Source organism: Mustela lutreola, chromosome 4, assembly GCF_030435805.1.
Source record: "Mustela lutreola isolate mMusLut2 chromosome 4, mMusLut2.pri, whole genome shotgun sequence".
Taxonomy (NCBI): domain Eukaryota; kingdom Metazoa; phylum Chordata; class Mammalia; order Carnivora; family Mustelidae; genus Mustela; species Mustela lutreola.
This window is the reverse complement of record NC_081293.1, coordinates 135,478,551-135,622,729: the sequence shown is the minus strand read 5'-3', so window position 1 is coordinate 135,622,729 and position 144,179 is coordinate 135,478,551. Positions and strand designations below refer to the sequence as shown.

General features: G+C 38.3%; 1 protein-coding gene, 1 long non-coding RNA gene and 2 pseudogenes across 10 annotated transcripts; all 4 read right to left on the bottom strand.

The window, feature by feature from the left end:
- Positions 1 to 35,685: 35,685 nt before the first annotated feature.
- On the bottom strand, positions 35,686 to 44,264 carry TAC1 (tachykinin precursor 1). 8 transcript variants are annotated; one of them, XM_059171190.1, is made up of 8 exons: positions 43,899 to 44,168; positions 43,431 to 43,562; positions 42,874 to 42,918; positions 42,322 to 42,418; positions 41,775 to 41,819; positions 41,285 to 41,308; positions 39,502 to 39,555; positions 35,686 to 36,267 (listed from the first exon to the last, which is right to left on the bottom strand). In XM_059171190.1, the coding sequence occupies exons 2-8, from the start codon at positions 43,551 to 43,553 to the stop codon at positions 36,218 to 36,220; spliced, it is 438 nt and encodes a 145-aa protein (XP_059027173.1). In that variant the 5' UTR covers positions 43,554 to 43,562; positions 43,899 to 44,168; the 3' UTR covers positions 35,686 to 36,217. The 8 variants fall into 8 exon arrangements, with proteins under 8 accessions (XP_059027173.1, XP_059027176.1, XP_059027175.1 ...); XM_059171193.1 differs by lacking the exon at positions 39,502 to 39,555 and having other exon boundaries at positions 43,899 to 44,259; XM_059171192.1 differs by lacking the exon at positions 41,775 to 41,819 and having other exon boundaries at positions 43,899 to 44,171.
- A 30,732-nt stretch (positions 44,265 to 74,996) lies between these two features.
- On the bottom strand, positions 74,997 to 126,234 carry LOC131829416 (uncharacterized). Of its 2 annotated transcripts, none has more exons than XR_009352845.1 (5): positions 126,079 to 126,234; positions 120,921 to 120,991; positions 118,986 to 119,112; positions 76,057 to 76,271; positions 74,997 to 75,627 (listed from the first exon to the last, which is right to left on the bottom strand). It is a non-coding gene; the product is annotated as an uncharacterized LOC131829416 (long non-coding RNA). The 2 variants fall into 2 exon arrangements; XR_009352846.1 differs by having other exon boundaries at positions 76,057 to 76,237.
- A 7,654-nt stretch (positions 126,235 to 133,888) lies between these two features.
- On the bottom strand, positions 133,889 to 134,864 carry LOC131830183 (thymidylate synthase-like; annotated as a pseudogene).
- Positions 134,865 to 135,568: 704 nt separating this feature from the next.
- On the bottom strand, positions 135,569 to 136,290 carry LOC131830390 (large ribosomal subunit protein uL30-like; annotated as a pseudogene).
- Positions 136,291 to 144,179: the final 7,889 nt, after the last annotated feature.

Below are 144,179 nucleotides of genomic sequence, written 5' to 3'. Positions count from 1 at the left end.
TTAACTGACTAAGCCACCCAGGTGTCCCTTCAACAGTTACTTGTAATACCATGCATTGTATTAAGTTTTCCTTAACTTCAACATTTATGTGCATTATTTTTGATTGGTCAAATCTCTTAGCACCTAGTGTGGTCAAGGAAAGTGAAAATAAAATATGTATTTATTAACCCAACCTGATTAAGCAGTTTTAAAATGAGCTCTCAATGGGAGAAGATATTTGCAAATGACATATCAGATAAAGGGCTAGTATCCAAAATCTATAAAGAGCTTATCAAACTCAACACTGAAAGAACAAATAATCCAATCAAGAAATGGGCAGAGGACAGGAACAGATATTTTTGCAAGGAAGATATCCAGATGGCCAACAGACACATGAAAAAGTACTCCACATCACTCAGCATCAGTGAAATATAAATCAAAATCACAATGAGATACCACCTCACACCAGTCAGAATGGCTAAAATTAACAAATCAGGAAATGACAGATGCTGGTAAGGATGCAGAGAAAGGGGAAACCACCCCCCACCCACACTGTTGGTGGGAATGCAAGCTGGTGCAACCACTCTGGAAAACAACAAAGAGGTTCCTCTAAAAGTTGAAAATAGGGCTACCCCATGACTCAGCAATTGCACTATTGGGTATTTACCCTAAAGATACAAACGTAGTGATCCAAAGGGGCACGTACACCCGAATGTTTATAGCAGCAATGTCCACAATAGCCAAACTATGGAAAGAACCTAGATGTCCATCAACAGATGAATGGATAAAGAAGATGTGGTGTGTGTGTGTGTACACACACACACACACACACACACACACAATGGAATACTATGCAGCCATCAAAAGAAATGAAATCTTGCCATTTGCAACAACACGGATGGAACTAGAGGGTATTATGCTTAGTGAAATAAGTCAATCGGAGAAAGACAACTATCATATGATCTCCCTGATATGAGGAAGTAGAGATGCAACATGGGGGGTTTGGGGGGTAGGAAAAGAAAAAAATGAAACAAAATGGGATTGGGAGGGAGATAAACCATAAGAGAGAGACTATTAATGTCACAAAACAAACAGGGTGGCCAGGAGGAGGGGGTTAGGGAGAGGGTGGTGGGGTTATGGACATTGGGGAGGGTATGTGCTATGGTGAGTGCTGTGAAGTGTCTAAACCTGGCGATTCACAGATCTGTACCCCTGGGAATAATAATACATTATAAATTGACAAAAAAATAAAAAAAATTTTAAAAATGAGCTCTCAATTTAAGCAACAGACCTGGTTCCAAACAATACTATTCACAGACTATTTGAGGAGATAGAGGGTGGTGCTAACACAGGGTATTATTCTCTTCTGTAGGATTGCAAGAGAATCCAAAATAGGAAAAATAATTGCAGGTGCAGAGAGGAACATCTTTCTCTCCTCTTATTAGAAAGGATGAAGGGTTTCAAGACAGGATAGAGGAAATCATTCAAGATATAAACCAGGCAGAAGGGATTCCTGGGATTTGTGGGGAGATCCAGCCCAGAGGCAACAGTGGGTGGAAAGTCCAGGTGCAGCCACCAGAGATGGGGGGGGACATGTCTGAAGTCACTGTAGGTGAAAGATCTGCTGGGGCTGGAGCAGCCCGGGGACAGGCTCTTCCTCCCCAGGCAGCGGAAGCAGCCCCAACACTGTGCGGAGGGAGAAAACAAGCTTCAGCATGAAGAGGATGAAAGAGAGGCTGGCAGGGGCTTCTGTGGATTTTGTGAGGCTCAGGAAGAAGATGATGGCTAAGAGACTCACTAACAAGCATGTTAAATAAAAATCTGAGGGGACAGATGAAAATGTTATAGGAAAAAATAAGAAATGGATCCATTGAAGTCACACTTGATATCAGGTACCAGTAGATGTATAAAAATGAAGACACCTAGTAATTCTTAGGAGCAAAACAGCGGAATAAATGGGGAACAAAATACAGATTATATTCATCTATATGTTCAACCATTCAATCCTTCAATGAACCTTTATGGAGTGCGTATTGTGTACCCAGAACTGTTTTAGGTACGAGGAATAAATAGGTGGGGAAGATGGAGAATCTTCCTTGAGAAGCTTATGGCCTAGGACAGTGCTTAGAAGAGGGTAGGGATGAGCTCTTGGTATCACACACATAATCACTGTGCAGGTAAACATTTTTTGCACTCATGTCTAGGGTTGGCATTGCTCACCTTGAGCACTAGGTCAGAGACAGAACTGAAGTTGGAACTGAGATCCACTGTCAGGGCTTGAGATGGGGGCTCAAGAGGGCCAGCGGGAAGCACCAACTAGATAGGTTGACACCAGAGAAGTCTCAGGGTCAGACCTGAATGGGATTGGATAAATACCTGGAACACCTACATATGATATGGACATTGGGGGGGCCCTGAACCAGGCTTGAGATGGAACACAGAACACCAGACCCAAAGTTGCAAAGTCTCAAAGAGAAAGCTAAGCAGTAGACCACAGCATGGTGTGGCCTCCAATGAGGGCTCAGAGTCTGGGACCTGAGTTAAAGGCAGAATGTGGAGACCAAGTCTATTTGTTTATTCCATCTTGTCCTATAGCGTGGCACAATCTAGGTTTTCTTGGGGTCACAACCACAAAAAAGAAAAGAAGACAAAGTAGGCTTCTGTCCATCCCTGCAAGTCGACCAACTACATAACCACAGGGGCAGATAGAGTTCTCAGTTACACAGGGGTTGTGATATTGGGAACCTGATAAAACCCCTTTAGCCCCCAAATGTCTCCCCTAACTGCCTCTTACGGAGTATAAAATTTCACCCTCAGCAATTCATTTGTCTGGATTAGTGCTCGGGGGCACGTCCATGAACGTGTGATGGGAAGCCATCCTTTCTCATGGTACCTTTAGAGAAGACAAGTTTCCATTGAGAAAATGGAACGAACCCTTGTGGATGGGACACAGAACAGGTGGGTTGGCTGGTGGCATGAAAGGGAAGGACAGATTCTGGGTACTTAATAAATGCTCAGCAAGAGCAAGGCCAGGACCCAACTGTGGTAATTCATTCAGCAGGAAGCTGGGAATGAGAAGAGGAACAGAAAAGGACGTTGGGTGTGAGGTTGGGGTTGGCGTTGGTGATGTACCAAAACCTAACTTGGTAGTGACCTTAACCTTGGGGGGATTCCAATCCTTTGATTGGCTTCTTTATTGAGCTTCATTTTCATTTTTTCTCCATTAACCATTTGCTGTTGTATTTTAAATTGTTTTGCAGTTTGGGGTTACCTTCTCCTTCTCTGTGCCCATTCGGTGTGACACATCCCTTGTTTGACCAAAAATTTCCCTGTGAGACATCCTTGCCAATTTCCATGGAATTCAGATGTTTTCAAAAACTAAAACATCCTTTGGCAGTCATGGAGGAGTGTTTTGCAGCAAAAAACTTATTAAAGATGATACAGTGTAGTATCATTTTACCAAATGCTATTTCAGCTCTGGGTATTGAGCACAGAAAGGACAGGAAAATCATTCCAGTGGTGGCAATAAAACTTGGAGCATTTTTGCACTTAACCATTAAACATAGAATTGTAGGTATTTAAGCAGAATATCAAGTGGGAGAGCCAGCTGTGTACAGAAACAAGGACTATTCAAGAAAGCCAGTCACTCTGCAGATACCACCTGAGGTTCAGTAATGAGAACAGTCAGTAATGCCCGTGCTGGGATGGATGTTTTATTAATGCCATGTCACTGATCATTTCAGAAATGTCCTTAAAAAACGGCTTCTGCCACATTCCGTGAAATTGAGGTATACCAGAGAAATGTGGGAATAGCCGGTTCGGGGGTATATGAGGCCCCTTTTGCAGAGATACGGGGAGAAGCTGTGGTGTGAGAGTGGCTGAGTAGAGCTAGGGGGCCAGTGCTTGCTGGGGCCGGTGGTACCCAAGGGCAAATGCAGGAAGGAGGAGAGAGGCTCTAGGTCAAGAGGGTCAATGCTGCAAGGGAAGGCAGGAGCATGGTCACAGCTGAAGAGTTCCACACTGCGTGTGACAGGTACACTGTAAGGACTTTATCTAGGTTTTTGTTTTGGTTTTTTTTTTGGTGGGGGAGGGGCAGAGAGAGAGGGAAAGAGAGAATTTCCATGCCCAGCACTTAGCCTGACTCAGCTCCATCTCACAATCCTGAGATCACAACCTGAGCTGAAATCAACAGCCTGATGCTTAACCGACTGAGCCACCCAGACACCCCACCTTATCTAAGTTCTTAAAGAAGAATCTTTCCCTCAGAAGCCCTGTCCTGCACACAGCATTCTATTTTAAGTATTCCCCCTTCTTTCCCCCCTTTAGATTCTTTTTTTTTTTTTTTTCTAACAGACAGAGATTACAAGTAGGCAGAGGCAGGCAGAGAGAAAGGAAGGGAAGCAGGCTCCCCGCTGAGCAGAGAGCCTGACACAGGGCTCGATCCCAGGACCCTGGGATCATGACCTGAGCCAAAGGCAGAGGCTTTAACCCACTGAGCCATGCAGGCGCCACTAGATTCTTAACCTTCAATTAAATTAATTAGAAATATTTTGCATGTACAAAAGGGGATTAAGGGGCTAACCTGTATACTCCTTACTCTGCTTAAGAAAGAACACAATACAGACTGCGGAGGCCCATCTCCAAGGTAAGCAAAGGACTGTCTCGAATTTCAGGTTTATCATTACTAGTAATGTTGTTCTATGGCTGTGACAAACACAGATATTTATGTACAATATATACTATTATTTTGCATATTTTAAAATTTTAATAAAAGGGTATGTACTTTCTCAACATTCAAAAAATTTCTAACATTTTCTCAACATTGTGTTTTTGAGATTAAGCCATTTTAATTATTGTATAGTATTTTGCTGACTAAATATTCCACAATTCTTTATTCATCTTCTGCTGATGGATATGCATGAGTTTTTCTAAGGTAAATGCCTAAGAATTGAAATTCTAGACCATAGAATTTGTATATCTAAAGTTTTCCGAGGTCATTGCTGGGGGTGTGGGTGGGGTTCTTGTTAACTTGTAGGAGTTATTTATTTGTTCTAGTTACTAACACTTTTTTAGTTATGTGCATAGTGATCAGTGGTTTTTCTTTTCATTTATGAAGACTTCAATAAATAGACTTTTTTTTTTTAAAAGATTTTATTTATTTATTTGTCAGAGAGAGAGAGAGCGAGACCGAGCACAGGCAGACAGAGAGGCAGGCAGAGTCAGAGGGAGAAGCAGGCTCCCTGTGGAGCAACGAGCCCGATGTGGGACTTGACCCCAGGACGCTGGGATCATGACCTGAACCGAAGGCAGCTGCTTAACCAACTGAGCCACCCAGGCGTCCCAATAAATAGACATTTTTAATGTAGTTGAATTTATCTTTCCTTTTGAATTGTGTTGCTTTTTTTTTTTTTAACCTTGTGTAATATATCTTTTACTTCCTCAGGATCATAAAGATATTCTTTTAAATTATCTTCTAAAGTTTTAAAGTTTTAATTTCAAACGTTACATTTGGTCTTCAGTCCATTTTGGAATTTATTGCTGTGTATACTATGAAGAGCTTGTTGTCAGAGAATGCAATTACTTCTTCTGAAGCAGAAATGTGATTGAACTTAAAACAGTGAGATACAACTGCACACCTATTAAAACAGTAAAAATCCAAAATACTGACAACACCAAATGCTGGTGAAGATGAAGAGTGACAGGAGCGTTCCTTCACTGCTGATGGGAATGCAAAATGATATAGCCACTTTGGAAGATAGTTGACAGTTTGTTGCCAAACTAAGTATGGACTTATCATATGATCCAGCAATAGAGCTCCTTGGAGTTTATCCAAATGAGTTAGAAACTTATGTCCAAACAAAAACCTGCACACAAACATTTATAGTAGCTTTTTTTCATAATGGCCCAAACCTGGAAGCAACCAAGATGTCCTTCAATAGGTGAATGGATTAACAAACTGTAGTACCTCCAGACAAGAGAATATTATTTAACAATAAAAAGAAATAGGTTATTAAGTCACCAAAAAAGACATGGAGGAATCTTAAATGCATTTTGCTAAGTGAAAGAAGCCAGTCTAAGAAGGCTACATACTTTGTGATTCCAACCATATGACATCCTGGAAAAGGCCAAACTGGATATAGTGAAAAGATCAGTGGTTGCCAGAGGTTCTGGAGTTGCATGAATTTAAAAAAATATTATGGGAGAACTTTCAGAATCAGGCAAGGAGATTGAACTAGACTGAGTTAGAGGTCTTTTTTATTTGCTTTCATGGCACCTTGTTCTCACACAGAATGTGAGATTTATCTTATTGTATTGCTCTTCGTTACGGTGTAAGTTTCTTGTGGGGGGTTGCCCAGTTTTATTTATTATTTTACTATAAGTGATGGCAGAGAACTTGATACTTGTTGGTTGCTCAAAATATTTGTGAATTGATGTGTGACTCTAATGATGCGATGTCATAAACATTTTTAAGGGAGCTGGGAGAAGGCTAAGAAATGAAAAATAGAAAAATAATGCTCATTACGATGAAGAAATGGGATAAAAATGAAACAATAAAATACAAACCTTAAGTCTCAGGATATTTGCCACTGTCACATTTTATGTTTAGACATGAGGGTATTGCTTTCATGGGGTTCATCTATTCCCACAAAAATAAATTAGCAATATGAATATGCTGCCATGAATTTTTGTAAGTTTCTTCCAGAAACTTAAGTTTCTTCCAGTTTCTTCTTTCCTGAGGTACAGGAAAACATTCTTCCTTTAAAGGGTGCCTGGGTGGCTCAGTTGGTTGAGCATCTGCCTTCAGCTCAGTTCATGATCTCAGGTCCTGGGATGGAGTAGCGTTGGGCTCCCTGCTCAATGCAGAGTCTGCTTCTCCCTCTCTTCTGCCCCTCCCCTCATGCTCTCTCTCTCTCTCTTTCTCTCACATAAATAAATAAAATCTTAACTGACTGAGCCATCCAGATGCCCTTAAATAAAATCTTAAAAAATAAATTCTTCGTTTAATAAAAAATCCCTCCCCTAAAATAGCTAACTTGAAAATGTTAGTAAGCATTGCATTTAATGGGAATTAAATAATGTGTATTAGGCTTTTAGATGCAAACACGTAAGTATAATTTTTTTTCCTTCTTTGCTTATATTTAAATGCTGACTGGCTCAGATTATTCTAACTTTATGTAGAAATCGACTCTATTCTCTACAATGGCTTCTTATTCTAACCTCTCTTGATTTCTTTTTTTATTCCCCAATGAATCACTAACTCCCCACTCTTCACTCCTAACAAGGATCTCTCTCACTTACAGATATCAAAAAAGGGACAAGATAAACCAGTAACTGGAAAAAAACATTTTCAAAACCGTGGTTAACTAACAAGGGGTTAGGATCCAGAATATGTAAAGAACTCACAAGAATAAAAAAGAAGGCAGCCAAGTCAGTAGAGAAAATGATCAAAAGAATAGAAATGCTATTTAATATTGCAGAGAGATTCCAACAAATTGGCAGAAGTTAGAAAGACTGAGAATGCCGTAGAGCTGTGGGAACTGTTGTCTGCTGCTGGTGAGAACACAAATTGGTGTGACTGCTTTGGAAAACCACTGTGTATTACTTAGTAAAATTGAGTATGACCCAGTCTTTCTGCTACTCTGTATATACTCTCAGGAGTCTTTGGCACACATGCACTAGGAGACTGGTACCTGAATGTTAACAGCAACACTGTCTGTAACAGGAAAAAAACAAAACAAAACAAAACAAACCAAAAAAAACCTGAAAAAATCCAAGTGCCCATAAACAGTAAGATGAATAAATGGTTATCTAGTAAAATACTACCCTGCAGTGAAAATGAATCCGCTCTAGTACATACATCAACAGAAACTTGAATGAAAGAAGCTAGTTATTGAAGAGACACATTATCTTTCCATTATGAATGGTCAGACATAAGAACATGTAGGTTGTAATGAATGGGGGAAAAAGAAAGAATAATTTCCATTTCAGGATAATGGTTACCACCAAGAATGGTCAGGGGGATTTAATCAGGAAGAGCATAGAGTGGCTTTTAGGGATGGTACTATTCTATTTCTTGCCTGGGTGCTGGACATATAAGTGTTTATTGCTAGTCTTTAAATTGTACAAATGTATTCCGTACATACTTGTATACAAGATATTCTTTCTAATTTTAACAAAAGGCACCCATTAGGTAAAGTAGTAACTTCCCTCAGATTTTAAGTCAGCTTAACTTGATCTTGATGCCATTAATTTGCTCTACATATTTCAGACCTTCCCTTTCCACTTTATGGCCTCCAGCTTTATGCCTTTTTAGTTTTCTGTATTCCACGGTCTCCTTGACTTCTTACAACTTTGTTCTTAATGCCCCCCAACCAGAGAAACTTTCCCACTACTATCCCTCGTTGGACCTGGGAAGCAATAAAATGCTATAGTCTATAAGCAAAGAAATGGTTCATACCTAGGCAAGAACTGAATTCTAAGCCACTGAATTAGCGAAGCACATCTTTATTAAAGACCTGCTTTATGCCAAGATGCCTGCTAAGTTTTGGGGATAGTGGGGAGTCCCCTGCCCACCGCATTCTGGCAGGCAGGTTACACCCCTCCCACCCCCCAACCCCTCCACCTCGAGTCTTCCCAGTGCTACTGAATTGATGGTGTGTGCTGCTGGTAGGGCTGTGAGGGGAGGGATTTCTATGTCTGTGGTAGGGGAAGAGGTAGCTTCTGTATAATAGAAAGGTGAAAATGACAAGTATCTCTTCTACAGATGCTGAGTATATCAACATATACATGTCTGTTAAAAAAACAAAGCAGACCCTTTAACACCACACAGAAAAGAGAAAGTTCATTCAATAAACTCTTCCTATGGAATCTTTCTTCCATGTGCTTTTGTGGGGCCAGTTCCTACTTGTTTGGCATTAGGCATGACCTGCCTCCTTTCATCTTTGAGGTCTTTATTTTGTCTCTTCTGCTTAAGTGTTAGGAACAGAGAACTGGCATCTCTATACTGCATGGAAAAGAACAGAAAATCTTGCATCTTATATAGCTAAATAAGCATTTTTTGACTGTCTACATGGTTTTGGCACCAGGAACCAAATATTAGTACTATTTAGATAAATTCACTCATAGTGATCCAAATTTACCTTGGTCGTTTAATTTTCTAAGGGGAGTGGCTTGTATTTTTTTTTTTTTTAAATGAAACGGCCTCAGACTTTTAGATTGTAATTTGTAATTACAGATTACAAATTACAACTACAATATCCTTAATTAAGGATAAATTTAATCACTTGGGTGAGACAAGAAATACTTAGTATCTGAATGGCTTTTTCTTAAAACAAAAAGGCTTTTTAAAAATTCAAAATAATGTAACATTGTACATTGTGCAATGCTCGTTGTACAAAAAGAAAAACATTCTTTTTATAGCACCCCACCTACATAGTGTAATTTAAGAGAAGCGTTTTATAGCATATTCCAAATATGGGCTGTCATCTTAATTATTGATCCTGCATTTTGTTGGAGAAACTTTTAGGTGTTTGCCTGCTGTAAGCCAAACACCATAATAATATCCCTCTTCCATTTCAATAACATGTTCCTTTGGATGGAGCTATGTAAACAGGTGATAATCAGAATCAGCCATTGAGAAAGCTTGTCAGTCATTTTAATATATAATTAATTGTATTAGGCAATATTTCTGATATTTGATGGAAGATTAAGATGTTGGGGAAGCCCTGCATTTTGGAATGAAAGAGGAAAGGACAACCTGTAAATAAAACAGTGTATTTAGAAACGTGAGTCACTGGAAACTTTAACCAAAGTATGAGTTTTTCTGTGTTTTAAAAGTAAATTGGAGTACAAAAAGCCAAGTTTATGAAGGGCTGGTCTCATATGGTGCAAACATTCTATGGTTTCAGGTCTATCTGCATTGTTCTCTTGCTCTCTAACACCTTTCCACACCTGCTGCTTGATACTATAAGCGTCTACAACAGTGGACAATCCATTCCTTGTACTTTTGGATTTAAGGTTTAAAGTGAAGTTACCCTGGGAGAATAGGACACATAATTTAAATTCAAACTAAAGCCTCTGTTGCTGGGACCAGATCCTTAATTGGAACAGAGTTCGGTAGACGGATGAGGGAAGAGTGTAGGAAAGATCACAGCTGGCATCAGAAATCCAAACTGAAAATGTAGTTGTATATCTGCTTTTTATTTAAGCAAGTGGCAGTTACTCCTTTAAAATGTCAGTGTTGTGGCACCTGGGTGGCTTAGTTGGCTAAGCGTCTGCCTTCAGCTCAGGTCATGATGCAGGTGTTCTGGGATCGACCCTGGCCTGGATTCCCTTCTCGGAGGGGAGCCTGCTTCTTCTTCTTCCTCTACCCCTTCCCCCACTCATGCTTGCTCTCTCTCAAAAAATGAAAAATTTTTAAAAAGTCCATGTTATAAGTAAAAATTTTGGGATGTGTGTGTGTGTGTATGTGTGTGTAATGTATCATACCTAAAGTATTTTAGGAAGAGCAACTTTGTTCCTGATACTGGCTAGGTCTCCAAATGGGAGACGAAAATACAGGACATCACACCTTACCTGACGGAGTCTGAGTGGAAACCAGAGCAGGAACCAGTGCTGGAACTGAGGAATTGATGGAGGTTCCGTGTAGATAGGTCCGAGAGGTAAACATTCCAGGGGGACCTCGTCACAGGGGACCTCCCCAGTATTATGAGATTTATCTTCAGGAGTTTGACCATGTTCCCAAAGTAAATAACAGAGGAAAATCTCTAGTGCTTCTAGCTGCAAGAAGGGGAAAGGTGCCATTTTGAAATCTGCCAAAGCACTCTGTTCTTTTCAACAAAGCCTGCCCACAGGGGAAACTAGTTAACCACAACCTAATTTACTGGAATATTAGCAAAGCCTGGGGAAAGGGAAATAGGCAACTCCAGCTCATGTTAGCCGTCCTGTACCATCCGAGTGGGGAGGAATAAATGGAGGAAGTCTTTTGAAGTTCATAGCCAAGAAGCCCAGGCTCATTAAGACTGAGACAGAATCACAGGACCACAGAATACTTCCCTTCCCCCACACCTCACCAGTACATTGCTAACAGTTTCTTTTCAGCACTTTTCCTTTAATCAGTATGTCATGTCTGGTTATCAAGAAAAAACTATAAGGCATACCAAATGGACCTTGGGGCACTGCTGAGGGGCTAAGGTGGGGTCCAGAAAAAAAGAAGAAGATCTGAAATGGCCGTAGGCATAGAAATGGTCAGATGGGACATCTGCCAGCAGCATGCAATATATTTTGGTCTTTATAATGAGTGCGTCTTTGACTGAGCTCAGAAAAGAGGCTTATGGTCATCATAGATGGAGCATTTGTCCTTCCAATATGCAAAACCATTATTTGTTATTACTTTTATTTTCATGATGAAAGGGAGAATCAGAACTGAGCATAATTCTGAAGACTTGATATACAGCATCTTAAAACAGAAATTTAAAGTGTTCCTGTTTCCCTCTAATAATCTCATGTTATTTAGATTGGATACCACTCTCTACATAAGGCTGTAAGCCTCCAGAATTTTTATTTTATTTTATTATTTTAGATTTGGTGAGTGACCCAGAACTTCTGTAGCTCGTTAATCTCCATGGCCACAATCTCAGTCGTGCTGCCCTTCAGAAGTGTGGGATAGGCATGAACTGCCCCCTTCTGTCTTTTGTGGTGCTCTGCTCAGCGGAGCTCCCAGCTGGGCTAGTACTAGGGTGGGCCCATGCGGCAGAACCCCAAGGGTTCAATGGGAGGCGATGCTCTAAAATGATCTCTAACCTTTGAGTGTGGGAAGGACCCGTAAATATAGTGGGTTCTCAATCTCATGATTAGGTGATGCTACATGTCTTTGAAAAGGGGAGATTATTCTATCGGATCTGACTTAACTAGGCGAGGCCTTAGAAGGAATAGTGCTCTTCCAAGGCTGGTAGGTGGCTCAGTCAATTAAGCATCCAACTCTTGATTTCAGCTCAGGTCATGATATCAGGGACTCGGGATCCAGCGGGGAGTCTGCTTGAGATTCTCTCCCTCCCTCCCTGCCCCTCTCCCATTCATGTGTGTGCACCATTCTCATTCTCTCTCTCTCTCAAAAATAAATAAATAAATAAAATCTTAAAAAAAAAAAAAAAAAGGAATGGGGCTTTTCCTAGAGACAGGTGTTCAAAGTCTGGCGAGGTTGACCTGGGAGAGGGATCGAACACAAGAAAGATTCTTCATTGTAGGCTTTGAGCATTAAGTTTAAGTACATGGCGAGCAGTACAGGCAGCTTCCTGGAGCTGAGGCCAGAGGATGATCGGCAAGGAATTGGGGACTTCAGTGCTGGAACCTCATGGATCTGAATTCTGCTACAACCGCAGGAGCTCCAGGTAAAGATGCAGCTGGTCGAGACCTTTATTTCAGTCCTGTGAGAGCCTAAGCGAGGACCCCTCCCCCATGTTGTGCACGGACTTCCAACCTGCAGCTCTGAGAGCACTTAATACCCTCAGGAGTGGTTTTAAGCCACCACCTCTGTGGTTGTTTGTGGTTATGGCAATAGCAACTAAGGCAGATTCTACCCTGTGTTTAAGAAAAGCCAATAAATCACGTTCTTATAACTAACCAAATAATTATCTCGAAGACTGAGAGGAAGAAGGCTTTCTCCTCACAGGGTTGCTGTCACTGACGGGTGGTATGACGTCTCTGGATATCAGCTTCCTTCGCCATAAATGAAGCCATTAGTTGAGATCTTACCTGGTTTCTCTAGTTCAAACCCTTCTACAATTCCCTTCTGGCCACTTCTACCTATGACTGGCAAAAATGAAAGTTATTGCTAGAAGAATAATTCCATTATCTGCTTGCAGCATTGTGGGAGAATAAGGAAGTACAATTTCTGGAAATAATGCCATAGTGCTTGGGAAAAATATAGTTTTATCTTTCTGTTCCTACTTCCGGGTCACCTATGCTACACCCCTGGGGCACTCATGGAAACCTTTGGGTTCCACGTTCTGAGCAAACATGAAAACCTTGTTCCAGATGGCTTAGCCCTAGTTGAGGGATTTATTAATATAAGTTTTTTAAAAAGTTTAAAGTGTCTTATTTTTAGGTCTATCATCTTCAGGAGAATCAACCTCACCTTATTTTATTTAAAGCAAAGCAAATAAGGTCAAACCATTAAAAACAAGAAAACAAAAACAGATCAGTTGATCCTTTCAGGATACATTGTCTCTACTGCATGGCAGACTGAATGCCCAATTTATTTTCAGGGTAAGACTCTTCTGCCACTGCCATAGGCACAAAAACATGTGAGATGCTCCTCATACCAACTCAGTGCCAAGAAAGAATAACGACGCCATGGTTATTGTATTGCTGTGGAAGCCAGGCTTCCTGACTTTCAATAAACTGGTTTTGTGCTACAACTTAATGGATACTCATCCTTCATTGCACTCAGCGATTCCAGGTTCCCTATAAATGAATAAAATTTCCTGATTAAAATCCTATATCATAACATCCCTAAGCCTATCACGCTGTGATTTGGGGCTTCTATTAATGTAACAATCTTAAGAAGAGTCTTAGTATTTGTTTCACATATTCCCCTTCTTATTCTTGGAGACTAGGAGGAAATTTTTTCTTTTATAAGTTATAGAAATAACTCAGGTTTATTGTGGATTTATTAATAATGAAGACAAACATGGAACTAGAGGGTATTATGCTAAATGAAATAAGTCAGCCAGAGAAAGACAAATACCATCTGATTTCATTCATTCGTGGAGTTTAAGAAACAAAACAGATGAACGTAGGGGAAGGGAAGGAAAATTAAAATAAGATGAAAAGAGAGAGGAAGACAAACCATGAATGACTTTTTTAAAAAAGATTTTAAAAATTTATTTGACAGACAGAGATCACAAGTAGGCAGAGAGGCAGGCAGAGAGTGAGAGGAGGAAGCAGGCTCCCCGCTGAGCAGAGAGCCCAGTGCAGGGCTGTATCCCAGGACCCTGAGATCATGACCTGAGCCTAAGGCAGAGGCTTAAACCAATGAGCCACTCTGGCACCCCGAGAGACTCTTAACTATAGAAAACAAACTGAGGGTTGCTGGAGGGGAGGTTGGTGGGGGATGAAGTAACTGGGTGATGGGCTTCAGGGAAGGCATTTGAAATAATGAGCACTGGGTGTTATACGCAACTGATGAATCACTAAATTCTACCCTGAAACTAGTAACACAATATATGTTAACTAAATTGAATTTAAATAAAAAATTAAAAAATGATAAGGTAGACAAACAAAACCACATATATTCCATAATCCAATTCACACATTCATTCAAGTGCAGTGAACTCTGATAGTGACTATCTCCTAAAATTTTCCACTCTGCACAATTTACTCACCTCTCCTAGGCTTGACCCTACTGCAGTGTGTATATACTGTGTCACAAAGAAAAATTTTCTGTGGGTTAAAGAAGTTTGCAAAACAGTGGTATAGATCACTCAGTTTTTTTAAATGAACATATAACATATTATTTGTTTCAGGGGTACAGGTGTGTGATTCATCAGTCTTATGCAATTCATAGGGCTCACCATAACACATACCTCCCCAGGGTCCATCCCCTAGCCACCCCATCCCTCCTATCCCCTTCAAAGATTCACACGGCCCCTATGTATCTTGTTAAACTACAGGTTCCAATCCAGTAGTTCTGAGATGGGCATTAGATTGTGAATGTCTAACAATGCAGCTGATTCCCAGAGTACTGCAGAAATTAACAAGCCCTTTAAAGGATTGTGAGGTATGCTGTAATTTCAGAATCACTGTAGTTCTGTTTAAACATTGATGCTGAACTAACTCCCAGAGTTACTGATTTAGTAGGTTTAGGAAGGGGCTTATGAATTTGCATTTCTAACATGTTCCCAGGTGATGATGCTGCTGTTGGTCCAGGAACCACACTTTGAAAACCACTAGAGTGCTCTGGGCCACTGGACTGCAAACTTATTTCCCAGGCTGGAATTCCTACTTTGTTACCAGCCTCACAAGACTTACCTTAATTTCTCGCAGCCTCATTCATTAATATAAAAGCTTGTTTAACCATTTTTCCTCTTAAAAATATTTTAAGATGGTTTGAGGCTAGATGATTTGGGGCTCTCTGGTATTCTAATAGCTAGAAATTGAAAAAAAAAACACATTTTTTTTCACTTGATGGCTCAGTGTTTGTCTCAGTTCATTTAATTGAGGAGCTGTATGGTTCATTTTTAATTTTTCTTGGTTAGGAAGGCAAGTTAGAATATTATAGTTATACTTAGAATATCCTCCCTTCCCTTAATTTCAGTAAGTTTTGAAGGCAGGGGGCGGGGGAAACACACTGTACATGCAAACCGCCATCTTTACCAAAAGCTTTGGCTTCATTTCTGATCCATCTTCTTAAAACCCAAGATTTTCTACCATCGTCTTTATAAGTGTTCAGTAAATGCATATTAAGTAAAATAGGGAAGATGTTCAGTAATTTTAAAAATTGCAGTGAATCTTGAATTAAGATAAAGAACACTTAATAATTTGTCATTTGTAGAACAGCAATTCAGCATTCACAGGCATTCAGTGGATGATCAGTAAGAGACAGACCGAGCTCAGGGACTCGTTATTTGTCTCTATAAAAAGCCGGTGCCCATCACAGAGCCTGAAGCCTAGTGGACATTCAATAACTCTGTGGCACAAGAAGGGTGCTCAACTGAGGGAACTAACAAATGACAGAGAACAATATTAACAACTACAATAAAATATTGGTGTGTCTACAGCAGACGTGAAGCGAGTCATAACAAATTGCTGTTAATAGTAGTTAAAATTCTAAGGTCTTGAAACTTAAAAAGGAGAAAAGTTAAGGTACAAAGAAATAGCATCACTTTTGATTTACTTACCATCTTGCATACGTTGTTGAGTGCGAGGGAGCATTACTGGGAACTGTTTATAATTTCCGGCATGCCCTGTCTGTGTAGCGGCCCTTTATCTGGGTTCCTCTCGGCCGGGATGTTTTCTGAATGCCATGCATCATGGTCTCATGGTGCAGTTGTTTTTGAGAACCACTGAAATATATCATCCGCTTGTCTTCATGATTTATAACATGAATCACACAAGAAAATAGTTCCAGTCTATTTAAAAATGAGTGGTAATTATTTATCATTATTACATTAATGACTAATTGAAAGAACATTTAAAGTTTTTTCCTTTTGAAAGTTTTTATTTAAATTCCGGTACAGTTAACATACTGTGTAATATTGGTTTCAGGTGTAAAATATAGTGATTCAGCACTTCCATACATCACCTGGCTCTCATCACAAGTGCTCTCCTTCATCCTTACCGCCTGTTTCCCCCATCCTCCACCCACCACCCCTCCAGTAACCATGTTCTCTATAGTTAACAGTCTGTTATATTGGTTTGCCTTTCAGCCCAAACATCATTTTTTTAAGTTTCACTAGTTTTTTTTTTTAAGTTTCACTAGTTTTTAAAAGGTTTGGACAAACATTTGACTGGAAATGTTTCTTCCTTAGTTTCTTCTATTAAGATCAAGAAAATGACATCCACAAACCTGTAAAAAATTCTTATAACATTTTGGAAGAGTGAGGGGAAATGACATTATCTCATACATTATTATGGCAGCTTTGAGGAAAACCTTGACAATCTAAGATATAAAGTAAAGGGAAGATGAGAGGTACGTTTTAAAATAAACAACAAAGGCTTTTAAATATTCTTTACACTATCGGTAGTTCATAGAACTTTCTGAAAGTATATTTTTTAAACTACCAAAATTTGAGATGTTCCACAGGTTGATTTATTTTCTGGGTCAATGGTAAAGCGCACAGAGTTTCTTTGACTATTCCTGAATAATGGAAGAAGTCTATAGTTCACATAGAAAGAGGGCGTGGATAAAATAGTTTATCCTGGACATTAAGGGAAAGACATTGGCATATATTTTCTAATCTGTGACATTGCATTAATAATATATCGTATTGTTGATTCAACCATCCAGAAGTACAGATAAATCCCTTTCTGAGCCATCTTACACTTTTTAAAAATAGTGTTCCTTTGTTTGTTGCATGGCATATGCTACTGGTGGGCATTATATTGGAGGGGCTCATCCGCTTTTTGAGATTTTGCAAGAATATTTTCTTTTTCTTTTTCTCCTAAGATTTTATGTGTGCATGTATGTATGTATGTATGTATTTTAGAGAGACAGCAGGGGGAGGGGCAAAGGGAGAGGGATAAGGAGAGAGAATCTCTGGCAGATTCTGCAATGAGCATGGAGCCTGACATGGGACTCAAGCCCCTGACCCAGATATCATGACCTGAGCTGAAACCAACAGCTGGACACCTAACTGACAGAACCATCCAGATGTCCTGCTAGGAAATTTTCTTTTCTTTTTTAAAGATTTTATTTATTTATTTGAGAGGGAGAGATCACAAGTAGGCAGAGAGGCAGACAGAGAGAGAGGAGGAAGCAGGCTACCCGCTAAGTAGAGAGACCAATGTGGGACTCCATCCCAAGACCCTGAGATCATGACATGAGCCAAAGGCAGAGGCTTAACCCACTGAGCCACCCAGGCGCCCAAGGACATTTTTCTATGGTTCAGAAGCACCTACATGTTTTCTATTAATAAAAAATTCTAGTTCTCCTGATGTGCTTGTCATAACATAACTCTTTAAAATAGTAAGATTTTTGAGTTTTAAGTCTGATCTTACTTCAAGCTCTTGATTGAATTGCTGGAAAGTCAGAAGTTTCAATGATTGGGTTGTTAGTACTTCAGTTCCACTGAGCTTTTTAGAAATAAAACGTTACTAGTCTTTGCACACTGTTGGTCAGAATGCAAAATTGTGTAATACTATTGAAAAAAGTATCGAGATCCTCAAAAAATTAAAAATAGAACTGCCATAGGTTCAGGAATCCTATTGCTGGGTATTTATCCAAAAGAATTGAAATCAGACTCTCAAAGAGATATAAGCGCTCCTAGGTTCATGACAGAACTGTTCTCAGGAACTAAGATGTAGAAACAACTTAAATGTCTGTCAACAGACGAATGGATAAAGAAAATGTGGTATATTCACACAATGGATTACTGTCAAGCTTTACAAAAGAAGAAAATCCTGTAATGTGCTACAACATGGATGAAGCTTGAGGATAAGTACAGTAAGTGAAATAAGCCAGTCATAGAAAGACAAACACTCCATGATTTCACTTACAGGAGATACTTAAAATAGTCAAATTTAGGGGCACCTGGATCACTCAGTTGTTTAGGCATCTGACTCTTGATTTTTTGTCATGATCTGGTCATCATCTCAGGGTGGTAAGATCGAGCCCTAGTCCGCCGAGGCTCTTCTGCTGAACTGGAAAAGAACTGAAGTAGAGCAATCCAAGTAAGACTCACCAGGGTGACCTTGGTAATTGAAACCTACCTTTTTTGTCTTGCCTTAGCCAGATCTTTCTATCACTGAAGACTATATGCTGTGCCACTGTCTCTTCTGTTCCTTCCTTCCCCCTCCCCCATTCAGCAAACTCGAGCACTTAGCCAGCACTGTTTGAGGTACAAGGGATTACCAGAAAGCCAAAGCAAGATGGCGTCTGCCATCACATTTAGCCACACTTTATCTGTATTTTTCTATGGCAATTGCTATACTTTAGTCATTTGAGCTTATCTCAGCCTCCTACAAGAGGTGCTTTGATGTCAGTGCCATTATCTAATTCACTTATCCCAAGGTTTTACAACCAAAAGTCAATTGACATGGGATGAATGAATGAAGGGAAAAGTGAGTGAATAAATGAGCGAATGAATGAATCAAACTTTCTAATGTCCAAGTAATGTAACTTAATTTTCACCTTTCTGAAATGTTACAACACAAACCCAACTTCCATCATGATATGTGGGAGTCACATAAAATACTTGGATGTCAACAGAGCCACTGGAGTGGAATTAAAAAAAAAATCAAAAAATATTTCTGTGGAATTACAGAATACATATTTATAGCCTAACATAGTTGAATCATAATTGAGATGGGGAGGGGGTACTGCAAATGCAGAATGATATATTTACCTAACAGACTTCACACCTACTTGTAAGAGGCTGTTAATGTATATTATGAAGGAATACCATTTTACAAATAGCAGTAGAGGAAGTTTTTTTTTTTTAACTTCCTTAAATATTTCTTTATTCCAAATAATGATTCAATAAAGCAATGATTAGAAATTATATCTCTGCTTTTATTTTAGAAGATAATTTTTTGCATGTGTCTAAACCAGCTTGGAGGAAAGCAATTGTAAAGGTAAGTCTTTCAAAGAATTCAGATTAGTACACATGAAGTTTGCAGGAGGAGAAAGGATGTCTGCTGGAAATGTCTGAGGAGCTGTCACTTTTAGTCAGGTTTATTTTTCTCTTTCTTCACATTTTAACTTCTTCCTGTACTTTTTGTCCCAGCAACTGACTTCTTTTCTATTTTTAAAGATTTTATTTATTTATTTATTTGAGAGAGAGAGAGAGAGAGAGAGAATGAGGAGGGGGAGGGGCAAGCAGACACCCCCTGAGCAGGAAGCCTGACATGGGACTCAATACCAGGACCCCAGGATCATGACCTGAGCTGAAGGCAGATGCTTAACCAAATGAGCCACCTCAGTGTCCCCCAAGAGATGACTTCTTTTCTTTCTTACAAAGCTGAACTATTTTACTGTAAATCATTTTGGTCATAAAGAGATTTTATTTAACTTTTTTTTTTTTTTTTGAAAGAGAGAGAGAGAAAATGAATAGGGGAGGGGCAGAGAGAGGGAAAGAGAATATCAAGCAGGCACAGCAGAGAGCCCCATTTCATGACCCTGAGATTATGACCTGAGTCAAAATAAGAGTGGGGTGCATATCTGACTGAGCCACGCAGGTGTCCTGGTATTTCATTTGACTCTTAATGTAAAATGTTTTTTCTGTTTCAAGGACATGGGCCAAAAGGAGGAGAATTTATTTTAATTTTATGGGTTTGACCAGGATTTTGTGAGCTGTTAGCCAATACTCGTGAAATGGACTTAGAGCTCTCAACCTATTCACACACATTTGCTTCATTCTTCTTTTGAAGGACAGGTTGCTCATTAGAAGGGGAAGACAAACATTGGTCATATCACTCTGCTGTTAATTTGCAAGATTGGTGTCTGGTGGAGAGTTTCCCATGATGAAGCCATAGAGATTTGTCTTGAATTCAGTAACTTTTTAACAACTGTGTGTGTGTGTGTGTGTGTGTGTGTGTGTGTATGAAATGATCAAAAGTAGCATACATAATGCATATACATATGATTTGAAGAATAATTATAAGACAAAAAGCAATTTACCCCCATCCGTTATAAAATAGAATATGTTCAGTACTTAAGAAATGTTCTGTGTGCCCCTCAGCAAAAGAAATCACTATTCTGTCTTTGTGTGAATCAATTCCTTGTTCTTCATTACAGTTTTGATACTTGCTTATGTATCTCTAATATGTTGCTTCATTTTAGTTTTCTCTCTCTCTCTCTCTTTTTTAACTCAGTACCAAGAATGAATGCAAGTGTGCAAGGAAAGGGGGAACATTGCCCAGGTTAGATGAAGGCTTCAGGAGAAGGAGCCTTCTAAACCAAGCACAATTTTTGGGTCAGGGGCTGGTCTCAGCTTCCTTTGGAGTTTATATTGCTATTTCTAGAAAACCCATAGGCAAATCTGTGAATTAGTCCTGGAAACATTAAGAAATTTGGCAGAACATTAGGATAGACCCAGAAGGTAGGAAGAAATATGGTCAGGGGGATGGGCTGATCTCTGCTTTTGCTCTGCAGCTCACTGAGGCCTAACCCCATACCTCAGGAGTATGTCAAAGCAGAAACTGTCCTTGGCCCAATGAGACATCATGACTTGGAAGAGAAGATACTTGAGCCAGTTTTCTTGAATGTTCCATCCTTGTGTTTGAAAGATGTTTGAAAGAAGTCCTTGTGTTTACATTGGTGGCAGGGGATGACAACTTGCATCATAGTCTGCGTGTTGACTAACACTTCTCCAACCCAGAGAGAAGCTCGCTCTTTGTAGTCACCTACACCCAGAGACCTACCTTTGCAATTCACTGGGAAATCCCTTTCACTTCTTTGCTGTGTCCAAAGCTTGTTTTTCATATTTCTTATTGTTTTTTGTTACCTCTTTTTTATAAAAGATTTTTTAAAAAAATTCTTCCTTCCTTTCTTTCTCTCTTTTTTCTTCCTTTCTTTCTCTCTTCTTTTTTTCTCTCTCTCTTTGTTTCTTTCTTTCTTTCTTTCTTTGAGAGAGAGAGAGAAAGAGAGAGCAGGGGAAGGAGCAGAGGGAGAGGGATAAGCAGACTCCAAGCTGAGCCCAGAGCCTGAGGTGGGGCTCAATCTTAGGACCCTATGATTATGACCTGAGCTGAAATCAAGAGCTGGAGGCTTAACCAACTAAGCCACCCAGACACTCCTTTTTTGTTAACTCTTTTTTTTTTTTATCAAGCATAACCACTAAGATATTTGGCAAAGTGTCTGTGCAAGACACACTTTTTAAAAAAACTTGGAATGTTAAAAAACATCTTTAGTCTACCATTAAGTGTAAGTGATAATATGGCTAGTGTTTCAGTCTGCGTTCTCCTGCAAACAGAAACACAGTATGGTGCCACCCCAGCTTTGTTCCAAGGGTACAAACCACTCAGAGTATAGTCAGACTAGGTTCTAATGTGTGCAAAACTGCTGACATTGTGGCAGTGACATCTAATCAGACAGTAGCTTTAGAAACTATAGAACTGACTACTGTCAGGTCCCAAGCCAGATGCCGAGTTTCCGCCTAGTCCCATGGTGAGATGCGAACCAGCCCTACTGAGGACCATCTCCAGAGTGCTTTTGATTTTCTGATTCATTAGCAGAAAATTCTTTCTTCCTCTTTCTACAGTTTATTCTTCCTTGTGGTTCTAGAAAGATTGTCAGTGAAATACCTATTCTTTAGGGAGAAATTCAGGAAAGGGAGATGGCAGGCAAATCTCCTACTCCAACCCAAAGATTCCATGGCTCAGAAAAGCACGACAGGCAGCCCTTGTTCTCCCGTCTGGCTTGTTTTGTAAAGAATGCGACAGGTGGGAGAACAAACCAGTTCGCGTGATGCCCAGAACAGGCCAGTTCCTCTTCATAGTCTTTGCGGTCAAGGTGAAGACACAAACACAGGAACTTCCTGTGAACAAGCATCTGAGGAGAAGAATGCACGTGGGTTCAGGAGCAGGTGGTACTTTCCAGGCCCAGGGCGGTCAGAGTCGTGGAGAAATTCTAGGGGCAAAAAAAATGCTAACCCTGCAAGGACATAGTTCTGCTTAAGGTGTATTTAATCTGCCTTATTAGAACACAGCTTCTTAGTTTGAAACATCTAAATGTGTGTTAGTGGTGACTTCATAGCTGTGGTATAAAAGCAGATCTAGTCTGCTTAAGAAACAGGGAAAGAAAAAAGGGAGGGATGAGGGAGAGAGGAAAAAAAGTCAATTTCTTGTTATTAAAGTGTTAGCAGCTGTATTTAAAGGCTAAGAAAATGTCTAAAGACTACATATATATATATATGTGTGTGTATATATATACACACACATATATATATATTTTTTTTTAACCAAACTTACTCTTCCCCTGCCTCTGATTACCAAGAAAAACATAAAGCACAATCTCATTTACTATATCCTCAGAGTCACATTATTTATTTATTATTCCAAGTGTTTCAAAAGATCACTTACACAGATTGCTGAAATTGTCAAAACAGTGCTTATTGTGAAAATTATTAGTGGCTCATATATTGAAACAGCAGATGTAAATATTCGATGGCATGCTTGTGAAGTTTTCTCAAAGATGCATTGTATCCAAAGTCCCCCAAAACCTTAACTCCTGTTATATTTGTATGGTGTTGAGAGCTAAGCCACTGCATTAGTTTTTCTTTTTTTAAATAGCTTTTTTTTTTTTTTTTTTAATTTGACAGAGAGAAAGAGATCACAAGTAGGCAGAGAGGCAGGCAGAGATGCAGTTGTTTTTCTTAATACGGTGGTTGGTTCCTGATTTCCCTTGGAAAACTCAAATAGTCGAAGAAGCTTTTTCTTTGATAACAGTATTTATTCTTTCACTTGACTTTGTCCAAGTCTGGAGCATCCTGAATATTTTGGTGATAAATGACCCACTTGGTTTTGTTTATGAAACAAAGCAAATCTTCGGGTGCCTGGGTGGCTCAGCCGGTTAAGCGTCTGCCTTTGGATGGGGTCATGATCCCGGGGTTCCTGGGATCAAGTCTCACATTGGGCTCCCTGCCCCACAGGGAGCTTGTTTCTCCCTCTGCCTCTGCTTCTCTCCATCTTTTATGAATAAATACATAAATTCTTTTTTTTTTAAAGATTTTATTTATTCTTCAGAGAGAGAGGGAGAGAGAGCGAGCACAGGCAGACAGAATGGCAGGCAGAGGCTGAGGGAGAAGCAGGCTCCCTGCCGAGCAAGTAGCCCGATGCGGGACTCGATCCCGGGACGCTGGGATCATGACCTGAGCCGAAGGCAGCTGCCCAACCAACTGAGCCACCCAGGCGTCCCAAATACATAAATTCTAAAAAAAAAAAAAAAAAAAAAAAAAAGGAACCAAGGACCTGTCTTCTCTTAAAAAAACAAAACAAAACAAAACGAACAAATAAAAAAAGCAAATTTTCTCCCAGGCTGCACTGAACTCTTCATCTCTAGAAAGAGAAATCTACTTGTAACTCTTCAGTGACATTTCTCTACCACTGAAAATAATTAAAAATTAACCAGATATTCCATTAGCGCTAGTATGGAAGCAAGAAGATCCTCTGTGAGCTCATGTGAGCCTCTCTCTCCAGACTTGTCTCTTCCCACTTGTTTTGTGCTGTGATCAGACTCTATTATTTGTACTCCTTGGAGCACATCCCTTTCTTTTACACCTACTTGTGATGTGGTTTGGAGTGGGGGGCTCAGAGCTGATGGCCAAGAAAGAATTCTTGAGACGTCTTCAGAGCAAAAAAGTGGTCTTGTTAAAGCACAGGGATAGGACCTGCGTGCAGAAAGAGCACTCTGGGGTTATGACGGTGACTTTATATACTTTCTGACTTTATATACTTTCAAGTTGGGAGTGTGTTGGGGATAGTGGATGTTTCTAAGGAATTTTGGAAGCAAGGTTTCTAGGACCTTGAGGGGGACTAGCTGTTGTTAAGAAACAGTCATTTATTACTGTCTAGTAAAACCCTAGTCACGAGACCCTTTAGATGTATACCGGTGGGTCATATGCTCAGGGAATGGTTGCCCACATGCATCTTGGTGGGAGAGTAGAGATAAAGGAAGTTTCCAAAGGAATTTTTTATATATAAAAGTAGACTCACAGGATCCTGGGGGGTTGGGATAATGTTAAGCTAAGATGCCTTTTGCCTTTAGCAAAGTATTATATTTTGAAGCAGCTGAGATCCTAGAGGAATGTCACTCTGCCTCTTTCAAGGACTTGTCGATGGACTGGAAGTTGTAAGGAAATTTAATTTTTTCTTTTGCCTTTGTTTCCCACGTCACTTGCCTCTGTTCACATTTATTCCTTGCTTCCAAACTCTCTTCCTCCCGAATTCCCCTGGCGAACTTCCTGTTTTTTTTTTTTTTTAAAGATTATTTATTTATTTATTTGACAGAGATCACAAGTAGGCAGAGAGGCAGGCAGAGAGAGAGAGGGGGAAGCAGGCTCCCTGCTGAGCAGAGATCTTGATGTGGGGCTGGGTCCCCGGACCCTGGAATCATGACCTGAGAGGAAGGCAGAGGCTTTAACCCACTGAGCCACCGAGGCACCCCACTTCTTGTTTTTTAAGGCTCCCCTCTCTCAAACCTCCCAGGTGATACCCTTTCTGCAATTCTAGGATACTTTTCACTTCTCACTGTGATTGCCTTCTTGCATTTCAATCATTGTTCTGCCTGTGTATCCCCCCCCCAACCCCCCCCCGCCAGCTGTGAGCCTTTAGAAGTTGAGGACTGTGATTCATATATTGTTTAACCATAACTGAACATAATGATCACACCTAAATATTAATTATAATTTTTTATTGTCATCAAATATCCATTGTTCAAACTTCTGTGATTGTTTCATAATTTTTTAAAAGTTTATTTCTGTCTATAAGATCCAGCTGGTTGATGTGACTCTTAAGTCTCATCTACAAATATCTCTTTACTTTCTTTAATTTTTTAAAAGATTTTATTTATTTATTTGACAGAGAGAGATCACAGTAGGAGAGAGGAAGGGAAGAGATCACAGAGAGAGAGGAAGGGAAGCAGGCCCCCTGCTGAGCAGAGAGCCCGATGTGGGACTCGATCCCAGGACCCTGAGATCATGACCTGAGCCGAAGGCAGCAGATTAACCCACTGAGCCACCCAGGCGCCCTATTTTCTTTAATTTTTAAATGTATCTGTCAAGGAGCTGAATGGTGTCCTTTAAAGATCCGCACGGTCATGGTGTGTTCAAGCTGCTATAACAGAATTCCACAGATTGGCTCAAACAACGAAATTTTATTTCTCATAGTTCCGGAGGCTGGGAAGTCCAAGATCACAGTGCCAGCTGATTTGGTGTCCATGTCTGAAGGATGAACAATAGTCCATTATTTATATGCATATCATATTTTCTTCATCCATTCTTCTGTAAACAAACCTCAGGTTGTTTCTGTATCTTAGCTACTCTGAATAATGCTGCAATGAACACAGAAGTGCAAATATCTCTTTGAGATCCTGGTTTTATTCCCTTTGGGTGTAGACCCAGAAGGGTGATGGCTGGATCATATGATAGTTCACCTTTTAATTTTTTGAGGCACTTCCAGCTGTTTTCCAGAGTGGCTACACCAATTTACATATCTATCAACAGTACACAGGGTTTCCTTTTCTTTACATCTTGGCCAATACTTGCTATCTCTTGTCTTTTTTTCTTTTTTTAAATTAATTTATTTTTTTTAAATAAACATATAATGTATTTTTATCCCCAGGGGTACAGGTCTGGGAATCACCAGGTTTACACCTTTCACAGCACTCATCATAGCACACACCCTCCCCAATGTCCACATCCCCACCACCCTCTCCCGTCCCCACTCCCTCCAGCAACCCTCAGTCTGTTTTTTGAGATTGAGTCTTTTATGGTTTATCTATCTCTTGTCTTTTTGATGATAGCCATTCTAGGTGAGTTATGGTTTCTCACTGTGGTTTTGATTTACATTTCCCTGATGGTTGGTGATGTTGAACTTCTTTTTGTGTCCCCCTTGGCCCTTTGTATGCCTTATTTTTGTAAAACGTCTATTTAGGTCTTCTGTTCATTTTTAAATCATTTTTTTTCCTCTTTATCCGAATGAGTTACTTATATATTTTGAATATTAACCCCTTTTGAGATGTATGACTTGCAAATATTTTCTCCCATTCTGTAAGTCGCTTTTTCATTTTATTGTTTCTTTTGCTATGCAGACACTTTTTAGTTTGATGTAGTCCCATGTGTTGATTTTTGCTTTTGTTCCTTGTGCTTTTGGTATCATATCCAAAAAAAAAAAAAAAAAAAAATCATTGCCAAGACCGATACTAAGGAGACTTTTCCCCATGTTTTTTTTCTAGGAGTTTTCCAATATCAGGTTTTATATTTAAAACTTTAATGCATTACAAGTAATTTTGTGAGCTGTGTAAGACAGAATCTTATTCTTTCGCGTGTGACTATCTAATTTTCCCAGCACAATTTATTGAAGGAAGTATTGTTTCCTTATGGAGTATTCTTAGCTTCCTTGTCAAGTATTAGTTGATGGCATATGTGTGGATTTATTTCTGGGCTCTTTATTCACTTCCATAGGTCTATGTGTCTGTTTTGGTCCCACTATCACACTGTTTTGATTACTATAACTTTGTAAGATAGTTATAAGAGTCAGGAAGTATGATGCCTCCAACTTTATTTTTCTTTCTCCAGATTGTTTTGGCTCTTCTGAAGTCTTTGTGGTTTCAAACAAATTTTAGGATTGTTTTTCTATTTCTGTAAAAAATACCATTAGAATTTTGATAGGAATTTCCCTGAATTTATTAGATCACCTTGGGTAGTATAGACATTTTTAAAATATTAATTTTTCCAATCCATGAGCATGGAATATCTTTCCATTTATTTGTGTCTTCTTTAATTTCTTTCATTGATGTCTTATTAGATTTTTTCTTGTACAGATTGTTCACCTGCTTGGTCGAATTTCTTCTTAAATAGTTTATTGTATTTCATGCTATTATAAATGGGGTTATTTTTAAAAATTTCTTTTTTTAGATACTTCATTGTTGGTGTATACAAACAGAACTTATTTATGTATGTTGATTTTGTATCCTGCAACTTCACTGAACTCATTTGTTAGTTCTAAGAGTTTTAGGGGGGAGTCTTTAGAATTAGGTTGGTATTACCCAGTAAGTTGAGTCATTTCTTTAAAGATTAGACTAAACTTGTTAATTGTGTTGGATCATTAACCTGACCTGTCTGCCAAGTTTTGAAACAGTTTGTAAAAGTTTGAAAAATTTCACTCCTCTATTCCTGGAGTTTTAGTTGATATTCTACTTAGTTGATATTTGTTGATACACTATAGTCCTTTGAGTATCGCTGTGTTGTGGGGGCAGTTAATGAGTTTAGTTATAAATTCTTTCACAGTTAGTAATTTATTTTAACGAATTTCAATATTTATAATTTGTAATATCCAAAAATATCCTTTTGTGGATATTTTTGCATTCATTGGTACAGAATTTTATACAGTATTATCTTAAAAATTTGCAAACGCCTGTGTACCCACAGTTGTTTTCCTGTCAATGTCAAGCTTTACCTTTTGTTTCCTTTTTCTTAATTGTAGATTTCCAAAGTTTTATCTTAAAAACTTTTTTCTTTTGAAGAACTAGGTTATATGGTATTGATCAAACCTATTACTTTGTGTTTGTTCTTATTGTCTTTGTCTTATTAATATCTGGCTTAATGTTAATTCCTTCATTCTGCTTTCATTGGACTTATTTTGTTGTTCTTTTCAGTGTCTTTTGGTGAAATCTTTTTCATTAAATTTCATCCCCTTTTATTTGAGGGGAAATTCACTTATGGCTATAAATTTCTTCCTCAGAATTTCTCTGATTCCATATCCAGGTTTTGATACAGAGGTCATATATACGTCCCACACATATTGCCGCATTTTTGTTATTGGGAGAAGAGTGTACCATCTGTGACCCCTCATGGGGGAGAGCAGGCATAGGAAACCCACACATAGATTCCTCCTGACACCACCTATATATTTTTTCCCTTTTGACCTACAGTGTATCTTTACGAGATTGTAGTAGTAAGTCTTTGCCATGGGTGCAGCTGTCTGTTGAGTCCTGTGAGTCTTCTAGCAGAACTTCAAATGTAGGGATAGTCTTGGAAACCCATGACCCACATGGTTATTCCGTTCAAAGTATTTTTTAAGCTGTCTCTTTGTTTTTTCCTTTATGCCAAGAATTATTTGGGAGCGAGTCTCTCTCAAACTTTTCTGCCATATGGATTTTCTGGCAACATGTTGATTTTTTTATTCTTATGGCAGTGTTATATGTGATTATGGCTTATATGAGAGGGATATTTTAGGTTTTTTTGAGTTCAGTTGTGTCATGTTGCTCAATTTTCTAATGTCCCACATGTATTTTTTTTTAAAGTATGTCCATTTATGAAGATTCTTAATTATGTGTGTCTACTTGTCTTAATTCTCTATTCCTATTTGAGGAAGACTCCTGATTATGTTATTGAATTCTCCTTAACCTTGTTTACTTTTTGACTAATCTGTTGTTTACCAAAAGACTGTGATGTCTGTTATGATTACTAAAGATGTGTACCTTTTTAATACTTTTAAATATTTCTGTTAGTTTTTGTTTTATGTATTTTGAACATAGCTCATATTTATAAAGGTTCACCATTGTTATATCGGATTACGCCTTTTGAAGTGCCATCTGTACCCCAATGTTTATAGCAGCAATGGCCACAGTCACCAAACTGTGGAAAGAACTAAGATGCCCTTCAACGGATGAATGGATAAGGAAGATGTGGTCCATATACACTATGGAGTATTATGCCTCCATCAGAAAGGATGAATACCCAAGTTTTGTAGCAACATGGACGGGACTGCAAGAGATTATGCTGGATGAAATAAGTCAAGCAGAGAGAGTCAATTATCATATGGTTTCACTTATTTGTGGAGCATAACAAATAGCATGGAGAACAAGGGGAGATGGAGAGGAGAAGGGAGTTGAGGGAAATTGGAAGGGAAAGTGAACCATGAGAGACTATGGACTCTGAAAAACAATCTGAGGGTTTTGAAGGGACGGGGGGTGGGAGGTTGGGGGAACCAGGTGGTGGGTATTGGAGAGGGCACGGATTGCATGGAGCACTGGGTGTGGTGCAAAAACAATTAATACTGTTACGCTGAAAAAAAAAAAAAAACATGGGTGGGACACCTGGGTGGCTCAGTGGGTTAAAACCTCTGCCTTCGGCTCAGGTCATGGTCCCAGGGTCCTGAAATCAAGCCCCGCATCGGGCTCTCTGCTCAGCAGGGAGCCTGCTTCCTCCTCTCTCTCTGCCTGTCTCTCTGCCTGCTTGTGATCTCTGTCTATCAAATAAATAAATAAAATCTTAAAAAAAAAAATCGTGAGAAAAAAAAAGAAAAAAAAAACCAGAAAACAAAACAAAACAAACAAACAAACTAAACCAGAAAAAGAAAAAAAACTATCCGTCTACGGCCATACCACCCTGAACGCGCCCGATCTCGTCTGATCTCGGAAGCTAAGCAGGGTCGGGCCTGGTTAGTACTTGGATGGGAGAAAAAAAACTATCCTTCTTGATCCCCTGGCAATTTTCACCTTGAGTTCTGTTTTGTCTGTTGGTAATATTGCTTTAAAATCATTGTGTTAGTACTTTTGCAGGTTATTTTTAGTATCTCTTTACTTTCAACAATTCTACATTATTTTTTTCAGGTTTGATTCTCGTAAATAATAATTGCTGGATTTTTTTTTAACTGTGTTATGTTAGTCACCATGCAATGCATCATTAGTTTTTGATGTAGTGTTTCAAGATTCGTTTTTTACATATAACACGAAGTGCCCCATGCAATCCGTGCCCTCCTTGATGCCCAACACCAGGCTCACCCATCCCCTCCCCCCTCTAAACCCTCAGTTTGTTTCTCAGAGTCCACAGTCTCTCATACTTCATCTCCTCCTCCAATTCCCTCTTCTTCACTTTTCCTTTCCTTCTCCTAATGTCCTCCATGTTATTCCTTATGCTCCACAAGTAAGTGAAACCATGATAATTGACTTTCTCTGCTCAACTTATTTCACTCAGCATACTTTTTTTTTTTACCAACTTCATAGTCTTTGTCTTTAGAAGTCTCATAAAACTGCTCATATTTATCATAAATATGAATAGGTTTTTAACTTATTCTTACCATAGTTTTTTGGTTTTTTATTTGCTAAAAAATGTTTTAAACATTTTTTAATTTTTTTTTCTTTTTCAAAGATTTCATTTATTTGACAGAGAGAGATCACAAGTAGGCAGAGAAGCAGGCAGAGACAGAGGAGGAAGCAGGCTCCCCACTGAGCAGAGAGCCCGATGCGGGGCTCGATCCCAGGACCCTGGGATCATGACCCGAGCCGAAAGCAGAGGCCCTAACCCACTGAGCCACCCAGGCACCCCTAAACATTTTTTTAAAGATTTTATTTATTTATTTGACAGACAGAGATCACAAGGAGGCAGAGAGAAGGGGGAAGCAGGCTTCCCACTAAGCAGAGAGCCCAATGCAGGGTTTGATCCCAGGACCCTGAGATCATGACCTGAGCTGAAGGCAGAGGCTTTAACCCACTGAGCCACCCAGGCACCTTTGTTTTAAACATCTTTAAAAAAGACTTATACCCATTCTAGACAGAGAGGGAGAGTGAGCGTGCATGTACGTGTGCACAAGCCGGGGAACCAGGCAGAGGCAGAGGAAGAATCCTCAAGCAGACTCCTGGCTGAGCACTTAACCGGATGCGGGGCTCAATCCCAGGACTCCGAGACCATGACCTGAGCTGAAACCAAAAGTCGGTCACTTAACAGGTGGAGCCGGGCACTCCGCTAAAAAATCTTTTAAGGCTTTCTTGCCTCTTTTAGTTAGATTTTGTTTTGCAAAAATTCTTGTTTTTTGTTTTGAGATTTATACATTCATTTATTCTTTTTTGTTCAGCTTGTGCACATTTTTAGCTCATATAAGAAACTTATGTTTCCTTTTCAAAAGTCTAGAGTCAAATACATCTATGTTCTACCCTTCACTTCAACAAGACAAGAAACTTAACATGCATTTATTTCCTTTTACACTCTCCTTTTCCCCCAGACTAACTCTCATGTTGACATCTTACGGAGTTTTATTTCCAGATGGTTTAACACATACTAATTTCAATTCAGCAGTGTTTCAAATGATTACTTTGTTGTCATGTTTCTTACTCATTACCCTCTCCCAGATTTATTTTTCTTCTTGCTAAAATAATATCTTACAGTAATTCTTGCTGAATTCCTTAAAAGAATGAGGATGGTAAACTTTCTGAGGTCCTATATGTTTGAGAATGTCCTTAATTCATGAAAGAAGCTGAATGGCTGAATTTATTCTACTGACCAAGCAAGATCTGGTCCTCTCCTCTTCCTCCTCACCAGTTCTACTAAATCCAAACTAAAAGCTACTAAAGCTTTAGCTTCACTCATGCAAGCCCTGAATCCTGTCTCCTGACTAATGCAGCCTAAGTTCCCCAGACATTCCGAGAATCAGAACAGTGAATAATTCTCAGAATACAGCAAAACTTTGACCTTCATCAATTTTCCAAAGCAATTCCTGAGGCTGTCTGCTCTCCAGTAGAATAGCTTTCTTGAGTTGTTCTGTTGTGATGATTTTAATAAAGGCTTACGTTAACAGGATTTGGTTGGTTTTTCTTCTTTCACAAATTCATGCTTATTGTTAAAGGATAGTTTGGCTAAATATTTATTTCCTTAAGAATTTTTAGATTTTGTTCCCTTACTTTACAGCACCCAGGGTTGCTGATGAGAAGTCTGTGTCCTGCAGCTGTCAGTTCCCTATTCTGGGGTTGGCACCTTTTCCTGCATCCTTTGTGATTCCTTGGGGCCATGGCTTACCACTGTGGTTCTCTGAGTCCTTTCTTTCTTAAGGATCTGCACAATCTCTGGTCCACCAAAAGTCCTTACTCTGTTTTTCACAAATTCCAGTGTACTTACTAATTTCTTTTAAAAAATAACTTAACAAATCATAATGACTTGGTGTTAAAAGAGGAGATTTCAGCATGTGCTCAAACTAAAATGTTCTTTTTTGTGTGTGTTTGGATGGGTCCATATGAAACTATGTTCTAGGGCAATAGAACGGAGTGTCCAGAGGAAGTCTTATTTTTACTTTATAATTTTCTTATTTGAATTTCAGCATCTTAGTCTTCATTCAAAATAATGGCATACACAATCCATTGGACATCTTTCTTTTCTTTTTTTAAAGGTTTTATTTATTTATTTGAGAGACAGAGAGAGCAAGAGTGGAGGTGAGGAGGCAGAGGAAGAGGTAGAAGCAGACTCCTTGCTGAAGTGGGAGCCAGACAGTCTCCATCCTAAGATCTCAAGATCATGATCTGAGATGAAGAGAGACACTTAACCAACTGAGCCACCCAGGCACCCCAGACATCTTCCTTTTCTACCTCCCAATGCACCCAGTAGCTTTCCCTACCTGCTCTGGTGCCTATCTATGCCGCTTACTGGTGTGGACAGCATCAAGGGCTCCAAGCCCTCTGTTTGCTGTTGGGTTTGCCCAGTAGGAGGTAAGTGAGGGTGAGATATTTATTCCCTGGCCTTTCCAACCACTCCTTGCCCCCTGACATACCTGACTATCCTGTGTTGGTTCTGTCTTCCTACTGAAGACTACGCCAGGTCTCTGCACACAGAGACCTTCTCTTCCTCCTCTTGGGCCTTCAGGCCTGGGGTAGCAGTAGCTCCCAGGGGAGCCAGGCTGGAGCCCCACATTCCATTGCTGGCTTCTGTACAACCTGCCTACATCTTTGTAATTCCTCCCTTTATACAATTCTCCTCAAATTACTCAGTGTCATTTGTTTTTGCCCTCATCCCTGACCCAACCAAAGCAAAATGAGAAAAGAGACGAAAAGCCAAAGCGATAGCAAGTATTTAGGTAACTTAATTATATAGATTCATCTTTTGCTGTTTCATAACAGAATAAAATACTCAAGCAAGAATAAAGGCGAAGAAAGCTTATTTTTGTTGAAGGAACCATGCTACAGAGGGGGAAGTAAGAGTAAATATTTCCTGAGCACACTCGTTAAGAGGAGTTCCTCTCCCTCTCTTTATTGACACTGTCGCAACGTTTCTGGGCTGCAGGGCAAGGAGGCATGAATGAAGTCTCGCTGATGGGGGAGAGGGGGTGTTAATGCAGCACTGTGGGCTCTTGCGGCAGAAATTTATAAAATCTCCAAGACAGAAGGGACCGAGGGGACTCTCTAACGCAGCAGCGCCCGGCTCAGAACATAACCGTTTGTCATACAAGCCTAGCTTTAATTTGTGTAGCAACTATATAAAAACCACCCCATGCTGCTGTTTCTTCAGTGTGCTTATTAAAAAAGATTCCAGTTGCTAAAAAACAGTGCTGATTTTCTCACGGGTGTTTGGGAGAGTAGCTGGCAATGGCAAAGGGAACATTCACTGAGTACTGGCTGTGTGCTGGGGACTAATCCCCAAGCTTTACATGTATCATGGTCCGCAGCCCTCAGCTAGGCTCTGTAGTGGATCCCCTCCATGGTAGCGTAGGGCCGTGGTGACTACTATCATTAATCCACTTTACGGATGAGGATAATGAGGCAGAAAGAAGTTAAGGGACTTGCCCTTCATCACATGGCCGTTCAAGTGATGGAGCCAGGATTCAAATCCATGCAAGTCGACTCTGAACCCCACACTCATCCATTACATTGTTTCTTCTTGTTATAACACCTATGCAGAAATATATACTGTAGGAATATTGCTTTGTGCCTAACGACACACTATACATGTTGTTGTATGTCACTAAACACATAATGCTATTTTAAATGATGGCAAAATATTCAATTGTATCAGTAGGTCAGTTTGCTTAATCAATCTTATTGTTAGATATTAATTTGTTCTGCTATTTCCCTCAATAATCTCTTTCTGTATTGACTCCTCTCACATACTTGCGTTAGAACTTCTGATACTGGTTTATTAAATTATATAGTTGATATATTGCAATTATTATTATTATTTTTTTTTATTTAAAGACTTTATTTATCTACCCAACAGAGAGAGATCACAAGCAGGTAGAGAGGCAGGCAGAGAGAGAGGAGGAAGCAGGCTTCCCGCCGAGCAGAGAGCCCAATGCGGGGCTTGATCTCAGGACCGTGAGACCACGACCAGAGCTGAAGGCAGCGGCCCAACCCACTGAGCCACCCAGGCGCCCCACAATTATTATTATTCTTAAATAGAGTATTAAGCATTACTATTAGGGAGTGGGGCTCTAGATGACTCTGACTTTCTCCATTTTGCTTATCATTTATAATTTGTAACATTTCAATGTATTGTATAATAAGGAAATGAGATTGTTAGAGGTTTTATTCTTTAAGGTTTATTTTTAAAGTAATTTTTACACCTACTGTAAGGCTCAAACTCACAACCCCAAGATTAAGAGACAGTCCTTCAACTACACCAGCCATGTACACTGGTTAGATTTTTTTTTAAAACTATTTAGAAATATAAAGCTTAAAATATGCTTGAGCAATTCTGTCCCACAGTGGTTTCAACCACTGTTGATCAACATATTGATCAAACTATTGATCAACAATAATCAACCAATCCAGGCTAAGGTCATGGAGTTTTAGTTCATTAAACAATATTTGTCCTGAGCCTTTGTAGCACTTGTCAGTGTTCCATACCCTCTATGTAACCCCAAAACATTTCCAAGGACACTTATCAATCCTTCTCCTTAAACAAATAAATGAAAGCCTCCCCGATTGTTCTGTATTTATTCCTGAAGCACATGCTTCAGCTGGGGAGCAATGGGTGTTAACAATTCACAGGCCTCCTTAGAAATGCTAGAAAGCTAGAAAGGCACTCTTGTCTTCATTATAGGGGTGACGCCCTATTAACAATAAGGCGTTATCTGCATCATCTTTTGTGAGAGTTTGGTATCTTAAATCTAGTGTGAATCACACACAGGAGCATTTATACCTGGGCTCCAAGCAGGGCTTCAATTGTAGTGCACTGATGTTTTATCCAACAATAACCAGGCGAATGCATCTCTAAGACAGATTATTATCCTATTTGTAAAAGGGAATCTTGGGCATGCATCAACAGAACTTACCCTCTCTTCTTGGGATTCCAAAATGTAATTGTTTTCCTCATGAAGGATCTCATGCAAAATGACTGACTCCGCCAGCCCCAAAAGTGTGTGTGTGTGTGTGTGTGTGTGTGTGTGTGTAGAGAGAGAGAGAGAGAAAGAAACTGAGATTCCACTGTAGTCATTTTCCTTAAGAAGGAGAAATTTAGTAGCTCTATGTTTCACTGTTAAGCAGCCAAAATAGCTTCGAACATATTTCATCTACTAAAAGAACGTGTGTTGGTGTGACAGAAATATTAATGAAAGAATAACACCCAATTCTCAAGATATTTTTTCTTTTATTTAAAATGTTAACTATCACAACACATTATACAATGAAATGAAGACCATAGAATCACGTGAAAACTTGTAGAACATCTGTATATAAGTCACAACACGTGACACATGCTGCAGGGATACCCTCTGACACCAAATCTTAGCACATTTCCACCACAAAAACAGAGAAAGCACAACCCTGTCTGTGAGGTTCCTCTCCTTCAGCTGTGGCTGACGCGACTGCTTCCAGGAAACGAAGATGATTTCTTTCTTTGAAGAGCATATTTCTGTTTCACTGAACACTGTGCTTTGTTGAGAAATGACCACTGATTTCTACGTTTGAGGGGGTCATATTAGAATTATAACATACTTTCACAGCACGTATTGGCACAATATGAAAAATAAAGTTTTTTTGAGTTTTCCACTCAAAACAATGATTATTAAATAAATAATTATTCCTCATGGTGCAGGTGTCATGTTACCTTTCATTGGCCACTGACCCACATGAGGCTCAATAAATTACACATGAGGTGATTTATTTGCGTCTTCGTTCGTAATTCTGCATCGCGCTCCTGTCATAAGCCACTGAGAACAAAGAGAAGGCAGAGGGGTTCTTAAGAGGACTCACTGAGAGAGTTAAATAAGCTTCAAGACACACTGTAATTTATTAAAAACTCGTGAATGACTCTTCCCACCTCCACTGAAGTATTTCTAAGATTTTTCTTTGCATACCCTCCAGTCTTGCCTATCTCTGTCCTGACTGGAAGTGATCTAACCACAGAATCCTTGGTTACTGAGGCCACCTGCCAGATACTTGGGCCCCCCAAAGCATAGTTCCACAATCTACTGCAGTGTTAATTTTTTCACAATTTTCTCAAGCAGTGGCAGAAACCCTTCACCCCCATGGTGATTTATAGAAAGGATAATGCCTGAAGTATAGGAGTACTAATAGTAGTAGGATGAAGGCAAAATGTGAACATTTTATTCTAGGACAGAGTCAATAGACTACAGACCATGGGCCAAATCCAGTCCACCACCTTTTCTTGAAAATCTAATGTTTTATTGGAATGTGGCCATACCCATTCATTTATGTATTGTCTATGGTTATGTAGAGAGACGGCATGGCTCACAAAATCCAAAATATTTGTTATCTGGCTGGTTCCTTTATAGGAGTCCCGAATGGTGTAGGGGTCTCCTCCTATCTTGGGGATACCTTGCAATAATGGATTGTCATTGAAGCTAAAAACAACTTCATTTTCAGTAGGTAGGGCAATTGTGCCATCCACATACGACAGTATAACTTACCTCCCAGCACCCTAATGGCCAGTGAAAGATTAATCACTGCCTGTAAAAGCACTTAACATATAGCTAACAAGTAATTTAAGTGCTTTGACTGTCTGGAATGTTTAAAAAAGCCAAAATTATATTATATTATATTATATTATATTATATTATAATTATATTATATTATTATATGCAATTTCGAAGAGGTATATAACCACAAAAGGGTAAGGATCAGACCACTGTGATCAGAATACTTAAGTATATTATTCATCATTTTAGTTAATTTATATACTTAGATTTACATTTTAGCGAAACGATGCGACTTTTAAAAATTCATATATCCTGTATAAAATACTGAATTTAACAGAAAGAGTAGAAAGCACTGTGGAAAGTATGTAGGAATCATAGATGCCTCTCTAAACAGTTTTCTCAGTGGGAACGATCTGTTGAGAGAGGAGGTAGGTGAGGGCCGTAGGGTGCTCGCTCTCCCTTTCCCGTCCTGAGCAGAGGCCCCGTTAGCGTCCAGCACTGGGTTCAGGACACACTGAATGCTTTACGTCAATCACCCATGCGCTTCCGCGGTTGAACCGCCTGAGCCCCAAAGCGGGCGGTTTCCAAGGAGGGAAACAGTCCATTTCTCATCCTGTTCTGTTTGTATCAGGAGGAGGACGACTAGCACAAGCTCAGTTCCTGACCAGCTTTCGCTTAACATGATTCCGTTCCCCAGAGAAGTGAGGTGAATGAGAATGTACAGTAACCACAGTGGGATTCCTGTTAGCTGGAACAGAATATCCTTTTCACGGGAAGTAGAGTTTGGTTATCGGGTCCCTGAACCATCTGAAACTGTACGTACGTTTTTGTGTTTATAAAACCAATGAGGGTTTCTCTACAAAGCAGGTTTCTAGATTTCTCAGACTGTCAAAGGGGCCTGTGGCCACAAAAAGTTAAACCAGATGGCTGCAGGACACAATCGTTCCATTGCCTCCGTTGATCCTGTGACTCAGTGTTTGTCCAGTTTTTTCCTTTTATATTTTCTTAAAACGGAGGAGTGAAGATTGTGTTATAAACGGATCCCGATTCATTATAGTGATTCTATTTAGAACTACATTATGGCTTGGCACATATTAATGGCATTTAATCTGTATAAATTGCACAGTATCTGGATTATTTGTAAAGTTAGCCATGTTCTGAAACCTGTATCAGTTCTGGAAATAAAAAGTTGATGACTAACGTGATTATCAAGAAAACCACAGTTATAGAAGGCTAGTTGTACCCTTCTGCTACAAGTAAAACCAGTGTGGTTTAAATTTACATTCCATTTCCAAAAGCTGGAGGATTATACATATTAATAAAATAATTTAAAGTTTTTCATAAGACGTACTGGTAACTTTTTTAAAATTTAAACTTGAAAAAAATATTTTATACTTGAGCAGCCCCAAGTTACTGAAAAAGAAATACAAACGTAGTGTCTAAATTTGGAACGTAGAGGGACAATGATAGGATACATCATTTTTTGCATGAATTTTCCAGATAATTAAGCCAGCACTTCCTAATTACAGATTTTCTAGAAACTTGAAATACCCTAAACAGATAAGGCAGCTAGTTACTTTCTAATTAGTTACTTGATTAATACTGTAATTCTATTTTCACTAAAGGTAAAATAGAGTTTGAATAGCTTTCCTGAGGAACCCAAGCTAATTGCTATAAAGGCCTGAATGTGCTTTACAGAAAAAATCAGTCTCTGTGAAAATGATACAGGGGTTATTTAACCTTGAAAATGGTATGATGAATGGGTTTTCAGATATAGGTATGTGGCATTTTTACACAAGATGGGAACTACAGAGAGGAAAGGAAATAGGCAGGGTTTAGGCCAGGGGAAAGACTTGTTGAAGATTAAGCTGGGTTATGAGGCTTGTGCCCCCCGCCCCTTCTCTGTGAGGGTTTACAGCCAGAACTGATCATAATCCCCCAGGATGACTTGATCCTGTTCCTTTCTGAAAGCACTGGCATGCACTGGGTTATTCCCATACTCTCATCCATCAGGATGTTTCGAGTTTGAGCTTTTATAACTTCATAAAGTATAAACGCATTTATTAGTTTTGTTTACTTTTGTGCTGGGAGACTGCCAGATATAATGTCATATAAGCTTTTCAAATGATCTTGGTAGTAAGTGAAAATTGGTCTTATTTCCCACATATCCCTCCCTGCTTAGTTCTGGAAAGTTCAGTGTGGCTTCTGTAAAAAATATAAGGGAAAAAGTACTAGACTAGCCCAAGGATTCAGGTTAGGTAATGATTAAACAGGCAGACACTGGTAGGGCTGCTGGTTTGAGAAAGAAAGGTGCATCCTGGTTGAGATTAGCTTAATCAGTTACAAATTCATTCTTGGATTTGTTTATTGCAATTAGATTTTTTTTTCACCATAAGTACTCATTTTAAGTTTATCATTCCTTTTTAGTACTTTGAAAACTATGCCTTAGAAAGAAAATAAGATATTTAAGAAACTGTCTATTTTCAGTCATGGTTTTATACATACCAGAATTTAAAGCTCTTTTGCCCATTAGTCCAACAAAGGAATCTGTTTTATGCCCTGGAAAAATACATTTAGGGGTATTTTAATATGTATGTCTTTGAGGAAATAAACTGTTATAACTAGTACCGAAGAAAAGCAAGCTTTCGAATATATGCCTACGTAATAAATATATAACCATTTCAAGTTTTGGTGAGCCTGAAGAAATGAAGATTTCTAATAAGTCTTACATTTGACATTAAAACAATACAATGAAAGCACTTTTCTTAATTCTATATCTAAATATTAGCAAGTATAGTTTATTACATTTTACCTGTTTATATACAATGCTTTAAATATTGCTGCTATTTATGCTAGTTTTGGTTTTTAGGGAGTCAGTTTCACAGTTGGGTGACAGAAATATCCAGTGTATGTCCTTGTGTACTATGTTGTATTTCTCAGGAACTGAACCTTAGTTAAATCAGATCTGTGCACCTGATGATTATAAACTTCTAACAGGTCACTATTTTAATTTTACTGCATTTTTAAAAAGGATTTTATTTATTTATTTGACAGACAGAGATTACAAGTAGGCAGAGAGGCAGGCAGAGAGAGATGAGGAAGCAGGCTCCCCAGTGAGCAGAGAGCCCAGATCATGACCTGAGCTGAAGGCAGAGGTGTTAACCCACTGAGCCACCCAGGTGCCCCTTAATTTTACTGCATTTTTAATACTACCAGAAAGGTGTGTTAATTTAGACATTAATAGAGTGCATTTATTTTCATTACATAGAAGTTTGCTATATATAATCTTGGAAATAAAATCTTTAGAACACAAATATAAATAAGATTTATATTTTTTCAAATATGAAGCCTTATGAGAAAGGTTACTATTTCAACTCTAGGGGGGAAAGGTCCCTTGCTTTATACTGTATTATTTGAGAATTGGACTGCTGTTTGAATGTGACCTTCTTTGCCAACCAGTGGACCAAAATCTAAGTGGAGTTGTGGGTGGACCCTGGGGTAAATGCATATGGGTAAACATATGCATGGCCTTGTGGGACTTCCCATGAATCTGAGTTCCATTAACTGGGATACTGGGTTCTAATGAACGTCAAGTGCCATAACTCTGCCATCTCTACTGCCCAAAGAAGTGTTTCATTGTACTTTAATAGATTGAGGGTCCCCATTCAAAGATGGGATCAAAAAAACTGCATTTCTATCTATCTTTACCTCTACTATGGATTCTGTACTCATTTACTTAATCTTCTTAACTGGCTGCTGGATTACCCTAGATATTGTTATGAGATCTGGCATACTGAAATGTTAAGAGATGCCTATAAATGCTTGGTTTTTGTTTGTTTTGTTTTTATTTTTCAAGTGGAAGTGGTGGGAGGTAGGAGAGGATGAGGGGTGAAAAAGGAGAGGAATCTCCGGTTGGATTTTGACCCCTGGACTGAAATTCTTATCTAAAACTAACAGTTTGTAGGAGTTAAAGGATTTCTTCTGGCTTTCTTTCACAGCTTAAAACAACAAATATTTATTATCTCACAGTTTCTGTGGGTCAGGAATTCAGCAACTGTTTAGCTAGGAATTAAAGGATTTTTAACATAATGCATCATTTGGTAAGTATCTAGCTCTAAGAAACAGAGTTTTAAAAAACATGCTCTGGATGTGATTAATATGAGTTTCCTCCATTCTTATACTGCCTTAATTAAACATGTTAAGTCCTGAGTTACAACGGAAAAGAAGATATAAAATGAAATTCAATCTAATTTGCATTTGGTAAATGCCAAAATAATTTGAAACTTACTTTTATGAGAGATCTGGCCATGTCCTAGAAGAAAGAAAAAGTTAGTAAGGGCAATAGATTTATTTTAAAGATGCTATACTATATTTTCAGAAGAGAATTATAAAATAAGTTGATTTTTAACACATGTAACATTTCCCATTCATGTACTATCCTGAGAAATATAGCAGAGCCATAAATGTTAACCAAATTATTAATGATAAAAACAAAATAGCAACCAAAAGGAATATTTTTAAGTGCTTTCTATGGGCCACAAATTCAAACTCAGGACTTTGAGACCCCTGAGGCCTAACATAGTAACTGTTAGGCCACTCCACCTGTTTTCTTACAAGAAACACATCTCCAAGCTGGACCCCCAGGAGAGAGGGATACAAATCTACTTTTACTAAAGAGGCATTATCAAGAATCTGTATTTCAGCTCGTAAAAGACTTTCTTCACTTTTCCTACATGTGCATTCACAGTAGCAAAATAAAGATTTATAGAAATGTTTACCATAAAGAGCCTTTAACAGGGCCACTTGTTTTTCAATTGAGGAATCTGACAAAAGATGAATTGGTATTAACTGTTTACACATTCCATTGATGGTGTGATGAATTCAAGGAAATTGAGTATTTCTATCATGAGACAGTAGGGAGCTAAATCTCATCTAAATCTAATCTAACCCCGAAGGTCTAAAATGGATTTCTGCAGGCGCTTAGACCATTCTGAGTACTACCCCTGGAGGCCCCACGCCCCCCCCCCCCCCATTTGTCAGTTTGGATCTTGCATCAAGGGAGCACTCAGCTAAGGTTGCTTCCTGCTCTTGACTGGGGTCATTCTAATTGTGTGGGGCTGGCACAGAAGAGCTCACCCTCCCTCAGCGGGCATGGGCGTTTGTTAGTGGGGTGAGGGCCAGAGTCGCTCCCCGGGGGTATATCCATTTTAGGATGGAAATTTCTACTCAAAGAGCAAAAGAGACAGGGCGCTCTGAGAAGCCGTGAGTGAGGACACTGGGCAGGTTGCTCAGAGAGAGAGAGGGAGGGATGGCTGCCCATCTCACCAGCATCCCGTTTGCCCATTAATCCGAAGAACTGCTGAGGCTTGGGTCTCCGGGCGATTCTCTGCAGAAGATGCTCAAAAGGCTCCGGCAGCTCCTCCTGGGGGACAGACGCACAGACAGACGGGCGTGTAGGCCATCAGCACGCGGCGCCAGCCCTGGGCGAAGCTCAGAGGCGGGCGGTGTTGGTGCCAGGGCCGGACAACCGGCCCGACAGGGAGGCGGGAGAAAGCCGGGTTTCCCAACGCGAGGGCTGAGTGGGGTCCTAGCCCTGGAACTCTCTTCTTCCACCCCTCCCAGCAGAACTCGTGTCCCCGGGCTCCGCTTTCGCGGGTTAGCGGGAGACGCGGCGTTCCCCAGCCCCGCGCGCTCTCGGCTCTTGGCAGAGCCTGGAGACCCCCGCCCCCACCCCCACTGCTCTGCCGCGCCGCCACCTGACTTTCTCTCGATTCTGGCGCGGGCATTGGAGACGCCTCGCCGCCCTAAATGCACACAGCTGTGTGTCGCGAGTGGGGAAGGAATGCTTTTACTAGGGACCTGCACCGCGCCACTTACACTGTTCCCTCGAGGCGCGCTCCCTTGGGCCAATAGCCTGAGAGCCTTGTAAAGGAGTAAAATAAAAGTCAAGGCAGGAAGTTAGCTTCCCACCCACCTCGCCCCTCGAAGCCCCCAGCAGCTTGCCCTCTACCCCCGCTTCTACCAGCGTCCGGCGCCCCCCCCCCCCCCACTTCTGCCCCTGCCCAGCGTTTCCAAATGCCCGGTCCTTGCAACTAGACTGGGGTCTCCGAAATCCACCTTATCCCGGGGTGAAACCTTGTGAGATTTCCAGCCTTGTGAGGACCTCGGGCTCATCAGGGAGGGCATCATTCCTCCAGGGAGTTCCCAAGACACGACGGTGCAGCCCCGGGGAGGAAACTTGGATCATGGGCACAAAATCTCGTGAGGGGACCCAGGGAATGGCGTTCCTTTACATCCGCACCCCCCCACCTGCACTCCGCGCTCCTCCACCGCCTCTGGTCGCGGTCGCGGTGCCTGACAGGCTAACTAGAATGCTATCGTAGGGGAAGTGACAGCTCCCAGGGCCTGGAAGAACGGCGCGGGCTGGGTCTCACCTTGATCTGGTCGCTGTCCGACCAGTCGGACCAATAATTCAGATCATCGCTGGTTCCGATTTCTTCGGCAAACAGTTGAGTGGAAACGAGAAAAAAGACGGCCAAGGCCACGAGGATTTTCATGCTGGATTTCTGGGAAGAACAGGGAAGAGACATTGGGGATGGCTATCCAAGAGTTGGGGCAGCATATTTTTTGGTCCCACAACGCAAGTCCGGGCCGATTGAACCAAGATAAAAAGCCCAAGGGATAACAAACTCAAAGCATACCTTGTACCCTTTAGGAAAGAGAATCATGCCCCCAAGCTTCTTAAAGCCCCTTCTCCCTGGATCCCAGCTCCGTCAGCCTCCAACCCAGCGGTGTACACCTTCAAGCCGGGAGGCTCTGCAGGTCCCTCCGCTGTCCTCCCACTGTCCCTCGCCCCAGCGGCCAGCCGCCACCTCGGAGCGATGGTCGGTGCAGGCACTTACTGTGGCGGGCAGGCCCGCAGGGTTCCTCCGGCAGCTCTGAGCGCACGCGGGGCGCTCAGTACTCGAGGTGGCCGCGGCGGTGGAGGGAGCGGTTGCGGCGCGCTCTTTTGCCGGCTCGGTGCCGCGCGGTATTTATCCAAGGCTCGACGAGCCTCAAGGACCACGTGACACGCTCCCCACGCGACTTTCTGCTCAATATTTAATTAACCGCCTCTTCTCCTTTCGCTTGCGTCTGATTGAGAGTTTCCGAGACGGTAACCCGTCGGTGCCCAAAACATCTGGACCCAATTGGGTTTGAAATGACGCAATTTTAGGAAAATGAAGATCTCTCCATCCAATCCCGAGCGTCCAGTCTTCTTCCGTGTGCTGATCTGACGCCCCCTCCCCTCTCCTTCTTCGGAACGCGGTTCCATGACACCTGAAATTACTCATCAAAATTGAACAAAGTGACTCATTCCTCGGACTTCCGCAACTTTTTCGTCCCTTGAGACGTCAGGATAAATTGCACTTTTAAGGATGGCCAAATGACTTCAGGTATTAAGATATTGTCGTCGATAATCATGCTAAGAAGATCATTTGCAAAAGGGGGGGTGCTTTTCTCTCCCTTTCTATTTCATCTGCAGAGTGTCTTTAAGTGTTTTTGAGATACAGTATCTTTTATGAGCAGAGGATCCTTCTCCCAAATCAACTACAATACCTGGCGTTTCTCTGAATTGCAAAAGGATTTTCAGTCCTATAGCATTTCAGACGATGGGAGCAGATTTATTTTACATTTTGGAGGAAGAAGAATTTAAACGTGGCAATACACGTAGAACTTTTATATCAGTGCCATTCTAGGGTATCTTTTGTTGCAAGCTAGCAAAATCCTCTTCCTTCTCGATTCCAGGAGCAGGGGTTGGAAGAGGATGTTTTCTCTTCTCTCCAACCCTTTCTCCCTGAAGACTAAGAAACTGGCAAGACAGTGTACAGGATCCTTCCTGGCTGTCATAAAGGACTTTACAGATCATTCATAGATTTTTCCTGTCAATGAAAATAAGTTTAGTGAAGATGCTACCTGGACGGTCATTGACAATTTGAAACTATTAGACAAATAGCATCTGTACAGAAATCAGAGCTTTGCATGAGCCCATGGTTTCACCTTGCAGACACATTTCTTTCATCTGTAAATGAATTAGATGACTTATCTTGAGTACAGTTGTTTTCTTCTCTTTACTAAGTAAGTACTATGTTTTTCAATTAATTCTGATGTTTTTAGCATACTGCATAAAGGAAAAAAAGTGTTTTTGTTTTTTTTTTTTTTACAATTCAGTTAAACTAGTAAATTTTTGCTCTAATATCTGTTGTTTCTTAAACAATCCTGAATTTTGAAATGCCTGTATCTCTACCTCATTTATTTAGGCCCAGTCTTACAAGGTGAGGCATTCCATTTTTGTTTTTCTAACTTTTTATGTGGAAAATTAAATACAAAAGTAGAGAGACTTGTTCACTTGAAACAATGTGCAAATTTTACCTATAAACCCTTCCTATTTTCCCTCCACTCAGATTATTTTGAAGCAAATCCTAGATATCATTTCAACTGTAAATATTTTTGTCGTCTATATAAATGGGAAGGGTTTTAAAAAATAAAAACAGAACCCTGTCATTATTACACCTAAAAACAACATAAAATAAGTCCTTACAATATTTGCTATCCATTTCATCTTCAAATACTCCTCGTTGTTTCATAAACCCCTCCATCACAGAGTTTAATAGTTGAAATCAGAATTGTAATGAAGTCGATACCCTTCACTGGTTCATATATTTCTTTTCTTCTTCTTCTCCTTCTTCCTCCTCCTCTTCTTCTTCTTTTTCTTCTCCTCCTCCTCCTCCTTTTTAGATTATATTTTTTTGAGGTGAGGGGAGAGAATGAGAGAGTGAGCAGTCAGGAGAGGAAGAGAGAATCTGAAGCAGATTCCATGCTGAGCACAGAGCCCCACCTGGGGCTTGATCTCAGAACCCAAGATCATGACCTGAGCCCAAACCAAGAGTCGGGCACTTAACAATGGAGCCAGCCAGGTTCATATATTTCTTAGATGTTCCCTAATCCACAGTTCTTCCCTCTCTCTCCTCCCTGCCCTCTTGAAGTTTATGGATAAAACTGATCAGTAGAGTGTACTACATTCTAGAGTTTGCTGATTGCTTCCTAATGGTTTCTTTACTTTTTCCCTGTCTTGTTCCGTTAATTGATAGTTGTACCTAGAAGCTTGATCCCATGTAGGTTCAGTTTTTCTGACAAGACCATAAGTTGTTATGAAGTGCATGATATCTGATTGTCTCTCCTTTTGAGATGTTAGCAGATGTTGATGATCATTTTCTGGATCCACTAATTCATTAGGACTTTCAAAATAGTGTTATTCTGATTTTGTCATTTATTCTTTATTTATTAGCTAGACTATTTCTTCCATATAAAGAGAAACTTTTTTCTCAACAGCTGTTTAGTTATTCCAAAACATAGTCAATTTAGGAAAGATAGGATAACTGCTTGGTTACCTCCCTTTACCAATTTTTAAAATAATGATTTTTAAGTTAGCACATTCAAATATGGGCTCCTCTCCCCAAATTTAGGATTTTTATAACCTCATAGATTGAATTACATTTGAAGTATTTTACTCCTCAGAGAAGGATAGAAGGAAGCTTTCTAATTGTTGCTCAGTTTGTTCAGGTGACTTTTCAAACTGGTTCCTGAAATTTTTTATATGATTTAAATGGGCTTTAATGACTCTCTTGTTATTTGGTCTGACAAGATATTTCAGGTTTAAGTTGTATATATTCTTTCTCAGACCTGCAATTTGCATTTTAGGAGATTTTGTTTCTTTTGAATTAGAAATGATAATTAGAGATTATAATCTGGGCATTGTGGGTGCGTATTGCCACTGAGTTCTTCATTGTTTCAAGACCTTTCCAATGAATAGAGCTGAAAATGTGTATGAGTGTGTGGGTGTGTATAAAATTGTGAATGAATGTATACTGACACTTTCTATTCAAATCAGGACACAGTATGATCTTCACCTTGTACCTGTCCTTCTGTTTTGCTCCTTTTCTTCCATGCCAAAAAATCCCAGTTCCTGGTGACATCAACATGATTACTCATTTGCTTTATCTCAATACACAATGCCAACATAATTAGCAACACAGTTATTAGAAACAGATTAAGAGATTCTCTTTGCAATTTTTTTTTTTTTTTTTTTTTTTGGTCTTTAGGATGTACCACATGAGGTCTCATCATCAACTTACTGTGTTTTAAGTCACTTAAATTTTTTTTTGTGTATGGTTACACTACCAACTTTTATGCACCTGGTTCATTTGCTCATTTTGCTCTCGAGTTTTAGGGATTGATTTTGATATTTAATTTAACTTTAACATCATGTACCATAGAGTTCCAAATGCAAAACATTCAAAACGTAATGTATTCCAAGGAATGTAGTGTCATTCCCTGTCCCTCTCTTTTCTTCTCTCTTGTCACTATTGTTTTTTAGGTTCTTAGCTTATCCTTCTATTATTATTGTTATGGTATTCTTTTAATATAAGCCAATATGTATTTATATCCTTCTCCAGGTTGTAAAACTCTGTACCTAAAGTGGAGAATTAAGATTAATTTTTGTTTCTTGGTTGCTGATGTGCTGTATGAGGTAACAATAAACTCAGCTTTTTCACAATTTCTTCCTTGTTGGCTCTTTTATAGTATTGAATAGCAAACAATAATGAGATAAACAATTGGCCAAATAATTCATTTCCCACTTTTTCTATGTCATTCATTAATTGCTAACTTAGTGTTCCTAGTAAGGTCATGCACTTACTGACACACTTTCTCTTTGAGCATTGCAGGGTTTCAGATATTTTTCTTCTTTGTTTTATTTGGGATATCTATGCTCTTTGTTTTATTTCCCAGAACATCAGATTTGTGAAAATGCACATACAAATAAAATATATATGTATAGGAAGTAGAACGGTGAAAAAGTAAGTAGTTAATGTTTATTTGTGTTTGTACATTAAAAACTTGCAAGAAAATACAAAGAAAAATTACAATCATCCATTTTATCATAACCCAGAATAGAATAAACCATTGTTGACATCTTCATAAGCTGCTTACAATTTTTAAGGGGAAGAAAGTTATGTAAAATAAGATATATTCTTTATGTAAAATAAGATATATTCTTTATAAGAAATAAAGCAATGAAGAAAGGTTCAATAATATATTTTTTAAAAAATTACTCTGAACTTAGACATTGCCACCCTGAGCATTAAACGAACATCATTGTGAATATCTTTCTATGCATATTTTATTGTTAGAAGAAAAGAGCAATAGCAGGAAAATAATAATTATGAAAATAGGATGAGACCCTTGGAAGTATTTTTTTTAAATAAAGATTTTGTTTATTTATTTGACAGACAGAGATCACAAGTAGGCAGAGAGGCAGGCAGAGGGAGAGAAAGTGGGAAGCAGACTCCCTACTGAGCAGAGAGCCCAATGTGGGACTCTATCCCAGGACCCTGAGATCAAGACCTGAGCCAAAGACAGAGGCTTAACCCACTGAGCCACCTGGCGCTCTGGAAGTATTTTTAATGAAAGTTAATTTATTTGTATTTTATTTGACTTCAGTAGAAGTAAAAAGAAAAGTGAAAAGTATTTCTTCACCACAAGATATTTTTTCTATAAAAGTACCTATTGTTTCATCACCACTTCCTCATATCAGGGAGATCATATGATAGTTGTCTTTCTCTGCTTGACTTATTTCGCTAAGCATGATACGCTCTATAAAAAATAAAAAATTATAAAAAAAGTACCTATTGTTAAAGAACAAATTTTAGGAATAAACATTAGAGACTAGCATATAACATTTAAAACAATAGATACTTAGACAATGTCTATTTTTTTTAATTTTTAATTTTTTATAAACATATATTTTTATACCCAGGGGTACAGGTCTGTGAATCACCAGGTTTACACACTTCACAGCACTCACCAAAGCACAATGTCTATTTATTCTTTGTTTTGAAAGATGAGGATAATAAACTTGCTGCCATTTCCCCTTCCTGGCTACTTCTCATTTTTTTGTAGTTATACAATTATTTGAACATTTTTGAGGTTTATAGCATTCTCATTTAGTTTTACTACTATGCTTTCATTAGTGTCTACTGTTCATTCTATACTTAAGCAAATTCATTGTTCACCACCAGCCTTTTAACCTACCTTTGCCATTCTCGAGTTTATTTTTAGTCATCTCTTATTGGCTGGATATCATTGTCAAGCACATTTTTTTCCCTCAGGAAGAAATAAAACATACTGCATTTCCTGAGTTCTTTCATGCGGTGAATGTCTGGCATGGCCTTCTAAGCTCGAATGATGTCTTGATTAGTTACAATGTTTTAAAATTACATTTTATTTTCCCAAGACTTTGTGGACAGTATGCCACCGTCTTGTGGAATTTGATGTTATGGAGATTACTGAGATAGGACAGTTTTTCCCCTTACTTGTATGTATTTTGCTTTTTTGCTTGAATATCTGAGGGCTTCTTTGCTTTATACCTGACATTCAATAGTTCAATTAGGTTATGTCTTGTTGATGATCTTACATCTAATTTTCTTGGGGTGTCGTGAACTGCTTTTGTTTTGCAGATTATTCTCTTTCTTCATTTTAGGGAAATTCTATTATCTCTTTGAATATATTGTTGAAGTGGAGATTCCACTCCAAGAATATTATGCGGTTTTTTTCTTTGCATCCTGATATATATTTATATAATATTATAATATGAATAATATTTCATGCCTTTACCGTTCTTCCAAATTGCTTTAATTCTTTGCCCTTTTCATCTGCATTCACTTAGATTATCTTAACCCTTTCTTCTTTGTGCCAGTAGTTCACTTTTGTCTACTCTGTACTTGCTGTTTCTAATTTACTTACTATTTCCATAATTATGTTGCATAGACTCCAGTTTCTTCTCAGGGACTAGTAGTTTCCTTTTTAATGTCATTTGATGGCTTTATTATTTTATGGGTATGCTCTTATTTTATTGTATTCAACTTCTTATTAAGATGTTCTTAGTATAAAGTAATTGAGGGAATATCCTTTTGTGTCCTGAGTTATATTTTCTTCTACTTCAGTGACACAATGCATGGGTTTTGAGTGAGTGCTACCAATTTTAATGCTGGCTTAGCCCCCTTGCTAGCCATGTGGCCTCAGACAAGTTAACTTAAGCACACTCCCTCAATTTTCTAGTCTGTCAAATAGGATAATAAATAGTGCTTAACTCATAAGGTTGATGTGGGAAGTAAATGAGTAAATACATGTCAGCTGTAAAGACCAGTGTCCAATACATATGCAATGAATATTAACTACTAGTAGTATTCTAGGTGGCTGTGTATGTGTGTATGTGTGTGTGTGTGTGTGTGTGTGTGTGTGTGTATGTGTTTAGTGATAGTTAATTTTGTGTTTCAACTTTGCCAGGCTATGTTGCACAGTTGTTTGGTCAAACACCACTTCAGATGTTGCCATGAAGGTATTTTTAGGTGTGATTAACATTTAAATCTGTAAGCCTTGGGTATAACCAGTACAGTCTCCATTACATGGGTGGGCTTCATCCAAGCAGTTGATGGTTTTAAAAGAAAAAGCCTGAGACCCCCAAGGAGGCAGGAATTCTTGCCTCCATTTGGACTCGAGACATCAATTTCTTGCTGTATTTCCAGCCTGCCACACTACCTTGCAGATTTCAGATTTGCCAACCCCCACAATTATGTGAGCTAATTCCTTAAAATCCTTAATTGATTCTTTAAAATTAATCTCTCTGTCTCTTTCTCCTCTCCTCCCCACAAGCACATACTCCACCCCATCCGCCACCTCCTATTAGTTCTGTTTCTCTAGAGAATCCAAAAATAGTGTATAATATATTTGCAGTTTCTGTGGCATTCTCTCCCTTTTGATGTTGTTTGGGTGGCTCAGGGCAGACAAAGTGAAAGTGGAGTGACTTCTTAACTCTCTTCTTCTACTATTGCAGATATCTGTCCTGCTGAGGACTAGGAATTTTTTGTTCTGCTCACTTTTCTTAGTCCGAGGGAACGACAAAGGATGGGGAGCTTAGGTAAGGTGGAGTGCAGTCTGAATACCTACATGGCTCTTTCCCCTGAGACTTTGTGTAGTGTCTTATTCTACATCAGTTCCCTGGTTGGAGGGTCAGTTCCTCTTTTGTGAGGAATCCTCTGGATTTTGATCTCCGTTTGACTCAAGAACCTCCGGGCAGCACTCCTCTTAAAGAGTCAACTCTGTTGTGGCTTCAATTTCTCTCAGCCACTTGAATGCCACACATTTTGGAAGAAAATAATGATCTGCTCACTCAGTTTTCCTTTCTCCATGCATTGCATCATTGAGAATTCTCAGAATTTTGTCATTTTACCAACACTGGGGAGATGTTGGTGAGGTGAGAAGGAAGGGGACTGTGTGGCTCTGATTTGCTCCAGAATTTTCAGTCTCTTTCACTGGCTAGAGATTCTTGAAGATACTACAATAATTAGATTGCGACTCTTGGTTTGTTTGATTGCTGAGGGTGGATTTTTCTTTCTTTTCCAGGAATTAACAATTCTCACTTTATTTTGTAGGTGTTAGAGTAAGTCTAGAATAGTACGCGTTCATATTATCTAACTAGCGTTTGTGGAGTTGTTGAGTATTGTCTTACACCCAGTGGATGTGTCAGTTCTTTGCTGTTTTGTTGCCCCAGACTCCAGTACTTTGGAAAATCCTCTGAGACACAGCTGTTCCTGCAGGTGTTACATTGGAAGAATCTGTTATCTGCAGGGAAAGGTCCTTCCCTTCTCCCTGAGCATTCACTTACTTTCTACATGTTATTTACCTGGGAAATCTTGCTGTCATGATCACTTCTCTTTTCATATTGCCTTGTGCAAGTTCTAAATTGCTTTATTAATTTTAGTCAAATATTTTTATTTGAGAACACTCATGTAATCACTCTTTAGAATCCTTCCAGTCTACAGTTACCAGGCTCTGAGTTATTAAGCATTGGCCAGTGAATGAGAAGAGACACCACTATAGAGGCAAAGGTAGGGTTATAAGGTTCTGCACCATCTGAGGTAAGATAGAAGGGATTTTAAGCAGTTCTGCTTCAGACCAGCTAATATAATCGTGGTTTCACCAGGGAACCCTAATCCCCTCTGTCTGATTCTATTGTTAACTTCTATGTTTCATGATGCTCCTTGTTTTAGAGCTTAGTCTTTGTGTTGCTGTCCCTTTGTGTAGAAAGCCACTCCTTATGGGACACTAATTTTAGTTCCTGGTATAGTGAAGTCAAAAGTAGGCATGCTACTGGAAGAAAGACATATCGTTTCAACCCTCCAACCTTCTTTTTGTGTCATAAGGAGAATTAATTCAATAAAGATGTATTTAATGTTTGCTCTCCACCAAACATATACAATGCTAGGGATACAGAGATGAATGAGTCACACTTTTTGCCCCAGCAGGGCTCAAGAAAGGAAGGAAGGGTTTATAATAGAGGCTGTAACAGAGGAGTGAACACTTCATTATGAGACATGAAGTAAAATTTTCTCAGATTGGAGAGGGTGGGTAGGGAAACCCTTGTCTAGAAAGAGAACACCTCCAGCAGAGGCAGAAAGTTTAAGAATATTCATTGGATGTCCACGGAGAAGCCAAGAATCAAGATAGCAAATGTTGGAGGGGGGCAGGGATTGGAAGGGCTAAAACAAGATGAAGTCAACTGACATTAACCCTTTGTTCAATCTAAATATCAGCAAATTCTACTGGCAAGAAAAGAGAGCTTGTTCTGGAAGAAGTACAAAAGTCACAACTGTTGTTTTTCACCTAATAAACTCCTAGTCCCTGGTGGTTCTAGAACCAAAAGAATAGGAGATGGTGGTTTTTTGAACTACTGACATATAGTCAAAATATCAATCTTTAAAAATATTTAATAAATGTGTTTTCCTTCCATTGCCTCTGGGTGCAATTAAGAAATTCACATTGAATACACTTGCCAAAAGACTGAAGATAATCTCCTTATTCAGCTTGACTCTATGCTCTTAAAACAAGCCAGACTAAGAAGTCTCCTGAAAATACTCCTAACCAGTTTGACTAACCTCGATCCTGAAAGGTCAAAAATTCAGTTAAAATTAGGTGCAGCCAGCTCAATTGTCTTAGCAGAATGATAAATTCTAAGACATCATAGAAACACTAGTTCAAAATCAAGAAATAAATTGTTTTAGACTGATTCATAATGAAAATATTCACATTTAGATTCATTGGACACCCTGAAACAGGGAAGTATATTTTTCAAAGTCAAACTGAGAAATCCAGTTGTGGAGCCATACCTTATTCATTTCTTCCCCCAGGCAGTAGTTTAATAGTTAATGTAGCAGACAATTGACTTTGAACTCTTTGCCAGCTGAAAGTACAATCCGTACTGGAATTTTTCTAGTCCTGTGAACACCTTACCACTTGGTATCAATAGTCACTCTGATGACACTGCTTCCATTAATGTGTCTGGTAAATGGGTTTTGAACTCAGGCTGTCTGGTTCCACAGTCCATGCCACTAACTCTTACCCACCATGTTGTCTGTACTGCTGTAGAGTTGATGTCACTAAGGTACTTTGTGTTTGAGTGGGGGATGTCTCAGGGAACTGCTAACCATCTCCTCATATTTTCCAAGCTTTATTTTTTAATCAAATCAAATCACTGTGAAACTCATTATTTGAATTCCATTGCTCCTACGTTCTGTAGAAAATACCATGACAGGTGTACAGTATAATAATGTCCTCAAACTTAATTAGGTGTCTGGATGTAAGATTTAAGGTTTTGTTATGAAAAATTGCTTACAAAGAATATGTATTTTTATTAAGTAGCTATTATGGCACAGCTTCTATCAGTCTTTAATTGTTCTTTACATAAAAGCCTGGGAAATATATTTTATAATTCAAGGTTATGATTTTATACATGTATATTCAGTGTATCTCCCCTGGAAGATATTCTCCTTATTTAGTTGGAAACTATGTAATCCAACCTTTTCACCTCTTTCCATTTTTTTCATTCTACTTATCGTGGCTATCAGAAAATTTAGAGTTAATCTTTGGACTCAGTTGTACTAACTTCCAGTCTAGCCTAATTACTCAACATTTCCCTTCAAAACGTGGCTCTTATTTTTATGTTTTAATGTTTAAGAGTATTTTATATTGTTTATATTATTTATTTACTGTAAATAGTCTCAAATTACATATATGTGGACTATATTTATTTAAATATAAAGATAAATAAATAAAATATGTATCTCTAACCAAAAGACCCATTGACTTTACTTTTTCAACCTTTTTTTTTTCCGTTTCTTCCATTTCTAATACCAATATAACTCTGGACTGACCCTGTATTACCTCTTTTTATATGACTTCAAAAATTTATTGACAATTTCTCCCAGCTTCTGAAATACTTCTCTACTTTGTCCAAAGCAACACAGTTTATAGTGCACCACTACTTATGTTATTCTGCTCTTCAAAATTCTTTAGTAACTTTCTATTTTTTACTAAGACAAAAGTGATCTCTAGCTCATTACTTAAAATACTCCATAATATGGCTTAAACTTATCTTGCAACACTTTTCTCTCTCTAGTCTTCCTTTTGAAACTTATAATTTAGCTCACCTTGACTGCCTGTGGTCAATCCGAGAGCCGTAACCTAAAACTTGAACATCAAACTTAATTTTCCCCTCTCTTTAATCATCGTGTCCCCACCCCAGTACAATCCATCAGTTAGGATCCTCACTGTTAGAGACTTTATTTATTTGTCTGTCAGAAAGAGAGAGCACAGACAGGGAAAATAGAAGCCAGAGAGAGATGCAGCCTCCCCATTAGCAAGGAGCCAGATGTGGGATTCAATCTCAGGACCCTGAGATCATGACCTGATCTTCCAGTCCATTCTCCATACAGGAATTATAACGAGCTTTTAAAACACAAAGAGCACTATATTATCACCCTGCTTAAAACTGTAAGTTGCTTAAATAAAATCCAATCCTGGCCTCCAAAGCCGTGCATGACCTGGGCCCTGCTTATCCCTTCGAGCTCATTTCATGCCACTTTTCTCCCAGTTATTCTACGTTAGTTATACCAGTGTCCTATAAATTCCTTGAACACAGCACAGCAATACCTCTTCTGTCTTTGCCCAGGTCATATGTGTGACTAGAGCAGGAGTTGGCAAATTATAGCCCATCAGCCAAATCTGTCTCACAGCCTGTTTTTGTCAATAAAGTTTTATTGGAACACAACTGTGCCCATTTGTTTTGGTATTGTCAATGGCAGGGTTGAGTAGTTGCAATATAGAACAAATGGCCCTCAAAACATGAAATATTTACTCTTTGTCCCATTACAAAATGTTTGTTGATCTCCAGGCTAAAGTATTCATCTCCCTGAACTTTGCTTAGCTACTCTTTTCTCTTTGTACAATTCTCAAATATCAGGCTATCCTGATCACCATTTCTAAGCAGGTTATCTCCTAAATTTCTATTATTGTACCAACTTTATGATGCCATTACACCCACCACAAAGTTGTGTTTATGTATTGCTTGCCTATAACTGTATCTTTAATTAAGATATAAATTTCTTGAGAAAACACATCAGTTTTGTTCTTCACTTTTTGTTTTTTTGTTCTTCACTTTATAATCAGTTCCTAAAATAATACCTGATCATAGTAGGTAATAAATGTTAGCTGAACAAATGAATGAATAGTCCTAGTTCCCACTTCCGTTTTTAAAAATCATATTCCTTTTCCTTAGTGTCTTTTGTGAGATCTTTTAAGCAGCCTCTTTCCTAATTTATCTTTCACTGAAAATACCTTTCGTATATAACTGCCTTGTGTACTGTGTCTGTGATTTAATCTAGTCTCATGGGTGAGATCAGACAATAGTCCTTAAGTCTTTAGTTTGTCTTCAATTGTTGCGACAATGCATTTACCTGAGGAGAATAAAGTGGAAGTTCAGAAAGACACTTCCCTTATTGAACAGTTATATCAAAATTAAAATAAAGTAACTGATAGAAGAAAAACAATGGAGAATTTCTGGTCAAAGCCATACAAACTATATTTGCTTAGAGATGATTTTCTTGTTAAAGAGCACAGAAACATCCAATCTTTAAAACAATAAGAAATACATGTATAGATAAATGTCCTAATGTATATTACCTATATTACAAGTAGAGATAAAATACATTATATGTTAACATATTATAAATTTACATATATACACAAATTCTGTAATAGAGCATGCCTTTAGTAATGAAATTTCTGATCAGATCATGTTCACCGGAAGACTCCCGAGAGGCTTAATTGTTCTAAAATCATGTGTCCCTATTTACACTGACAGTTTTTGATGTTTGAGAACAATTTATAAGCCTAATTAATTGATTGATTAATTGTGAAATCTGAGTCCAGCTCCATGATGTTTTTAGTAGATACATCTGAAAGGAACCAAGAGCAAGGAATACTCAAAGGATGGAATACCAAGATACCCTAGTAAAGTAACTGGTGAAAACTTCAGGAAAAAGTTGAATTGAAGGACAAGGAGGTGGTCAAGTTATTCGTGGGAAGGAGTTTTGCCCCAAATCTTGAATATTAGAGGAGATCTGGTTCATAATCTGGAAGAAAGCCTGGGAGTCGTCACTAAACTTGGACAGTGGTTTTCATAGTCTTTAATAGGATTTAAAGGAAATTGTTAGCACTATTTGGCTGTGATCAGCTTTGGAGTTTAAGGAAAACCCGAAGCCAGTAAAGCATCAGCTATGGAGAAGTCTGGTATTTCAGCCTAGATGCTCATTCTGTAAACAGAAAGTACAAAGGCCTGCAGCCTGCATTTTGTCTGCTTTATATAGGCCATGAATCATTGTTAGTGACACGTAAAAATCTGTCATAAAGCTTTCCCAGTAATAGAGTTATCCTGGATGCTATTACCTGGATTAACAATTGTATATAAAATAATAATTTATTATTCTATGTCTTTATTAGCCACAAGAATCAATAGAATTATGGATAAATGAATTTTTAATTATAAGGAAGTAATTTAAGCTGAGGCCCAATAATTTCCCTTCCTCTCTTCTAGCCAACTGAATATAAGAGATTTGGAATTGATTCTTCTAAAATTAGCAAATAGCATTATCAGTAACTAGGGATTTAGAGAGACATTTAAAACTTTATTGTCCGTCCCTTTTCCACTTACTTCATTTTTGATTCTGCTATCATCTTTGTAAGGTACTTTATCAGTTAGCAGATTTCATGGAGGGGAAGGAAGTCCAGTAATTTTTTATTTTTGTTACAGTAGCAGAGTCACTTTAACTTTGCTCTATCAATGTTTCTTAAGTATGTGCTAAACCTACAAAGAAAAATCATTTAAATTACTCCATCCATTCTAGTTTAATGGGGTTTTATTACTTTAAGCCCTGCGATGCGCAGCTATTTTAAAATTCTGAGATTCAGAGGTGACTAATACACATATACTTAGATTCAATTAGAGTTTATAAGAACATAGATAATGAAATGAAACATAGATATTACAGTAAGACGGACCTGCCTTATAGTCTGGTTTTTATCATATTCTAGCTGTTTGATTTGGGGCATATAATTTAATACAGGATTGTCTGTGTGTGTATGCGTGTGTGTTTAATATGCTTACATCATAAGGTTTGGAAAACACATAGTGTAGTGCTTGGGAGATTGTAGACAGTAAATTACAAATATGATTATATGGTTATTATGCACTCTAAATATAGTATTCAGGTGTTTTAAGGGAAACATAATACTTCACTGAGAGATGTGTCTTGTTATGAAGAATATTTCCGGGGAGCAGATAGCTCTGTACATATAAATGAAATCAGCTTACTCAATACTCACTTTATGTAAATACAATCGGTGTATATTTATTTTTCTTATTCCATATCTAAGCCTACAGCACTAGTCTGTATTTTATAAACACAGCCTTCATGAGTTTAGATAATATAATTAAGGCATCGCTCACTTTAAGCACACCAGGATTTAAAGATGACAGCCCAGGAAGGCTGGACCATATAAGAATATAAAGAATAGTGAGAATGATGATAGTGATTTTTTACTGTGTGCTTACCAAATGCCAGATTTGTGTTAAGTGTTTTATTTCTTTTAATTATTGCAGTACCTCTGTGACATGAATACTGTCATTATCTGTGTCTTGTTGACAAGGCAACTGAGGCTTTGAGAGATTAATTTGACCAAAGCTCACAAAGACAGTGGGTTAGGGAGATAGGCTCCATCTAGAATCCTTTTATGCATTTATAAGACAGGATCTTCTTGGACTCTGGAACCACGGCCACACCTGTTCTGTAATCTTATCAATAATGATTTATCTTTGCATCAATATCAATCCTTTGAGGAATGCTGAAGCGTGAAGTAGTGATGCACAGATGTGAAGCCGGGGTTGACTTTTTCTTCAAACTTTTAAAAAAGAGATCTTATTTATTAATTTGAGAGAGGGGGGGAGAGAGAGAGAGTGAGCATGAGTGGGGGGAGGGTCAGAGGGACAAGCCGACTCTGTACTGAGTGGAGGACATGAGCTTGATCCCAGGACCCTGAGATCATGACCTGAGCGGAAGACAGATGCTTAACTAACTGAGCCACCCAGGCACCCATTCATGTTTTAAACTTTTATTCCTGTTTTAGTTGCATATTTAAAGATAAAGCATTCCAGGTTGCCTGGGTGGCTCAAATCAGTTAAGTGTCTGCTGTTGGCTCAGATCATAATCCCAGGGTCCTGGGATCCAATCCCGCATTGGGCTCACGGCTCCCCGGGATGTCTGCTTCTCCCTCTACCCCTCCCCACTGCTTGTGGTCTCTCTCTCTGGGATAAATAAATAAAATCTTTAAAATTAAAAAAAAAAAGCATTTCAATAATTAAAATCATTTGAACCAACAACAAATGGTAGCCAGATTAAATTGCATTTTATAGGCTGCAGGACACCTTGGACCAGCTTGGTTTCTACTTGAAATTCACTGTGGTCCCACCCAGCTCCTGCTAAACCAACATTCAAGTACTTCCTACTCTGCCAGCCAGACCTGCCTGGAAGAGACAGGCCTGCCTTGTCAGTAGTTTTTGATTCTTTGATATGGAAAGGAGTGGCCCCATCCTTTAAAATCTGACCCAACCTCTTTGCATCTTAACAAAGTGAACCGGTTAAAAGTAGACAACACTTGTGGAATGTTCAGTGTGTATTGGCCACATGTGTTTCTTGGATTCCTGTGTTCACTTATTTAGTTCAATTGCTCCCTTGGAAGATGTTGGACTTAACTCTTGGATTTCTGCCTTCAGTTTTGGCTTATTGAATTTCTCAGTCTTATCATGATTGGTTTTGTCAGATGTGGTTGCAGAGGAAGTGGAGGAGACGGACTAGGTGAGCAGAGTCTAGTTGGTGATTCCTGTTTGACCTTTAAGCTCTTGCTGTCCAGCTGAAAAACTGGAGAGAATAGATATAAGCAATCTTCGGCTGTTTAAGACATTGGCTGTAAGACATTGGCTGTTTAAGACATTTACTGCCTTCCTTACTGGTATGTCCTACTCTCTACGTGGTGAGGCAGGAATATGTTGTTGAATAATGATCTTTGTTTTCTTTTTCTTTTCTTTTTTTTTTTTTAAAGATTTTATTTATTTATTTGACAGCGAGAGATCACAAGTAGGCAGAGAGGCAGGCAGAGAGAGAGGAAGGGAAGGAAGCAAGCTCCCTGCCGAGCAGAGAGCCCGATGCGGGACTCGATCCCAGGACCCTGATATCATGACCTGAGCTGAAGGCAGCGGCTTAACCCACTGAGCCACCCAGGCGCCCCTGTTTTCTTTTTCTTAACACTTGCTCATCTCTTGATTGTCACATTCATAGTGGGGGTTTTTAGTCTAACCAATACTTCTCAGTCACAAAGTCGAGAGCATGTACTCTTGTTCTCAGCCTGGAGCATGACTAATAGAAACATGGTTAGCAGATCTTCTGCATGGCCCAGGATCAGCAGTCCCCTCCACTTATCCCCAGTTCAGATAGGCAGATACCAGAGAGGAAAGGTGGCATTGAATCCTAACCTCCTGGGCTTTGGTGATTTAAAAGCAACACTCAAAAGCAAGCCCTTATGCTGTACCCCTTAAACTTATATAGTGTTAAGTACATACCTCAATAAGACTGAAAGGGGAAAAAAACAAAAAACAAAACCAAAAACCCCCAAAACCAAAAAACTAACACTCTTTGCCAAAGGTTTGCAAAGTTAATAACATTAAAATCCAAAATAAATGTATGAATAGTCTTTCCTGTGAAAGAAAAAATAAAAACTTCAAGGGCACTTAGAATCTCACATGACAAAGGAAGATATCCCTCCCATTTATTTATTTATTTTAAAATTTAATTTAATTTTTTTCAGTGTTCCAACATTCATTTGTTATGCACCACACCAAGTGCTCCCTGCAATACATGTCCTCCGTAATACCCACCACTAGGCTCACCCAATCTCCCACCCTCTACCTCTCCCAAACCCTCAGTTTGTTTTTCAGAGTCCACAGTCTCTCATGGTTTGTCTCCCCCTCCGATTTCCCCCAACTCACTTCTCCTCTCCATCTCCCAATGTCTTCCATGTTATTCCTTATACTCCACAAGTAAGTGAAACCATATGATACTTAACTCTCTCTGCTTGACTTATTTCACTCAGCATAATCTCTTCCAGTCCCGTCCGTGTTGATACAAAAGTTGGGTATTCATCCTTTCTGATGAAGGCATAATACTCCATTGTATATATGGACCATATATCTTCTTTATCCATTCTTCCATTGAAGGGCATCTTGTTTCTTTCCACAGTTTGGTAACTGTGGCCATTGCTGCTATGAATATTGGGGTATAGATGGGGTACATCTGTATCTTTGGGATACCCAGTAGTGCAACTGCAGGGTCATAGGGTAGCCCTATTTTTAATTTCTTTTTTTTTTTTAATTTATTTATTTATTTGACAGAGATCACAAGTAGGCAGAGAGGCAGGCAGAGAGAGAGGAAGGGAAGCAGCCAAGCAGAGAGCCTGATGCGGGGCTCGATCCCAGGACTCTGGGATCATGACCTGAGCCAAAAGCAGAGGCTTTAACCCACGGAGCCACCCAGCTGCCCCTCTATTTTTAATTTCTTAAGGGATCTCCACACTGTTTTCCAAAGTGGCTGCACCAACCTGCATTCCCACCAACAGTTAAGAGGGTTCCCCTTTCTCCACAATCTCTCCAACATTTGTTGTTTACTGTCTTGTTAATTTTGGCCATTCTAACAGGTGTAGGGTGGTATCTCAGTGTGGTTTTGATTTGAATCTCCCTGATGGCTAATGATGATGAGCATTTTTTCATGTGTCTGTTAGCCTTTTTTATATCTTCTTTGGACAAGTGTCTGTTCATGTCCTCTGCCCATTTTTTGATGTGATAATCTGTTTTGTGTGTATTGAGTTTGAGGAGTTCTTTATAGATCTTGGCTATCAGCCCTTTGTCTATAGTGTCATTTGCAAATATCTTCTCCCATTCGATGGGTTGCCTCTTTGTTTTGTTGACTGTTTCCTTTGCTGTGCAGAAGCTTTTGATCTTGATGAAGTCCTAAAAGTTCATTTTTGCTTTTGTTTCCTTTGCCTTTGGAGACATATCTTGAAAGAAGTTGCTGTGGCCAATGTCGAGGAGGTTACTGCCTATGTTCTCCTCTAGGATTTTCATAGATTCTTGCCTCACGTTAAAAAAGAAAAACAAAACTGGGGTTATCACGTTGCCTGATTTCAAGCTTTACTACAAAGCTGTGATCACCAAGACAGCATGGTACTGGCACAAAAAGAGACACATAGACCAGTGGAACAGAGTAGAGAGCCCAGATATAGACCCTCAACTCTATGGTCAAATAATCTTCAACAAAGCAGGAAAAAATATGCAATGAAAAAAGACAGACTCTTCAATAAATGGTGCTGGAAAAATTAGACAGCTATGTGTAGAAGAATGAAACTGGACCATTCTCTTACACCATACACAAAGATAAACTCGAAATGGATTTTCTTTTTTAAATGAAGATATTTTTCTTAAAAAAAAAAAAAAGAGCAAACAATAAAGCAAATCAACTCTAGGATAAACAGAAAAGAACCAGAAAAGAAATGTTATCTTAAGAATTGTTCTGCATTGGAAAACTATGTATCTAGTTATAATAGTATAAACTCTTGGGTTTTGTGCCTTCTAGAAGAATGTATTGACAGAACACGGAAGACCAGATGATGGTTACAGAGCAGCATCCATGCTATCAATTTTCTCATACTCAGTTAAGCTATGGATGACAGAAGATGGTGAAGGTGGGGTGGTGAAGGGCAAGTAAACAACGTTCTGTATGGTGGATAGAACAAGGAGTCCAGGTCATATCAGTAGGCAATAAAGATAAAAGAAAGACTTGCAAACTGGAACAATGAGAGAAGGCAGGGTGGGTGGTGGGTACTGTGGAGTGAGGTTAATAGTGAAGTTCATGGGAAATGTCAGGAGTGGGTGAGGAGCTCCTGGAATATCTTGGCTGGAGAACTATCAGGAGAATGGGAACAAACAGTCAGAAGTTGAGTCTGGTGGCAGAAGCGGCTAGGGCTGGGGACTAGCGTGACTGCATGTATGGCTTTGATAAACAGATCTCAAAAGTTAGCATTGAAAAAGAAATGCTGTAGAAAACATTCTCTAGTTATATTCCTTTAAATCCCTCCACACCTGTTTTTTGTTGTTGTTTTTTTGTTTTCGCTGGTGGTGTTTTTAGTATATATGGGCTTGGAAAGAGAGTGTTTGTCTAAGTATGCATAAGAGGAGCAAGGTTGTCATTTTTTTAAATGATGATACCAAAATGACCAGGACAATGCCACTTTGACTTCAGAGAGCCAGAAGAGACTCTCAACAACGCTGAGGGCCGCCATATCTGGAGGTGTGGTGAGGAGGGTGGGGGCTGCTGAGTTGGAGGGAGGGGCTCAGCTTGCACCAGCAGGACCAGCACCTGGAATAGGAGATGAGTTGAATTATTTCTTAGAATATGCGGTGGAGGAGGAGTGGGGGAGTGTGGTTACAACTACTGGCAACCCCACCACCCTCCCCCAACATAGATGCAAAGCAGTCGTATTCTGGAGGGGGAGGCGGAGAGCCCCAAATTGATTGAGAAAACCTGGAATTGATTAGATCACTTCTGAATCAGATGGAATGAGGAACTGAAACAGAGCTTAAGTTGAGTTAAAGAAAATTATGTTCCTTACGCCGCTCACGGAGAGATTCATACGCGCACATGTTGCTGGTGGGTCGGGGAGGCTGGGCACTGTAGCCCTAGAGTACTTCTTATATCCAAACCCCACACAGGGGAGGGCAGGGGGTTGATTCACTTAAATAATCAGGAACATAGATGGCACAAGGAGGTAGGTACCAGAAGGCCCAGGGGGAGTAATTTTTGAAATTTTAAGAAGGGTATCCGTGGATTACTTGGGAGTGTGGAAAGGGGAAAGTTTACCTGGAAGAGATGCTAGTTGAGCTTGGCCTTGAAAAAAGGGTCTAATTAACCCTGTTCTAGTTTTATTGTATGTTTTATTGTGTGTATATAGATAAATGATGGAAGCCTGGTTAACATGTGCAGTTTATTATTAGGATTAACAAGAGAAAAATTTAAATTTAGGTACAAGAATTCTTAGTCATGTTAATTTTTTTTTCTTAGTCATGTTATTAAATAATATAGGTTCCTTCCAAAGAAATTGTGAAGATCATTCTTACCAGAAATATTTAAAATTCAGAAATTGGAAATGTTTGTAGCCTACATAGGCGGAAAGCTTTTGTCCTTGGTGGCAAATCAGCACATTAATAAGTCTCTGAAGTTTCTATAATCAAAACAAGCTGGAAGTTTGTTTTGACCTCAGAGAGTTCTTAAAATTGATATTCTGTGTTCCTGTTTGTGTCTGTTGTAAAATTTGTGTGTGTCGAAGCAGAATTTTCGAGATAAGAAATGACTATTTCCTTTTATTTGGGAGAGGAAAGTGGCTTTTATTCCATGGTCGAGACAAGAAAAGATAAAATTGTTCTTCTACTTTCCATTTGGTGCACTATCTTCTAATTCACAAAAGACAGAAAGGGGAAAGTTAATGGAGATTACAGAGTAGGGGGCAGTTTCTGTACTTTTTCTGGGCGGCTTCTGCTTGAAGTCCCTGGGTAATTTTAACTAATGTAGTGAAATTATGGGCTAATGAAGCCTTTGTATTATTAGTCTTCCATCTTAGCCTCTAGTCTTATGTAGTGTAAATTGGTGACTTCTCTGAGGGTGAAGAGTGGCTGGGTCTATCTGTAGCTAAAATTATCTGGTTTAGAAGTTGCAGTACTAACCAAACTAGTATGAGAGTATGCCCTTAACTTTCCAGGCGTATTTGTAATTTGGATAACTAATTTAAGCTTTTGAAGATCTACCCAAATAGATTTGGGTAGGTAGATGCAGCTGTGATTTTGCATGCTCTTTTGATTTCTCTCTGTGTTTCTTTTCACTCAAGGGATAATTTGAGTTCCTGTAATGGCCAGGTGCTAGGGATATTACAAGTGGGCAAACAGATTTGCCATTATCTTGATGGGGCTTGTATTTTAGTGAGGAAACAATATGAATATAGATAAACTAAAGAAACAAAAATGATTACAAATTGTGATAAGGTGCTTTGTTTTAGGAAATAAAAAGTTTTGGGATGATTCAGTACTCAAGTAACGTTTCCTTGAGGGTATTTAGGCTGGCCTGTGAAAAGTCGAAAGGAAAATGTGTGTGAAGAGTTAAATGAAGAATGTTCTAGAAGCAAAGGTAGCAGATGCAAAGGCCCTGTGGTTAGTGAGCTGCCAGTTCATAGGAAGCAAGGGAATAGTGGTATAAGAGGTGGATTGCATTGTCAACAGAGGTCAAATTATGTGGAGTCTTAGGCCATGACATGGAGTTGGGCATGATTTTAGGCAGTAAGAGAATCATGGAAGGACCACAGTAGTACACATGTTAGTGCTCTCCCTCCACTCCAAAGGCTTCATACCTTATGGTGTGCTTTCCCCCTCTAAGCCCTAACTGTAACCAGGCTATTGGAACAACTTCTTTGCCATTATGCACAGAGAATTGGAAGGAAGCGCTTCAGACCGTACACCTTCTCCCATCTCCCAGCCCCTGATTAATAACTGCCTAGTGATGGACCATTAAGCCCAGATCCTTGCTTTGAGTCTCCTAGAACTCCTCTGAGTCAAGGTGTGACTTATATTCCAGAGGTCCCCTGTGGGACCAGGCAGAAACTATACTCTTCAGGACTGCCTGACATCACACCTTCTTGACTCCCTCCTCTTTGCTGCCAGTTCCCCCACTCCCTTATGGATTCCTCCTGGGAATATTGCCCTAATATAATACTTGCATATACATCTTGGTGTCAGGGTCTGCTTCTGAGAAACTCAGCCTTAGATACTCCTCTATTATTTAGAGATGGTTTAATTCCCACTTCTTTCCACTGTATGTCCTTAAACACATTTTTTAACCTCTCTGTATGTCATTTTCTTCCATACAGTCATTCAGTGAATATTTACTTAGTGTCTACTATGTTCCAGGCACTGTTCTAACATTAGGAGTTCAAGGGAACAAAACACAAAAACACTGATCCTGGCAGAGTTTAAATTCCAGAGTGAGGGAGACAAAACAATAAACAAAACCCAGTAAAGAAGCAAGCCCACAAACAAAAAATTAATACAGTGTCTAAGATATTGATAACTTCTAGGGTAAAACAAATCAAGGAGAATTAAGGAAATAGGGAATACTGTAGGGGTAGAAATGGGTGTTGCAATTTCTTTTTATTTTTTAAATTTTTTAATTTTATATTTTTAAAATTTAATTTAACTTTTTCAATGTTCCAAGATTCATTGTTTATGTGCCACACCCAGTGCTCCCTGCAATATGTGCCCTCTTTAATACCCACCACCAGACTCATGCAACCTCCCACCCCCTTCTCTCCTCCAAAATCCTCAGTTTGTTTCTCAGAGTCCACAGTATCTCATGGTTCATCTCCCCCTCTGATTTCCCCTAGTTGACTTTTCTTTTCCTTCTCCTAATGTCCTCCCTGTTATTCCTTATGCTCCACAAGTAAGTGAAACCATATGACAATTCACTCTCTCCACTTGACTTATTTCACTCAGCATAATCTCTTCTAGTCCTGCCCATGTTGATACAAAAAGTTGAGTATTCATCCTTTCTGATGGAGGCATAATACTCCATTATATATATGGACCACATCTTCCTTATCCATTTGTCTATTGAAGGGTGTCTTGATTCTTTTTACAGTTTGGCAACAGTGGCCATTGCTGCTATGAACATTGGGGTACAGATGGCCCTTCTTTTCACTACATCTGTATCTTTGGGGTAAATACCTAGTAGTGCAATTCCAGGGTCATAGGGTAGCTCTATTGTTAATTTCTTAAGGAATTTCCACACTGTTTTCCAAAGTGGCTGCATCAACTTGCATTCCCACCAACAGTGTAAGAGGGTTCCCCTTTCTCCGCATCCTCTCCAACACTGTTGCAATTTCAAAAGGATGGTCTCTTTGGGAAGAGGTCACTGGAGCCTATGCAATAAAGCAAGGACCTGGGAGGGAGAGGTGCTTGCTGTGTTTGAAGATGGGCCAAAAGGCACAAATGGTTGGAATGGAGCGGGGAAACAAAAAGTAGTAGGAAATGAAGTTAGAGAAGGGTGTGCCAGAGCTTGGAGGATCTTGAAGGCCATTGTAAACATTTTGGCTTTCATTAGCAGAGAGACTAAGTACCACTAAGGGTTTTGAACAGAGCGGTGACAGTCTCACTTAGGATATTAAAAAGTCACTCTGGTTGTTGTGCTGTGAACAGCCTGGGGTTGTGTGGGGCTAGAGTGGACAGATATTGAAAGTATGATTTGCATATAAGGGTCAAGAGGATTAAATGAGCTATCAAATGCAAAGGTTTAAATAATCTTATCTATTATTGTTCTTTAATGTTACCTTCAATAAGAAATATTGATTTTATTGGAAATATTCTTCCTAAGGTCACTGCAATGAAGATATGAACATTTATTCACCATAATCCAGAAAAAAAAATTGCTAATTAACTTGGGGCCTGGCAAAGAGAAGGGGATCTCTCCTGATCCTTGGCTCAAGACTACATTCAGGAGAGTGAATTAGTTTCCCTGATTTTGACATCAGATATTTGTTCTACTTTGACATCACTGGGAAGAAAAAGTAACTTAAAAGTCTGGGTGAAAAAGGAAAGGTAAGATGTATTGCAGGCAAGTTTTGTTTATTTCATAATTTCTGAGGGTGGGTTTAGTTTGAATAATTCAATAATTAAGTTAAATCCTGCTTAGAACAAGGACAGATGACCTTGAACAAGGGAGGATAGCGGACCCTTCACCTTTTAGGTTCTGTATTTCCTTGTGTTTTAACCGGTTGGGGACTCACTTTCCTTCTAAAACTTAGGCATGTGTTGGGTGAAGTGTTTCTGTGCTATAACATTTTAGTGACCGATTAAAACAGTTGCTGGTCTTCAGAGAACAGAGGCTGTCAATATTTGGCCAAGGATCAAAATGTGGAGTACAAACAAAAATGCTCTTGGAGTTCAAAGAGGAACCATTGTTAACCTGACCAGGCCTCAGATCCTGGGTCCATGGGGAGAAGTGTTTGAGTTAGACCTTGAAGGAAGAGGTGACATGGGATGTGTGGAGAGGGAGGGGTAGCTCTCTCCAAATGCTGGGAGGAACATGGGAAAAGATGAAGAGGTGGGGAGAGGGGAAACCTATGTAATGAATGACAAAGTACCATGTTATGGCTGTGAAAACTGGTTGGATAGATGACTGGAAACCAACTAAAGCTAGGAGTGAGAGTGTTTATACAGATACTGCATTTGTTTTCACTGCTGGAATTTCTGAGTAAAGAAGCACCAATGAGCACTATCTGGCTTTAGATTTTAAGCTTCACTTGGCAGACAGAATGATCTGTGGGTTAGGTTCATTGGATTTTATGGCAATAAAATGTCAATAAAACCTAAAAGAGGGGCGCCTGGGTGGCTCAGTGGGTTAAGCCGCTGCCTTCGGCTCAGGTCATGATCTCAGAGTCCTGGGATCGAGTCCCACATCGGGCTCTCTGCTCAGCAGGGAGCCTGCTTCCTCCTCTCTCTCTGCCTGCCTCTCTGCCTAACTTGTGATCTCTCTCTCTGTCAAATAAATAAATAAATAAATCTTTAAAAAAAAAAAAAAACCTAAAAGAGGTATATGAGACTGAAAATCAGTTTGAGAGGAAGTGTGGCGGAAAGCAGTAGGTAAAGGATGACATGACAACCTGGGTATTTGTAAAGCATATTCGTGTTTTTGCTTGTTTAGGACTTTTAAAAGACTTCCTCAGGTTTCCACTTAGTTTGAAACCCAACATTTAAAATGTAAAATCCTTAGAGACAGAGAGCAAAGTTTGGTAATTCTTTGTCACCATTAACATTCCTGTGAATGATTTGCTTGAGACCGAATAGAAAATGAGTCCTTTTATACATCTTTTAGTTTAAAAAATTTTGTTTTCCAAAATTCTGTTCCTTTTTTCTCCTTTTCCCACTAAAGAATGGTTTCTGAAATATTTATGAGAGAGGCAAGTTATAATTAATGGCAGTATACTCTATTACATCAATTTGTCACATTCCTAGTGACACAAAGTCCAATTAACATCCCTGAGGGGTTCATCAAGAAATAAATGCCGTATTCTGCCATCTAATGACAAAACCAAAATATATTATCTCTCCATAATCTCTCCTGGAGCAAAAGCAAAACCCTACTATGCAATGAAAAACATATATCCTGTCAACTCTGTTTGCTTTATTCAGCACAGTATCTCCAGGACCTGGCACGTAGAAGGCATTCAATAAATACTTGTTGAATGAGTGAAGAGAAGGTTACATGAATTAATGGATAAGTGAATTAAAGGCTCTCTCCCAACTCTAGATTATTTCAAACATCAAGTTGTATTCATTGCCTTTCAACTACAGAGCTTTGCTAATTTTTTTTTTTTTTTTAATGTCTCCCATTTCCAAGTTTTCTGGAATGCTAGACCTCTTTGGATGAAGTGCTACATTTTCAGTGCTTCTTGATGTAGTGGGAAACCTGACCCTTTTTCAGCTTTTCCAAAGCAGGAGGTTTGCCATCACCACAGGTGCAACTTGTATTTGAAAAATTTGTAGCCTTTTTCAGGGACAATTCAACCAGTTCAAAATAATTATTAATATGACAGATGTATGTCTAAAACATAGGAATTCTTGATCCTCTAAGTATTTTAAATGCTTGAAGATACTCTAGGGTCTTTCTTTCCTCTTCCCTTTTTCCTCTTTTATTTCCCTCCTCCTCCCCTGACTCCCAGTTCTCTCCTTTCTTCTTTGTACAATTAACTACCTTTATCTTGTCATTGGGTCTGGTAGCTTTAATTTTAGAATGTGCATATTTCCCCCAAAGACACATGTCTGGATTGAAATTAGCATATTTCTTAGGAATGGGATTTTTTTCAAATGTAGTCTCTTCTGTGTGGTAACGTGATACCATATGCTATGCTGTTGGAATCTTGGGGATTTTATTTTCCCAAGTTAAGTGATCTACTCTTTGGCAGTAATTTCTTATCACATCATTTTCCACAACCAGGAAAACCATGATTTAGTAGCCTCTTGGATATGGTCTTGCTAGGTAACAGAAATGGTGAGGAATAATTTGGTACTTTCCATAGCACTTGTTTTTCCACCTTGTCATTTTGTTCATTCTTTTCCTTGCTGTCTCCCCACCCACGTCCCCCCAATGTTGAGATGCCTGTCTGCCAGGTGGAGAAGAGGAACTTTACTGCTTGTGGGAGAGGCCAGGGAGTCCAAATATAATTCCACTCACTGCCTAATTCCAGAGTGGTTTTTGTGCAGGAAGCTAGAGGGTACTCTGAAAAACCTGCTAACCCCACCAGGCTTTATTCATAGAACTGATACAATTCAGTGAGTCATTGCAGGATGTTTGGGGGATATCAAATTTGTGGAGGCTTCCCTCCCATATTTTATAATCTGAGAATGGAGATTGACATGTTCATAAATTTTATAACATAAGATAAAAAAAAGTCACTTTCAAGTGAGATAATAAAGATAATAAACGGAAAAAGTTCATCCTGAGGAATAAAGGAAGACCATATAGAAATTTAGGCATTTCCTTTTCAGATGCAGCTATCCTAGAGAAGTAATTTACTAGAGCATTATTTGTGACAAATAATTGATCTCTCATTAATGTATTATTTTATCCACTGTTCTAGAAGAGCAGAGAGAAAGGCCCAAAGGGAGCAGTTCTAAAAACAGAAAGTTTGGGGGGCACCTGGGTGGTTCATTTGGTTGAGGGTCTGACTCTTGATTTCAGCACAGGTCATGATCTCAGGGGCTTGGGATTGAACCCCACATAGGGCTTCTTGTTCAGTAGGGAGTCTGCTTGTCACTTTCCCTTTGCCCCTCCATCTAGCTAGTGTACAAGTGTGTGCTCTCTCTCTCTCAGATAAATAAGTAAAATCCTAAAAAAAAAAAAAAATACAGAAAGAGAAGGGAAGAGTGTTTCTAGAGGAGCTGACAAGGGAGCAGGTGAGTCAGGATCTAAGGTGGAACCTAGGAGGAAGGATCTGAGTAGGTCAAGGGTATCATGTGGGATGAAGTTAGGAGAAGGGGAGGCTGGAGATAGAAGAATGTGGTGAGAAGCAAGATGTGAAAAGAATAGGTAGCACATCCTGTTCTGCTGAGGTCATCATTTTTACATGAGCAGTGTGTCTGGGAGGTGGGAAGCAGCTATGTATAGAGCTGCTCCCCCAGGAAGACAGAAAATGAATGTACTTCTTGCCTCTCTAAGTGCTCCCCTGAAATTATTTAGGCTGCCCCCTCATCCCTCCTAGAGGAGGCAGACTGATAAGCAGTAATGGGGATGTTCTCAGGGTATCCAAGTGTTGTTTCTTGAGTCACATGATGCTCTCAGTGACTTGGGAGTCCTGTTTTAGTGTTTTGATAATCCCTTGAGTTTTAAATGAATTAGTGATTTTTGGAATGGGTATGAAAACATTTTCTTATAGATAATACACTACCTGCTTTTTAATGTAAGGTCTGTAAAATTCAAGTGGGTACAGAAATTGACCATGTCCTAGAGGGAACCCTTGCTGCTCCTTTTGAGGCAGAGTACCAAGTTGGTCTGATTCAGTAGCATTCTTTATGAAGCCTTACAATAAAACAAGAATTTTCCCATTTTTGTGTTTTGGGTTTCTCTAATGTGCATATATTTACTGGTAAACACATCTAAACATTTTGGTTTTTCTGTTATTTCTTGTGAAGTGTGATTTTTCCCTACGACTTTATTCACCAGTTGCAAAGGTGTTAAAACGTAAAGTCTAAAAACCTTAATTTGGGGTTGTCTATGTCTAAAAACCTTAATTTGAGGCCTACTTCTATTAATATAGATTTGAAGAGAACATGAACATGTGGATAATATTTTGGAATGTAATACATTGCGCCCTGGGAAGTCATTTAAACCTAAATTTAGACCAACATTCTGAGAATCCAAGAAGCGTGGAGGAGATGGAATCTCCATGGGAAAGAGAGAGAATCCTTTTTTCTTGTTCAAAAGGCATGTGGGTTGATGTATTTTTATCTTTTTTCTTTTTTTGTCTATGACAGTGTTGGCTTGGTGGATTGGTGAATGTTAATAAAACACACGTATTTTATGTGTTAGTAAAAATATGGACAGTAGACCTATTTTGTGAAGTTAAGGGCATAAATAAATGTAGATTCATCAGAGTAAGATTTAGGTACTTCTTTAGAACACACTTTCCTTGCTTAATTTAACTGCTGGGAATGACCATTACTGCTAGTATTTCATGTGTATCTCTACATACATGCAAGACAGTGTTATGTGCTGTATGGAAGATTTTTGCCATTCTTCCTGGACACTTGTGCTCTTCTTATATTTCATGAATTCTAACTCCAGTGAGCCTCCACCTCCCACTATAGAAAGAGAAATCTTTCTCCATTCCTCCATTTCACTGGAGTTCAGGGATTTGACCATTGTACTTGGGCTCTCCCCGTCAGAAGGTAGTGATGAAACAAAAAGTGCCAAAGAAAATTCATTCTGCTTGTGTGTTAGTAGATATTGCCACCTCTGCATATCCCAGGGCTTTCAGTGCCCAGTGTGGTGCTGTCTTTGCTCTTCCTGCTTAATGGGGGTAGATGGAGTGACTTCACATTCAAGGGGCTACATGATGTAGTGATTAAGTACATGATTAAGTGTAGTGATTAATTACATGATGTAGTGGGTACCTGGGTGGCCCAGTCGGTTAAACATCTGTCTTTGGCCAGGATCCTGGGATCAAGTCCCATATCAGCCTCCCTGCCCAGCGGGGGATTCTGCTTCTCAGCCCATACCCTGGCTCATGTTCTCACTCACTTGCTCTCTCTCAAATAAAATCTTAAAAAAAAAAAAAAAAAAAGTGTTAGACTTTGGAACCAAATGACTACATGGGATTGAATCCCATATTGGCCACTTGGCAGCTTTGTTGATCTTGGGCCACCTAACTGCTCCTGGATCCAGTTTCATCCTCTGTAAATTGGGAATAAGAGTCACTACTACCTTGAATTATAAAGATTGACTCAGTTAATATTTGTAACATGCTTAGAATGGTGTCTGAATCCTAGTAAACTCTAGTAATGGGGTAAAATTTCTCCAGAAAGTCAATTTCAAATGAATCAGTGAGAGAAAATAAGATGGAGTTGTGTTTACACCCATGAGACTTGCCTATTTAAGTTAATACCTGTAGTTCCTAACCTTTGTTCCAAGCACAAGAAAGGGTGTGGCAGGATGTTTTAAATTTTTGAGGGAAATGCTGTGATACATGACATCTGTTAGATAACATGACCACTACTAGCTAAGAGTAGTTCACAGTTTCATTAGTTTGGGCTATATTCTTTGAAAATGTAATATATTTGCCAAGCTGGATATTTGGCAGTGGTAAAAAGCAAGTACCATGTGAAAAAGGAAATGGGACTGTCATTTCCTAACCTGATTCCAAGATTTGAGAGCTTGCGCGGTGCCCCATGGATGCATATTTCCCATTAGTAAATGGTTTGTCTATTCAAGAATAAAGTAAAATTAATTTTTCTTTCAACAATATATATATATATATTTTTCTAAACAGCTACTAATTTGTTAGGGCCTAAATGTTAATTAAATTGTTTAAACTTAACTACTTAATCCATAGAACTGTTAGGTATTTCTCTTGGTCTAAAGACATTGTAAAAATTACTCTGCCAAGCAGGATGCTGTACACCAAGCAAGTCTGGGACCTTGAGTAGAACCCCATTTTTTTTTCAGCAACAAGCAGAATTCTCTGACTGGCACAGTGATTTGTGGAGTATGGAGGATATTAGGGGCCAAGTGGAAATTATTAGAGTTTCCCCTTCCTCCAGAAATAGAAACCTAAAGGAATAGCACATCTCTATGGAGAACTGTAGAAACTATTGTTGCCTTAAAGACTTGAAAGATGGAGGAACAGTGGTGCTCAGAATATCTTCGGTTATCTCACTTGTCTGGCCAATACTGGAGGCTGATGGGTCATGAAGAATTATAGCTTGAGTTTGGAGTACTTCTATTGAGTTCTCTGAATGTTATTACTTCGAGATTACATTAAATCAGATTTCCAACTAGAAGGCTTGTAGACAATACCAGTAGTGTAAATTTAGGGAAAGATGCATGTAATGCTTGGCTTGTGATTACAAATTCTCCCAGGACCACTGTTGAGACAGGATTTTTCCCTGTTGTGCTGTATTGGTTGTTGTCAGTTTGGCACCAATGTCACCAGTCCCTTCTAACTTCTGAATTCAAGTTTACCGATGAGAAAAACGTGGAAAAGTTTTGGATGAGGGGATGAGTAGAACTGATTATTCCTTGAAGATTGTAAGGTGATGAGATGCCATAGGTCGGTCAGTGCAGTTGGTTTCTGCAGATATCACAGCTGATACAGAGCTCTGCACAAGTCGTGGGGGATGCCACAGACATCATTCTGAACCCCAACACTGCAGTGGCTATGGACATCACGATCTCTCCACAGTTCCTGCCTGACAAGTCCTTCTGGGTCTGATGAGTTCCTTAGACTCTCCCTGCCCTCATCTTTGGCTTTTCTTCCATGCCAGTACTTTGCACTCAAGCTGTTAGTGACTCTCTCATCCTCTAAATTCCCCTTTCCAGAACTTCATTCCTAGCATCTCCATGTAAGCCATGATTCCTATTTTAAAACTGCTACACCCCTTATCATGGTTCTGCTTCACTGAAAAACAATTTCATAGGAATCTGGAATTGGTTCTTGGCTCTGAGTAGATTTAAATGCATTAATAGCTTCACTGTCAGTGATAAATGGGGGTCTGGTAGTCCATAACTGAGCACAGCCAGATAGGTACTTAAGTGATCACCCTCTGTTCACCTGGAGCCAACTCTTGACAGACAATAAGGAAGGGTGACAAGTAGATGCTGCAACAGAGAATTCTAGTAGGAACAAAGAGTATAAGATGGATGAGTGAGTTTTTTGCTTCCAAGAATGCTGAAGAACTTAGACAAAGAAAATGATGAGATTGGTGCCTTATATTACATGTTAAGTCTTGGATAGAGAAAAAAACCTTTCTTGACTGCCTTGAAAGAAATCTTTCTTGTGTACCACATGGTCTAGATCCTGCAGATGGCTGAATCACAACATGAATGGAGTTCATAGCCTCATAAGATAATGCATTTTAAATTGGCACATTAACTGGGAGAGAGTGGAACCTGGAAGATTGAGATGAGGACATCTGGTCTTATTTCAAATTCTTCTGAGCCTTTCTTCCTGGAAGAAATATCCTTTTTCTCTTGTCTGAGGAAGTTAGCCTTCCCTTACTTGAAGAATCCATAAAGAATTCTTAGGTCTTCTAGAGAAATGCAGATTGTTCTCAACTCACCTTCCCTATCTCTGAGTTTGTAAATCTGTAACAGAATTTAATATTAACTGGTTCCAAGGAGAGAGGTTCAAAAATGATCTGAGAGGAGCATCATAGATATCAAGTTGCAAGATTTTGAAAATTTGTATTGGCTAAAACATAAATAATATGTATGGAAATGAATCCTAACTTTGGTAGGCCAATGTGGAAAGAATACTGGGTTGGTCTAGTCTGAATGTATTGACATGCATGTACCAACTAGAAACTCTGGTGTCAGTGTATTAACTTCAGCAGCACATGTGGCCTTAAAAACCTGCTTGGCTCTTTGACTGAAAGGTAGATCCAACAGTTTCACCCATTAAGTGAAAATGTGATGCCAGAACATCCTCCGTGGACTGTAGGGAAAGGCATGCAAAAGCTTTGGGGGATAGGAATTATTGTGTACACACTGCTCAGATACCCCTTAACTATGAATCCTTTGCCATGCACCAAGGCTTTGAAAATATGTCCATGTGGGGAAAACCGAATCCTTCAAGGGCTTTGTAGTGGCTGTTCTCTACCACGGTGGTTCTTCAGTAGTGGCTATTGGAGCTTGGGTAATTAATGACATTTTGGCTCTCACATGGGTCCAGTGAATCCATAAACCTACCTGTTGGTTAATTTCCCAGGTTCAGAAGCCAGATCTGGAATAGGAAATATTCAGCAATTAGCAGAATACCATAGTGGCTTATTGACCTATGGGGTGAGAGCTAACATTGTAGGAAAGGATAAGTAGAAGTCCCTAGAGCCCATACCACAATAGTAAAGTAATTTCACATTTCTGAAAGGACCACAGACATGAGTGCCCTCATTGATAACTTGCAGCTGACCGAGCAATTATTCCATCATATTGCCATTCAATTCACCTATTGGGCCTAGCAGAGGACTAGTGAATTTTAAGAATGTGAGTAGATTATTATACACTTAATTAGATAATGATGCTCATTGAAGCTGCTGCTTCAGCTGTGGTTTCTTTACTTGGAAAAAACCAACACAACACTTATCTTTCCTGCTAGTGTGCTAATAGACAAACTATACATTATATTATAGCAGGGCTAATTGGTTTGGATTACCTGAGGGCAATAGGGTTGCCCTTAATCACTGAAGGCAGAGGGGAAAGGACAGAGAATGGGTATAACCAAGCATCCTGAGGTGTGCATTGAAGTCCTCCCATGCACAGTGGTAACTGGTGACGGCTGGCTGGCATAGCTTCATTCAGGCAGGACTCAGATCCCTCGGGGACGGTTTCGTGACCTCAGATGAAGACAACAGCAAGTTGTGTTACTGGCTTAGGAACAAAAATGGGCAATGTACATTGTAAAAGAAAAATCACAAGTATCACCTATAGTTTTGGGACTCAGAGAAAAAAATGGACTGATGTATATAAAACATATGTATTTAAGGATACATGCTTTCCTCTGGTGCCCTGTAATTGTATAGAGAGTTATGGTGATGGAAATTTTTGTAATCCACAGTTTATATCTTATTTGCTATGAGACTGTAAAGTAAAGGAGGAATAAACTTATCCCAGAGATCCTGATTTAGAGCTGAATTGCTTGAAAGTTTCTATACAAGGAGGAGGAATGTATGAGACAGTTGAGACACCACCTTCTCTGTCTTTTTTTCTTTACATCCTTTTTAAGTTAGGGTCATTGCAACTCAATGAGCTGGCCTCTCCTTGTGGAAAGCAGAAACTGATTTCTCCTAATTCACCATAGCCAGGTACAGATAGGTGTCCCAGGGGTGGCCAGTGGGGTGCACTCCTGCCGGTCTTTGAAGCTAGCTGTGTAGAAGAAGAGATCCGACAATATCCTTCCTGGTTTGGATGATAGGATATATACCCGGTTTCTCAGAGGTAGCAGTGACAGAGTCTCCAATGATAGCTTCCTGTGCCCAGCGAGCGATTCTGATGTGAGTGCAAGCATGGTGCTGCAGAGCAGTGGGAATGGCCGTGGGGCCCTGGCTGCTCTCCAGTCTGACGCGGGGCCCTGCCTCTGACTAGAGGGCCTCTGTGGTGGTTGTTCTGGTTTTCTTATAGTTCATGTAGTCACTTAAAAAATAAAACTATTTTTTTCTTTTCTGCTTCAACTAGATGGAGTTGGCTTCTGTTTTTGTTTTTTGTTTTATTTTTTTTTGCCTTTTTTTTTTTAACAACTAAGAATACAGTGATTTTTCGTGGATTGTCTTTGTTTTACAGGTAACTTAGATAACTTACTCCAATCACTATGCTTGTTAATAAGACTAAGTTGTGTGCTTGTATTTAGTTTTTTATAATTCATATTTATTTTCACTTCTGATTATATAAATATTATATACAAAACCAGGATTTCTTTCCCTATGTTTTATTTGCATCTCTTTTTTTTTTCTTAGACAAAAGTACAACATAACTGTGAAGCTGAACACATTTGGGAGATAGCTGCCTTTGTATAGCAGGAGGCAATAGGGAAGTGTAAAAAATAACGTAAAGTCTAATGGAGTGACAAAACAAGGCCACAAATGTACTTACTCTAAGTCAGACGCTGACAACTTCATTCACAGTCAGTTGCTTTGGGTATAGACATGATTTCAAAATTTAGAATTCTGCTTTGTGGTGTCAGTTATGATAGTAGTCATTTAAAGAGGCATAATGATAGTCCTAAATATATCCTCAGAAGGGAAGATAACTTTAAATCAATAAAATTGTTTCTGTATTACTTCATTAATATTTATGTTCTCAGATCCAATATTGTGATGAATATTTCACATGGATAAATACAATGTGACCTATTGGGCAGAGAGATACATTTCTTTCTTTTTTTTTTTAAGATTTTATTTTATTTATCTGACAGAGAGAGAGGTAGAATCACAAGCAGGCAGAGCAGCAGGCAGAGAGAGCGAGAAGCAGGCTCCCCACTGAGCAGAGAGCCAGATCTGAGGCTAGATCCCAGGACCCTTAGATCATGACCTGAGCCGAAGGCAGAGGCTTAACCCACTGAGCCACCAGGTGCCCTTGAGAGATACATTTCTGATGAGGGTTTAAGAGAATTAGAATGTTCTTTTTAAAAACCCAGTATAGCAGAATTATTATTTACCCAAACAACCTTTTTTAGGTCAAGCAATCAAACTTTCAAGTTGTATGGAAAAAAAGACTATGTTTGTTATAAAAGACCTCTTTCTAACACATTCTAGCATTGTTGTTTGTCTGTCCTATATTGACAGTGTTTGAGAATAAAACTCTGAAGATAATTTATCTTATTTACCATTGAAATGCACTTTTAAAATTCATGAGATGACTCTGAAGACCAAGTATACTTCAGATCCATCATTCTTTTTGGCATCTTCTGTACATAAGGCACTAAGTCAACCACCACTGAGTGAATCAGGCAGCAGGCACATGACTCTCTGCCCCACATTGAGCCAAAACAGGCTGATACTTCTTCTAGTCGTACTCTAGCATGGAAGTGCACTCTCTCGGCCCAAGTCTGTAAAATGGGTTTAGCTTTTTATTTCTTTTCTTTTCTTTTTTTAAGATTTTATTTATTTATTTATTTATTTACCAGAGAGAAAGCATATGCAAGCACAAGCATGGGGAGAAGTGGGCAGGGGGAGAAGCAGGCTCCCTGCTTAGTAGAGAGCCCAATGCCAGACCCTATCCTAGGACCCTGGGATCGTGACCTGAACTGAAGGCAGATGCTTAACTGATGTCCAGGTGTCCCTTAGCTTTTATTTCTGACATACACTTGGTGGAAGAAATTTAGCAATGCACTAGGATCCATTCGAAGGCAGGCACCAGTCACATGTTCTGGTTTTTGTTTTGATAGAATATGCCCTGACCTGAACATGAGACGCTAACTGAAGCATCCTTGAGTCTCGTGAATCAGCACAGCCCTGGGTATAATCCTTTAGGGAAGCCAAATGAAAGGAATGGTTTTCTTCTCTTAGAACTTCAGTGATGATCCCCAGGTAGATCACTCCTAGGCTTGTATTTCTATCTTTGGTCTCTCTCATGAGGTTCTTATATACACTTCCAACAGACAGAGTAGAAGTCTCTTTGTTGAGTTGTGTCTTCCTTCTTCAGGAAGTGTAATAGTCGTTGGAGGGAGTGGAGGTTTGGGGTCTGCTGAGAGGGGTAGGTGGCAACAGGAGGAAAGGTTTACTGCTTTATCTTTCATAACTATTAACTTCATCTCTTCTGTAACACAATTCAGATACTTAGTGAGCACTTACATGTTAGAAGAGGATAAATGTTCTGGTGACAAATATGGACTGAAGGCATTCCCTTGTTAAAAACAAACCTGGGCATGAGAGAGGTCAGTTCCATGACTGTGGTTTGAAGGTCTTCAGTGCTCCACGGTGAGAGGGCATGTGACAGAGGATGGGAAGTTTCAAAAAGCTTTGAGAGACAGAGTGCTATTGCACCATGATAAATGATTGTTACCAAATGGAGGGAATGGGGCGCATCAGCTGTTTATTCTGTTCCCTCCCTTCCCATTCTCGTCAGGTGCTGTAGGATCCTATGTATTTGCATTGCTCACCACGGAAATGCTTTCTGGAATAGGATGGTGCTGCTGTGAAGGGAAGAGCACAGTGTCCTCACCACACAGTGTTCCTCTCGTAAGTAAAGCTCTTGGTTGATCTTAATGGGTCAGAGCTCTTAAGCAGAAGGAGCTTCAACTCTTAAAGGCACAGGGAGGGGACCAATGATCAAATACCTTCAAGATTTTTCAGTTACTGTGGCCAAGATGAGTGTAAATGATGCCCTTTTTGAATAATAACAATTTAAGTCTGGCATCTCTTATTAAATGTATTTATTAACCATGAGAACATTTTATTACATGGCTACCGCATGTGATGCTATTTTCATCAGGTGCCCATGGTTAGGTGTTTGCAGATAGTTGTCTCCAGGAAACCACTGAAAGTTAATCCCCCAAAATCCAGTCTCCTTGGCTTCATAGCCAAATTTGCAGGAAATTTAAAGCATAATACACATTTTGGAATGGCAGTGCTGTATTTCAGAAGGTCAGAAAGCCAAGATGTTCATTGAAATGGCTTTGTTGTTAATATACTGTATATGGAAACTGTTAGGCATAATATATTCAGTAGCCAAAGAACTCTGTTTTCTCCCAATAATTTGAAACCAAAGAGTTAAGAACACAGAATGCACCTAGAGGCAAGAAAGAATGGTACTTTGTTGCTACTGAATTCACAAATCTATTAGGAAACTTCAGTTTAGTCCTGTTTATCAGGAGTGAAACTTTTCTGTTTCTACAGTAGAAAAATGACATCAATTTAGCTCTGTACTTTGCCAACCCCCGCCTGTCACATTTTTTGAATTATCACAGTTGTCCATCAGTTGTGTCACGGTGGAGTAGAAGATTGGGCCGTGGGTTGCGTCCTGTTAAGGATATATACAGCTTTCCATAAAACATTCATAAGGATATTGCTCTCATTCTTTTCTGTAGGATAACTTTTTTGTTTGCTTTATTTTTGTTGTTCTTTAACTTTTAGAGCAACGTGAACAGTTTCCTAGTCACGAAGACCTTCATGAAGACCTTTTAGAACGTTCTTACTTTCAGAGACTTCACAATCTTGGAATGAGGCCCTGTTCCTCCCACAGTTCAGCCTGTATTCCTTAATTCCGAGCTAATTGTCTGAGGTCACAGGACTCTATTGATGGTTTTGCATGTCCAAATAGTTATTGTGAATTCTGCCCAGAGTAATGGATCAAAATAGGCAGTTAATTCAAGGTTTGAAAAATTAATGTAATCTGCAATTTTAATGGTGCAAGGAAATTTAAAGGTCTCTTAGTTCAACACATTTATTTTGCAGATGAGAAAACAAATGTCCAGGAAGGCTTTACATTTTGCCAGGGGTCATGTAGCCTGTTAATGGCAGAGCTGGTGTCAGAGAAAAGATTTTTACCTCGTAATTCAAAGCTCTTTCTTTTAAATTATGAAATGTTAAGCCACAGTGAAAAGCCCAGAGAATAACCTGACCCACACTTATGTATCCACCCAGTTTTGTCAAATCTTACCCTTTTTGTTAGACTTCCTTTATTTTTTTTGAAGAAACAGCCAGATTCAATAAAGCCCCTTGTATAATTTATACTATAATATTTCTCATACTGACTTCTAAATTTGCTATTGTTATGAGAAGATGCATAGATACTACTTCTCTTTCTTAGTATATGGTTGTTTGACATGGGTTAGAACAGTATCTAAGTAGTATCTTACTTTTTATATTCTTCTGAAGCTTTTTATTGCCTACCATTGTTTTTGAGATTTTCTTTTTTATTGTTATTAATTTTTAAATTTTTTTTATAAACATATAATGTATTTTTATTCCCAGGGGTACAGGTCTGTGAATCGCCAGGTTTACACATTTCACATCACTGTTTTTGAGATTTTCTTAATGCTGAAGTACATAGCTATGGTTTATTCATATGGTAAAATATATTGCAATGTTTTCCTTTTGAGGTATATTTAGATTTTAGAAAAAGGACTATCATAAGCCATGCTTTAGTAATAAATGTTTTTGGTATGTGTCTTCTCATGCACAAATGCATAGATTTGTTGATTCTATATTTAGAAGTTGTAATGTTTCAACATTACGCAGTATTGTCAAATGACTCTCCACAGCGCTGTACAGCAGTGTTACATAATTCTAACAGCAGTGTTACGTAATGCTAATCTGATGGCTAGATCATGGTTCTTCATGGGTTTCTTTCATCTGTATTTCCCATATTAATTGTAAAGTTGATTATCTCTCTCTCTCTCTCTCTATATATATATATATATATAGGTAGATAGATATAGATATAGATAGATATTTATCCATTGACTATTGCTGAAACAATATAGGGCAACCAACCAAGCCAGAACTCAGAGGCAGTCATTTATTTCTGTGGGTCTGCAGGCCACCTGGTATGGCTCTGCTTCAGGACTAGGTCTGTGGCTCCACATTTGTTCCATGTGTCTCTTATCCTCCTTGGGCCAGTGAGCCAGCTAGTGATTCTCTTCTTGCACCAAAGTCAGGAGCACTGGAGTGCAAAATCCATTAGTCAAAGCATTTCAGGTTTTTCTTGGGACACTCTGCTTATGTCCCTTTGACCAAAGCAAAGCCCTTAGCTGAATCCGACATCCAAAACGAGTGGGGAATACTCCTCCCTTGTGAGACTATGGCATAGGCACATAACTACTGCAGGGGAGGGAAGAATTGTCACCAACACATTTATTGGTCATTTGGTTTGATCTTCTGTGAATTGCTGGTTCATAATCTTTGCTCATTTTGTCTGGGGTTGCTTATTACATTTTTTACTTATTGCTTTGTAATTATTCTTTATATATTCTGATTGTTATCAATTACAAGATTATGAAAATCATGATGTGGCTTATCTTTTTGTTTATGATATTTTTCTTGTAAAGAAGTTTAAAATTTCACTGCAGCCTAAATACTTACAATCTTTTCCTTTATGGTTTGGTTCATAGTGTTTTGTTCTAGAGAATTATCTCTATTTTTAGGTCATTGATATATTCCCCAGTGTTATCTTCTAAAATTTTAAAGTTTAATTTTTACACGTAGGTCCATGATTTGTTCAGAACTTTAAAATTTTTTCTAATACTTATTCTTATAAATTTTCTTACATATTTACATAAATATTCATGCCATTTGTGAATAATAAAATTTGATCTCTTTCTTTCTAATTCTTTAAAAGATTTTATTTTATTTATTTGACAGAGATACAGTGAGAGAGGGAACACAAGTAGGGTGAATGGGAGAAGGAGAAGCAGCTTCCCACTGAGCTGGGAGCTCCCATGTGGGGCTCAATCCCAGGACCCTGGGATCATGACCTGAACTGAAGGCAGATGCTTAACTGACTAAGCCACCCAGGTGCCCCCTTTCTTTCTAATTCTTAAATATTTTATTTCTTACGATACTAAACCAGAAAAATGTTGAATAGAGATTGTGCAGCAAGTATCATCTTCCTTCTCTGATGTTAAAGGAAATTTTTTAACTTTTTAAAAAGTTTTATTTAAATTCCAATTAACATACAATGTAATATTAGTTTCAGGTGTACGATATAAGTGATTCAGTACTTCCACACAACACCTGGTGCTCATCACAAGTGTACTCCTAAATCTCCATCACCCAATTAACCCATCCCTACTCCCTTCCCCTCTGGCAACCATCAATTTGTTCTTTATGTTAAGAATCTGTTTCTTGGGTTTCCTCTCTTTTTTCCCCCCTTTGCTCGTCTGTTGTTTCTTAAATTCCACATATGAAGCAAATCATGTGGTATTTGTGTTTCTCCAACTTTCTTCCATTGGTATTATACACTCTAGCTCCATCTATGTTGTTGCAAATGGCAAGATTTCATTCCTTGTTGTGGCTGAAAAATATTCTATTGGATATATATATATATATCACATCTTTATCCATTCATCTACTGATGGACATTGGGCAGCTTCCATAATTTGGCTGTTTTAGATAATGCTGTTATAAACCTAATGGTGCATGTATCCCTTTGATTAATACTTTTGTATTCTTTGGGTAAATACCTAGGATGCAATTGTTGGATCATGGATTAGTTCTATTTTTAACTTTTTGAGGGATCTTTATACCATTTCCCAGAGTAGTACAGAGCTGTACCAGTTTGCATTCCCACTAACAGTGTACAAGGGTTCTTCTTTCTCCATATCTTCACCAACACCTGTCATTTCTTGTGTTGTTGATTTTAACCACTCTGACAGGTATGAGATGATGTCTCATTATAGTTTTGATGTGCATTTCCATGATGATCAGTGATGATGAACATATTTTCATGTGTTTGTTGGTCATTGTATGTGTTCTTTGGAGAAATGTTCATTCATGTCTTCTACCCATTTTTTATTTGGATTATTTGTTTTTAGAGTGTTGAGTTTCATAAGTTCTTTATGTATTTTGGATACCAACTCCTTATCAGATATGTCATTTGTGACTATCTTCTCCCATTCAGTAGGTTGCCTTTTAGTTTTGTTGGTTGTTTCCTTCATTGTGCAGAAGCTTTTTATTTTGATGAAGTCCCAGTTAGTTTGTTTGTTTATTTATTTTTAGTCACTAAAGAAGCTCAAAAGCAAATTTGAACTCTTATTTTATTATTTGCATGGGGTATCCACATTACCCACAGCCCATGTTTATGGGTTCATTGGTTTTATTTCAGAAACTAAAGTAACAGTACCCCAGGTTGAGGAAGGAGGGAAGACTAAGGATTTAAACAATAAAGCATGGCTTTCATAGAAAAAGTATATACATTTTAGTGTAAATGACAAGGAATTCAAAATTTTATTGAAATAAATCTTAGAGATTTTGTCTCATTCAGTATAAAACTGGTAACCATAATAAATTCCACCCACAAATGGAAAAGTGAGTACAAAAAAAATGAGGAAATAAAATTCAATGAACCTGTTAAAACAGAGGGTTTTTTCTGACATCATAAAATTTCAATATTTTTTCAGAATTAAATTGCTTTGTCCCTTAAAGAGAAAACTCAATTTCAGACATTACAAATGAGACTCTATTCTCCTCTCTACATTCTGGTACAGCTGTTTGTAGGTCATTCAGTAACATTTGCTCCTGCTGTTTGCAGTTCTCTCCACTTGCTCATCAGTTTTCAACTGATGTAAGAGCAGGAAAATGTCTATAGATATTATAATTATTATAAATGTGTATAATCTTGAAAGATGAAATACAACCTATGCCTAGAATTCTCTAGTTTTGGGGGGACAAATGGGCACATAATAATGAAACATGGCTTAGATATTCCCCACATCAAAGGTTATGCAAGAGATTGTTGAATAGAATTAGAATTTCTGGCATTACAATTAGCTCAGGGTGAGGGGTGCAATAGAGTCTCTTCAAAATACTGTTGAGCACTTCTCTTTAACAAAGTCATTCAGGTACTAAAAGGTTGAACATTTAAATTTGGTTTACAGTAATATTGGTGATTCTCTGTTCTTCAGCAGTCCTATTTCTGCACTGATATCATTGGGAGTTGATGAGTTAACATGTGGAAACTGAATTCACATATTTGGAGTCAGCTGTCCACATTAAGTTCTGCTTCTTCCCTTCATGGCCATTCTCCTCTTCGTCTCCCAGTGTCCTCCATGTTATTCCTTATGCACCACAAGTAAGTGAAACCATATGATAATTGACTACCAGTAGTTTTTTTTTTTTAAGATTTTATTTATTTATTTTACAGAGAGAGATCACAAGTAGACAGAGAGGCAGGCAGAGAGAGAGAGAGGGAAGCAGGCTCCCTGCTGAGCAGAGAGCTCGATGTGGGACTCGATCCCAGGACCCTGAGATCATGACCTGAGCCTAAGGCAGAGGTTTAACCCACGGAGCCACCCAGGCACCCAGTTTATTTTTGCTTCTGTTTCGTTTGCCTTAGGAGACAAACCTGGAAAGAAGTTGCTATGGCAATGTGGAAGAGGTTACTACCTGTGTTTGCCTCTAGCATTTTTATGCTTTTGGGTCTCACGTTTAGGTTTTTAGACCATTTTGAATTTATTTTGGTGAATGGTATAAGAAAGTGGTTTGGTTTCTTTTGTTGACATGTTGCTGTCCAGTTTTCCCAGTACCATTTGTTGAAAAGATGGTCTTTTCCCATTGAATATTCTTTCAAATATTTGTTGAAAGATTAATAAATGTTAATCTAAAATTCTATATAAAATGTCAAACTAAAATATTATGGAATACAGACAAAACAAAAAAAAAGCTTGTATCAGTTGCATACTCTTACTAATGGCAAAACTAAAGAAGAAAATGGAAATAAAATCTCTAAAGGAAGGATTAAAATGCAAGAAAGAATATTAATATAAATCGATATCTATGTAAGTAAAATAAGCACTGATTGAGTAAATTAGCAATAACAATAATGACTAATGATTGAAATGTCAAAACAGGGTAGAACAAAATATTGAACAATAATAATACTGCAGACAAGGAGACGATCTAAATTAAAGCTCCAAGGCCCTCAAATGCTTTTGATTGAGAGTAAAGATGTTGATAAAATTTAGACTCTAAGCAATTTTACATGAGGAATTTTAAGAATATTTACTAAAAGAAAACATTGAATCTATAACATTAACCAGTAGAGAGGGATGGGATAAAGACTTGATCAATCTAGAAGAAATTTGGAAATGAAAATAAACAAAAAGGCAAATCATGATAAAGCGGAATCAAACAAAAACATAGAAAAATCCCAAAATAGAAGATCAAGGAGTTTTTTCGTTTTTGTTTTTGGAGAATGAGAAAGGATAAACCAAGTACGCAATTACTAGCAAAGGTTAATGTAATTATATTAAGGTCTGAAAAAATTAAAACAAAAACTAAGATTTAATAAGACAATGACAACAAAAAGACAACTGAGAACAACATAAAGCCAAGAAATAATGTAACAAAATGTTAGTTCTTTGAAAGAATAAATAATGATCCAAACTGGGAAAGTTAAGACTAAAGAAGATTCCAATATTATTAGAAATGAAAAAGGTAAAAAGTCAAATACAGCTACGAATGGAAAATAACAAAAGAATACAATGGAAAACTTTATGCAAATACATTTGAAAACTTAGACAAAATGATCTTCTTTTGAGCGAAATCTGCCTGAACAAAACTGACCCTAAAAGAAGTGAATCAGATTAGATCTATAATCATTAAATAAATTAAATGAAGAGTTGAATATATATCTTGCCAAAGCAAATAGCGATTTAGAAAGTTTTATAGGTTATGAACTAATATAGGCTATACTTATATAGTCAAGAAATTGATAATTCCTCTCTTCTGCAAAAAACAAGGAATAGCAAGATTGAGGTGACTCACCAAATCATTTTACAAGGCTAGAACCTTAATTCTAAAACAGAGAAAAATAGTAAAAGAAAAGAATATCATCAGTTAATCTTGTTTATTTATCTTTTATCTCTTTAATATTTGCCATGTTAATTTCTTCATTGGGGTGTTGGTTAAACAGATAAAAAATAATGAAACTTAAATATGTGTATGGTGTTAATTTGTGATATTCTTTAAAAGGAGAGAAGTGTTAAGTAGGAAGAATTTAAAATTATTGTATATGTCAATTCTAAAGTTTATTTTAGATTTTAACTATACTCTTCACTCCCTTAAGAAGTAGAGAGTTGATAGGCAATCAGTACCTTTTTATGTGAATATTGTGTGATTTCAGTAGGGCTCATAAATAATGTCGTCTAAGAGTTTGCCTGCAGCAGATGCTGTCAGAACCCTGATGTGTCCTGCGTACTTCCCCTATGCATGCTGACCTTTTGGCTTCTCATGTAAGCATGAACAACTCTGGCCTGAAGGGTTCTCAGACCTTTGGTACGAGCTCAGCCCATAGGCAGGGAAGACCAGAAGTTCTGGGGCAGTCAAAATCCTCCAGAAGAGGTCTTCAACCAATGACTATTGGGAACTGGTGGATAAATAACCCTAGCTCCACAGTTGGCATAACTGAGGTATGACATATATAGCTTTCTAGAGTTCACTACCAGGATTCAACCCAATTTCCCAGGTGGAAAACCCACTTGGTAATTTACTTTTCACTGGTTCCCTTCCCTTCCCCAACCCACTCTAATCCTCCACTGCTGTATTCTGGAATCATCTCTCAAATAAACTGGTTTGTAATAAACTTGTCTTGGGATCTTCTGGGGAAATTCAGCCAAAGACATTGTACCATTTGCCCATAGTAATTACCCTGTGAGGGGAAATAATGTCCTGTAGCCAAATTTGAGAAATTTTATTATTTGCTTCCTTCTTGCAGCTTATGGATTTAAGAAATTGAATGGTAAAAAATAATGTATCACTTTTTAAAAAATCCAGCATTATAAAAATTGAACACCCCTAATAGTATTTTCTTTAACACTTAAAATTTCTTTGAATTAGTGTTATGCAATATCACTTTGGGAAATAGAAGGATGAAATAGAAGTAGAAACTAGAAAATTATTCATTCTATTTGTCATTTATTGAATACCTACTTTAAGCCAGGTAGTAAGAATAGAAAGATAAATAAGACAATGTCTTTGCCCTTAAAATCCTGCCATCTAGTAAAATTTAATCCATATATTATTTTCCTAACAGATCTTGAAAACTTTTCATTTCAGGCAGTATTTGTGAGAAAATTAAAAAGCTTATGTATTTGGCTTGTTAGCATAATTTTGTCTTATTTTTAATGTGCATGCTGATCTGTCATAATTTACCGGATGGAAAGAACAATACACCTGGCCATGTATCTGAATACTTTGTCTTTTCCTAGAACAAATCCTAACCCCAAAATTCTTTGTAATGAAGAATAAGTTGCTTCATTACAAAGATGGGCTAATATATATTCTGTGTTTCTCAAAGGCAATTCTTCAAGAGCAGTCTTTCAGAGAAAGCATAAAATTAGGAGAGTTTTAATAGCAAGTAATGAGATTAGAAATTACGCTTTTTAATATCCCTCAAATAATGAGAGTCCATTCAATAGTTTTTATATTTGTACTAACAGAAAAAAAAAATCTACTGTAGGTCAATAACATGATATGTATGACTTTCATGGAAAAACTGAGGGACTATAAAATCTGTATGAATGTTGGCATTTCATGCCAAACAATTTAAAGTTGATATATATATATATATATATATATATATATATATATATATATATAAAGTATAGTTTTTCATTTTTGTTTTGGTTTTTTTAGAGAGAGCACCAGTGGGGAGGGGCAGAGGGAGAAGAAGGAGAGAGAATCCTAAGTAGGCTCTACTTCCAATGTGGGGCTTGATCTCACCACACTGAGATCATGACCTGAGCTGAAATGAATATGCTTAACCAACTGAGCCACCTGGGCAACCCTAGAGTTAATATTTAAAAGCTACATAAGCAGTAATTTGTACTGTTTGAATTTACTAAGTTGACTTTCTACCTCAAGTAACCACATAAAAGCTCGTTTCTTTCTGGTTATGGCTGAAAGGAACACGGGAATAATAGACCCTAATGCTATGACTGTGGTCAGATGGAGAGCCTTCCATGATTATAATAGCCTTTCAGTAGAGAGAAAGGACACTGTAATAAAGGGAAATGTTGGGAGCAAAAGAAAAAAATTAAATATGTTGGATATCTTAGTCTCCTTTCCTTGCTGCTTCACTCCTTAAATTCAAATCCCAAACTGAAATCACCCTCCTCTCAGTGAAACCACACATAACTGTTACAAATGTCATTATGGTCTCTCTTTCTCACAGAGTGCTTTGTTTTATACAAAATTTATTCCTATCCAGGATTTGTTAGATGTATATGCGATGTAACAGCCTAGCTACAGTGTTATCTCCTTGAGGGAAGAGAGAACCTGTTTTATTTCTTCTTTCTCTCAAACTACTTGGTACTATTTGGGTACTTTCCAAGTCCTTGAATAATTACTTAGTGGCTTGTTGACAAAATAACTGACTTTATTACCGGTGACCAGAGTTATATATTTCAGTACTAATATAGTGATAGGAAGAAGTGGAGATGGGGAAAAGAGAAATGGGTGAGGAGAGAAGGGGAGAAATAGAGAAAAGGAATGAATGAATATAGATATATTCTGGGAAGTACTTTCTTCTGTTTGTGAAATGAGACTTTCAAGATTGAGTCTCTTCCCTACACAAATATGGTCAACATTTGCCGGACATCTCACAGTTCCTTTTCTTTCTTTCCAGTCTTCTTTAGTTCCCACACCCACGAACATATCCTGAAATGGGTCAATACCAACCTTTCTCTGTTTCAACAATCTTTAACTCCAGGATAACACTGTAGTCAGCTTCTGTCTTTCCAATGCGCTCATACCTATGTTCCTATCTCACCTACTTTGACTTCCAGCTGTTTTCTAGTCCTTTCATCCTTTGATCTCCTTCTAATCAATCTCCTGCCCTTACCAACCCAGTCAGATCTAAGCTCATAGTTTAATACCTTATCCACCACCCACCTGCACCCTCAAAAAAACTTTGCCTTATCTTCCTCTTTTTCCATCATCTGACCTAATAGAACTAAACCTGGATCTAACCCATTATTTACCTTCTCAATTCCCAAATGTAGGAAGATGAACCAGCTGCTGGAGAAAATCATGCAGCTTTTTCAGATTGAAGCTGCAAAAATGTTGCAGTCTTCAAACCTGACTTCTTTTGTTTCTTCTGCTTGTTTTTATTTTTTACCTTGATTTAATTAAATATTTTTATTTGAATATAGCTGACACACAATGTTCTATTAAAATCAGGTGTTCTCTCTGTGTTATGCTGTCCTGACCTCAAAGATAGATACCAGCTGTTACCACAGGACACTGTTACAGTATCATTGACTGTAGTTCTGAAGGATCTTCTTAGCACTAGTCTAACTCCCTCTAAAAGCATGCCTCGCCTCACAAGGATGTTCAGGGCCCAGCACAACCAGAGTGTGTGCTACAGACATGTTTGATAATAGATGAAAATCTTCCACATTGAAGGGATAATGATTTCTCTAAATATCTCACCATTTTGCTCTTCTGCTTTAAAAGAAAAACAAAAATAATGGCTCTAAATAAAATTTGAATCCCTTAGCATACCATACAAGACCCCCTCTGTACTTGCTTCTTCCATCTCTTTTCCTTTGACTATCCAGCCCTCAACCATGCTTGTGGAAAACCAAGCACCCCAGGTTCCTCCCCTCTGTCCCATTTCACAGGTGAGGGACTAGTGGGGTTTTGTCATGTAGTAGATTCCTTTTTGAAGTCTGGCTAAATGACTGTGAATTAGTCCCCTAGCATCTCTGGACTTTGAGATTTGGTTCCTAAATGGCAATACCGTTTGATTAGGACAAGTGTATATATAGTGATGAAAACACACTGTATATATCTTCTGTCCCTTCATGTCTTTCTCAATTTAAGTGATATTTTCATGTTTAGCAGATGATGATGTGTTCCAGTAATCATCACCACAATTTCGTGTATTTTTACCACTGCTCAGAATATCCTTTCCTGGTTGGCTTTTACTCTCCCTTCAAGATTTAATTTGATGTTTGTGAAGTACAGAGAGTCTTCTTTGAATGCCAGACCAGGCCAAATGTCTCTTCTACATTTCTTCAAGGCACTCAGACAACCCATTCACAGTCTTTTCCGCATTATATTAAGATTATCCAAGATGTATGTCTGCCTCTCTCACTTGCTTGTAAGTTTCTGTGCCTAATTTGTCTGCCTAATTTGTCTGCCACACACAGCACATCTGACACAGAGTGTATACGCAAGACGTTGGCTGGACTGACGTGCAAAACTAGAGAGCGAACAAACAGTGACCCATTTTATTAAAATATTTAAGGATATGACACTACCACATGTGGTGGGGGGGGAAGGAAGGTGGAAACAGAGCTATATATAGGTTGTACTACTCAAATAATCACTGATAAATTGTTTTAAAAGATTTAGGTTTAATACGGTGTGATGACAGGGAGATGGGAAGCTTATCTTAAAGCAGTCTTTACTTTATCCCAAGTTGACTTTTAAACATCAGAAGAAAGTCCACTAGCTATTGTCTGGTTACCAAAGAGGTAAGGAGAGCCAGGAAAGTGAAGCAGCTTCCATTTTGTTTTTAAAATCATTTTGGGGGCATTGAGGCTAAATAGAACTGAAACAATATTTTTTCGGTTAATTGCGGTATTTCAGGATTTGAAATTCTTTTTTTTTTTGGTCATACTCTTGCTGAGGACCTTCTCGTTGTATATATTTCTGATCTCCACTTCCAAACAGAAAGACTGATGTTGGAGAAAAGCCATGGACTGTCTTTTGTTTATGTGGGACTCTGTGGTGTGATTTTATTTTTATTTGCTAATAATTAATCGGAGTCACAGTGGAAAAGTGTAGTTCTTCTATTTTTAATGCAGGCCCTTCTGTGACCTACGCTGTCTCTGTTATGTGCCATTTCTAGAACTGCCTGTGCATGGAGCTTAATGATTGCTGAGTTCTAATAGAATGTGCCTGGTTTATTAAGTTAGAGGATTATTTCTGCTTCATCTTCAAAAGAGCAACTGGGCTGTTTACTTTTTGGTTTCCTAGTTGATAACCAATTATATTAACTGGAATAGTATTTAACCTCTCTTTTTTTAGTACATGGGAGACCTAATAATGAAGGAGGACCCCATCCTTGGGGGACCCCATCTATGTTTCCATTACGGTATGATGCACAATGACACACCATGGTTGTGTTATTTGTCAACTTTACTTAGAACTTCCTTCCTGTTTCTTCTATGTATTCTTGCCAAAAGTCAAAACTATGATTCACTCAAAGTGGAAATTTATACATCTCATTGACAGTAAAAGTTAATCCAAGCATAGAGCTCACAAGTACCAAAATGGTTTTCCTTAGCCGAGTATTTTTAGTTAGTAGCCAAACATTTAAGATGATAGAATTGATAAATGTTTATAGCTTATGGCCTGTTCACCCTTGAGAAGGACCCAACCCCAACTTTTTCCATAACATGACCTAAATCAAAAGACCCATGTATGTTCTGTTTTGGAAGTTAAGAAGAATACTGATGTTTTTGATCACATAAACAATCCCACTTCCAGAATTAAGCTGCAGGGGACCCAGCAAATAGAAATAGGAACTTCTGTCAAGAAACATCTTTGAATGTACTTTGGGTTAGCCTTTGTCCAGTATTTGATAAAGTTTCTAGAATTCTCACTATGAAATGGATGATTTGGTTCTGGAAAACTGTCCAAGCCTTTGTGACTACAGCAGAAATAGAAATGCCTTAATAATGTCCCCATGTAGGACATTTTATTGTGAGCAACAATAGTGTGCCCCATGAGTCACTTCCAAAATTGCATGCCTATGTAGGCATGATGATTTGTCTTAGATATTTACCCAACTGAGTTTGAGAAATTTCTTTTTAAGGCAATAATTTCAAATATCTGCTCCAGAGGTAGCTATTTATTTCCAAAGCTTCCAAGAGTTACATGTTTAGATTCAAAAAAATCTAAAATTCACTTGGGAAAAATAAAATAAAAAAGATAAACTGAAGTGCCATAAGGTTATTTTATAACTTACTTGATCTCATTTTGTCAGGAGAGCTTGAAAACAAAATGTGCTTCAAAAAGTCCTAAAATTTTAATTGAGATTTAATAGGAGGAATAAGTTGTGTGTGTGTGTGGGGGGAGGTAGCTTTTGTTTTTGTTTTGCAAAATTTAAAATAACTTATAAGAGGCACCTGGGTGGCTCAGTCAATTGAGTGGTCTACTCTTGGTTTCAGCTCAGATCATGATCTCAAGGTCCTGAGATGGAGCCCTTAATGGTGCTTCTGCTCAGCGGGACATCTGCTTGAGGTCCTCTCCTTCTGCCCCTCCTACCACTTGTGCACACATGTGCTATCTCTGTCTCTCAATCAAAATAAATAAATAAAATCTTAAAAAAATAAATTTCTTTGAGCAGAAAATGTCTTTCTTCCTATCACTCTATTGCTTATTATAAAATTCAATTTAGGTGTCTTAATTTTATAACAATGCTTACTTACACTTTGGATTACTGATTTAACACTAGTATAGGGTTTGATTTTTCTGTATTTGGGTAATAAAAACTTTAAAATAATTGTGACTTTGAAACTTGTAAATGGCGTAAATTGCTACTTTATTGTGAGGATCTGGGATTCTTGAAGCTGTCTGTTGACTGAGGGAAGTACTCAGTTTTTGTAGTCAAGAATGAGAAAAAGGGAAAGTGGCAGAGGTATGGGGCTATCGAAGGCAGTCCAACTAGCAATCAATTTAGACCTCCACTGTCTGCATGGGGAGGGGAGTAAACCCTTCCATTTCAAGGACTGAAAAAAGAAACCCAATTTCTGAATGGATTCCTAGGACTAGTGGTAGCACTTATTGTTCTGTATGTGACACACAGATCCTGAAGTAATCAGGATCCAGAACCTCTAGGGTAGCAGGAGTCTTGGGGAGGAATGGTGATATATGGGACTGTGCAACTTTGGAAAATTCCATGGGGCTCTCTGTTTCGCTGTGGCCCTGAGGGCATGGACTTATCTGCATATTAGTCCCTCTTAAAGATTCTGTCTGTTTTCTGAGAGTTGAGCTATTGAGACAGGCTCACGGGGAACAGGCCTCCAGATGTGACAGCAATAGGACTTGGCAATAAGAAAACATCAGGGAATGTATGAGACACCAACACTATCCTCATAGTTTTGGAATTTAGCTAATTTTAGACAAACACGGTTTAGAAAACCAAGGGAGTAGGGCATTCCTGTACTTCTTGCCCATCTGACAATGGGAGTTTAAGAAATTTTAATTTAATATGGAGGAAAAAAATGTGAATATATTGGGATCTGATTATTTGTAAGAAAATTCAGCCTTAGTTATGATGCAAAGATTTGGTTTTCTCCTCTGTCCTTCTGTTCTGATTATCTACTGTTGTATAGCAAAGTATCTCAAAACTTAGCATGTAACAATCACTTATTAGGCTCATGGGGTCTATGGATCAGGAATTTGGGCAGGACACAGCAAGAATGCTTTGTCTCTACAAAACCTGCTGACTGAGCTGGACGAATCAAAGGCTGAAAGGGACTAACTAGTTGGGGGCTGGAATCATCTGCAGATTTGTTCACACTCATGGTTGATACTCAAGTCCCAGCCAAGACACCTTCATGTAGCTTCTCTTTGTAGTTTAAACTTACTTACAACATGGTGGCTCTTTTCAGCGTGAGAGTCTCAAGAGCGTAAACCAGGCAGAGCTGTACGACATTTTCTATCTTGACTTAAGTAAGTTCTACCTGACATTTCCACAAAATTCTATTTTCTGAAAAAATGTTGGTTCAGTCAGTTTTGAAGTGATTTAGAAATAGGTTTTACTTTTTGATGAGAAAGCAGCAAGGCTAGCTGAGAGGATTTGAAACCAGGGATCTATTATGGCAACCATTCTTGGAAAATAGAATCTGTTATAGCCTCCTCCACCCTCACCCCAAATCAGATGCCTTAACTAAAAATTGACTTCTTTTAATGATCTATAGTTGACTAAACCAAATGCTGAAATGTGTCAGTAACATTAATAAACATAATTTGACATGTTCTGTTCTTCTGTTCATCAATTGTAGCATCTCACTTTGGAAATCAATATTTTGTGATAGAATACTTGGTGGTGTAAAATAATAAATATATCTTTATTTTTTTCTGAAATTTTTCTTTTGTGAATGTTTTTAATAATAACCATGTTTTACTGTTTTCATTAGAAAAGAAGCTTTTTTTAAAGTTTTCTTAATGTGTGTATTTAAGCTGATAAAATTTGGAGACACCGATGTAATTAGATTCTCTCAACCCACTGGGTATATATTAGAGAGTTTATTGGTAGTGTGATTAATTTCTGTCTCTTTCTTAAATCCTGCTCTTTCTTAAATTGGTACATAAAAGTAGACCTTGGGGGTTTTGTTTGTTTGTTTAATCTCTGTACCCAAAGTAAGGCTCGAACTCATGACCCTGAAATCAAGAGTCACATGTTCTACCAACTGAACCAGCCAGGTGCCCCCAAAAGTAGACTTTTTAAAACTTTAGTTTGTATCTAGCAAGAGGATTCACTCTACCTTCCATGGCACGTCGGGAATATACAAGTTTGTTTTATGTTGCATGATGACCTTGATTTGTTTGAACCAAAATAACTGGTAACAAAAAGCAGAATGAGCAAATACTTCTCAGGAAAACTATATAAATAATAGGTCAACTGTTGGAAGGGACTTATTTTAATGTTTTTCTCACAGCCTCCAGGACATGTGATGCCAATACACAGCCATGCCCACACCCTGATCCTCTTTTAACTAACCTGTGTCATTAGAGCTAATGTTTCCAATAAAATATCTTTGGTCATCAAATGTTGCTATCCCCATTCTGCTCTCTTTATTATGGTAAGAAAATGTGTAGTCCGTTATATAAATTAACTAGAACAAACTATTTGAACTACGTGAACTACGTGACAGCTTTCTTTTTCCTTGTTAGGATATATCATTCAGAATTGTGAATGACTCAGCCTCATTAATACCTATATCCCGCCCCACCCCCCAGATATCCCCAAAGTATTTCTGGCAGTTTCAAATCGGTGACAGACTTAGCATCTTTAGATAGAGTAAAATGACAAAGGTGATTTTTGCTGAATAATAATAGCAACATTCTATTTATTTAAGATCTCTATGTAGTAATTTTCACTATCTAGAAAAGACTTAAAACAAAGCAAAAAATCCTTATATGCCAAAGTAGGTGCCACAAAGCTCTGATATCAGAAAAAGGTCACATTCCCCAAGCTCATGTGGTTTATTCACAGGTGAGTCCCTCAATCTCAAAATATAGTTCTCATAATTCATACAGAACTCCAAACAATTTGGGTGTAGGGCTCTTTCACATAGCACAAAAGAGAGGCTATGAAATGCATGTTGGGTGGCAAAAGCATGTATGTGTAAAAACAAGAGTTCTGATGGCCACAAGATGAGGTATGTAATAGCTTGACAGTGAGTAGGACACAGAAACACTTGAAAAAGTCAGACTCGAGGCTGCAAAAACATCCAACGTGTTCACTTTTCCAGCCTCTTGGGGGTATTACTAGATTAGAGTGTGATACAGATTTTATGTTTAAAAAGCAAGGTTTTCCTCGAATAGCCAAAGGAATATTGAAAAAGAAAGCCAAAGTTGGTGGCATCACAATTCCGGACTTCACGCTCTATTACAAAGCTGTCATCATCAAGACAGCATGGTACTGGCACAAAAACAGACACATAGATCAATGGAACAGAATAGAGAGCCCAGAAATAGACCCTCAACTCTATGGTCAACTAATCTTCGACAAAGCAGGAAAGAATGTCCAATGGAAAAAAGACAGCCACATGCAGAAAAATGAAATTGGACCATTTCCTTACACCGTACACGAAAGTAGACTCAAAATGGATGAAGGACCTCAATGTGAGAAAGGAATCCATCAAAATCCTTGAGGAGAACACAGGCAGCAACCTCTTCGACCTCAGCCACAGCAACATCTTCCTAGATGCATCGCCAAAGGCAAGGGAAGCAAGGGCAAAAATGAACTATTGGGATTTTATCAAGATCAAAAGCTTTTGCACAGCAAAGGAAACAGTTAACAAAACCAAAAGACAACTGACAGAATGGGAGAAGATATTTGCAAATGACATATCAGATAAAGGACTAGTGTCCAAAATCTATAAAGAACTTAGCAAACTCAACACCCAAAGAACAAATAATCCAATCAAGAAATGGGCAGAGGACATGAACAGACATTTCTGCAAAGAAGACATCCAGATGGCCAACAGACACATGAAAAAGTGCTCCATATCACTCGGCATCAGGAAAATACAAATCAAAACCACAATGAGATATCACCTCACACCAGTCAGAATGGCTAAAATCAACAAGTCAGGAAATGACAGATGCTGGCGAGGATGCGGAGAAAGGGGAACCCTCCTACACTGTTGGTGGGAATGCAAGCTGGTGCAACCGCTCTGGAAAACAGCATGGAGGTTCCTCAAAATGTTGAAAATAGAACTGCCCTATGACCCAGCAATTGCACTACTGGGTTTTTACCCTAAAGATACAAACGTAGTGATCCGAAGGGGCACGTGCACCTGAATGTTTATAGCAGCAATGTCCACAATAGCCAAACTATGGAAAGAACCTAGATGTCTATCAACAGATGAATGGATCAAGAAGATGTGGTATATATACACAATGGAATACTATGCAGCCATTAAAAGAAACGAAATCTTGCCATTTGGGACAATGTGGATGGAACTAGAACGTATCATGCTTAGTGAAATAAGTCAAGCGGAGAAAGACAACTATCATATGATCTCCCTGATATGAGGAAGTGGTGATGCAACATGGGGGCTTAAGTGTGTAGGAGAAAAATAAATGAAACAAGATGGAATTGGGAGGGAGACAAACCATAAGTGACTCTTAATCTCACAAAACAAACTGAGGGTTGCTGGGGGGAGGGGGGTTGGGAGAAGGGGGGTGGGGTTATGGACATTGGGGAGGGTATGTGCTTTGGTGAGTGCTGTGAAGTGTGTAAACCTGGCGATTCACAGACCTGTACCCCTGGGGATAAAAATATATGTTTATAAAAAATAAAAATTTAAATAAAAAAAACAAGGTTTTGGGGCACCTTGGTGGCTCAATGGGTTAAGCCTCTGCCTTCAGCTCAAGCCATGTCTCAGGGTCCAGGGATTGAGCCCCACATCAGTCTCTCTGCTCAGCAGGGAGCCTGCTTCCTCCTCTCTTTCTGCCTGCCTCTCTGCCTACTTGTGAACTCTCTCTGTCAAATAAATCAATAAAATCTTTAAACAAAAAGAAAAAAAGATGAAATTCTTTAAAAAAAAAAAAAGCAGCAAGGTTTTATTGGTTCAGGGTAAGTGACAGCTACCTGGAAAACTAATTCTACATAATATTGGATAAATCAAGTATTACCATCCTTTATTTGGCCATGACTCTGTACCTATAAAAATTTCAAAAGATCTTATTTGACTCTTCTGTTACTTTATTATGTGGCTTTGAAAGTCAATAATATGTCTGTAATGGATATTTCCTAGAAGAAAGAAAAATGAGGGGATTTTAATACAGATTATTCTAGTTAGGCCTCTCTTAATTATAGGATCAGATCTATATTAAAATTATCTCAAGTAAAAAGATTTTTTTTCTTTTTCTTTCTTTCTTCCTTCTCTTTCTTCTTCTTTGTTTTTTTTTTTTTTTTGTGTGTGTGTGTGTTTGTTTGTTTGTTTGTTTGTTTTGAAGTATGGCAGGGTGAACTGAAAATCTCCAAGCTTTGCAGACCAACGAAAGGGGAGAAACCTAGCTATTAGAGAAGTCACTTGGCAAAGTGGATTGGAAGAAAAATGCACAGACTTGTTATATAATTCAGGGCAGCAAAGCAGTGACTACTCTTAGCATAATAAGAGAAGGGTTTTACTTTGCAAGAACTGGAGTCAAATATGTTAATAGAAAGAGGATGCATCTCTCATGTACACCATCTGGAGATATGGCAGAGATAATCCAGTCTTGTAAATTTTGTTGCCTTTAGTGCTCCATTGGCATAAAACTAGCCCAAGTCTAGAATGGAACATCCCCCGACTCCACTCCATCAACACATCCATATAGCCAGAGTTCTCTCCTTTCTGTCAGCCAAAGAGAGCCAGTAGACACTGAGAAAGAGTGGTGGTGAGCAAGCAGAAGAGGGGAAAAAAAAAAAGCAGAAAACAAAAAAAACCCAGTGACATCTGGGGGGGTCCAAAGTGTATGACATTATCAAGCCTTAAGGTGACTGTGAACCAGAAAATTCAGTAGGAAGGGGGAATCCCGAAGCCCAGGAAGTGGGGCTGGGTGGGAGGCAACAAAGGGAAAGGATTAAGGAAGAGGGTTTTGAGAAGGAGTTGAAGGGGAGCGAATTGTCACCCAAAATATGCCCTTTGTGATAAGGATTCCCTTGAACTGGTTATTTTTTAAGAAACTGAAGAAACAGGAAAAGCCCTGAAAACCAAGTAGAAGTTAACCCTTTTGTAAGGCATGTTTACACTTATAAGGGAAATCCCCCTTTGTAGAGGTGTCTCCCCTTCTGTATCAGGAAGAGAAGGCTGACTAAATCCCTAAAAACACTGCTCATTGAGGGAGGCAATGACTTTCATCTGCACAACAACCTTACCCTTGTGTATCGTGCTTTTCCATACTCTGCCCTCCCTGCCCCTCCACATCTTTCTTCTGTCTTGGAGATGTTATTTAAAGTGGTAACTTGAGCCATTTTGGAGTTAACTCAGTTTTCCTGGGTTTCTCCCATGTATGTAGGAGGTATACAAGTCCTTGAACTAACTTGTTATTGAAAAACTGTTTGTTTTTCTTTTTCATCTATCTCTTAATGGCAGGGGGTGGGGTCTCAGCCAAGAACCTGATAAGGCAGAGGGGAAAAGTATTTTTCCTCCCCATAGAGTCAGTGAATGAGGAGAAAAATAAATTCTTTATTCTTCCCTTCCTTTCTCTCCTGCCTGAATGCCCCCCAACCATGTGTCCTGTATGATTTCAGAACAGTTATCTAAACCCCTTCATCAAAGGCTGGGAAGGTGATTTTTAAAGACCGTCCATCTCCACGATAACAGATATTGGCGACACCTCATTGCCTACTCACTGATGATGATCCAGATAGAGAAACAATAGGGTGAGCCATCTTTCACCCTAACTCTCTCTCCTTTCTAGGCACCAAGGGAAACCTGCCCCAAGATGCGCCACTTCAGATATTTCTTAGCTGAAGGCATTTGAGACCCCAGAGTCTCAAGAGAAACTTTTTGCCCTTCCCTTAACTACATAGAAGAATCTAAATTGGGGTCTTTCCCAGAATGAGGGTTATTAGCAAAGATGTATTTTATCTGAGTGGCCCATCTGTATCAGGATACACATGCAGTCAGGTCGTTCGGAAGGTATGGAAGAGTGGGATCTTTTTTGCAGTGGGCATTTTTCAGTTAGCAGTTTGGGGCTAATTCAACATGCAGAGGTTACCTTTTGAGCGTGGATGTCCCAAGTGGAGTTATAAAAATCCAGACAAAGAACGAAGTCCTTTGTGTTTTCAAACCTCTTCCAAAGGGAAAAGTAATTTCTAGAGATCTGGTTTTCCTAATTAGCTACAAGTGAACCAGTTAGCCACTCAAAGCAATTCTCGTGTTTTTTTTCCTCCCTCTCTCTTCCTCAAATAGTAAATACTGTATAATATGCTATATTCAAAGTTAAAACACCTCGGTTCTTTTTTTTAAAGACTTTTTAAAAAGATTTTATTTATTCATTTGACAGGGAAAGAGGTAGCAAGAGAGAGAGAGCACAAGTAGGGGGAGCAGCAGTTAGAGGGAGAGGGAGAAGCAGGTTCCCCACCAAGCAAGGAGCCTGATGTGGGGTTCCATCCCCATACCCTGGGATCATGACCTGAGCTGAAGGCAGACACTTAACTGACAAAGCCACCCAGGTGCCTCAACCACTCAGTTCTCAGTAGCCATAAACAATCTTAAGTCTCTCTAAACTCAACCTAATGCCCAATGAGGCACCCTGGGGTTGACAGTAGATAGCTTAGAGCTATGTTATCCAATATAGTAACCATTAGTTTTATGTAGCAACTGAGCATTTAAATACGGCTAGTCTGAACTGAGATGTTTTAGAAGCATAAAATGTTCATTGACTTTTAAAAACTTGATATGAAAAAAATCTCATTCACAAATTTTTGTATGGATTATATGTGTAGATAATATTTTGGATACATTGGATTAAATATAATTTACAGTTAAAAATAATTTCACGTTACTTTTGGCACTTCTTAATGGGACTCCTGGAAAATTTTAAATTATATATATGGCTTGCATTATAGATCTACTGGACAGCTTTGGTCCAAAAACCAAAGTTTAGTCATCAGACCTAAATGAAACAAATCTAAGAGATGCATTAATATTCTAAGTGGTGGTGTTTAAAATAATTTCGTTGTGTTTTCTGTGTGTTAGCTCTTCCTTGAGAAGAAATGATATCCTTTGAGCTTGTTCTTATTAAATGATGTACAACTTAAATGAAGTACACCTGAAATGTCACCAGCATTATGAAATATTTTCCCATAAAATGGTTTTCAAATGGAATTTTTTTAAAAAGAGATATATTTATTTATCTGAGAAAGAGAGGGACGGAGAGAGAGCACTGCTGTGTGCACAGCAGGGAGGGGCAAAGAGAATCTTAAGCAGACTCTGTGCTAAGCATGGAGCCAGATGCAGGGCTCGATCTCACAACCCTGTGCCAAAACCAAGAGTCCGACGCTTAAGCAACCGCACCACCCAGGTACCCCCCAAAGGAATTTGTAAAGATTGTTTCATTTTAGGGTGAAAAACTCATAGCCTTTCCTGAAACTTTTCAAAGGCTTGCCATTCTTTAGAATAGTATTCAAGATACTGAAGGAACTTGTGATTTACCCCAGATTTCCATAGCGGTCCCATCTCCTGTGGCAGCTCTGCATGGACCCTACAGCCAGCCATTCTCATGAGCCATCTCAAAGAGCACTTTGAGAATTACCTCATAAACTAAATTTTGGGAGAGGGTACAGCTATGCAAAGATGCTGAGGAGTTCCCCACTAGAATATTTGACTCTAACCTGATTAATAGTTCTCACATAACCAAAAAAAGATCACAACTTTAGAACACAAGAATCATACACAAAGAGGGGCAGGAAAGCAGACTTTGGCCATGTTCATCCTAGTCCAGTCTAGAGGAGAAAGTCTCTTGTTAGGACTACAGGTATGGGCAGTCTTCCTGATGCATGGCCCTTTTGTGTGGCTGGACACGCCAAGTTACCAAAGTAACAGTTTTTAAAAACATAATTATATTACTAGCTGACTTTTCTGACTTCTTGGATCACGAACTTGTTTCCCAAATATAGGGCTTGCCATTTAGATTGTGCACAGGGAGAGATGTGTGCTGGTTGGCATGAAGAACATCTGTTCTTCCTAGCAGTGATAATTCTTATTGCAAATTTATAAATTGGCGTTTTGATTTATATTCTTTTGACTTTTGGGAGTTGGTGAGTATGAGTCATGTCTCTGAATCTGATCAGCTCCAGGGCATTGATAAAATCAAATTCTGAAGCTGCAAGGGTGAAGGGCTGACCCTAGACCAGTGTGAATTAATCATGGCTCTGTTTGCCAAGAGAGGCCTCGGGCAACTCCATAGCCTGCTATTTTCACCCCTGTTCAGCACTTCTTTAATGTTATCTTGCATGAGCTGAGTTGTTTGTCAGTCTTTCCTATCCAGTAAAACCATAAATTCTCTAAAGGCAGAGACTGTGTATTTGTCTCCGCATTTGCAGTAAAGGAGTACAAGGTCACTACTCGAAAGGTGTAAAATAAACAAATATTTGCTGTGTGGGGTAAATAGTGGGTGGTTTTTTCCTGAAGTGATATTATTTTTTTTTTTAAGATTTTATTTATTTATTTGACAGACAGATCACAAGTAGGCAGAGAGGCAGGAGGAAGCAGGTTCTCCACTGAGCAGGGAACCTGATGCGGGACTCAGTCCCAGGACTCTGGGATCATGACCTGAGCAGAAGGCAGAGGCTTTAACCCACTGAGCCACCCAGGCGCTCCTGAAGTGAGATTTTTGAAATGAAGCATAGTTTTTTCTCTCCTAATGTTTATAGGAGGTATGATGGTATTATTAGAATTCTACCTTATAGCAATTTGGGATAAGCTTTTTCAGAGACAACATTATTCCAATAGGGTTCTTGCAAAAGTATCAGTAAACTTGTCAAATTTCACTGATCTTTGATTTGTTTCAATTAGACTGTAACAATTCAAGTGTGGAAACTGAAACAGGGATTATTTCCATGCACTTTGCTTTGTGCTCAAAACTGGTTTTATAAAATATTGAATAGATACAAAATATTCTTTATAGATAAAGATTAGTCATACAGTGAATATCCAGGTACCTGGTACCAGTTTAAGAAATAGTACATTAATCATTATCTTTGAAACCGCTTGTGAGCCTCTTCAGAATTCTTTCCCCTTCTTGCTTCTCCAGGGACTCAGTATCCTGAATCACATTGTCATTTAATTAAAAAGCTAAAATAAAATCCCCAAACTTCTGACACTTAGGATCATTTGTTGGGCAACCTTAGAAGTTGAAGTTGATTTAGGATTGTGATTTATAATTATGACTATTGTATATTTTGAGAGAAACAATTAGAAGCCCTAATTTCATGGGATTTTTTTTTAGGATTCATCCCAAAACATTGACTGGAGGGCTCTTGGTTTGTCTAGAGGTGATCTGTTATCCTAAGCAGGAGATAGCATGGAAGTGGAATAAAGGAAACATTTGACATGTGCTTAAGAAACACAGATCCTAGGGGGTTCCTGGGTGGCTCAGTCGGTTAAGCATCTGCCTTCAGCTCAGGTCTTAATCGCAGGGTCCTGGGATCAAGCGCAGCCCATGTCCAACCCTCTGCCACTCTCTGTGCACTCTCTCTCTCTCTCTGTCAAATAAATATCTTTAACACACACACACACACACCCTAGGATGTACTCTGTAGGTCTACATCAAGCAATTAATGAGGTGCGTGTTCCTAACATGGGGAAGTAACCATTAGGACACAGAATAGGGATACAGTTTCCCTGAATTGATGAGATTCTTGTTGGTGTCCTGTTAGGCTATTGACCAATGGAGAAAACAAACAAACAAACAAAAAAGAATTCTAGCCCTGGCTGGGTTTTCAGATACCCTGTTCTAGGAAATAGAAAAAGACTTCTAAAATCTAATGTATAGTCATTGGTTATATTATTGTAACAGATAACATCGTTTCATGTCATTTTAGAAAACATATAACATTAATGCTTTTCCTTTAAAAAGGAAGATTAATTCATTAATTAAGTCAGAATTTTTAATGCATTATTTGTGTGTGCATGCAATAATCTTAAATCCTGGCCCAAGGGATAGCAATTTATACCGGGAGGGTGGTAGGGAAAAACACATTATAGTAATGGATTTCAGTAACCTGCTTCAAAAGGGGGCATTTTAATGGCTCTGTGGGCCATCACAGTGTTATTTAGAAAGTACTATAATGGAAATACGTGGCACTAAGGGGCTGTGGTTGGATACATTAGGCTCCTTGAAAAGGGCTGCTCATCAGTAAAAAAGTGGAGCCTGCTTCCTTCTGTTTTATGCCCCAGAAATTAAGTCAAATTGGTTTAAGACTTTGAAGCAGCGAAGTCTGTGGCACTTCAAACAAAGCTTTGTTTGGGGGGAATTGTTGCCTTGTTACTAATGCATTTACGCAGCACCTAGGGAACTTTAAAGAACAGTGAAACCTAGATTTGGAGGGAAAAGGTCTCAGAATAGCAGGCTGGGTAAAGTGGTGCCTGGGATGGGAATTCTGCTCTCTAGAGCTGCTGTGACTTAGCTCCTAAACTCTAAAACTGGAGATGATGAATTGGTGACATTTTAAGCAAATTGAATTTCATAACTTATGGATTCATGGACTCGCTTCAGGGATTTTATCTGTGTAATTCCTTTGATTTGTAAGACCTCTGGACTATAATTGTCCTTTACCCTGCATATTACTCATTATTAAAAATGATCTGTGCCTAGAGCAGTAAAATGGACTGGACAACGAGAAGTGACATTTAGAAAATAATGCTTGGGTTCAATTTAACTTCCTAAAGTCCAAAAGTATCCTACCCCCAGAAAATGACATCTGCCTCATCTTTTCTTCAAGACGTGTGCGTGTGGCGATGTTCAGATTTGTACACTTACCCTTCCTTCTTCCTTCCCCACAGGGCAGGTACCAGGAATGGTGAAATCAAAGCCAATGATTATAAACCTGTACCTGAAACTTGAGTCTTTTGTGGCCATGGCCCCATAACACGCAGACAGTGACTTTTTCTGTGTAAAAAATAAAGTGTATGCTCCATTTTTCAACTTTTTGGAACTGTAGGAAGTAGCTTATGGTTTCTGGTTCTTGTACTGCTCCCTTTGCTGTGTAAAGCCTGTTCCCCATCTCTTGGAGAAATCATAGGAACAAACGTCCTGACTGCTTTGCGATTTGACAAAAAACAAAACAAAACAAAACAAAACCAAAACCAAAACAAACAAACAAAAAACCTATCAGTGGTTTTTATTATTTTTTTATTATTAATGAGCAGGGGGAAGGGTAGAGGGAAAGGGAGACTTTTCAGCAGACCCCTGGCTGAGCAGGCAGATAGGTGCCCTCCCCGAGATCATCACCTGAGTTGAAATCATGAGTCAGATGCTTTAATTGACTGAGCCACCCAGGTGTCCCATAGCAGTGCCTCATTCCTGTTCAGCACGCTTTACTGGCATCCTATTGGCATCAGGGTAAGATGCAGAATCCTAAGTGTGCCTCTAAGACTGGATGGTGTCTGGCACCTGCCAGCTAATGCATGGAAAGCATCCATTTTATATGTTTTTGTTTTGTTTTGTTTTACTTCTTTTTCTCATACCTGTTCTTCCAACTGATGGTGTGATTTCCTGGTCCACAATTTTACCAAACCATTTGGTGCCTCTATATTTCACTGATGTTGAATGCTAGCCCTGTTATGGACTCATAGCATATGAGTCCTGGTATATGAAGTTATATTATGTCTCCAGCTGTTCCCTCCTGCTTGGTCTTGGGTTCCATTTGAGTCCATTATCTTATATCTATTCCTTTCTGTGTCTCTTCTCCTACTCTTTCTGAATCTCCTTTGTGGAAGGCTAGAGCCGGCCTAACCAAATGATTACATTTCAAAGAGTTAGGTGTCTTATCTGAAGGAAGTGTGAGGAGATGGCAGAATGACAGGTCAAAGTCAGAGAATTAGGTCAGAGGTCCAGAGGTCAGTTTCAGTGTTGAAAACTAAATACATAACTTAAAAGGTATCAGGAACAAAGCACAATTTTGAACGGAAAGTAAGGGACTTAGGCAATTCCTTTTCATGTCCTTGGCTTGGCTTTTATTGGGCATTCCGTATATGATTTTTTTTTAAATTTTTTATTTTTTTATAAACATGTATTTTTATCCCCAGGGGTACAGGTCTGTGAATCGCCAGGTTTACACACTTCACAGCACTCACCAAAGCACATACCCTCCCCAATGTCCATAACCCCACCCCCCTTTCTCCCAACCCCCCTCCCCCCAGCAACCCTCAGTTTGTTTTGTCATTCCGTATATGATTAATGGGTGGTCGGTACTGGCTGAGATGGATAGGGCACGATGAGGATCTATCGCAGTTGGTCATAGTCACCTGAAATGTGTGCCCGAGTGTTTATGTGCATATATATATGGCATCCATACTCAATTTATTAAAATTTTATATTTCTTACCACCTTTGGTTAAAAAGTTGAAAGGTAGATGAACAGTGCTAGGATCTGCCTGATTTTTGTTAAGGTTAATCCTTGTCTCCATTCAGTGACTAGTCTTGACATTGGGAGGGTTTAAATTCTAGCTTAACACTCAGGGCTCAACCTTAAATTCTTTTCATAGCACTACTGTTACCTTTGATTCTCACTCTGGTGAGTAGAGCCTTGTCTTCTTTGGGCTGTGGTTTTGCTTTTTGTATGCCTCTTAACAGCAATTTCCTACTACATTTCCTGTCATGTCCCTGTGAGCTCAGCCTCTTGCCTAGTGAGCCTATATAATTCAAGAATGGGGGGCCTTGCCTTGGTCTTGTTAGTCTTCTTTAAAACTGAGTGCATATTAGTGAGTGCATTTTGAACCTAAAACTGAGATTCAGGTTCGGTTAAAAACGAAGAAAAAACAACTGTGAGTCACAACAGTATTTGATGAGAGACCTTTGGTTATTACTACTTTTAGTGAAATAAGGAACAGACAGGTATGACGTGTATGTCCCAGTGGCCTCTAAAGTACATCAACAAAGAGCATCTTAGGAGAGAGATGGGTAAGGTCTTATTCAAGTTTAAGTCTATTCATAGTCTGTTTCTGATTATCATGAATTATTTCTTTTCTTTAATGTTGATTCATTAATGTTTAATTTCATAAGAATGTAACCTTTAACCATGAAGCTTGTATAAATATAAGTCTTATAAACATATTTGTTATAAGATACTGAATGTGCTTGCACAGTCTGTGGCTATGTTTATTATAGGTAAATATATGTTTACTTAAACTGTCAATAAACCACCTTTTGATAATCTACAACTCCACTGATGAACTCACCCATTTTGTGTAAGTTGATTAGCCTGCTACTCTATAAAATTCATGTAGGTTAGCTCCTTAGGTGGAACTTTTATAGCTTCTGATCAGGTGTTCTTGAGGGCTGCTTGAGGTAAAGGGCTGGTAGTAGATTCTCTTATAAATATAATGTGACACCATGTCCTCCTGCATTGACTTCCTGCCCATTTTTCTTCCATTCTTTTTTTTTTTTTTTAAAGATTTATTCATTTTATTGAAAGAGAGCTTTTATACACCTGTGAAGACAGGGGGACAGAGGGAAAGGGAGAGTCCTCAAGCAGACTCAGGGCTGAGTGTGAGCCCACCCAGGGGCTGGATGCCAGGATCCCGAGATCCTGACCTGAGTCTAAATCAAGAGCAGACAGTTTACAGACTGAGCCATGCAGGTGCCCCTCTCTGCCTGTTTTTCTATCTGCATCTCCAAATAGTTCCTGCTTGCCATTTCCTATCACTAAGTTTTTCCACTTCTTGGGACCATAGATTCTTCTCTATCACTTCCTGTTGCTTAAGGTTTTATCATTTATGAAGGGTTCTCTATCCTGCCTGCTGAACTACACTTCCTTTGTGCCCTGCTACCACATTTCCTTCTCCAGGTAGTGTGCAGCCCCATGTCCCAGCTGCTCGCTGTCTTTCATCTCAATGCTCTAGTTAATGGGATTAGGTTCGAGCATGGTGGGTGGAAAATGTTATATTTTTCTTTCTAAAAAACTCAGATTGTAACCTAAAGTAAGCTGCTGTCTATAGCTCTGTGGTTCTTTTTATAAAATTTATTTAAATTCTAATTAGTTAGCATATACTGTATTATTAGTTCCAGGAGTAGAATTTAGTGATTCATTAGTTACATATAACACCCAGTGCTCATCACATCATGTGCCCTCCTTAATGCCTATCACCCAGTTACCCCATAGCCCTACTCACCTCTCCTCCAGCAACTTTCAGTTTGTTTCCCATAGTTAAGAGTTTCTCATGGTTTGTCTCCCTCTCTGTTTTAATCTTACTTTATTTTTTCCCTTCCCTTCCCCTATGTTCATCTGTTTTGTTTCTTATGTTCCACATAGGAGTGAAATAATGGTATTTGTCTTTCTCTGACTGACTTGTTTCGCTCAACATAATACCCTCTAGTTCTATCCACATTGTTGCAAATAGCAAGATTTCATTCTTTTTTGATGGCTGAGTAATATTCCTCTGTGTGTGTGTGTGTGTGTGTGTGTGTGTACCACATCTTCTTTATCTGTTCATCTGTTGATGGACATCTGGACTCTTTCCATATTTTGGCCTTTGTGGATATTGCTGCTATAAACCTTGGGGTGCAGGTGCCCCTTCTAATATATCTTTTGGATAAATAGCTAGTAGTTCAATTGCTGGATTGTAGGGTAGCTCTATTTTTAACTTCTTGAGGAACCTCCATACTGTTCTCCAGAGTGGCTGTACCAGTTTGCATTCCCACCAACAGTGTAAGATGGTTCCCCTTTCTCCACATCCTTGTCAATATCTGTTGTTTCCAGAGTTGATAGTTTTAGCCATTCTGACTGGTATGAGGTGGTATTTCATTGTGGTTTTGATTTTTATTTCCCTAATGATGAGTGACGTTGAAGATTTTTTCATATGTCTGTAGCCATTCATATGTCTTCTTTGAAGAAATTTCTGCCCATTTTTTGACTAGAGTTTTTTGTTTTTTGGATTGTTGAGTTTGATTAAGTTCTTTATGGATACTAGCCCCTTATATAAGACATTTGTAAATATCTTCTCCCATTCCATAGGTTGCTTTCAGTTTTTTTGACTGTTCCCTTTGCTGTGCAAAAGCTTTTTGTCATAATGAAATTCTAATAGTTCATTTTTGCTTTTTTCCCCTTGCCTTTGGAGACGTGTTTAGCAAGAAGTTGCTGTTAGTGTGTCCTCTGTGGTTCTTAAAAGATTTTGTGTTTTTTTTTTGTTTTGTTTTATTTTTATTTTTATTTTTTTTCCATATTTATTTATTTATTTAATTTTTTATTTTTTATAAACATATATTTTTATCCCTAGGGGTACAGGTCTGTGAATCAGAACTGAGAAGCTGTTCAACTGAAACGAAAATTTGTATATCCCTTTCTGCAGGGACTGACAATCTCTAGGTCACTTACTCTCAAATTTCTAAAGGCATAGAATCACTTGCAAATTTGTTAAGATTCCACAAACGGTTATAGATGTTTGGAGGAATGTGAGAACTTTCTTTTATACCTGCTTTACTTGTTATTCTGAGGCAGGTGGTCTGGGGTCCACACATTGAGATAAATTGCTATGATGAATTAGAGAAATCCACCAATGTTCTTTCTACCCTTTAAGGCAGGGAAAGTATGTGATAGAGACTGTCTTTATTTTTGATTGATCAAAAGGCTGATCACAGGAAGAAAAAGCAGTTTCCCAGAACCACACAAGGCATTGTTTGCTATCTCATATGGACTGGCACACAATGCAGGCATTTAGTTACTGAGTAAGGGAAATTCCCAGTATGTTTATCACCTGATAGGAAGCCCTAAGCTCTCTATCTCTACCAGGAAATGCAGAACTTCACTTTGCTGCTCACACCACTAATTTATAATGCAACTTGGCATAGGCTTAATAAAAAGAATGGTTCTTAAGAAGAATAGGATGGATACAGATATATATATGTATATATACACACACACATATATACATATATTATACATTATACACATATATACATATATGTGTATATCTACATATCTACATATATTATACATCATATACATATATAAAATAATATATAACATAACATATATAATGTACACATACATATATGCAGATATATACACATATGTACATATATATATATTCTTTATTTGTGTGTATATATATGTATGTGTATTTATATACACACACACATATACTTTAGCTCCTATTTCAAATCACTATTTGAGGTTTTTTTGAGTGAATTCCTACTTGATTATAAAAATTATAAAAATGGGGGTGCCTAGGTGGCTCAGTCTGTTAAGTGTCCAACTCTTGATTTCAGTTCAGACCATGATCTCAGGATCATGGGATCAAGCCCTGCATCAAGCTCTGTGCTAGGGATGGAACCTGTTTAAGATTCTCCTTCTCTCCCCCTTGATGCCCCTCTTTTACCAGGGCACATATGTACTCTCTCTCAAAAAAAAAAAAAAAAAAAGCAAAGGAAAAATTTTATAAAAATGGTACTTAGGAACATAATGCTTTTCATTCATAACATACATTCACATCATCATTCAGACATTTAGTGAGCATCTACTTTTTGCCAAACAATGCCCTCATAAATACAGGAGAAATAGTCATGAACAAAAATGACAATGTAATTATGGTGACCACAAGGAATAAAAAGTTGAACATATTCTAAGAGTAGAATCTAACTTAAAGGGGGGTGAGTAGAGTGGAGAAATGAGGATTGGGGAGTATTTTTGTCTGATGAAGACATATGAACTTTGATCTTAAAGGGGAATAGGAGTTAGGTTAACAGTAAGGGTGAGATTTTCCCTTAGGTGCCTGATGAGAGTAACCAGGCCTATTCAAGGATCAAAGAAAGCCACTGAGGGAACTGGGAGGGAACAAAAAGAGACTGGAATGGTGCATGGATTCAGCTCAGCAGAACTATGTGCCTTATGCCAACACCATGAGCAGTGAAAAACCACTGAGCAGATTTGAGTTGAGGAATGGTGGCTTGATGGGTTTGTTTTGTTTTGTATCAAAAAAGGAGCGAGAAGCTACTATATGCAGAATGGATTGCAGAGCATGAGCAGAAATGAATACAGGAGATGAGTTAGGAAGCCATTGCGGTATCGAAGTGAGCAGTGGCTGTGGATGGTTCTATGGTGATGATAGTGGAATCAGAGAGAGTAAATCTGAATCATATTTTGGAACTTGGCAATTTATTAGACATGGAGGCAAGAATCAGGGAAGTGTGACCAAGTTGTCCGGGTAATTGGGTTGAGCAGCTGAATGGAGGGCTGTGGTTGCTGAGGTTGGAAACACCAGTAAGGCAGTGGTATTCATGTAAAGTTCACACATTTAGCTCCTGTTCAGTGGTTTATTCAAGTAGAGCTGTCAAAAAAAGTAATCTAGAACTTCAGAAAAGTCATGCATAGACACAAATGTACTGAAGTCATGGGAGTAGATAAACTCACTTTGAAAATGAGTAGACATGAGGGAATCACTAGACAGGTTGCTGAGAAGGGAGGGTCCAGAGAACACAGAGAGCAAAGGGCCTTTGAGAGGAGAAGGTCATTTTTGCCAGTATGAAAGAGGAAAAATGGAGGATAGACACAGATGCAGGTAGATTTTGAAAGATTTTTCTTTATTCGTAGGAAGGTAAGGGCTATTTAATGGCTTCTCTTTTCTCTGTGAATTCAGAGGCAAGATATCTGCTGAGAGTAAGGAAGATGGAAATGAGATCAGAGGTTTGAGGAGAAAAGAGAGGATAGAAATGCAGTGCTTTGAAGACACATGCCAATGTTTCTATTTTGCCTTTTTCCACATGACTGCCAGCTCCTCCTGGGTCCAACTCAGCAGACAGCTGATGTTTATGTCTTTTACAGAAGAATTTGAAAAGTATGTGTTGAGAGGTGCCTGGGAGGCTCAGTTAGTTGAGCATCTAACTCTTGATTTTGGCTCAGGTCATGATCTCAGGAACTTGGAATTGAGCTCCACGGTTGGCTCCATGCTCAGTAGGGAATCTGCTTGAGATTCCTTCTGTTTCTCTCTTCCCTTCCCTCTGCTTGTGCACGCTCTCTTTCAAATAAGCAAATGAATCATTTTTAAAAGAAAAAGTATGTGTTGATTTGGTTTGGTATTCTCAAATTTTTACAAGGCTAATATTTATTAAAGAAATTCCTGATAAACTGTTCCTTCACTGCCTAGAATGCATTCATTGCACTTCAGGGTTATAAAAGATTGAATCTCATGCTGCTGAGAATTTTCTATACAGAGTGTGTCACGCAGCTCTTTTCTTGTTGAACACACCTGCCCTCAGAAAGTGACCTTTGACTTTAGACCAAGCAGGAGGAAGTTGCTAAAGAACATCCACTAAAAGCTTTGAAGTAGGCAATAGGATCAACCCATCTTTGTTGATTATGGTGGTTGATTTTCTATTTAGACAAAGGCCTGTGGAGAAACCTATAATGGACTTCCCATTACTGTGAATTTTACCAAAAACTGGCGCTGGTACCTAAATACACTTATATCTTGGTTCTCCCAGCATCTGACCAAACTGAAGAGTTTTGTAGTGAAATCTTTGATGATTATGTTTAATAGCAGTTGATAACTAGTCATGATGTGACTTGATTTGAAGCCAAACCCTGTAAGTAGGATTAATGTCCCTGTCTGTTTTTCCATCCCCAGTGCATATTTAACCAAATTATCCTTTTCCCTCTTGATTTTATTTACTCATTAGCTGTGTTGTAATGAAGATCCACAGTGACTAATTCTTCAGACTCACAAGGAGGTTGAGGTAGATCAGTGCTTGTGTGAGTCTGTACTGCGTAACAGCTCTTTTCTCTTAAGTTGCCACGGGAGAGGTACCAAATCATAATCTGCCATTTAAACAGGAAGAGGAGCCCTCTTAAGGTTTGTAGAACGAAACACCATGGAAGGAGTTATGAAGGGAATAACACTGGTCCTTTGATGCCATGAGCTCTGTAGCAGTCCGACTTCATTTACTGAAGGTGAATTCATGGAAAACTACTCAGTGATGGTGAACAAACTCGTCTTTTCCTATGTAGTTATTTTTCTCCCCCTACTCACTTTTCTCCATCCCGATGTTTAGAGGAAGAGTCTTAGTTTTGTGTAATTTTTCTACTTCTAATATAATTTACTTTGCTCTTCTTCACTGTGAAGTCCTAAAAGTTACCCATATATTTCTGCTTTCCCAAATATTCCAATATTTGGAATCTTTGTTCCCTTATGTTCCCTTAACATATTTAGGACCTGTATTTTGTTATTCTCTCAGGGATTTTAATTGCTCACATAAATCTTGAAACAAACTACATAGGATTTTCTTTTTCTTTTTTAAAAAATTTTATTTATTTATTTGACAGACAGATCACATGTAGGCAGAGAGACAGGCAGAGAGAGAGGAGGAAGCAGGCTCTCCGCTGAGCAGAGAGCCTGATGCAGGGCTCGATCCCAGGACCCTGGGATCATGATCTGAGCTGAAGGCAGAGGCTTAACCCACTGAGCCATCCAGGCGCCCCACAACCTAGGATTTTCATCAATATCATGGTTCTTCCTCTAGAACAAAAACACCATCTTAGAATACCTGAGTACAAATTAGTTTATTATATTAAAAAAATATAAGTATTTGCCCTTTTTAAAAAAGAGAATCACGTTAAAAGGAACTCATAGCAATCAATATTAGTGGATCTCACATCCATGAATTTGTTTCATGGGATCTTTTAGGACTGGTTACTCTGGCCACATTGAAGGTTAAGCTTGACTACATCCAGAAACTGGGTTCTTGTTTTCCTATACACATGCTGGGCAAACTGAGTCTTGGGCCATGTTGTGTACTCTCATCCAAGGGGAAGCCTTCCATTCCTTGCCTAAGGTCGAACTCCCACCATGAGTAGAAAGAGCGTTGGTCTAGGAGCCTGATGAGCACTCTTCAAGTCCTGACCCACCATGGTACCATGTGATGACCATCAACCTCATCTTCCTTATATTTAATGAAGAGTATACCTTCTACCCTTCTTATAAGAAGTTGTGATACTCCATGGCACTTTGTACTCAATTCTTTTTGTAGTTTTTTCGTAGTTGAGTATAGCATAGTAAAACCTGTTGCAATTTTTTTCAAATGGTCATCTTTAAACCTTGACCAGAAGCTCAAAACCTGTTGTTTTCATCTTTTTATACACATTTTCCCAGCACATTGTATGGACTCAAAATATTTATTTATTTATATCTATTTATTACTATTATTTTTAAAGATTTTATTTATCTATTTGACAGAGAGAGAGAGAGATCACAAATAGGCAGAGAGGCAGGCAGAGAGAGGGGAAAGCAGGCTCCCCACTGAGCAGAGAGCCCAATACTGGCTTGATCCCAGGACCCCAAGACCAGGACCTGAGCCGAAGGCAGAGGCTTAACCCACCTGCCAACCAGGTGCCCCTATTATTATTTTTTAAGTAGGCTCCAGCATGGACCCCAATGTGGAGCTTGAACTCATGACCCTGTGATCAAGACCTGAGCTGAGATGAAGAGTTGGATGCTCAACTGCCTGATTACCCAGGTGCCTCCCAAATATTCTTTTCAATAAGCAAATTCAACTTAACATCTGTTAAGATCTGTATGTAAATCTTTTCTCTGGGTGCAACGGAAATGCCAAAATGAACAGGAATTTAAAATCTATTGTGATAGTTGGGAAAACAGCTAACTACACAGATTAGAGTACAAAGGTGAGATCATAGAGATGCCAAAGAATCATTGGAGGGAAAGATTAATTTCAATGGGAAAAACTTGGGATGTGTTCTTCAAAGAGGTGCATTTCAATTGGTCTCAAGGCTGGGAAGAATTTGGGCCAGCCCTTTACCAGGTGAGGTGAGCATCACCTTAACCAGTGTTGTGAGGTGCAGGAGCTAAACTCGGAGTAAGGAGAGTTTCCCTACCCATCACCAGGTAGAGGAAAAGGATTAAGGGGAAATTGGGCTGATTTGTGACATTTAATACTCTTAGCAGAAAGCATGAAGTTTTGCCATTCATAATTAATAGAGTAAGTATCAGAAGTTTTTCTTTGATCAGATTTCAGAGTTCAAGCAAAGATCTAATAAATAATTCATTATTCTTAAGTGTTATCTTCATTTGTAAGTTTTTCCTAGATTTTGTAAACACATAATAGAGCAATAATCATTACCTTTTCTTAAAAGATTTTTATAAGGGAAATAAAAGCAGGGTGGGAAAACTTTTCTACTTAGCTGAAGTGAAGTAAATATATAATTTGGTTCTTATAATTTGACTCATTTTAAAAAACAAAGAATGAAATATGGACATTAAATATCAAACTGTGCCCCAGAGGCCAGCATCCTTGGATCTTTTCCATTCCTGATGGAATTATGGTTCTTGGTAATTACGGAGGAAGACTTTCTCTTCCTTCTGTCCTATCTTCCCTGCCAAGCCTGAACCCACATGGGCCCTAAGCTAGCACTCTGGGAGTCAGGCAAAGAAGTCTCTCTGAGAGCTTTGTGAAGCTATCTGGATTCTCTCCAAGCCCAGCAGTACACAGGTTAGGTGCTTCTGGCCCTAGGCTAGTTTGAAGAGCATGCACATGTCTCCAGTCATCTTCTTCCCTCTCAGTACTACTTCAAGTAAAGCATCTAAAGAGCCTTCATTCACAGGTGGCCCAACTGGCCCCTCACCCTCAGATTAGGGAATGCCTTGGCTGGTGTCCTTTGATACAGGCTGATGATAAAAATCCTTTTTGTTGCAGAATCAGAGATGATGCAGTGTAAGAGAAAGACTTAGAGTTTAGAGACTGTCAAGTGGCAGAGCTCAAAAGTAGGGGTCCTCAAAAGGACATTGTGAATAGGATATAGATCATAAATAGTAACGTAAGAAGAAGAGAAACTTTCTGTTCCAGGTTAAAATAATATGGCATGAATACCCTTTCCAGAAGATGCAAAGTTCTCTGCCAAGAGGTCTTTGGATTGATCCCCCAGCTGTCCAATTTGACCCTGCTAACAATCCAGTCCTGTACCTTTACAGGATTGCTCATGTATTTAGAACAGAGAGGTGAAGGAACCTAGAGGTGTCCCTCCCCATCCTTCTGGGCACCAGCAACCAACAACTGGGTGATGGAGTACATAAGCTCACCTGTCTATTTCCAGACTAAGAAATAGGGAGGTGTAATTTCTGCTTATGATCTACCCTCAGGATCAGGCCAGGCCTAGGACTTCCTCCCTGTAACATAACCTTTGCTTGACTTGTTCCCCTTTCCAATCCTCTTCCTCACTGTCTTTCTCACTCTCTCTTTGAATAGCATGTCCTGAATAAATCACTTGTAGCCAAATTGTTGGCTCAGGGTCTGCTTAAGGGAGAACCTCATTTAAGCTATCATTATCATAAAATTTGGGAAGAAATTCCCCTCCTCTTAGAGTGCAAGAAAGAGAAAGAAGAGAGATGTTTCATTTATTAGCGAGACGAATTGTTATGAAAGTCAGATTTATGTCTGTTACTATATGAAAATAAATCAGAAAAATGATAGCAATATCACCAAGTGGATCTAAAAGAATAGTAGGCATTGGCTACAATGTTTCTGCAACAGAATTTCAGAGAGTTTTTTTAATATATCCTACTTTCTATCTTTCTGTTTTGTTTTCTAATGAAAGTCCTACTTCCCATCTTATTTATTAAGCACCACATTAGGTTTTTCCAGGTTACATTAAGTTGAAAATGAATGAGATAAAAACATGGCCTTCCTCCACAGGTAAATAACATCAGTGTATCTTTGTTGACTTTTGACAGGATAATCTCTATATATCCTGCCAATATTCCATTTAAAATTGGTCTGTGTGGCTGCTGCTATTACCCATACAGCTAAGACAACAATGTTCGTAATAACCAGAGATTCTTCCAGGACTTTCAGGGGCCTATGGAGCAATCATGTAGCAGTCTGAATGCTAGATAAGCCTCAGCTTACTGTCAGGAACAGGAAAAAGAGAAAAGTAACTCAAGAGTCCAATATGCCACAGTTGAGATTGAATTAATCTTGAGGAATTATGTGTAGGTTGACCACCTGATAGTCGAAGGGGGATACAAGACAAGGAAAGCTCTCATTTTCAGATCTTAAAAATGGGGGCCCAAAGGCACACATTTCATCATACAGAAGCCCTCATCATCTTCCTCAACACTTCTCACACATCGGATTAACATGTAGTGTTGATTAATGTTTATTTGTGTAAGCTTTATGCTTCTGTCAATTGTGGGTGTTTTCTGTTTCTGATGGTATGTTTTACTCTGTCCTGTCTTACTGACTAAAGGACAGTTCCTTTTTCTTTCCTAACTCCCCATAGGAGGAGCTTCAGGAGTGTCTTATTCTCTCCTGTGAAAATAGATGATTACTGTAAAATCCTATTTGCTTCAGGCTTTATAATTTGAATTCTTTCTTATTTACTCTGGAGTATTTGATATTTAAGGAACCCTGCAGTGACTTCTGTTTTGTTTTAAAATATCATATTGAATTATGTACAGAACTTTGAAGGGTTTTCTTGGTAGCAGTTAGTCTTTTTTATGCCGTCTGAATTTCATCTCCTGGGAAGCTTGATTTTAGATGTACTGCCAACAAATATTGATTTAGTGCAACTATATATTATCTGAATCCTCCTTACTTTACTTCTAGAGATCTAGGAATAATCGTCTCGGTCCCAGCCACTTTTTCTATGATGGAAGCTAATGACCATGTATCAATTCCAATAGCACCTTCAAGGAAGGTGAAAATGACTACAGGGAGTGTTTTTGATTTTCTGTGATTGACTTGTAAGCTTTGTGCTACCCCACAAAGTTGGTAACCCCAACTACTTTCTCCTCTGTGTTCTCTCATAGTTAAAGCAGTCCCTTTCATCTAGTTGTGGTTGACTAGAATTAGGGTAATCTCTGGGCCTCTATTTAAGAATCCTTAAAGTTTTAAGATTTTTACCTCTATCCAAAACACATAAACTAAGCATAGGGCTTTGGGTGTCATCAAACCAACCTGTTATTATAATAGGTTTAGAGAAAATTTTGGATTTCTCATCCTTCTCTGTAGGATGATGCTGTCTGGTTTCTAATCTTTAGGGCAAGAATCTGTAATTTAGTGAAATAAGGGTAAATTAAAGAGCTTTAATTGAGGTGCAGAGATTCAAGAACACCTGGCCTTGAAATTCCCTCTTTTGGCCTATTTCCGAGAGCAAGCTTATTATTGCTCCTGTTGATAACTTTGCTAGAGTTTCTGCAATGGCTGCAGTGATGTCTCAGAATTTAACACTTTTATGTGCTACATCTTTCATTCTTGGTTACCTCACAATAACGTGGGTTTGAGCTTCTGGTATCCAAAACTCATAACCCATTCATATGGAGGAATTGATAGGATAAAGCTGGAAATTGGCCCCTTGAACTAATACTCAAGCATGGATTGCTGGTTAAACATGGCAGAGTGACAAAGGGATTTGTATCCACTCCTTTCTTAAACCAGGATATGATTAAAATGGAAAGGATAAAATAATAAATAAGAGATGTCAAGAAAATTTGGGGAGATGAAAGTATATAAAAGTCTCTCACCTTGTGTAGCCAGATTCTTCTACTCTATAGAGAAGTTGAACCAGGCAGGATATGGTCTCAGGGCAACTGGGCACAGCTGAAGACGGGGTTGGGAGCACATCCAGAAAAGAGATCACTGAGTGAAGATCTGCATATTGAATGAAGAATGCATTATATTTTCTTTCCTGCTTGGCATTAGTATCTCTACAAGTCAAATTAATACTTAAATAGAAGATGTGAGAAAGAAATGAGCCCAAGAGAAAGATCTTCAGTGACTTGTGGGTGACCCAGAAAATTGGTGAATTTCTTGTTTGGTTGGCCTGCAGTAAAGTGCAGAAATCCACAAACTCTGCCCCTACCCAAGAGCTTTCCATTGTGGTTTTTAAATATGAACGGATCCATCAAGATCACCAGGCATTTGAGGAGAGTCTTTAGAATGAAAAACACAGGCCCAGAGCAAAGTGGGAAGGGCAAGGCAGAGGGAAATTCATAGGAAATAGAAAACTCCAAGGAACATAAAAAAATATTAGAAAAACTCCAACTGTTCTAATATTGACAAAGATATGAGAGGAGATTGAGTTTTTAAAAAGAAGCAGGGCAAGGGCAAAAGGGGAAACATTAGAGAAGAAGAAAAGCTCCTGGAAATTAAAACAATGATGGAAGATAAAATTGAGGAAACCTCTAAGAAATTAGAAACAACACTACCAAGACAATGATGAAAAATAAGGAAATTGCTAGTCTTGGACTGTATAGGAAGAAAATCATATTATTTGAAGGTGATGATTTTTGTCTTTTTCTTTCCCAGGATTATTTCTCTCATTATTTTTTCTTTTCCTGTTCATTGCCTTGGACCTTCAGAACAACAGTAAATGCTTCTTATCTGACTAAAGATAATGCCTTATATTCCTGACTTACTTATTATTTTTAACCATGAATGAAAGTTGAATATTACAAAATGGAGATTTACAGGGGCACCTGGGTGACATAGTCCAAGTGTCTGACTCTTGATCTTGGCTCAGGTCTTGATCTTAAGGACTTGGGTTCAAGACCAGCATGGAACCTACTTATAAAAAAAAAAAAGAATGGAGATTTTTATATCTCCATTCAGAAGAGTGAATGTTTTTTCTCCTTTTTTTTTTTTTTAATTTTTAAAAAAGATTTCATTTACTTATTTAAAAGGGTGGGGGGACAGCAAGAGAGAGCATGAGCAGGGCAGGGGAAAGGGAGAAGCAGACTCCCCGCCAAGTAGAGAGCCTCATTCAGGGCTCAGACAGGACCCCAGGATCATGACCTGAGCTAAAGGCAGACACTTAGCTGACTGAGCCACCCAGGTGCCTCGTTTTTCCCCTTTAAATTTGAGCCAGTATTATATTGACCCAGGAATAGAATAGGGGATTGAAAGTCAAAGTGGAATAAATTGTAAAATACATGTTTACTCAGTGATATTATTTAATATAAAAAGTTTAAAATAAGCACATTAATGATGCTGAAATCACTACAATTTTAATTATTGCTTGTCCTTAGCATCATTTAGGAATGAGCTAATTTGATAAAAGATAAATAGTTGCCTTTAGCCTAAATTGTTAATTTAGTCAATTTATTTAAAGAAGTTTGGTGATATTTTGGCAGTATCAAAAGCACATAAAAATGAAATTACAGGGGCTCCTGGGTGGCTCAGTGGGTTAAGCCACTGCCTTCGGCTCGTGATCTCAGGGTCCTGGGATCAAGTCCCACATGGGGCTCTCTGCTCAGCAGGGAGCCTGCTTCCCTTCTTCTCTCTCTGCCTGCCTCTCTGCTTACTTGTGATCTCTCTCTGTCAAGTGAATAAATAAAATCTTAAAAAAAAACACTGAAATTACAAAAACTATATTAGAGTAAATTAATAACTTTAGTTTGGTAACTAAACTAAAAAAATGAAATTATCTTATATTCTACTATGCAGATAAAGCAACTTACTGATTAGATGTATATTTTTACCGAGTGAACAGGCTGTGTGTGGAACAGAAGAGGCTTATGCTCTGAACCACCTAGAACAGAAAACGAAGATGTGAATTAGAACATAAGTACTAAATTTGCACAGAAAGTTCTGTTTGTAAGATTTCTGAGAAGAAATGCATTGTTGTGCTAAAGAACCCTGGACTATGCAGCCAGACTGCCTGAGTCAGAGTCTCAACTCTACCCTAACTGGCTGTGCAAACTCAGGAAAGTACTTGACCTTTCTGTTTCACTTCCTTCTCCTTAAAATAGAGTTATAATAGTGCTCACTTTAGAGGATTGCTGTAAGGATGAAATGAATTAATATATGTAAAGCCCATGGAATAGTGCCTGATCTTTAGACATCTATAAATGTCAGCTATTGTTGGCTTGTTATTTTAAAGTTCAACCACATGTATCTCTTTGTAGTGGTTACCAATCAGGACTATTTACACTTTTCTCTTTTCTACCTTGGGTATTAGTATGTGTGAGCACATGTGTGCATGTAGTATGCTCCATGTTAGATAGAATGATGCAATAAGTTATATTTGTAAAACTTGATTCCCATAGCCCCTTATCTAATAGAACATATAGAAATTGGATTTCTATGTCATTGAGTACTTCCCTCTGTTTCCATTTGACAAGTTTTCCACATGTTGGCAAACCTCCTGGTGTGTTTTAGAATAGAGCCCTATGCCAGAACCACCTTGCTCTAAATTTACCTTCTTCTTTGAACTATTCAGCTCGACACTAATGCTTTACTTTTATGGGATGTATTCAGGGTTTTTAAAAGGAAAGTCATACTGTGGTGCCCAGAGTAATTTCTTAGCTTTTCTGAGAAACAGACTCTTATTAAAGCCACACATCTGTGAAAACTATGTATGTTCTTCTCAAGCCAAATAAAACAACAACAACATCCTTTCCTGAGCATTGGAGAATCTTTTGGTTCCCTTTCATACATGATATTATAATTACACCACTCTTAATGAACTCTAATTTCAGGATTCAGAAACAATGGAAATAGAAAACTTTATAATTTGGATAGAGATAATTTGAACAGTGGGAATGTTTTGAAATATGTATTCCTGGGTCTTCCCCTCAGAAGAGGAAATAATCGGCCAGAGTGATGAAAGTTTTTAACTCCCAATCATTTTTCTTTAGGCTCTTTGGGGGAAGGACTACAGTCCTTGTGATATTTTTGACACAACTCCCCATTCCTCTCTCCAGCTAAAAGACCCAGCAGCCCACTGTGGCTTTGAACTCCACATAGCCTGCTCTCTGGAGCTTATAGAGGGTAAACACACTCTCATTGACTTGAACGTGATACTACTAATGTGTTAGTTGTCTGAGAGCATCTGCATTTTCAGGGGATAAAAAATAAGTCTCTGGTAGTGGGATTTTGTATAACAGGAAATAACCAGAGGGTTTGGCAAGGACACGGACCTAGACTTGCTGGGGGCACACATAAACGGAAACTGCTTACCGGTATAGGGCCTTGTGGTTTATGAAGCACTTCATGTGCATTCAATGTTTTATATTTAATCTAATCTCTGTGGCAGGGCTATGAGGTAGGAATTAATATCCTCCTCACTTTATGTATAGAAAATTAAGGACCAGAAAATCTAAGTGATTTGATCCAACTTACAAAGCCAGAGATTTGCTATGGCCTCACAGAGATTGTTCATCTCTTCATCAGGTGTCCTTACTGTTCCTTTGGGTGGGTGGGAAAAGTGGACTTTCTGTGTATGTTATGCTACCTATAAGGACAAACACAAATTAAAAGCAAGAGGCTTTATTCTTTTAAATGAAAACAAGGGACGAGACCTCCTCATTTTCTCAGAGTATTTACTTTAGAAATACTTCAGAAAACTTGTAAAAAAGGGGAAAGACCCAAATAAAATCACAAATGAGAGAGGAGAAGTAACAACCAACACCCCAGAAATACGAACAATTATAAGAGAATATTATGAAAAAAAAATATTATGAAAAACTATATGCCAACAAATTGGACCACCAAGAAGAAAGGGGTAAATTCCTAGAAATATATACCCTACCAAAACTGAAACAGGAATATAGAAAATTTGAACAGAATGATAACCAGCAAAGAAATTAAATCAGTAATCAAAAACTCCCAACAAACAAAAGTCCAGGACCCGACGGCTTCACAGGTGATTTCTACCAAACATTTAAAGACGAGTTAATAACTAATTCTTCTCAAACCATTTTAAAAAACAGAAAATGTAGGAATACTACCAAATTCATTCTGTGAGGCCAGCATTATTCTGATACCCAAACTGGATAAAGACACCACTAAGAATGAGAACTATAGACCATTATCCTTAATGGACATAGATGCAAAAATCTGCAGTAAAATACTGCAAACCAACTTCAACAATATGTTTTTTTAAAATCTCTCACCACAATCAAGTGGGGTTTGTCCCTGGGATACAAGGATGGTTCAGTGTTTACAAGTCAATCAGTGTGATACATCACATCAGTAAGAGGAAGGATAAGAGCTATATGATCATTTCAATAGGTGCAGAAAAAGCATTTGACAAAGTACAACACCAATTCATGACCAAAATCTCCAACAAGGTAAGTTTAGAGGGAACATGCTCCAACATAATAAAGGCCACATATAAAACACCCACAACTAATATCATCCTTAATGGGGAAAAACTGAGAACTTTCCTCTAAGGTCAGGAGCAAGACAAGATGTCCACTTTCACAACTTGTATTTGATGTAGTACTGAAAATCCTAGCCACAGCAATCAGACACAAAAAGAAAAGGCATCCAGATCTGTAAGGAAGAAATAAAACTTCTACTCTGCAGATGACATTGTACTATATATAGAAAACCTGAAGGAATCCACCAAAAAACTATAATAATTGAATGACTTTAGTAAAGTTGTAGAGTATAACTTCAATATACACAAATCTGTTGCATTTCTATACATCAACAGTGAAGCAGCAGAAGGAAAAATTGGGAAAACAATCCCATTTACAACTTTGGCAAAAATAATAAGAAGCCTAGGGGAAAACCTATCAAAAAAGTAAAAGACCTGTACTCTGAAAACTATAACACACTGATGAAAGAAATTGAAGATGACACAAAGAAATGGAGAGATATTCAATGCTTGTGGATTGGAAGAACAAATATTGTTAAAAAGGTTATACTATACAAAGCGATCTATGTTGAATGCAATCTCTATCAAAATACCAACAGCATTTTTCACAGAACTAGAAGAAACAATTCATATATCTGTATGGAACCACAAAAGACTCTGAATAGTCCAAGCAGTCTTGAAAAAGAAAAGCAAAGCTGGAGGCATCACAATTTCACACTTCAAGCTATGTTGCATATCTGTAGTGATCAAAAACAGTATGGTACTGAAAATAAGCATATAGATCAGTGGAACAGAATAGAAAACCCAGAAATGAACCCATAAGTATATGGCTGATTAATCCTCAACAAAGCAGGAAAGAATATTCAACGGGAAAAGAACAGCATCTTCAACAAATGATGTTGAGAATACTGGACAGCAACATGCAAAAAAAGAAATCGGACTGCTTTCTTCTACCATACACAAAATTAAGTCCAAAATAGACTACAGACCAAATCCAAGACCTGATACCACAAAAATCCTAGAAAAGAACAAAGGCAATATCCTCTGTGACATCAGCCATAGCAAGTTTTTTTCTAAATATGTCTCCTGAGGCAAGGGAAAGAAAAGCAAAAATAAATTATTTGGGAATATATCAAAATAAAAACTTCTTCACAGCAAAGGAAACAGTCAACAAAATTAATGGGCTGAATGAGAATTAATTACTGAATGAGAAGATATTTGCTAATGACCTACCTGATAAAGTCCTAATGTCCAAAATATATGAAGAACTTATAAAAATCAACACCCAAAATGAAAATAATCCAATTTAAAAAAAATGGGCAGAAGACATGAACAGACATTTCTCCAAAGAAGACATCCAGATGGCCAACAGACACGTGAGAAGATAGTTCATCATCACGGAAATAAAAACTATAGTGAGCTATCACTTCACACCTGTCAGAGTGGCTAACAATGACACAAGAAATGACAGGTTTTGATGAAGATAGGGAACAAAAGGAACACAGGTGCACTGTTGATGGGTATGCAAACTAGTGTAGTCATTGTGGAAGACAGTATGGACTTTCCTCAAAAAGTTAAAACAGAACTACCTTATGATCCAGTAGTTGCATAATTATGCAAAGAATACAAAAATATTAATTCAAAGGGATATGTGCACCTCAATGTTTAGAGGAGCATTATTTACAATGGCCAAATTATGGAAGTATCCAAAGTGTCCATGGATTGATAAATGGATAAAGAAGTGGTATGTATCTATCTATCTCCCTATCTAGATATATAACGGAATATTATTCAGCCATAAGAAGAATGAAATCTTACCATTTGCAACAACATGGATGGATCTAGAGAGTATAATGTTAAATGAAAGAAGTCAGAGAAAGACAAATACCATATGACTTCACTTATGTGGAATTTAAGAAACAAATGAACAAAGGGAAAGTAAAAGAGAGAGGCAAATCATAAAACAGACTCCTAGCTATAGAGAACAAATGATTACCAGAGGGGAAGGGGAAGGGTGTGTGGAATGAGCACTGAGTAATGTACTGAATTGTTGAATCACTCTATTGTACACTTGAAATAAATACAACACTGTATGCTAACTAACTGGAATTGAAATAAAAACTTTAAAAATGTTTTAGAAAATCTGTCATCATACATACTTTCTCTTTTTGAAATGTATATAAATCTTTTGACATGTATATAAATCTTTTTGAAAACTAGGTCTTTTCTTGGCTTTAAGACAGAACAAAGTCAAAAGACCTTGGTGCCATCTCTTTGAAATGTAAACACCAAGGGAGATAACATCCCTATCTCCCACTTCTAGGGGAGACTATAGGAGCCTCACTTTGGTTGTTGCCTTACTTCTAGTTGCAAAACTACCTCCTGTCATGAATGTATGAGTTTGTTCTTCTGGATAAGGCCAATAAACTATCTGTCGCGAGCAAAACCCCTGCGTCCCGCCAGGAGGTCGCAACATGTAAAGAAGAGATAGAGATGGATATGATGTAACTCACTTGATCTTTATTGGGACGAGGTCCGCACCACTATCGTGGCCCGGTCACGGTCCGCTGACATTGTCACGGAGAAGGAGACGTCACCTCACAATCTAGACAGAGAGGCCACCGCAGAAGTTGAGACTGAGAACCAGCGAGTGGTCGGCAACGAAACTGTCAGGGGCGTCGGTAACACTGGCAATGATGTCCTCCCGACAGGGAACTCGCTTCACCTCAGTCCAACCCGATGCCTCTTTATATACTGTGCTAAGTCTCCTTCATAAACATATTACATCACTTATTTTCTTATGCTTACACACCAAAAACATACACACGTCGCAAACATGTTTTGGTCTTCGATATTTCGCACAAATTAAAAATATTTGCAACTTGTTACTCCGCGCTAATCTTATCACTACACGCATATGGCTTACTTGCTATGTGGTATTTGCTATGAGGCTAGTTTGTTATCACTACACGCATATGGTCTAGGCTTACTTGCTATGTGGTTAGTTTGCAATTTGTTCCTGTTTTTCATTTAGTAGGGGTTTGCACTTACTACATATTATTTATTTATTTATTCATTTATTTATTAGACTTTATTTATTAAAGGTTCGTACTCACTACACTAACACAGATGGTTACTCAAATTAGTAGGTAAAGTTAGGATGTACTCTGTGCTACAAATGGTGCCCTCATGTCCTCTCACTCAAGAACTCTTGATTATCCTGAGAACACGCATACAATGGGTTGTATCTGCTTGACTTTATACAAAAGGGTGAGATTCCTTTTCATCACTATAGTCACTTGGAGGATTATTTGTGATGGGTATCACTTTCTGGTTTAATGCATATTCAGTAATAAAACTGTTTGCTTTCTCTACATCATGGAGAGATTTTCTCAGTTCGGAGATTTGTTTTTAATTTTATTTCCCTTGAATACCCACATCAGTTATTCATTAATTTCACCCTCTTTTCTAAAACAGAAAATCAGGTGTTTCTCAGATGTTTGAAATTTTAAGTTACCATGTTTGTTTGTATGGGATTATTAATATTGGATGAAATTTTGACATCTTATACACTTACTAGTCACTGGGAATTGTCACACATTTGGCCTTTAAAAAAAAAATCTCCCTTGTCATATAGATCTATTTATTATTTTTACATTTTTTTCTTATTCAGTTTTTAATTAATTTGCCCTCTCAGCCACACACAGAACTTAAAAGATGTGGTGACTAGTTGAGCACAATGCCATATTCAATCAGTTCTTCAACATTCACCATGAACCACAGAAGCAGAGTGTAAGAGAGGCTTTAAAGGGCTCATGTTGAATTAAATTCTTCATATCACCTTGGTGTACAGTTCCCTGTTTTGAATATGTTTAGCATGACTGGACATATACATATGTATATCCAGATAGGTCCAACCATGCTGAAAATAGATAACTTCTACAGCCAATGAGTCCTCTTCCTTCTATTGCTTTTTTTTAGTAGCAATAAGAAAAGACTGAATTTTCCTGGCTAGAACAACACCTGTTTGCCACAAAAGTTGTTCAAGTCCTAAGTCCAAGGTAGGGACTAACACAGATTAGTGGGGAGAAGCTTTGTTACTATGAGAGATAGCCTTGGGGATGTATTGTGCTAATATGCATTTATTAACTGAATTCCATCTGAAGTTTAATCAGTCTTCAAAGTAAGGAAATGGATTGAATGTCATCTTCTTATGATAGATGATGACAAGACCTTTTTCATCTCAGATTTTCTACTTTGGCATTTTTTCAGGAAAGATAAGATCCAGTTAGAAGCTAGTCTATATACATTTGCACATTTTCTGTATTGAAAAGCTCCATCCTTGTTTTTATAGAAATCTATTTTTATTAATGTTTAATTGCAATTTGAACAAAATGTTCCTCTTGGCTGCATTTCGGGTCCTGAATATTTTCACTGCAAGGTTTCTGAGTACACTGATAGATCAAATTACTATGCAAAGTAATATTGTGCATGTGTGTGTGTGAAATAAAATATATAATTGGCCAATTTGTGGGTTATGATCTAACCTACTCCCTTTTTTATTGTATAGTCCTGCAATGTCTATAACTTTAACTAATTAGAGATCACTTAAATAATTTTTTGAAATAATTTAGAAGTAACTTTTCATAATTTTGGGGAAGTCTAGTAAATACTCTGCTATGGCATCACAATTATGATCAACATTGAAAAGCCAGTGGAGTATAGTGAGACAACTGAGTTTTTAAATCAGATTTAAATTTAAATTTTAGTTTGACCATTTATCAGCTGTGAGACTTTAATCTTTCTGAATCTCAACTGATCCATCAATAAATGGGGAAAAATAATACCTACCTCTTTAGAGTATTTATGAAAACCGTATTTATAAAGCATCTATTGTGCCCAAGATGTAGTAGCTGCTTAAAAAAAAAGTCAACCTATTAATGTCATTGTTGTTTTAGAAGTGGTTGGGATGTATACCATTTCTGATTCTCCATAAAGCAAACCATTCAATTTCAGGATAGCAAAATCTGTAGTTAATGTCAGTAAAATATGATTTGGTCAAGGAGCTCTAAAATTTTTTAAAATCTTCAAAGAACTAACACAATGCTTCTCAACTTAAATGTGCCTGTGAACCACCTGGAGATTTTGTTTGATGGTGATTCTGATTTAGTAGGTTTGCTTGAAGCTGGAGCTTCTGCATTTCAAACAAGCTCTCAACGATAGTGATAATGTTGCTGGCGCATGGACTGCACTCGGAGTAAAATGGCTCATGTACTAGGCAAGTTCTTGGGATACTTATTATCGTATACAAGGTAGTTTTCTTTTAAATTGGTACACATATCTCTGAACCTACTTTATTCAGTTACCTACTATTAAAAATAGAACACATTATTTTATATGCCATTCCTTATTTTAAAATTATTTTCTATTTGTCATCCACAAATTGCACAGTTACAGAAACATTAAGATGTACCCCTGGGGATAAAAATACATGTTTATAAAAAAAATTTAAAAAATTAATTAATTAATTAAAAAAAAAGATGTAACAAATCCAAATATCCTTGTCAGTTAAATATTTGGTGGTGGTAAGGGGGGTGTCCTTCAATTGATTGATTGAACGATTGATTGATTTTTATCCAGCTTTATTGAGATATGATTGACATATAACATTATGTAAGTTTAAGGTATACAACATGTTGATTTAACACACATATATGACAAAATGATTACCACCATAGCATTAGTTAACACCTTCAGTTATGTTATGTAATTATCATTTTGTGCGCCTGTGTGGTGAAAGCATTTAAGGTTTACTCTCTTAGCAACTTTTAAATATGCAATACAAATCTGTTAACTGTAATCATCATGCTGTACGTTAGATCCCCAGGGCCTATTCATCTTATAATTGAACATTTATATTCTTTGACCAATATCTCTCCATTTTCCCCACCCATCAGGCCCTGGTTAACCACGCTCTGCTTCTATGAATTAAGATTTTTAAGTTCCATATGTAAGTGAGATCACACTGTATTTATCTTTGTCTGACTTACTTCGCTTAGCATAATACTGTCAAGGTCTATCTATGTTGTTGCAAATAGCAGGATTTCCTTCTCTATCGTAGCTGAAAATATTTAGTTATATATTTATACCATATTTTCTTTCTTTGTTCTTCCATCAATAGACACTTAGGTTATTTTTGTATATTGGCTGTTATGAATAATGCTGGAAATAAACATGAGAGTGCAGATTTGAGATAGTAATTTCATTTCCTTTGGATATATACCTAAAAGTGGAACTGCTGAATCATACGTAGTTCTGTTTCTTTCTTTCTTTCTTTCTTTCTTTCTTTCTTTCTTTCTTTCTTTCTTTCTTTCTTTCTTTCTTTCTTTCTTTTCTTTCCTTCCTTCCTTCCTTCTTAAAGAAACCTCCAAAATGTTTTCTGTAGAGGCTGCACCAATCCCAACCAACAGTACACAAGGGATCTCTTTTCTCCATATCTTGTCAAATACTCGGTCGTTATCTCTTACCTTTTTGAACTAGCCATTCTAACAGATGTCTGGGGAAAGCTCATTGTAGTTTGATCAGCACTTTTCTGATCATTAGTGATGAAGAACATCTTTTCATGTATCTGTTGGCCATCTGTATGTCTTCCTTGGAAAAATGTCCATTCAGTTCCTTAGTCCATTCCCAAATGTTTTTTAATCACTTCATATTTGTATAGTTCATGCCTAGCACAGAACCTGGTGGGCAGTAGATGGTCAAGAATTGCATGTTGGTTATCCTGATAGTAATAAGCAGTGTTGAAGAGTGGTTTTCTACCCTGGCTACAAAAATTGCCTGGGGTTGTTTTAAAACATACCCTTGGTCCTTCCCTAGAACAATTAAATCAGCATCTCTGCCAGTAAGTTTTGGTAGATTTTTAAAACTTCCCAGGTGATTCTAATGAGCAACCAGGATTGAACCAATAAAATGAGTATGAGCAAACCTCTAGACATTTTCTTTAAACAGCCTACCAGTGGGTTCCTTCAGGTCACTACATGATTTTCATTATCCTATATCCTGCCTGTGTTCAGCATGAACATATCCTAGAGACCCTCTGCTGCAAGTGAGCAGAAAATGCTCCATAGGAATTTTAATTTCTTAACCATCACTTGCTATCATGGGGCTATTTTTTATTGTTCCCCCTCTCTCTGCTAAGTAGTTTTAAGGAACATTTAAAATTTATTTTATTTTTATTGCAAAATAAATACCTGCTTAATTTTTTTAAATCAAGTAATAGATTGAAGGAGTTTAAGTAAAAAACTTCCTCTCTGTACATCCTTCATATCTACTCCATTCCACAAAACCCAACTGCATTACCTGGTAATTATCCATGCATATACCCCATCATAGATATTCTTACATAAACACACAATACACACAAACACTCAGATTCAGTCAAACCACATTCTGTTGGCGGTTTGCTTGTTCATTTAACAACATATCTTAGAGATATTTCAATTAGGACATACAGCTTGACCTTCTTCTTTTTAAATGATACATATTATTCCATCATGTGGATACATTATAATTTTTTAACCAGCGTCCTTATTAAGACATGTAATGTTTCCAGTTTGTAAGTACTGTATTAAAACCAATGCCACAATGATCATCTTTACACATGTCTTTATATAATTTTGCAGTCAGATCTGTTAAAAAATGTCTACCAGTTTACCTGCCACTTTAAGCTGCTGTCATCCCCCATCTACCCTTCTGGATTAGCTGAATATGTCAGCCCCCCTTCTGCCTGCCCAATGTCTTATACCCGAGCCTGTTAATCCCCAACCACAGGCTCAATTGTAGCCCATTTCTTAGATCCATCCTAAGAGAAGACAGAGGAGAAGTAAAGGAGAAATAAGAAAGAAATGCCGATTATGTTCCAGTTATTGCCAAAGTAGTCCTGAAAAATTACTTTCTATACTCTAACAATTATAGTTATTTTTACCCATTTTTTTTTTTTAGATGATAAACATGGCCCACAGAAATGAACTGACCCAAGCTCATTTTGTTCTAAGTACCTAATCTCACAGTCTTTATCTCTTTTCCCTTTCTGTGATGTTCCAGTGGTAAAGGCATTGGGTTCTACTCACTGTGAGTGAGACTGGGGTGACCTTTGAACTCCAATGTCATTTTGTGAACTGTGGCCCCTCTTCTTACCTAGCAGTGTCTCTATTCTGGTAACTGACCTATCTTAGACTCTTTCACTCTTTTTTTTTTTTTTAATATTACAAAAGTGGTGGATATTTATTGAGCCTTTACATTGCACCAGGGATTGAACTAAAAAAAAATGTGTACACACACACACACATACACATATATATATATATATATATATATATATATATACACATGTATACATATACGTGTGTGTGTATATATAAATCCAGCAAGCATGATCTTGGAATAAGAACATCTTCTCTTTGGCAAGCTAGTTTTGTCTTAAAACATGACTGGTCTCTGGAAACAGACTATGATTCGTTTCATCACTGTCCACTCTCTACAATGACAATAATCAATTGTGTTACCATATAATTTAAGTAGCACTTAATTGTGTGACACCGACAGATGAATGGATAAAGAAGATGTGGTATTTATACACAATGGAATATTATGCAGCCATCAAAACCTGTCCTACCATGTGAAATGACTTGGATGGAACTAGAAGGTATTATGCTAAGCAAAATAAGTCAGTCAGAGAAAGACAATTATCATATGATCTCACTGATATGTGGAATTTGAGAAACAAGGCAGAGGGTTGTAAAGGAAAAGAGGAAAAAATGAAACAAGAAGAAACCAGAGAGGGAGACAAACTGTAAGAGACCCTTAATCTCACAAAACAAACTGAGGGTTGCTGGAGTGGAGGGGGATGGGAGGCATGGAGTGACTAGGTGATGGAGACTAGGGAGAGTATGTGTTGTGGTGAGTGCTGTGTATTGTGTAAGCCAGGTTCTGTCACTTAGTAGCTGTGGGAGTCTGGGAATTCACTTGCCCTCTGTGTGCCTCAGTTTACTCACATACAAAATAAGGACAAAAATAGAACCTGCCTCAAAGGGCTGTTGTGAGATTTAAGTTAGTTAATATATGGAATGGACTTAGAGCCATGCCTGGATCATAAGATGTGCTAAATAAAGACCCATTCTTGGGCCTTGCTCCTATATCTAAGTTTTTCTTCCAGTACCTCACTTGGTATTCTAAATGTTCTTAGATGGGGTACATGCCTTCTGCATATCTTTAGGTAAGAAGTTATTAAACTGCCATTTAGCTATAGTGCATGATGTGTGCATGTTGGCAGGGTGTGAGCAGTATTAATAGGAGGTGACATGATGTCTTAGTTTTTGCTAAGTAGGGTTCTTGTTCAGTTAAGTTCCCAACAGGAGGTTACTTTACCCAATAAAGGCACATACTATAAAACCTCCCCTTTGCAAAGAAGAAGAACAACAGTGTTGAACCAGGTCATAGATACAGACATAGGGAACCAAATTGGATGGACAAACAAATAGAAAAGGGTTAAATTCTCCATTAATAAATGCTAGTAGTAGGGATTTTGCAAAGTGTTGTCCAGGGAAGACATACCTTCTTTGCAGAACTGAAGGTGAATCTTGAACACATGCATTGGAAAAACTAAGCATTTTCTTGCAACAGTGAAATCATCAGTTTGAGGAAAATGAGATCCCATCACAGTATAGCTTTAGGTAAGACAGCTGAAGACACACAGCAGAGAAATCCATAAAAGAAACAAAAAGAAAAATTATCTTTTTCATATTAGATCAAGTTTTTACCAGTTCTTTAGGGAAGAGCAATTAAAATTTAATTCTAATAACTAACCCTTGTGAATCATTTAGACTTTTTTTTTTCTAGAACATTCCCTTATTATAGCAATATATAAAGCAAACATAACTTTAAATGTTTATTTTATAAACACAACTGTATGTTAGTATAACTGGTGTTAATCAGCTTGCCCAAATTTAGGGGTGTAGTTTATATATAATTCTAGAAATTCACTGGCCTTCATAAAAATATGGGATTGAAATGCATGCATATGTTTTTAAGAGTATATAAACTTTCATTCTCTGACTTTATTCCCAATCTCAGCATTTTCACATGTCCTTGGTAAGCTAGCCAAACTCAGGACCTTTTGTTACTAAGAGAACTCAAGGTTATGTTTGCCAGAAGAAACATCCTTAAAATTTAATGAACAATGACTGCCGGTCACCAATAGAATTTTTACCTAATCCCTTCTTCCTTTAGGGCAAATGAACTTGCCCTGGGCATTCTGTCCAACCCTTAAAGACTGCATCTCCTTGGAACACCTCCTTTAAAGGCACTTGAGATATCCATTTTCATTTTAATAGTTGGGTGAATACTGTGAAGAAAGTCTTCAGCCTTGAAGTCATGGATGGTCTCACCTTTTTGAAGGATTTTGAGCTTTAGGAAAGGTGCTGGTTCTCACTGAAGCTGCACTTTTAGAGGTTCAACATAATTCAGGCAAATATGTGTATCTTCAAAATATGTATGAAGTCACCTGCTTTCAGGCCTTTGATGTGTGTGATCATATAGTGGGCCAGGTGTGGAGGGCCAAGTTGAAGGACACAGCCAAAACCATGTCTCCTTCCCTCCAGTACAGCTGGCAGGACAGCTCACCGCTCACCATGGAGATCTGAGAAAGGTATGGCAGGGAGATAGGGCCATAAAAGGAAGTGCTTTGGGATTCCAACCACACAAGATAATTCTTCTGTCCTTGAGTTTGATTTCAACTGTGCGAAGCATCTTTTGCAGTTAGTGTACTCCTTAACTTGAATAATCTGAATCCTCATCTTTGTATTCTGCCCCAAAATGCCTTCTCCACTGAGAACCATAAATTGAACCTAAATCCCCTTTTCTCTATTGGAAAATCCCAGGTTGTCCAAGAAGTCTTAGGAGGCATTGACTTCCCAGATTTTCACTCCCTTAGGAGACAGTTCCTTAGCATTTGTAAAGCCCTTGATAAAACACTGTAACTCCTCCAAAACACTCTTTCAGAATATATGTGTTGTTATCAGCAAAGGAAATTCATCTCTCAGGCTGTAGTGCAACTGCATGCCAAACACCCCAGCATGCTGGTGCCAGTGCTCTCATCCTTCTGGAACCTTCAGTGAAGGATGTGCTGGATCTGCCCCAGGTACTGCAGCTTCCCATGGGGTGGAGGCCAAGGGCTCCATACCACACCTCTATGTGGCGGGTGGGGACAGGCATTGCAGCTTGGAGCCGGGGGAGGAGGCATGGATGTGGGGTCCCCCCAAACCAAGGCGTGCAGTGAGGGCTGGTGGGCAAGGTGGTTTGGCCCTTCTGTGCACTTCTTTTCCCCTCATTTACTCTTTTCTGAGAAACCTGCTTCCTTGGACAATTACTGCATGAACACACATGTGGAGCTTTGATAATGGTATATAGTGTGGCGGGATGAGCAGAGTTTGACACAAAACAGCCCACACTGGGAATTCTGATTGGTCACATAACTACCTATGTCAGATAATTTTCAAGAATGACCACACAGTGTCTGTCATCCCACGTGACCTTCTAGAACCTTCCCATTCTCACATCAGGAGGTGTAATTGAATTATCCTTTAGTTGAAAAATGGATAGATTGTGACTTTCCTGAAACCAATAATGTGATAGAAATACACTGTGTGACTCAAAAGCTAGGTCAGAACAGGTTATGTAGCTCCCCTTGCTTGCAAGACACTTGTGTTGAAAATCCGAGTCACTGTGTAAACCAGTCCAAGTGTGCTGAGGCTGCCATGCTATGAGGAAGCCCAAACTAGCTCACATGGAGAAGTTCTGAGGCTCTCTCTCTCTCTCTAGATAAGTAGGTAAGTGGGTTAGGTGGGTAGATAAACTTGAAAGTAGTCAAGTTAACTGACCAGATGACAGAAATAATCTATTAGTCTCTTAACTGACCAGATGACAAAAATAATCATGGTAAATACCTTAGTTCATCCTTCTGATAAACCTATTGATCTGAACTTCTACCTTGCCAGCATTTCCACCTTGCACAAAATGGGAGGTCGTCATCTTCCTTCCCCATCTTGGAAAAGATAATTTGAAGGGTCCTCAGAAGTTGTTTGCCTCTTTGAAATGTTTTCCAACAGTATAGACCTGAATCAGAGCCACCTCCCTGCAGATGCTGCCATATTTACCAAGAGATCAAGCGATCAGTGTGTTGTCTTTCAGGTAGTTTGCTTCTAGTTTATTTTGCCATAACCACCCTTATAGATCAATTTATTCACTGGTTTCAGGTTTGGGTACCCCCCATGCTATATATACCATAATCCTTAGCATGTTAACTGAAGCCTTATTGAGCTTAACAAAGTGCTATGGAATTTTTGGCAAAGCCGAAGAAGCTGTAATACCTTTGAAACACTTGGGCTGACACCATTGATACCTTATTCTGATGACCAATCCAGTCTGGGTTCCATAGGTACATAGAAGTTGCCAGCTTTTCTTGCTATCCTAACCATTTGAATCTCAGTTCTGTACACCTTCCTTGTGACAATGCTTAGCTTTTTCATCAGTAAGCGTCCTCCTTTTGAAGCATCTTTTGGGCAAACTTCTTTCTCTTGATGCTTTATCTGCAACTTTGTGAAATTCCTTTGCTTCTCCTTAAAGGTTTCTGGCAAAGCAGGAATCTTCTTTCTCTTCTCTTCCATAATCTCTATGGTTCCAACCAGAAAAGAGCTATAAACAGATACCCTGATATCAGTGTATCTTGAGAGAAAAAGGGAGACCAGCTTTTAGCTGCTCTAGCTCTTAAGTGTTTCAATTTAGCTGCTATCTAACCACAGCCTTATAAAGAACCCTAAGAGACAATGGCCCAACTGAACCTTTCTCAAATACCAACTCCATACAATAACATGATTGTTTTATGCCACGAAATTATAAAGTCAATTGTTACAATGCAGTAGTAATTTAGGATTAGCATCTTGTGATCTTCAGCAAGTCACTTGATTCCTAGGAGTCTTGGCCTTCTTAACTATGAAATAAGGGTGTGGATAACAACTAAAGAGGGTAAGTATTAAGCTAGTCCACATGATGAACTGCTAGTGGCAAGACCCATCCTCATGTGCATCTACTACTTTATAGCTCCTCCTCACTGCCCCATTTCACTGTGGGTAAGCAATCACTCCTTTCTGTTGTTGACATTATGACAAAATTTCAAAACTTTTAGATATTTTGAAATCAATAGACAAAACACTATATATGGTTCATATGAAGTTAAATAAGCTTCTTCTCAGTGGTTCACAGGAGGTAGGGCATGAAGAGTCTTATGGACACAAAAATGTGTTGTTTAGGAGAAGTAATATGTTGAAGCACTGTTAACCACAAAGCATAAATTAGTTCACCAGATTAGTCACCAAACAGGGTTCCAAGGACCTAAGAACAACACTACAGTTTTAGCTGGAGGTGTAGAGAATTGGGGGATAGGAATCAGTATGTCTGCAGTGGAATGCAGCCAAGTTGAAGACTGAATTGAAGGTGCTTTCTTAGCCTCTGCTCATTGGCCCAGAGGATCACTCCAGTGTCTTAGAGCCTACGACATTTACTAACATATCTTGTTGACTACCAGTTTGCATAGCTCCTCAGAATGTCCTCGATCTAGACCTGTTGTGGGTACATGTGTTTGTGTGCACATGTGAGCATGCATTGGAGAGGAAAAAATTTTAACTCTACCTTCCTAGTTCTTTGTCCTTGATCTAGACCTGTTGTGGGTACATGTGTTTGTGTGCACATGTGAGCATGCATTGGAGAGGAAAAAATTTTAACTCTAAGTTCTTTGTTCTACTAATCAAATTAACATAAAATATTAACAAGACCAAAAAAATTTAATTTTGTATATATGGGTGACCCATAAGATTATGAGACCCAAGGACAAGCTAGGTAGTTGAGGTTTGTATGCCATCTTGAATTACAGAATGGAAAAGGGACCTGGGGTTTTAAAGGGGAGGAGGATGATTCACAGGACGATAAGGAGAGAAGATGTATGGTAATTATATTTTTGTCCTGTCATACAGATAGGTCATTCAGATAAAAATGTTATCTCTTGGTAATAGCTTTCTTTCTGTGCCAGGCCTCTACCTAAATTCTTTTAAGTAGTTTCAAGGAGAGGTAAAAGTTATTCCTGAGTCTGCTGGCTCTTGACTGGCTTCAGCTCAAAATGGTTTACATTTTGGGAAGACTTGTTCTGAACACCTTCAGTGTAAGAAGGGAGGGATAAGGAACGTACTGTGGTGATAGATACTTAACACACAGCTCTTTTCTTTCTGTAGAAAGAAAAAGCCCTGATTTTCAGCATTTTCTGATTTCCATGGGATAATGGCCAATTTCAGGCTACCAATTTGACATTATTGAGCACAGAATTGGAAGGACCTGAGTAGTAGCACAATATTATGTTGTTTCCATCATACACATATAATAGGCATAAATAACTTCAAAAACATAGTTAACAATAAAATATAAGAAATTAGGGTGCCTGGGCTCAATTGGTGAAATGTCTGACTCTTGATTTTAGTTCAGGTCTCAATCTTGGGGTCATGAGTTCAAGCTCTACACTGGGTTCCCAGCCTACATAAGAAAAGGAAAGAAAGACAAAGAAAGGAAGGAGTGTACAATAGTAAAATGGTAAAATGTGAGGATTTGAGAATTTATTACCTTTGTTTTTAATACAATTTATTTATAATTTTATATAGTTTAATTTTTAACAATGGCTCTATTTAACGATGGTCTGGCAAAATTCCTAACAATTTAGCAAAAAGCTCTCACCAAGCCATAAGAGACATATCTGGTATACCACTGGAGATTAGTTAATAATTCTACATCAGCAATTACCACAGATCTCAGAAAAGGCTTTCCAGTAGTTATGCCACTTCAGGGGAGCAGAATTTGCCACTTCAAGATATGCTACCACCTCCACTACCATTTCCAGCTAGAGACAAAAGAAGTTGACATGAGGGGTGGGGAGTCAGTTATCAGTTAACAACAGTTAAGTAGTTATACAAATTTAAGTCAGCTGCTCTCTCCACTGATAAGAATTTCTAGAAATGTAGTCATTCTTCTTTTCCTGCTCCAAGAGAGGGGGACACCCCTAGAAATGGAGATTTTCCTTAAATCTCCATTTAAGGCAATGGTAGTTTGGGCCATTTAAGAGTTACTAAGTTTTTTCCTAAGTCTCTCCCATGTATACAGGAGGTATGTACGTTATTAAACTTGTGTTTGTTTTTTTCTCCTATTAATCTATCTTCTGTTATAGAGGGATCTCAGTCAAAATCCTAGAAGGTAGAAAGGGAAATTATTTTTCCTCCCAACTGCATAAAAATGGTACAGTTGCATGGAGACATTCATATCCTGCATGGCTGCTTGGGTCTGAGTCACCTCTGGCAGCCTTATTCATTTAGCCAAGTCCTTGCAAATGGGGCCATTTCCTATGGTACCAGGACCTGAGTTGAAAAAGACTTAGGAGTCTTACTTCCAATATGCACTACCTCCTTTCAAGACATTTCTCTCTTGATCCAGTGCTTAACTATGTATCTATGTATCAATTAATTTTATCCTTTTCTCTACTTTTTGTGTATTTAATAACCTAAAAGTGCAATCAGACAAATAGCCAGGAAATGTTAATCACATATGCTGTGCCATAGACTTTCGGAAAATTATAAGGAAGAGTACAATAAAATCCCCAGCCCTGAAGAACTCTATAATCTAGGCAGAGAGGTAAGACTAACACTTCAATCACAAAAGCAATAAAACATAGAGGATGTGTGTAATAAAAGGTGAAATGTTATGGCACAGACCGTAACTGTCATTGAATTTCAGAGGAGTTGAGAAAGCAAAAGGAAACACAACTGATTTTACCCTCTTGGTTTATAAATACAGAGCTTATGATGATTATTAACCAGTTAAGTGGAAGTGAGGCAGAATCCCACTGTCCTAGATTCCATGCCATCCATTTAATCCACTCAGTACTTGAGCAGCTCTCCTTCCCAGGACACTATTCTCACGATGACTTCTCCATTAAGAGACAGAATGCCCGGGGCTCACAAACAAGTTTTAATTTCTTTCTAATCAGAGGGGAAAAAATCCCTAGATTTTAGGTTCAAGAAAATTTTTCATATATGCTATTAATTTATTTGTCTTAATACCAATGCAGTAATAAATTATAATTTTTAATAATTTTTATTTGCCACCTCAAAATGTATCTCTTTGGCATGTGGATTGTTTTAGGCTGATTATTTTTGAGAAACAGAAGGCTCAGGAATCTTTTTTTTTTCTTCCCTCTAATTGCCTAAAGGAATTAGAGGACCTATTCCAGGAAAGGAGCCATCACCATATGCCTGTCGTATAATATAAAAATCATAGAATATGAACATAGTAGACAGGCGAGAGCCGGCAAGATCTGTTTGATTGAAGTCCTCTCTATGTCCCATACAGGCAAGGCCCAGCAAACATTTGTTTACCAAACATTTACCCTTTTTCACCTTTTTGTGAATTGCTTTACTTTCCTTTGAAGTTCCAGACTTTTATGCTCTTCTCCTTAGTTTAGGAGGGCATATATATCTTCTTTTGTCAGATTGTCTTTGGAATCTCTCATGTTAATGTGGACTGCTTCCATGTATATAATTAAATTTTATTTTTTCCTGTTAATCTGTCTCATGCCAATTTCATTCTTTTTGTTTCAAATTTTTATTTTTTTTATTCAAGTATGATTAACATATACTGTAATATTAGTCTCAGGTATACAATATAATAATTCTACAATTCTATATGTTTCTCATTGCTCATCAAGACAAGTGTATTGTTAATTACCTTTATCTATTTTACCCATCTCCCACACACATCTCCTCTCTGGCAACCAGTTTTTTCACTGTACTTCAGAGTCTTTTTGTCTCTTTTTTTCTTTGTTGATTTGTTTTGTTTCTTAAATTCCATATATGAGTGACCTCATGTGGTATTTGTCTTTCTCTGGCTGACATATTTCACTTAGCATTATACCCTCTAGGATCATACACATTGTTGAAATGGCAAGATTTTATTCTTTCTTAGGTTGGAGTAATATTCCATTATCTATATATACACCATAAGCTATGATAAATAATAACTGCATAAACATAAGGGTGCATATATTTTTTGAATTAGTGTTAGATAAATACCCAATAGTGGAATTACTATGTCATATGGTGTTTCTATTTTTACTGGGGTTTTTCTGTTTGTTTGTTTGTTTGTTTGTTTGTAGGAACATCCATATTGTTTTCCACAGTGGCTGCACCAATTTGTATTCCTAATAATAGGACACAATGGCTTCTTTTTCTCCAGATCCTCTCCAACACTTGTTATTTTTTTGTCTTTTTGTTACTAGCCATTCTGACAGATAGAAGGTAATACCTCACTGTGGTTTTAATTTGCATTTCTCCTTGATGAGTAAAAGCTGATGCTTCTTTTCATGTGTCTGTTGGCCACCTTTATGTCTTCTTTGGGAAAAATGTCTGTTCATATCATCTGCCCATTTTGAATTGAATTCCTTTTTTTTTGGTGTTGAGTTGTATAAGTTCTTTATATTTTTTATTATTAACCCCTTATCCATAGATCATTTGCAAATATCTTCTTCCATTCAGTAGGTCACCTTTTTGTTCTGTTGATGGTTGCCTTTGCTGTGCAAAGGCTTTTTATTTTGGTGAAGTCCCAATAGTTTAATTTTGCTTTTGTTTCCCTTGCTTGAGGAGGCATAGCTAGAAAAATGTTTCTGAGGCTGATGTCAAAGAAATTACTATCTGTGTTTTCTTCTAGGAATTTTATGTTTACATGTCTCACATTTAAATCCTTAATCCATTTTGAGTTTATTTTTATATGTGGTGTAAGAAAGTGGTCCGGTTTCATTCTTTTACTTGTAAATGTCCAGTTTTGCCAACACCGTTTGTTGAAGAGGCTGCCTTTTCCCCATTGTATATTATCGCATCCTGCATCATAGACTAATTACCATATAAGTGTATCTGGGATTTATTATTTGTTTAAGTTTGTTTATTTATTTAAGTACTCTCTACATGCAATATGGGGCTCGAACTCATGACCCTGAGATCAAGAGTCCCACACTCTTCCGACTGAGCCAGCCAGGCATCCCTATAAGTGTGAGTTTATTTCTGGACTCTCTATCCTGTTTTCTTGACCTATATGTCTACATTTGTGCCACTGATATATAATTTTGATTACTAAAGCTTGTAGGATATCTTTCATTCTGGGATTGTGATCCCTTCAGCTTTGTTCTCTTAAGATTACTTTGGGGTCTTCAGTCATTCTATATAAATTTTAGGATTATTTGTCCTAATTTTGTGAAATATGTCATTGGTACTTTAATGGGGATTGCATTGAATGTGTAGATTGCTTTGGGTAGTATGGATATTTTAGCAATATTGGCTCCTCCAACCCAGGAGCATGGAATATCTTTCCAATTGTATTGTCTTCAGTTTCTCTCATTAGTATTTTATATTTTTGGAGCACAGGTCTTTTACCTCCAATTTATATATATATATATTTTTGGCGGAGAGAAGCCCAGGAAGACAAAAGTGCCTCAGGCCCATGAGAGTCATAATAAGGCTCTGACTATTTTAGGCACTGGGGAAAAATAAAATGGTTAATAAGGCAGACAAGGACATGCTTTCATTCTCCTTGGGGGTGTGGGCAGGTGGCAGGAACCATTAGGAAGCTAGTAAACAGTTCAAGAAGCAAAATAGTTGCAGGCAGTGATAAAGGAAAGGCTATAAGAAAATAAAGCATGGTTTTATACAGAGGAACAAGGTGGGGATGTTTCTAAAAAGAACTTTCTGAGGAAACTGAGCTCCGAATGATGAGAAAAAGCCAGTCCAGTATAAAGATGCAAAGGAAAAGCTTTCCAGACAGAGGGAACAGCATGGACAAAGATGTTGAGTCAGGAATGACCTTGGTGGGGTGGAGAAGCCAAAAGCCCAATGGGTTGAAGTTTAGAGGAAAAGGAAAGGAGGAGAACAGAAGAGTTGGAAGTAGTAAGAGGGGCTATTGCATGAAGGCTTGAGGCCTTAAATTGGGTGAAGAGCACAGTGGGAAACCATGGTAGATATTTAAACAGAGGAAAGACAGGATCACAATACACACATCACAATAAGATTACTCTAGGTTCAGTGTGAAGAATTGCCTTGAAATGGGGGAAACCAGTTAGGAAGTCTGTGCATTGATGATTGTGCATTAATGGGTGAGTGATGCTATTCCTGCGTCCGATGGAAGGGAAAGGATTGATCTGGGATGTATTTTGGATGTAGAATAGCAGGAGGAGGTGTTGGAAGAGAAGGAAAGAGTATTAGGATGGAAAGAAGCCCTTAGTATGCTTCTGGAGGAGATGATTATGCAATTGGAGGAATGGATCATGTTATAAAGAGAATAAGAACTGTATTTCACCAACATGAAAAGAGCTTAGTTTAGATTAGTAGACTATAAAAATATACCAAAGTTAATGGGCTAAAATGTATGTATGCTCCAATTGCAGTTATTTGTAATATTTTGGTATGCAAAAGTTATTAAGAAAAAGAGTAAGTTTTTTAAGTTCATTTTGCTTCTGAGTCAGAAGATGGACTGCATTATGATAATTTTAATTGTCCTGAAATATACTTTATTGAAATATTTTATTGATAAGTGAGCCACATGGGAAAGCCCAATTTTGTATTCAAAGAGTACTTAAAAACAAATGAAACATTTTATAAATAGAAACAAAAGATAATTGTAATGAATATTTCATGAAACATTGACATAATTCCTCTGTATTATAATTGAAATCCACTATGTAAAACTTAAACACAATGAAATGGATAAAAAGTGTTTAAATTAATAGAATCTTATATGTGTGTGTCAGAAGCATGAGAATCATCTGAGGGAAGCCACAGTGAACTTCAGAAATTATTTAACCTTTCTAAGCCCTGTCTTCTAAAATGTGATAATCCTCAGCTCATAGCATAAGGTTAAATAAAATAATTATGTTGCGGCCTCCTATTTCAGTGGATGTATGAACATTTCAGAGATGTGGTCTCTGAAGTTAAAAAAAAAAGTCAACAAACTAGTCAAAAAGACAGTTTTAATCAAGTTAGTGTCTTAAACAAAATAGTGGGATAAACAGATTGCAGGACAAAAATTTTGACTACTGTGGAAGAAAACAGCTTTATTTTTCCAGCTTTATTAAGGTCTAATTGACAAATAAAATTGTCACATATATTTAAAGTATACAATGTGATGATTTGATATACATATACTTTGTGAAATGATTATCGCAATCAAGTTAATTAAGGTGTCTATCACCTCACATAGTTACCTTTTGTGTATGTGTGGTAAGAATGCTTAAGATTTATTCTCCTAGTAAATTTCAAGTGTAAAACAGTTATTTACTATGGTCACAAAACTGTACATTAGATCCCCAGAACTTAGTCATCTTACAACTAAAGGCTTATACTCTTTGACCAGCATATTTTCCCCCACACCCCAACCCCTGGTAACTACAATTCTATTCTCTGTTTCTATGAGCCTGACTTTTTAA

What these genes read in the sequence shown, in the direction of transcription:
- TAC1 (XM_059171190.1), bottom strand. Translation starts at nt 43,553, where the DNA reads ATGAAAATCCTCGTGGCCTTGGCCGTCTTTTTTCTCGTTTCCACTCAA. An exon ending in TGGCCAGATCTCTCATAAAA is followed by an intron (nt 39,556 to 41,284) that starts GTAAGTTTCAAA and finishes GTATTTTTCCAG; the next exon opens with GGCATAAAACAGATTCCTTT. An exon ending in CAAAAGAGCTTTAAATTCTG is followed by an intron (nt 36,268 to 39,501) that starts GTATGTATAAAA and finishes CTTTGTTCTCAG; the next exon opens with TGGCTTATGACAGGAGCGCG.